The sequence below is a fragment of the Equus przewalskii genome, chromosome 13 (assembly GCF_037783145.1).
Source record: "Equus przewalskii isolate Varuska chromosome 13, EquPr2, whole genome shotgun sequence".
In the NCBI taxonomy this organism is placed as follows: Eukaryota; Metazoa; Chordata; class Mammalia; order Perissodactyla; family Equidae; genus Equus; species Equus przewalskii.
Window position 1 is genome coordinate 32,896,691 of NC_091843.1, and position 144,179 is coordinate 33,040,869.

The window sequence follows — 144,179 nt, forward strand, 5'->3', positions numbered from 1 at the left end:
AAATCAGTTTGCTTTAACAGTCGAGTTTCTTTTAAATGCACCAAAAAATGTCCTGATAGAATACTAATGACAAGCTTTCTTTATAAGTGTTATTTCCATGAGAAATAACCAAATAATCTCAAGAAGACTTTTAATAATTCAAATCAGTCATGCTCACCTCCTAGAAACCCTCCTCGACCATCATCTCCACACCCACACCTCCCTCCCTATCCTTAAACACCCAGATGACTTCTTGATGTATATTTAGCGCCCTATGCATCTATCACCACATTTCCACGAGTCTGCATTGTTTGGTAATGACTTGGTATCTGTCTCCGTTTCCACCAGATTGTAGAGATTGTATCTTAATCATTTTTATATCCCTGCTCCCTCACATTGGGACTTAACATTTAATAGTTGCTATTTTGTTGAAGGAATTGTATTTGGCTGAAGGAATGAATGAATGAGAGAGAAAATTAGTTGGGAACATCCCTTCTATTAGTTAAGATACTGTGATTAATTGAAACCGTGACTAAAATAGCTAATTATCAGAAGATGAAAGTAAACCAAATTAATAAATCCAAACTGAATCCTGAAAGTGTCAGTTATTGGTGGCTGTTTACTTGAGAATTTTCCCTTTGTCTGGTCATTAGGGTTGAGAGGGCGGGTGAAGGGAGGGCGGTTGTTCTTTCCTTTACAAAACATTTACTATTTTTACAAGTCCATAAAATTTAATAACCTCTGTTGCAAAATGTTAAAACCAAAACATACAACCTGTCTTGTGTCTAGGTTGTAGGTTGTGAGGGAGGAGACAGGGAGAGCAGTGGAAGCCAGAAGCTGGCGGATAACTAGGAAGCACTGTAGTAGGTGGCTTATGGTAAGGTCCTTCTCTATGACACAGAAGAGAAAAACTGGGAACGAGCTCATGAGACGTGTAAAAAGAGGCAGTGCTATCTGTGTAGCCCAGGGTGATTCAGTGGGAGAGGGTTTTACAATTAAAATGAGCAAATGCTAGGAAAAAAGTCTCCTGTGGACTGCAATAGGATGAAGGCATTGGGATGAACACAAAATCCCTCTATACAGGCAAAAATCTTGATGAAATTTCTAGATGAGTAAGAAAACTTCTGAGTATGCGGGTTCCAGTTATGACATGTTACTGCTATTTGGAGTTTCCCCTCCCCACTCCCACTGCAAGGTAAGCAAGTCTAACTTTCTCCATGTGCTTCAAAGACATTTACTTAAACTCTAGAACTTTATTTCCTTACTTCCTTCTACACACGGTTCGAGACTCCTTTTCTCCAGTGCAGCTTTCTATGCACTCACTTCCGTCAACCACTGAGCCTTCTCAGTCTTCTCCAGACGCTCGTCTAGCACAGGCAGTTCCTGCAAGTCCATTTCCACAGAGCTGCCGAATGACTGGTTTGCCTTCCTTTGGCCTCCAAAATGCTTCCCCTGTCCAACCACAGCTTCCCACCTCCACTGCCACCACCTTAGTACAAATCTCCATCTTCCCTGGACCAGTGCACCCGCCACCTCACTGCTCTCCCTGCTTCCTCTCTTAGCTCTTACCATCCAGGCTTCACATTACAGGTGGAATGATCTTTTCAAATAGTAAATCAGATTATGTCCATCAGTGTGATGATAAATGTTTAACTACTGGGGGTGGAGGGAAGTATCTATGTATCTATTTATTATCAATTTTAATGATATAAAGGATGTTTAGCACACAATTAACAAAAAAATAATAAAATACATAACGCTCTTTATAGTAACTTCTACCTAGCCCATTGATTGTCACAGAATAGTTTCAATGATTTTTGCCAAACTCTTGCATCCATAGTCAACCTACAGTTGCAATTCAACCATGTTGGCAAAAGCAGACTACAAAAAAATGTTTGATTAATATTCAGTTCAGCAACGTCCCTCATGCCACTGAAGTTTAACCATGAATGTTGGTTGATTTTTTCTACATTCGTGAGCGAGATGAAAGTGAAACAAGATGTACGTTGGGACTACACTCATTCATCAATGATGCAAGCGACTTCTTTGCTGATCAGATAATAGTTTTCAGGTGCTGGAAAAATATTTCCTCAGTTTTTTGTGTTAGTTATAAACTAGTACACTTTTAAATTTAATCTTTATTATTAAAATTTCTTCCATCACTTTCTTATATTTAGACAATCAACAAAGCAAGCTCTGATTTGTAGTGTGTTCCAACTTCTGCAGTGTAGATACTCCACCATGGGTGATTTCAAACTACTAAAACAACATTTCTGAGCGCAGAGTTAGGAAGAGCTATGGTGTATCACACCATTAGATAGTATGTCCATTATACAGGACAGACGGAAATAACTTTAAAGCACAGATAATAGTAAAATATAGTAAAATAATTAGGAAGTGATGTTTCGAGTATATATTGCCTGTTTTTTTTTTTTTTAAATACTTCATTTAGCTGCAAGTTTGTAAATAATTTAGTTTTTAATATTGGCCATGATTAACAATTGAATTACAAAATTCCTGAAAATTTAACAATCAGCTCTCACAAGCTGGTGCAGCTGGCTCCAACACACTACTGAATTGTTACTCCTCTGCTTAAAATTTTAGGATGCCCATTGCACTGATTATCTGGGGAATGAGTGAAGAAAGGCAATGGCAATTTTCCATAAAATTAGTCATCACTTTTGTTGTGGTGAATTGATGATCCAACAATTCTACACGCCCCTCCCTGTTTTTCCGAACTAAGCTTGTGTTTAAAAATTCCTTTTGAATGCACCATCCCACGTGAGCCTTACAGGTTCCTGTGAGAGAGGCGGGGTAGGTATGGTTATCCTTCCTTTACAGATAGAAAAACAAGGCTGAGAAGAATCAGGTAACTGGCCCCAATTCACTCAGGTCAGTAAATGGCAGAACAGGATTTCCAACCCAGGTCTCATTTTGAAAATTAAACAAGAGGCTAGAGAAAACTTAATTGGAAAATACTGACATCCAATTTAAAAATTGTATCAAATTAAAAAATTGTAACAAATGTCCTTTGTAACACTTCAGTGTCTGATTTAAAGTACATTCATATCTAGTTAAAAGATCCCTATATCAAAGACGTTTTGATCTTATAAGCCTTATTATTTCTAACTTAGCTTCAAAAAAGAAAAAAACCCATGTGACCTAATTAATAAATAAGGTGTAAGCACCAAAATGGAAACATAGGTTCTCAAAAATGAGCTGAGAGATTCCACCTCGAAATGGAGCAGATTGAAACACTCTCTACCAAAGGAACACGGGACAGAAAAGGAGATTAAATCAGAAGAGGAGGAAAGCAAACGACATAATGGCCCGCCACAAATGCCACAAATGCAAAACAAAGTACGTAATCCTAGTTACATTTATTCAGTGTGCTTGCTCGAATGTCTCCAAACATGAAAAACATTAGGTTCCTGCTTATTGCAACATTTATCTCATTTATCTGCTATTTACCTCATCCTTGAATCAGGCATCGCTTAAACTAAGTTCTGCCAGTATGAAGAATATAGACTTCATAGGACACCCAAAGAGCAATCCATGCATATGAACACAAATGGTGATATTTTAGGTTGCTTATGATGATGTTGTTGAAAGCATCATGAGAAGCAGCAAAACACCAGGGACGCTGGTAACAACTTAGCATTTCCCAGTTCATGTGGGAATGTTAATTCCGATTACAAAGAGCAGTACCAAAGTGGAATTCATTATGATTAAGAACTTGGGGTGCTAGCGTGAATTGTTTATAATAGGCATGTCTGGTGTAAAATGCAAATAGTGAAGCAGAGAGATGGGGCATTCAAAGCTCAGCAGGGTTTCCTTGAACCTCTTACCTTATAAAGTTAAACAAGAATAGAAGTGTTTCCCCAAAGCAAGATATTACTTTAAAGAGGCATTTAATGGCCATGATAGCTGCAGAAATAATTTTTTTTTAAGGAAGATTGGCCCTGAGCTAACATCTGTGCCCATCTTTCTCTATTTTGCATGTGGGACGCCTGCCACAGCACGGCCTGATGAGCGGTGTACAGGTCCAAGCCAGGGATCTGAACCAGTGAACCCCAGCCGCCGCGTAACGGCGCGTGCAAACTTAACCACTATGCCACCGGGCAGACCCCAGGAATAATTTTTTTAAAGTAAGTTGTGACAACCTGCAAAGCTGCTTGTATTGGTTTAATATTAAATTAACATCTTAAAATTATTAACACACAAATACGATAAAAATTCGATTCTAATTTACATTTAACATCATAGATTTAAAGTGTGTGTGGGGGGGGGGAGGATAGAAAGATAAGGGAATAAATGGAAACTAGAGCCATGACAAGGATTCATGGACTATAGGAAAACAAGTCACAAGGTGCTGTCCCTATGTAAGAGGAAACAGATGTGATAAACAACGCAGACGTGGGAATGAATCTGATATCCACTGTGCCTTTTCTCTAACAGAGTCTCTCAGCCAACACTACTCAAGGCCTTCATGTCAACTAATCCAAGTTCTCCATCCTCCCTGGGAAACATTGTGACTGATGCTCAGGGCATGCTGAACACTGGAGCCAGCGGTGCTGCTTGTACTCCACACATTTCTGCTCCTACCAGTTAAGATGTATGCTTACCAACGGTTTCTTGTGTTTTTTTCCCCCAAAACATGGTTATTCCCATTTATGCTTATTCTTGTAATTACTTAATTTAATATTGAGTATAATGATGAAATATGAGTAAAAAAAGAAATAGTTGTTATTCTATAAGATCTAAATGAAAAGATGCCATATAAGCAATCGCTGTCAAATTAAGTGAATGTAAGACAACTTTAAAAGATTGGGGCAAAGGGCAGGGGGGATGAATCATAAAAATTTTAAAAACTACACTCATATTATTTTGTAAGTACTTTTAATTTCTTGCTCCACTTTTTTAAAAACTGGGGAAATAGTAATACTATATATTAATAACAATTGCTAAAGATGATTAAACACTTAATATGTCCCAGGAATTAGTCAAAGCACTTCACATATATCAAAATTGTTAAATATTTACAATAACTTGAGTTAGTACTATTGTCATCTGCATTCTACAGATGATGGAAACTGAGGCACAGAGAGTTAGGTTGCCCAAGCTTACATTCCTCATAGTGCTCGAGGCCAGCCAGCCAGTCTGGCTCTTAACTGCTATGCTGTCCTGATGCCGTGGGTGTAGTTTATACATGAATAAGGACCTCGAACTCCAGTCAGTGGGTTCACAAAGGCTTTAGACCTTCATCAAGGAATTAGGAAATAAATGTTCAATTACAGGTTTTAGGTTTTAAAGCTTAAAATTTACAAGTACCATTTCTTAAATTATTCCTTCGCTTTAACTGACTTTTTAATTTAATACCAGTCCAATCACATCTAGAAAGCCCTCTAGAAAGGGGCGGGTGAAAGATGATGGTTTTAAATACCGGAATGGGAGTTGGGATCTGTATATCCCTGGAAGAGGGAGTTATTATAGATTCCTGAGCAGGAGCATGGCATGAGTTCATTGACGTTCTGGAGGAGTAACCTGGCATGAGGCTTGGATTATTTTAATGGGAATGGAAATGATAAAATAGAGAAATGGAATGGGAGAACTTGGATAATATATCAATTGCTGTATAAATGTAAAAGGTGGTTTGGTTACTATGCAGCTTTAAGATTTTATTGGCCTTAGGATATAGTCTGATTCTACTCATTCAACAAACACCCTCTGAACACCTACTATTTGCTAGTGATACAGTGGTGAAAAAGACAGGCTCTTCCTTCACAAAGCTTATGTTCTAGTGGGGAGGCAGAAATTTAACAAGTGAATCCACAAATAATGAACTATCACTGTAATGTGCTACCAAAGTAAAGTAGAGGACACGGTAAGAACACACAATAATGGGTCTTTGGTTTTTTTTTTAATTAGGGAGTACTCAGGTGTTTAAACACAAGGCAATAAAAATGAGATCTTGAATAATATTTGTACACTTTTCATTAACTCATTTGGCCTCCACAACAACCTAGTAAAAGTGATATTATGTCTAGTTGGCTCAATATTATTATAACTCTGTAAAATATTTGCTGAGTGTCCACCATACACTGGGCTCTGTTCTAGGAGTGGGCACTCAGCAATGAACAAGACAGATCAGCTCCTTGCCTTGATGGAGTTTGGATATACCACCTTCATTCCCGCCTCTACTTCTGAGACAATCAAATAGACTCCCCAACATACAGGGATTCATCCTATTTCTTCTCTTATAGTAACTGTAACTTTCCAGGGTTACAGATTAGTAATTGCCATGCCTAAAGACTTAAGATAGTGTATATAAAATACTTTCAATAGTATCTGGCAGACACTAGATGTTCAATAAACGTTAACTACTGCTAGAATTGCTGTTGTTATTACAATGCTTAATCTCACGTCCTTTCTGGTACACTGGACTTCATCTCTTGAATTAAATTCTATACACACTTATTGCAAGCCTAACATGGGATCAACGTACTCCTTCATGGAAATTATGAAATTAGTGAAGAAAAACCTGTTTAATATTCTTTAATTCTACCCTCCACACTTAGGAGCTGGGTGACCTTGGATCAGCATCAACCTCTGTAAAGCCTGTTTCCTCATGTTGAAAAATTATAGTAATAATACGTCAATCAGCTCTTGCCAGCAAAAGTGGGCAGCAGAGTGGAAGACTCAATAAGTACTAGCCATAAAGCATAACTATTCTACCTCTGAAGAACAGACATTGGGTTAAATTACAGAAAAAGCATGCTTTCAAAGGAATGTGAAAGACTAAAGAATGAGAATTTTTTTCTATCAAATTAAAAAATTAACAGGCATATTTAGAACACAGAAGGGGAAAATTAGGGAAATTTCACACTTTCACTCAATTAAAAGTATTTTCAATAGCAACTTTTAATTTAAAATGATGTGTCTTCCTCCACTTTAAGATGACCTGCTGGACCTGCAGAAAAAATGAGTGTGGAGAAAGTTCATCGGGAACTCTTGCAAAGTGGGAAATTAGTTAGAAGCAGAGTACCCATCACGTAGAATTCGAACAGGTAAGACAGATGAAGAGGATTCTTTTCTTGGAGCAGAGACTCAACTGCTATGGTCCCTTTACATATCACATACACAAATTATTACATATATATACTTACATATAAAGTATTATATGTATATAAAGGTAATCCCTAGTATGTAATTTTTAAGCAGATGTACAGAAATATTCATAGTAGCAGGAATTATTTAACTCACTTTTAAAAGATGGATAACATACTATTGTAGGTTTAGGTCTTGATTTTCCCCCCTGAAACTATTGGTGGTTTGGGGACTGAACCCACGAAAGACATGTGATTCTAGCACTAAGACTCAGAAGGTGGAGAAACTGGCAAGTAGGCAAAGTATGGTTCTGGGAGTAAATTCTCACTTAGGGTCCACTATGAGCATCCAAGGCAAGGGCCTCCTCCTAGTTGACTTGCTCCAAAGAAAAGGCAAAGAGGAGGCATCGCTTCTGGATCCAGAAGGAGCTTTGGTTAACAACTGGACTGTTGAGCGCCCTTCATAAAAACTCTACTGGCTGAGGCTTCTATTTTGGCAAACGCTTTGGTTCCCGTTTTCCCGCGGCGGGGAGCGTCGCTTCCTTTGCCAAGATGGCGGCCCAAAACGGTCTGGAGGCTGCCCGTGTAGACGGGCTCCGGACAGGCGGCTTGCCAAAAGCCTAGTTCTTTCCTTTCATATTGGACAACGCACGGAGCAGCGTTCACCCTTCGGGGAGAGGAACAACGACTTCGGCCACCCGCTACCCAGACCCTTTGCCAAGATGGTGGGCGGGCGGCTGGGCGGTGTCCCCGTCCTTTACCAAGATGGCGGCGGCCGGCTTCCGGCACGCGCTGCCCCAATCCGCTTCAAGATGTCAGAGCGGAGGCGGCGGCCGCCGGGGCCCGAGCGCGGCCTGCGGAGAGCGCGGCCGAGCGCCCGGGCGGGGACTAGGTGGAGCCGCGGCAGCCTCCGCCCCCGTCGGGAGCTGGCAAGCGCTGTCACCTGTGGGGGCGCAAAAGTTACCTCCCCAAACCCTAAAGCAACACAGCACAACTTTTCCCCGAGTCACAAAAATCATAACATGTGCCGCACAAGGTAGGAGGCTCGGTCCGGCGTCGCCCAAGCCCTCCGGACGCGGCGAGCGGGGCAAGGGGGTTGGGAAGGGGTCCTCTCGCGCGGACGCCCCTCGCCCCACGCCCCTGTCCTTGGGGACAGGCCACGTGTTTCCCTCGGACTGAGGGGGAGGCGCGTAACGGGAACAGCTGGAGGGAGTTTAATGCTGACATTTTAAAGCTACGTGTTTTATTTGGAGGGGCAGGGGTCCCTTGAACACAAGAGGGTGGGCGACGCCTGGAGTCGAGTGCAGCAAAATGTCAAGCTTCGGGGGGAGGGGCCTTCCCGGGAAACTTGGACGGGGGCCCCGGAGGGGGTGGAAGGAGAGGTCAGGAGGGGGGGCGAGCGGACTTTGCAAGCAACTTACTATTTCGCCTGCAACTTGCTTTTGGCCCTGCCACCCCCTGCTTTCAGTTAAAAAAAAAAAATAAAGTGCAAAGAAATCCAGCTCGCCGGAGGTTTTGCATTTGGCGTGCAACTTCCTTCAAGTGTGAGCGCGCTGGGTGGGGGGGGGGGGGGTTGAACTTGGCAGGCGGCGCCTCCTTCTGCCGCCGCCGCCGCCGCCTCGCAGAGTCAGGGAGGAGGGTGGGGGACGGTCGCGGCGCGGGGGAGGGTGGGTTCTGCTTTGCAACTTCTCTCCGGCGAGAGCGCAGGGCGTCGGCGGCTGCAGCCAGGGCCGCGCAGACGATGCGGGGGTGGGGGACCTGCCGGCACGCGACCCCCCTGGCCTACAGTACGTATGCGCCGACCCCCCGCTGCCCTCCCCTCCTTTAAGCAGCCCCAGAGGGCGTGTCTGGCCAGCCGGCCCTGAGCGCTGCCGAGACGCTGCGGCACCGTTTCCGTGCAACCCTGGAGCCCCGTGCGAAGTGACACACTTCGCGCAACTCGGCCCCGGGGGCGGCGGCGCGGACCACCCCCGTGGCTCTGCGGCGGGCCGCGCCCCGGCGCCCCTGGCCAGCCCGCTGTCACCCGCAAAGGGCGCTGGCGGTGGTTGCCGCCGAGGGACACGGCGAGCTCCCGAGGGGGTCGGGAGTCACGGAGCTGGGCGGGGGCGGGAAGGAGGCAGCAAGAAGAGAAACTAGGAAAACTCCGCGTCCCTCCTGAGGCCGCCCAGAGAGCCCAGGTCGGCCCCCGCCGCCGCCTCTCCTCTCCTGGGGCTGGGGGTGGGCGAGGAGCAGCCCCCTGCGCCCTGAGGGCGGCGGCGGGCTGCCCCGCGGGGCCATGCCGGGGCCGCGGGCGTGCGGGCGCCGTCGGGGCCGAGCGGCGGGGACCGCGCGGAAGGCGTGGGGGCGGGGGCTGCGCCGCCCCTGCAGTTGCCGAGCGTCGCCAACAGGTTGCACCGTTCACCGCCGCCGCCGCGCGGCCCCTCGGGCGGGGAGCGGCCGGGGGTGGAGTGGGAGCGCGTGTGTGTGCGAGTGTGTGCGCGCCGTGGCGCCGCCTCCGCCCGCCCCCCGCTCGGTCCCGCTCGCTCGCTGCGGCCGGGCGGCCCTTTCGCGTGTCCGCGCTCCCTCCCCTCCTCCTCCTCCTCCATTTTGCGAGCTAGAGTCGGTGACTGGAGCCCGAGTCACCGCCCGCCCGTCGGGGACGGAGTCTAGTGGGTGGCAGGAGACGCCGCAGCCGGAGCGGCCGAGCGGCGCGGCGCCGGGACGTAGGACGCGCACCCGCGAGCCGCGGCCCGCCGAGACGGGCGTGGGGCCGGCGTGTCAGCCGCGAGATGCGAGACTTTCTTAAATAGGGGCTCTCCCCTCCCCCCGTGGAGAAGGGGGCGGCTGTTTACTTCCTTTTTTTAGAAAAAAATCTCTCTCCTGCTCCTCCTGCGTTCACACGCTAAGTTGTTTATCTCCGCTGTGGTGGGAGCTGCGGACGGCGGCGGCGAGCGGCGCCCCTGCCGGAGGTAAGGGGCGGGGAGGGCCGGGGGCTGCGGCCCGCGCGGCGCTCGCTCCCCCAGGTGCCGGCCCGGGGGCCGCGGCGGGAGCCTGCAAACTTTTGTTAGCCTCGGGCAGTCGGGGGTGGGGGCCGGCTAGGGCCGGGTGACGGTGACGAAAGGGCAGTGCGCGGTGACAGCGCTGGCCTCTTCCTCCCCCAGGGCCGCCGTTCCCCGGGCGGGCCGGGGGGGAGGACCCAGAGCTCTGCGAGCGCTGCCTCGTCGGGCTGCCTCGGGTTCCCAGCCTCTCGTCCTCCGGCGCGGAATCCTGGCTTTTTTTTCTTTTTCCCAAAGTCGCCTTTCCTTTCCCTCCCAGGGGGCCGCCCAGACACTCATTTTTATGGGGAAGGTAAGCCGCGTCTGAGTTCTCCTCGCCCGAGTATTTCCACTCCACCCTAGTGCGCCGAGCGCGATCAGCGTTTGTGTCGCGGCTCCAGCGCGGCTCCCTTCTGGCGGGCGCGCGCTGTGTGTGTGTGTGTGTGAGTGTACACACGCGGGGGGCTGACAGCCTGCAACTTGGAGACTTCGGCCAGGGCTGGCGTTATCTGGTAGAAGTGGGCGTGTCGGAGAAAGAACTCAACAGGTCTGGACACATTTCTCTTTTATCCTCGCGCTTTTTTCTACCCCGGGAGAGGGCTTGTTCTTTAGCGCTTGGCATCATTTCGTGCCTGACGCTTATGAGGGTTCCTTTTTAGAAAAAGACCCTCCCTAACCGTAACAGTTTTGTGCTCTGATTTTTGACGAGCTGTGGTTGGACCTTTGAGGTTGCAGACTTGATAATTGCGGCCTTGTAATGCTACTTAAGACCCCTTGGCACGGTTCATTAAGGCCGATTAGTGTGACAGGGTTATTTGCAATTTAACCCAGGGGATAAAGTCGTTTGAGGGATCCTTTCGTTTTATGAAGTATTGTTTTGGTTTCGAGTTTGAAGGCAGCTGTCAAAGCGGCGCGGAAATTCATTAGGCTCCCTTTGATACCTTGCGTTTAGAGATCGTTATCAGATAAGCACGGCGGAGGGGCGGGGAGGTGAGCACCCTCAAGATTTGTGGTGGCGGGTCCCTACCCTCTTTCTACCTTCATCACACTCCGCTTTCAGTGAGAGCCAGTGAAGTTTATGCTTCTTAAAGTGTGCATACAGGGAAGTTTCCTTTCTTTGACAGGACTTGACTATGATGTCGCAAATGTGCTTATCGAAGTCTTTGTTAAAACATCCCGATTATTAACCATATACTATACTAGCAACCTAATCCTCTGGAGAATAGCTTCATACTTGGGATAGGTGAAGGTTTAGAATGCAGAGAAAATTATCCTAGCATTTTATTGCATGTTATTTTACCTGGATTTATATGAATGTGATTTTACAGTTCTGGGTTTTTCTATTTTTCAGTACTTCGATATTTGGAAAGATGTTAATTTAGGAATATGATAGTATGTCATACTGAGGGTCTTAAGCAGTTAATGTGGTTTCATCTAGATTTTATTGTGTTGTAAGGATTGAGAGTGCTATATTTAAATAAGCTAAAATTGTAGCGAGAACCTACTACACATTCTATTCTGCTTTTTAAAATCTAGATTTTAGTTGGCCCATGTACAGAGAATTTCATTTCATATGTCCAAAGTTTAAAGGCAGGCACTATTAGATAGGCACATTTGGTAAGAGATATGGGTTAAAAATAAGAGCCTTTTCCTATCCTATTGGAAGATGAGCAGAGCATCATTGTTTATTTTTCAAGTAAAGTGTGTGTGGTTTACCAGTAGGTTGTACTGAAAGGTTTGATTGTGTGACTAGCTGGTAGCATGGGAATTTGGGAGTCATTAGAGTTACAGAATTCCAGAGTAGTATTTATCAAATTTTATGTATATTGGTTTTCAGAAAAGCAAATAGCCTTGAGTGATTGAAAGGAGGTAGGAATTTTAATGGTCATACTTTTTTTTAAATTAAATACTTTGACATCAACTTAAATCTTTAGAATAATCAGATGTAATGCATTACCATGTCTCTGATTAAGAAGGTTACGTTTCTGTGTGTGGCAGGGTGAACAGTCAAGCTTAGTTTGATACAATTTTGTCCTCAGCTGTGCAAATGGACTTCATTGTACTTTTAAATGTGGCACACTGAATGGGAGCAGGGGACACAGCTTTTTTTATTCTGAAAGACAGAAACTACTCTTCTGATAACAAGGAATTAGATTCGGAGTTAACTAAACGGTTCATTTAACAGGCTTTTACTAATCGGATCACAGAGATAATGTGACTTTATAGCTTATTATGTTTTCCCTCCCTCTCTTTTTTTATAGCTGATATTCTCTGATGGACTGCAAGGAATCATTAAGCTCCCCTGGCAGAGAAGAAATCCCCAGCAGTGTGCTTGGTCAGGAGAGGGGGAATGTGATGGACTTCTATAAAACCCTAAGGGGAGGAGCTCCTCTGAAGCTCTCAGCGTCTTCACCCTCACTGGCTGCGGCTTCTCAGTCAGACTCCAAGCAGCAGAGACTTTTGGTTGATTTTCCAAAAGGCACAGGAAGCAATGCGCCACAGCCAGATCTGTCCAAGGCCGTTTCACTCTCAATGGGACTGTATATGGGAGAGACAGAAACAAAAGTGATGGGAAATGACTTGGGATTCCCACAGCAGGGCCAAATCAGCCTTCCCTCTGGGGAAACAGACTTTCGGCTTCTGGAAGAAAGCATCGCAAACCTCAATAGGTCGACCAGTGTTCCAGAGAACCCCAAGAGTTCAGCATCCGTTGCTGTTTCTGCTGCCCCCACAGAGAAGGAGTTTCCAAAAACTCACTCTGATGTGTCTTCAGAACAGCAAAATCTGAAGGGCCAGACTAGCACCAGCAGAGGCAATGTGTATACCACAGACCAAAGAACCTTTGACATTTTGCCGGATTTGGAGTTTTCTTCTGGGTCCCCAAGTAAAGAGACGAATGAGAGTCCTTGGAGAGCAGACCTCTTGATAGATGAAAACTGTCTGCTTTCTCCTTTGGCAGGAGAGGATGATTCATTCCTTTTGGAAGGAAACTCGAATGAAGACTATAAGCCTCTCGTTTTACCGGATGCTAAACCTAAAATTAAGGATAATGGAGATCTGACCTTATCAAGCCCCAACAGTGTGCCACTGCCCCAAGTGAAAACAGAAAAAGAAGATTTCATCGAACTCTGCACCCCTGGGGTAATTAAGCAGGAGAAACTGGGCCCAGTTTACTGTCAGGCAAGCTTTTCTGGGGCAAAGATAATTGGTAATAAAATGTCTGCCATTTCTGTTCATGGTGTGAGTACCTCTGGGGGACAGATGTACCACTATGACATGAATACAGCATCCCTTTCTCAACAGCAGGATCAGAAGCCTATTTTCAATGTCATTCCACCAATTCCTGTTGGTTCAGAAAATTGGAATAGGTGCCAGGGATCTGGAGATGACAACTTGACTTCCTTGGGGACTCTGAACTTCTCTGGCCGATCGGTTTTTTCTAATGGCTATTCAAGGTAAGATTAATGCTTTTTTATTTCTTAAGAATGGTACATTCAAGATAGACTGATAGATTTAAATATTCATTTATTTGTCTTTGTTTTCTAACGATTCGTGCTTTTTCATGTGAATAAGTGGTCTTTGGAAAGCAGGCATGGTAGAGAACCTACGAGATTTATCTGTACATAACCATTTCAAGTTTTTTCCTGAAATAATGGTATTCAGTATCCCATTAGCTAGTGGTTAAAGATTTTATTTAAGAATTTAAAATAATATTGCTCATCAGCCGGTATCTTAAACATTTTGTAAATTCAAGGGGTATAATGTCTGGTAATATATTTATTGTGCATGTTCCATTTAAGCTGTTTTAGAATATGCTCTTACGTTACAGTGAAAAGTACTCTTGACGCTTTATTTAATCAAAACTTGTGCTGCTTATTTGTACATTTGTGAAGTGCTAGCTTGAGAAGACTAAAGGGTTAAAAATTAGAAGTAGAAGCAATGAGCCCTTTTTTCTGAACTGAACCTTCTGTTGAAGAATTCGGATTTTGAGATTGATAAAGCAATGCAGTGAACAGTGTGCCTGGCCACAGTGTTAGCCATGGGACTTGCCCACAGGGTTCTCGACCTAAAGGAGACGAGTATGTCTGCTTGCTGATCCATCTCTTTAAGGAAGGAATTGATGGCAGCATGGTGCAAAACAAAATTTTACTTTCAAATGTTCGTACAAGTTCTCAAATAGATAAAATGATGGCCACCCCTGTTAAGCTTCAGTTCTTGGCTATCGTTTGTTTCCCTCCCTGTCTTCTTTTTTCTCAGTCATTTACAGGTAGACTGACATTTCCGATTGACCTCAAAAAGGTCTGTTAAAATGGAATTACCAGGAAAAAGTTCTAAATTTAGATGATGTATCTGTTGGTGGAAGTTAAGTTCTCTACCTCCAACCCCCACCCCCAATTCAGATAAATCCTGGATTGTATATCACATTTTAGGTGTGAAGGAAAATATACAACTGATTGTAGAGACACAAGATTGATTAATCAGTGGGGTTTTTTTTAAAGGCATAGCAGATACAGTGATTTATTTGTACATAACCATTCCGAGTTTTTTCTTAAGTGTTAGTGATACTCATTTTTGCCGTTAACTAGTCATTGAAGATTTTCTTTAAAACTCTCTTTAAAATACTTTTTCTCTTAAAGGTATATCCTAACACTGAGGTGTCGCTTTTCTTTCCTCTTAGAGTAGGAAGCTTTTCTTGTTGGGTAAAAAGTTTAGACTTAGATTTAGGCTATGTTCTATTCCTTTAAAAAATTTAGTTTGGGGCCGGACCCGTGGCTGAGTGAGTAAGTTCTCCAGCTCTGTGTCGGTGGCCCAGGGTTTCACTGGTTCGGATCCTGGGCACGGAGATGGCACCGCTCATCAGGCCATGCTGAGGTGGTGTCCCACATGCCACAACTAGAAGGACCCACAACTAAACTATGCAACTATGTACTGGGATGATTTGGGGAGAAAAAAGCAGGGGAAAAAAAAAAGCTTAGTTTCTTATCAAAAGAAAGAAAAAAACCTTGGTTCTTGTATGTCTTAAACTACCTACTAATTTATTATTTAAATAATAATCTTTCATTTAGAAGGACACTACTTCAGCTTTTTCTTGCTGTCATTCTTAATTAAAGGTTTAAAATGTTTTCAATAAGGAGATTTGAGATGTTTCTTATTGTATAAGCTGTTGTGTTTAAATGTTAACAGACATGCTGAGTTTTAAATTTTTCAATCTCAAATTTTTGGCAATGGAATTCATGATTGAATGTGCTTGGTGGTCTGAAAGAGTTGATTTGACTGGGCTAGCCATAGGAAACTATTACACTGAGTTATAAGACATGTAATTGTACAAAGGAAAATAATATATCTTAGGAAACTCTTGGGGATTATTAATACATTTTGTTCTGATAATCACCAAGGTATTATTTTCATTTTCCTCACTATAAAAAAGGCATGGAACGAGACTTAATCATTTTTCATTCACAATGAACTTTCATTAAGCCCTATAAAATCTGGGATTTGGAACATAAGTCCTAAAATGAACATAGTTACCCTTAAATTATTAAAGATAATTTTAATACCTTTTATAATAATTTGACATATAAAGTGTCTTCACATATTTTTAATTTAACCTTATAACAATCTTATGACTGTAGGCAAAGCGATGATGTGACCGTTTCGAGATTCTTTAATATCTAATGAAATTATTATTATGCCGATTTGTGATTTGGAATTATAATCAGTAGTTTGTGTCCTAATGCAAAGGTGTAATATCATACACAGGATCATTTGGTAATGTTTGAAAATTTTACACCTATAGCATTAACATCAGGAACTGTGATTACCCAGAGCACAGCGTCTTCCAAATAAATGGAAACAGTGTTTCTTTTCTAGCCATCACTGAATTAATCTATTGTTTCCAAACAAAAACTAAAATTAGTTGCTTTCTCTTCTCTATATGTTACATGGTTCTAGGCAAACATTAGCTGTGACCAGTGACCCTGAGTGATCAGATAAATCAACATGTTGAGACCACAACTGTATTGAATACTGACTTTCTGACTGTCCATGTAAAAATACTGAATGCCACTAATAACTTCACTTGCGTTCCTTTTAAATTGGTGGAGGGGGAAGCATAAATTATGATTTGACTTTTTAAGATGTCACCTAAAATGCTTTTTCTCAGAATGCTTAAAAAAACCCAAATTCTTTACACTCTGTTTTGGGAAAGCAGTTTTTTCTGATGTGTCAACACAGCACGGCGTTCAGTTATCACATTAAATTTCAAAATTATGATTATTGTGATTGAGCATCATAAAGTAGTTTCTTTTTAAGGTTTAAGTTCATTATAGTAAAACAAGAGAAACCTTACTGATACTCACATACATTCTTTAAGTAAACAAACTAGCCATTCTAACTTAATAGGCCTTTTAAATACTGAAATTCAATAAACTTAGCATGAACTTGTAACATTGATGAAGGCACATTTCTGTATAATATGATTTCCACTGTTGTTTCACTTCAGCATTAATGGTGAAACTGCTGAAGAGAGGCAGAGAAGTAAACGGTTTCAGGTGGAATTAGAGCTTTTATTGGGATTATGTTGAAACTGCAGTGTTAAAAGGTTGACCATTTTCCGAAGCGTAAGATTAGAAAGAAAGAATGATGCAAGATGAATTTGTAAACTCAGTCTAAGGTGGTTTAGAGCTCTGATGATTGGCACTAAATGAAGCTACAAAAATTTATGTAGATTTTAACATTTCTCATTAACTGCATCTGTGGCTAATTTTATTAATGAAATACAGTTGAAGACCTGTACAAACACAGATGAGAGAAGCAAATTCTGTCCCTTTCTTATTTTTCTTATTAAAATCATGTTGCATGTTTTCTCAGAAAGAGAGGAGGCCTAAGGAAAGAGATTTTGTTTTGATTATGATGGGATAATAATAATTTTTAATGATTATTTTAGTAATCATTTAAATTTTTAAGGGATACTTTCTAATGGATACTTTCTTTACTTCCTACCTTTTTTTTTTCCTCTCCTTCCAAAGATTCTGGCAATGAGTGTTTCAGTCTCTTTTATGCTTAGTATTTCTGGTATTCACTTATACAAAATGATTTCTGAATGTTAAAGGAGATTTGCTTTTGGTTATTTATTTACTTATTTATTTTTAGCTTTATGATAAGAATCTTTTTCTTTTTTTTTTTTTTTAAACCCTGTACTTTGTTAGGGCTATATTATTAGTAAAAGAAAAAAAAACACACATTGTGTATTCAGGTGTGTCAATTTAGTATAGAATGACTCCGATACAGAAAAATGTGACTACCATATGGTCAGATTGTATGGAAATTACTTCTTGTGATGTTTCTTTGGCTATTCCATTATATTTTTATAATTGATAACATAATTTGTAGTACAGTGCTGTTTTAGTTTGTCTATTGATGCTACAGATATTTTAGTTTGACTACTTTTAATATATTATTGATGTTTATAAATTTTATGAAAGACTTATTCTGAAACATACCTTGCATAAATGTAGGTTAAATGCAAATTGTATTAACAGTCAAATTCATATGTGGGTAGAGATCACTTTAGAGGCCTTTTGAGATTTTAGTGAAGGAGAGATTGGATCAAACGGGTTTATTTTAGTATGAGTGCCTAATGTGAAAGAGCATCTGTATTAATTGGTTGGTTACATAAGTCTTAATGCACTCTGGCCTGCAGGTGATTGAAATAGCCTAGTTGTTAGGAAATCTTAACTTATATTAGGTTTAAAATATGTCTGGGGCATATTTCTTAACACACATTTCTTCTTACTTTAAAGGTCACACCTAATTTTAATTAGCAGTGAGTTCTCATGTACTACTACTTAGGTGAGCAAATTAAAATAGGTTTGTGCTAAACAGCATTTACCTTTCTGAGGACATTCTGATAATTGTGTAATGCAGTATTTACAAGTATTTGCCAAATTAATGGGTGCTTCCATATTTCTGAATCATGGAAAATACATATTAGTAAATCGTACTGCAAAAGAGTTTTCAAGAAATATTTTGTTGAAGTAAGCTATAACTGAAAAAAAATCAATTACTTATTGACCTTTATGGAAGGGTCTGAAAGCCCATGCTCTCTTTATTTGTCTAGTTTCAGAGATCCAACTACTCTCATTTTTTTCTGGCTCATTCTACTTGGGTTTTATATTTTTCAAGTAAATAAAAATATTCCTATGAAGAACTTCCATTTAAAAAAAAAGAAAAGATCCATTAAGTGTTCCTTTCCCTTTGAATTGTGTATGATCATTTCTATGCTAAACTGGATAAGAGCGTGACTTTTAATAGTGATTTTTTAATTCATTTTACATATTAAGGTATATTTTAGAAAATATGCAATTTTATAGTAGTTCAAAATTAGTTGTAGACAGTGATTCCAACCCCTAAAAACCTAATTTTGACAAGTTGTCTTCTTTATTCCTCACTACCATCACAAATGTCCCTTAAATGGAGGATTTCCAGGGGAGTTTGTTGGGGGAAGGGAAGTGGGGGTGGGGAGATACGGAGTAGCATAGAGGTACAGAATGGTGGAAGATAAGTTTAGAAATATCGAGAAGAATTCTGAAAACCAACAATCGTCATGGATCAGCTGTCGTGAATTCAGAGGACTGAAAAAGGAGAAATTTGGGGCTGTGTTTATGTACAAGGGAGTACACTAACCAGGATTACAATTTAGTTTCTTTCATTTGAGGTAGAAATCTAAAGCTAAGTGTGGTAATATAGCCCTAACTGTTTATAGGGTTATGTTTTTGTCTTTTGTTATGCTTTATTACCAAAAAAAGGATGGAATGAACATTTTAATTCCTTTTAGATTATTTCAGCTAAGATCAAGTTCATATTTGTCCCATTTTTATTTAGGCAGCTATTTAATCAATGAAAATGTAATTACTGGAATGTAGTTGAAATGATGTTTTATGTTGATATAACCACTTTATATTTTTTAGTGCACTTTTTTATATACAATGTCATCTGACTATGATATGCAACCCTTTTCTTTAGTAATGTATTTCGATGAGTTGTGTATTTTTCTGCTGCAATATTGAGGAAATTAAATTCTTATTTAATGGTACATGTATAGAATAAATCATGAGTTTCTGCAAACTCATAAGTGATACTCATTTAAACTATTTATATTGCAATATACTCCGTAAAGCCAATCATTTTGAATGGAAGTGTGTCATCCCCTAATTTTATCTCTGGGCCAGTTTAAGTGTAAATGACTTATTTTGGTACAGCTGCAATGCTTAAACATACTTTTTCAGAGTAACTCAAATATTAATTTTGAGTGCTTTAAAATATTTTTTCTTGGAGCATGTTTCAACAAGATTAATAGTGTCTAAAATGCAGCAAATTTAGTGAAGGTACCTTATTTTAGGATTTTTTAATTCATGAAATAGGGCACCAAATATAAATATATAAAGGGAGAGAAAGATTTAATGGTATGGTTAGTTGTAGATGTTTAGCACATTATCTTACATTGTATTTTTATTTTTGTAACTAACAGTTTGAGAGTTACACCTAAGGATGCGGTGTTTAGGACATATAGTTTGTTGCAATAAATGTTAGCTTTTCTTTTTATAATAAACTTAGCCTTTGTTCTAGTTGATTTCATAATTGTCCATAATACTTAACTGTGGCTATTATGAAAGTATGTTGGATAGCCAATTTTTTAAAGCTATTGTGAAATGACATCTAATTTAGTACATGATTTATTATTTCATGCTAGTTGGGGCAATGCAATGACATATGACCTTATGATCATCACATGTTGAACATTAAAGCTCTAATTGTTTGTTAATGGACCCAGTTTTACTTTGTTGTTAATTTTTTTTTTTTTTGAGGAAGATTAGCCCTGAGCTAACATCTGCTGCCAGTCTTCTTTTTTTTGAGGAAGACTGGCCCTGAGCTAGCATCTGTGCCCATCTTCCTCTGCTTTATATGTGGGACGCCTACCACAGCATGGCTTGCCAAGCGGTGCCATGTCTGCACCCGGGATTCGAACCGGCGAACCCCGGGCCACCAAAGCAGAAGGTGCACACTTAACCACTTCGCCACCAGGCCGGCCCCCTTGTTGTTGTTTTAATATTGTTTTTTATAATTACTGGGAATAAGGGCTTCCTTAATTTTAAGATGATTAAATTGCAAATTTGTGTGCTTTTTTTAAGCCCTCAAATACCTTCCAAACAATTTGATTTAGTTATTCAATAGTGGAAATAGTGGGAAAGAATTAGACTAAAATCAGAGTACTTGATTTCTAAGGTTGAGCTGACCCAATCCATATCCTTGAGTAATTAGGTGTTTTGGATTCAAAACACTTTCTTTACAATTATATATGAATTGTTTTCAAAACACGAGGGTGTTTCTGTTTCTGAACTTCTCCAATCTTCTTAACCTCTCACTTTAGTGAAGGAGGCAGCTGGGGTAGGGAATGATATACTGACGTTGGTTCTTTGACTTTTTTTGTACATTGTCAAGTAAAAGACAAAAATGAACCCAGATTGGGTATTTTTATAAGATAAGAATTTAAAATAATGTAGTCGATGGTACATTGAAAATAATATGTCAACACTGTTGTCGGTAGAGCCAGAGACATGGGGTTCTTGGGTCCTCAGAGCTTGTTTTGTGTGTCAGGATGATGATTTTAGATTAGAGCCTAAAGGGACTTGATAGTTCATCCACTCCGCACACCCTCATTTTTTCAGATGAGGAAATGAGACTCATAGCAAGTGTCTAGAGAAAGATCCCCGAATGAGTGGTGTTGCAAGGTCCGATATGCTAATGCTCAGTTGTCTCAGCTCCCCAGCAGGCTTCTCTGCACATCTCTCTAGTTCTGGAGACCTGAAACGTAATAGAGATTAGCCAGGTGTCTTATAAAAGTTATTATGAAGTCAGCTAGTTTAGATTTTTTAAAACGTATAGTATCTATATTCTTTGTATATTTTTTGAACCCTTTTCCCCTAATGATGTTGAGCGCTAATTATGTGGCAGCACTATGCTAAGGAATTTGTATGCATTCATATCATTCAATCCTATCATTCCCTACCCCAGTTCCCGCCTTCACTAAAGTGATAGGTTAAGAAGATTGTAGAATTTTAGAAACAGAAACACTCTCGTGTTTTGAAAACAATTCATATATAATTGTAAAGTATTTTGAATCCAAAACACCCAATTACTCAAGGTTATGGATTGGCTCAGCTCAGCCTTAGAAATCAAGTATTCTGATTTTAGTCTAGTTCTTTTCTACTATTTCAGCTATTGAATAACTAAATCAAATTGTTTGGAAGGTATTTGAGGGCTTAAAAAAAGCGCACAAATTTGCAATTTAAATCTTAACAACCCTGTGAAGGTTTCTAATTCTTGTTTCTATATTAAGTTAGTGATTCTGTCAATATCTATGTAATACAGAAGGCAGCTGTTATTTACCTCAATTTTACAGGTGGGAAAACTTGAGACATTTAAAGAGAAAGAGAAAAAGAATAGTTAGAAAGTCTTAATACTGATCCGAAGGGAAATATTTAATATCGTGTTAGAAATTCCTCATGGATCTTTAATAATTTTTGTCATCAGTGAATCTTTAAACAATATATAAAAGAGAAATGGATCAAGCCTCTGCTCTCCTGCATATATTTGTGTAGTAACTTACTGCTTTCTGTCACAGTTTCAGCTTATGTAAAATAGAGCACTCAACATTTTTTCTGACAGGATTTGTATACAGGTGTTTACTTTGAAAATTAAAAAGTACTATAAAAATTTAAGGTGGAATTTTTAAAGCCCTGCAGGTCTAGTGAGCTCAAACTGGCATGACCATCGTTGGCTAAGCACATTAGGATGTCTGTGCCTGTGTCTTGCCTATTCATTAAGCACTGAGACTTTCTCAGAGTCTACTGTGTGCAATCCCTGAGGGTCATGGAGCCATTTCGCAAGGAGTACTGTATTTAAAGCCTTCAAGTGCCTACATCATTATATTTGCATTGATACTTTTTTCGGTTTTGCTTTTTTGTTACCTTTTCAGTGGATTTTGTTGTTATGTATTAGGTATGCCATCTAAATTTAATAGCCATGTTGATAACTTTGACTACATTATCTTTTTATTAATAAATGCTGGAATATCCCCTTTTTGTTTTATTTTCTGGTATTTTTATAAAATTAAGTATGCAAAGGTTCTTTGTCATTAAGAAACTAATTTGCCTGAAAACGAGAATGAAGTTATCAGCTTTAAAAATTTTTCACATTTATTATATTTAGCAAAGCTGTGTGAAAAAGAGCTTCTGACTATATTGAATTCCAAAATTTACCCTAAGTGTGTGTATCTGGGAGGATTATGAAACTTACTTGACATTTACTAATTTTTTCTTAATTGATCAAGTGGTTAAAAAAAACTTCAGTAAAGCAAATTTGAGGGATTAAACCAAAGTTATAAAGCTCTTTTTTTATGTAACAAAGAGTTAAGTACAAGAAACAAGTTAAGTAGCAGTTTAAATTGGTAAACATAACAATATAAAATATAACATTGTTGGGGCTGGCCTGGTGGCATAATGGTTAAGTTCACGCACTCTGCTTTGGCAGCCCAGGGTTTTGCGGGTTTGGATCCTGGGCACAGACCTACACACCTCGCATCAAGCTATGCTGTGGCAGTTTCTCACATACAAAATAGAGGAAGATTGGCATGGATGTTTGCTCAGGGGCAATCTTCCTCACACAAAAAAAATAAGAGCATTGTTAGTAGACAGCTTTCTTAAAGGGAAACTCTTAAAAATTTAATTAGAACCTTATATGAAATTTGTCATTTGGAATTCAGTGAGTTTATTAAGGACAAAGTGTGACTATAAAATAGATTGATTTTTTTTAAATGGAAAACCCAAGATGAATGTTGTATTTTTAAGATTCCACCTTAGGCTTAGAAATTATGTATATTATGAGAGGCTATGTACATTATTCCACTTTTGAAACTGACTTCAGAACCACCTTGTAAGCCATAAAAGAAAAGTGGACTTATTATGCTGTAGTAACACCTAAATGTTCTTGCTTAATCAGAAAATGTATTTATTCCTTCGCTTTGACCATTTAACTTATTTATGTGATTACAAATGGTTTGAATATCTCCAGAAATTTAGAAATTTAATCCTCCCCCAAATTATAACATTTGTTTTCATTGAGGTTATTTAAAAGAACCCATGTAGGTATTTCTATAGAAGATGTTTAAAATTGTCTTGAATATTCCTGGAATAAGTGCCTAGCCTTCCCAGGTGACTAATATGAAACGGATGGTGCTCATGGTTCTGATGTGTATTCGTTCAGCTATCAAAGAGCTTTATGTTAACAGCTTATATATCCCGTTTTCTTGACACAGTACAGAAAGAAATAGAGCTTATTCACCTCTAAGGCTGATTTTTTTCATGAGTGGTTATTTTATGTTCAAGTAAGGTGGGTCTGTCTTTGCCTTAGACTTGAAGGCAATTTGATGATAGCGGATATAAAAGTAAATGTAAATTCCTACAACTATCTTCAAAAACAGTTTAATTTCCCATTCCAGTCCTCAGTGTATCAGGGAATTAACTATCTGACAATCACTATGGCAAGAACAATTCAAGTACACTAAAATTATTTATACCCATAAAATAGTTTAACAGAGCCTTAGCTACAATATAAAATTCACCTATTTTCTACTTTTATTCCTCATAACCTGAAAAGAAATTTCCTGCTCTTGGTGAAAGTATTTTAAAAAATTAAGTGGGGGCCAGCCCCGTGGCCGAGTTGTTAAGTTTGTGTGCTCTGCTGCAGTGGCCCAGGGTTTCACCAGTTCGGATCCTGGGCGTGGACATGGCACCGCTCCTCAAGCCACACTGAGGCGGCATCCCACATGCAACAACTAGAGGGACCCACATCTAAAAAATATACAACTATGTACCGGGGGCTTTGGGGAGAAAAAGGAAAAATAAAATCTTTTTTTTTAAAAAAATGAATTTTGGTTGTCACTGCTGTTTCTAAATTTAAGCATGTTTATTGTTCATAAAATGCTAGGACTAGAATGGATCCTGGCCTTTGAAATCATGAAGATACATACAGTAGCATTAAAAATAGGATGTCCCTTTTGTAACCATTCTGTTAGTGCTGACATTCTTTGTGAGAATGGTCTGCATAAGAAGTTTAGGTTTCCTATGTTTGTACTGAAAACAACTTGTTTTCTCATATACTTATTCTTTCTCCCACAAAAATGATTTCTAAGTTTTCAGTGGCTAAGGAAAGAGAATAAAGAGCTATCATAGATAGCATGGCAGATGTGCTTTATTGCTAGCTTTGGTTTTATTTTTTCATTCATTTATTAGCCGTGAATCTTAGTTTGTTCTTTTAGCTAGGAGGCTGATAGATTTTCCTATTAGGTAGAAAATGCTTCTTACCACTAAGCACATACAGTGGGCTGGTGTTGGTGCAGTCTGTGGGTACTAGATTTTAAATATAAGAAGAAATATTTTTAAAGGGAAGGTAAGAAAAATAGAGGAGATAGTCTCTACTTCAGTATATTAGGGATGAATGACCCTTTAATTGATAATGTCATTTAACAGGGCTGCACAGTGCTTTGAGGGTACCATAGACACATTTAAAAGAGAAAACAGTAAATAAGTGAAGGCAGAGGGAAAAGTTAGAACTAAGAAACCCACGGAGAAAGAAAGTGAACGTTCTGAATTCCAGTTCCGGTGTCTGGTTAAATGTGATTTTTCTATGTCGAAGTGTTTCTGTATGGACACTGGGGAATACACAAGCAATCTGGCTATGTTGTGTTAATAGGTGGAAGAGCTACAAAGGCATGTTGGAAGAAAGGAATTCTTGAGATGGGTGGAGTGGGAGGTTAAGTATATGATCTCAAAGGTGCTTCCAGCTGCACTAGCAGCAGCAAACATTTATTGAGCTAGGCATTGGGCATAGAGAGATGAAGAAGATAAAAATCCCTAGCTTCACAGAGCAGTCTGGTGATCTTCTAGTGATCCTCCTATCTGTTCCACCTTCCCTCACTGCTACCCCCTCACCCAGTTTGCTTTTTGAAATGTGCACTTGAAGGATATTAAGGTTTTTCCAGGAAGGTGTAAGTGAAACTTCATAGAGAAAAGTGTGTGGATGAATAGGAAACAAGAATTGATTCAACTATGCAGAATAAAAACACGGTGGGGTGGGGGGGGGTGGCCCGCGGGGTACCCAAGGAGTGTGAGACAGAAGAAGGAAAAGATGGAAAGGATGAGTTGATCAGATGAAGACTGAGTACCTGGGAGAGCAGGAGACTTCAGTCACCCGTTGAGGAAACTGATGTGTACCTATTGCCATACTGTATATTATGTGAAATAAGACAAGGAGAAAACACCATTTTCACCCTTAACACCTAACCTTAGGTTGTGCCCCCTGGTGTTAAGACATTTTTTTTTCCTTCTAGTCACTTAAGAACATCTTATTCTTTAGAAGAAGTATAGTCTTCTTTCTAGATCCCCTGACCTAGGAAGCATGAGCCCAAACCCGAGAGATTTTTGCCTGGAATGTTCTTCCCCCAGATATCCACAGGGCTCGTTCTCTCACTTTATTTAGGTCTCCACTTAAATGTCAGCTCCATTGGAGAGACCTTCTCTCACTGCTGTATCTGAAATAGTAGCATCTTTCACACACTCTTCCCTTCCCCTCAACATTGTATATTTGTGTCTTGTCTGCTCACCTGCTAGATAGAATGTAAGCCCCACGAGAGCAGTGATATTGTCTGCCTTGCTTATTCCTATCTCCCAACAAGTAGAAGAGTGTCTAGCATGTAGTAAGACCTGAATACATACATGTTGAATATATGAATAAACAAACTTGATATATAAACCAACAACATGTGTAGGTATGGATTGCACTTCTGTCTTTCCAGAGAAAGGAAAGTGTCAGCAGATAGTATCACTAAAAGGGATGATAGCCCAGGTTATCTTCTAAAGATAGGAAATGGATTTCAAGATGGACAAGTGCTTATGTATATAGAGAGAAAGTATACAAAAATTTTGAATTGTTGTCAGCCTTTAAATTTGCTCTAAGACTTTGAAATGGATCACTTTTCACAGTTTCTTAGAACAACTCTGCTACATTTACCATTGAACAAATTACGGTAACCAAAGCTTGGAAATGAAGAGTCTGAGGTTTGGCTTTGTTTTGTTTTATTTATCTTGCTCAACCTTTTGTAGCAGAACCTTTCATCTGTATGTGTTTCACTTGTTTAAGAATTGAGATTATTCTAGCAGATGACTAATGTATACATTTGTGTTGACTTATCTATAAAGTCAGGCCAGAATTTGATTTGCCCATTTTTCAGATAAATGTGTGTGTAATCACTGAATACTCCAAGAGAGGAAAAGTATCTTATTTTTGCCTGAATTTCTAAGTTATCTTTCTTCAGCTTATTTCTATTTTAGATTTGACTTATTCTATCTGTAGTTTTGAGCAATTCAAAAGGTTACTAAGATAAGTTATCTCTTCTGAGAGTTGTAGGAGAGTTCAACCTACTACGGTAAAGACCGTCACAGAAAAGAGAAAATGCAAGGTAAGTAGGTATTAGCTAAAGCAAGAAAATCACATGAGGTCATTTCAGAATGAACTGTTTTAGTGTTCAGGAAAAAAGAGGGAGGACCAAGGACAGGGCTTTGGAAGGCATCCAAAGAGAGCAGCCGCAAAAGATACTGAATGAATAGCTGGAGAATTAGGAGACAATTTTAAATTGGGCCCAGGAGAGAGTAGTTGATGCTCTTGAGTCAGCTAGGGTAGAAGAGAGAGAACGGAGTATCATAAATATCAGAGACTGTCGTTGAAGCCCGTCCTTAAAATATGTAAACATTCTCAAGAGTCAAAGTCCGAGAAAATCAGTGAAATCTTAAATAGAACAACATAACTAGTGACTCGTTTATATAGTGTGTGTGTGTGTGTGTGTGTGTGTATAAATTTTTTTTTTAAAGAAGAAACCCTAAGTTTGAGAGCCTAAACAGTCTTTGAAATTTAGATTAAAATATTAAAGTGGATAATAAGAAACACGCTTCTGAAACCACAAAGACCCTGAGACAGGGTTAGGAGTAAGAGACAAAGGCTGGAAACCAGGAGGGAATTAAGTTTCTCTTCCCTGAGGAGCCAGCACAACAGAAAAACTGGCCATCCCCTACTTCAAACTCTTAACACTCCAGTAGTCTCTTGTTTTCTTAGTTTTTCCCTTTCCCTTCTCACTTCATTCTGTACTCTGCTACCAGATTAAACTTCCTGCAACACTGCTTCATTATTATTCCCCTCGTCAAAAAATGTCTGTGGTTCTGTTGCTTATAGCCTAGTGGTTCTCCATTTTCTTCCCACCACAACCCATATGCCAAGTGGCACATGGCAAGTAGCTACGTGAATATTCCAGAACCCTTGGAGGATTTGAGTTATGCACAGTTCCATGCAACTCTGTCCTGGTCTGTCTTATCCAAGAAAGCATATCTGAGTGTGAGATTGTAGGGACAGTCTATGAATTAGCTCTTTTTTAAAATTCTTTTTTTTATTATTATTTTTGCAAACATCTTTTCAAAATTTACAAAAATAATGTGTTCATGCCCTTTAGTAAAGTTATACCAAGAAAAGTTAATAAACTTATTCACATTGCCTCTCCTTTCTGCTTGCTTCCTTCCCTTCCTGCCTGTCTCCCGTTGTCTTCCACATTTCTATGTAATCATATAAGTATAAATATACACATATAAGGCCTTCTGGGTGGTTTGCTTTTAAATAAGAGTAGGATTGTCGTATACCAGTTTCTCTGCGGCTTGCTTTTCTCACTTAACAGTACAGCCTGAACGTCCTTCAAGATCAACAGGTGTGGATCCCATTCTTTTTAATAATTGTACGTAATGCATTCAGGTTGTTTCATGATTTTTGCCACTACAAACAAGGCTGCAATAAATACCCTTTTCTATGTATTCTTACATATAGCAACTTTGTTTCTAAGCATGGACTTCCCCAAAATAGGGTTGCTGAGTCAAGGGTATGAATATTTAAATTTTAACAGATGCTTCCAGATTACATTTCACAAGGATTACAGCAAATCACAGTCTAACTTGGCAGTGCTTATACATAAATCATTATTACCAACAAATTCCTTGCTGCAAATCCTAAAATTGGTCACAACATACCAGTGTCCATAGGATGCAGCTGAGGACTGTTGCAGTGTGGAATTCAGGCTCCTTTTCTCTGCTTTAACATTGAGTAACCTAGACTAGTTTAATGCCCACTTACTTTGTACACTTTCCTTTATGTAGCGCAGCCCATAGCACATTCTCCCTCATCTGATGGTATCCTGTGCAGCTGCTACCCATACAGTTCTTTCTACCTAACTTGCTGATTAGCATGTAGTAAGTGCCCAATAAGTATTAGTTGAATTAATGTTTACTTTATATATTTCTGATTTATCACTTCAACTAGACCCATTCTTCTTTAGGACAAGGAATGTTTTCACTATAGCACCTATCACTTAAGATACTCAATTTATGAGGTTAGCTATTTGAACAAAGAACCATAGAGAAGAGGATGCAAATAGCATGGCCTTGCCTTTAATCATACATTTTACCCCTTCTAGGGTAAATTGGAACTCTAAGAATCCAGTAACAGCAATAAGAACAGCACTTGTGTTGAGCACTTGCTATATGCGAAGCACAATTCAAGTTGTAAAGGATGCCGCAGAGCAAGGCCGATGTTGTCTCTGTCCTTGTGGAGCTTTTGGCCTGTGGATGTTACGTTGAACAGATTTGTAGGAAACAATTAAAACAATGGTATTCGATTTGGGGCTCTTTCCAGTAGAGGCTATGAAACATTTATGCATTCATTCAACGTTTACTTAGTGTCTACTCTGCCAGGCACTCAACAGAAAGCCCAAGGGCAGCCAGACCTTTGCTGGGAGGTGACAAACTGACCAAGGTGACTGCTTGTGGGTAGTAGACTTGTTTCCCAAACTAGCTTCACCATTTCTGTATCTGTGTATAGAAGCAAAGGAATAGAGTTGGCATACACCCCAAGAGCATTACTTATTAGGGAAAGGTGCCAATCCCTGTCACTCCCTAAGACACAAACCACTAGGGAGTAACTCCTGTTGTTGTCATAGAATCATAGAATTCCAACTGGAGCCAGTCTTGATATCCAGTTCTCACTTGTCATATGAAGAAACTAAGGCCTAATAAGTACAATTATTACAGTATTGTGGGTTAAGAATTAGGACTCTGCAGTCAGATTCTCTGGGTATGAATCTGTTTAACAGTTTTGTGACTTTGAGCAAGTTTGTAACACTATAAACCCTCAGTTCCCTCACCTTTAAAATGGGCACAGTGAGATAATGCATGTAAACAGCACAGCACAGTGTCTGGCAGTTATAAAGCACCCATGAAATGTTAGCTGTTATTTTTAGTGATGTGGCTGGGATTAGACAGCTCCTTGGGAACTCTATCCATTGTGCCCTACCACGTTCATAAGCCTTTTTCTTTAACTGATAGTTCTTAAACTGGCTTCATTGTGATCTTAACTTTCAAACTAAGTAATTATCGTTATGTAATGGAGACATAACCTCTGATACCATTATCAGATTTTTTTTGGCTATAAGTTTGAAGATGAACTGAAAAATGCATACATGATGGATGTTTTGTTAAAATGAGTGCTGAATGCTTCCTGTCTGGCTCTCTCTGGCTTCCCCCCGACCCCCGGGCCCCCTACACAGAGTTACTTTTCCACTACTTCAGCCTCTTAGAAACTTGATTAAGGTAAAGTGGAATAACTGTCTGAAGAAGAGCAATCCTCTCATGTCTTGAGAGATTCTTGGGGTTTTATAAATAAGTTCATTGCTTCTATTATCTGACCTCTTTATACATCTTTGGCTTCTTCTTAAAGAGATTATTAACTTTCTGAAAGTCATATTACAATACAAAGGTTCTACCTTTTCAGGACTTTAAAAAATAGTTTTTTTATAATTCAGTATGAATTAAATCCCTATTTTATAAAAAAAAGTTTTTTATAATTTAGTATGAATTAAATCTGACAATTAAAAGGACTTTACTTTGTGGATGTTGATTTTCAAATATATATTCGTTCATGTTCATATCTAAACTTATTACCTACACTGAAGCACCTTGAGCATTTTTGAATGAGTCAAGTCACATGTTTCAGCCTTACTTTGCAAATTTAAGTAAAGCAATTAAGTGTTTGTTGAATATCTCTCTTATTTTAATACCAACAAGCTTTTCCATATTGGGGCCTATCTTTCAGAAGCAGCTTGTTTCACTTCCTCTGCTTGCTCAAAGTCAGTTTGTTTGATAGTTGTATCAGGTAGTAGTTGCTCCATAACAAACCACCCCAAAATTTAGTAGCTCTAAGGTAACAACCATTTATTATTCCTCATGAGTCTACAGGTCAGCTGGATGGTTCTACCAGTCTGGCCAGGCTCAACTGATTTTAGCTAGGCTCACTCAGTGCATCTGTGGCAGCTGGCTGGTTGACTGGCAGTGAAGGGCTGACAGCCGTGTCTCATTATCCAGCAGGATCTCCAGAGGTGCTCCACAGAGAGGCAGCAGGGATCCAAAAAACCAGTAGAAGCATGCAAAGTTTCTCAAGGCCTGAGCTTGGAACAGCTCTTATTTCTACCATGTTCTGTTGGTCAAAGCAAGTCACAAGACCAGTCTAGATTCAGGAGGAGGAGGAACTGCAAAGGGCATGACCAGGGGAAGGGTCGCTTTTTTGGCAATCTGTCATAATAGTTATAGGTATTAGGTGCATTTGAAATCCTGATTTCAAATCCTTCAGTTGCTGATATTCTAATTGCTTATGAAGCTTGCTCAGGGTGGAAAGGCCGAGTCATTTTGATCAAAAGGATAAGAACTTGGAATTTAGAGACTAATTGGGGTTCAAATTCCATCTCTATCATTTATTTCTGCAATCCAGCACAAGTTACTTAACTTTCTTGGTAGGTACTCAGTAATGGTTGATTCGCCTGAACTTCAGATTTTTAATGTGTAATTTATTAGAAAGGGCTAGGTATCTGCTAAGTACTTAAATAATTGCTTGTATTCATGCAAAATAAAAAATTGCTTTTGTTGCTGTCTCCCACACTCCAGTCAAGGTGCAAGATTCAGTCACTTTCTTGGAATAAAAAGGAAGGGAAAGTGTGTTAGGGAAGGGAAGAGGAATTTTTGACTAATTGTGGCCTCAAAATGAAGTGACCACTCATTTTTTTTTTGGTAAGAAAAGAGTGGCTGAGACCCATAGTTAAGAGATAAAAATCCATAGGGCTCTTTGGGTGGAAGTCACTGTGATTCAGGGAGTGAGAGTTTTAGCATCAGACACAATCCAAATCTAGTTTTGGTTTCTTTTCTTTTTAAAGAATTCTGGCCCCTCTTAGACACACTGGGTACCTTAATAGATTTGGGAATTGTCACACCTAGAAATCAGGTATTACATGAGATAGGGAAAAGAACAGTATGATCTCACATTAACAGTTATAAGTTGACTGCCTTTAAAAAATTAAAGGGGCCACTTAGAAATAAAATCACATGAATTTCTTTTCCTTGTGTTGGAAACAATTATATTGGGTAGAGACTAAAAATGTAAATCTCTCGATCCTACTAGTCGGAAATAGAAAAGGTCACACATGCACACATTGGGTAAAATTGGGTTAGCTTAACTTACACAAAGAGCCAGATATTTCAGAAACCAGACAAAGAGAAATGTTAACTGGAGTTTTTATTGCTTCTCTTAGGAAAGATGCTACGTAAGTGATCTCAAAGAACTGAAAACTAAGACTGAACCACCTCTGGCATTAGCTAAGTGTGTGAACCCAAGCAAGTCTGTTGATTCGTCTGCAGCTTAGCTACCTTTCATGTTTAATAATTACACATTATTCTAAGAAAAGAAAGTTTGGATATAGTTTTTTGATTGATGGCAAATAAAATATTTTAGTGTGGACAGTAGAAGTGTTTGGCTTACAAGCCCTTAGTCATTTTTTTTTTAAGGCTGAATACTGATCTGTATGGATTTCAATCTTTGCCTTTTTTTGATCAACATTTCCCAATTTCATTCATTCATTCATTCATGTTTTTACAGAGATCATTTTCAACCGTACACCAAGGGAAACTTCAGTTTCCCCAAATATATTTGGGATCCAGGGATATTTTCCCAAAACATTCAGTGCCAACTTCATGTCAGTACATGTTTGCAAAACCAACAAAAATAGACTGAACTGAGGAAGGAATCTTAGTTTGGAAGGACAGGTAATTGGAAAAAAAAAATTTTGACAGGCAAGTAAAGTTCGGTGCTCAGAAGTGGAGGGTCATGAAGAGACAGCAGTAGAAGAGTGTTTCTCCCTACTATTACGTATTGACTGGGTGGGTCAATAAACGTATTGCTCAGGACCTTTGATCTTGTTCGGTGCTGCGCTTTGTGCTCCAGGGAGGAAAAAGAAATCATATGTTCCTCCTCATCTTAAAGGAGCTTGCATCTGGCTGGGGAGACATGATGCAGATAGATGAAATTAAAAAACAATTAACTGTGGCCAGTGCTGAAGAGTGTTCCAGAAGGTCAGAAAAAGGTAAAGCAAGTGTGGGAGAAGGGACAGTGCAATGTATCAAGTGGTTCTTCCTTACGCATATTCACATTTCCTGTGCATCAGTCTCCTCCCAGGCACACAGCTCTGTAGATACAGCCCTAAGTCTGGCCTGAGTCAAGTTTCACAATTCACCATATTGAGTCATGGCTTTTAGGGGGTACCCCCTTCCTTCCCCTCCAGAGCAAGGAATATAGTGCCCTCCATAAACCTGCTTTGTTTTAGTGTCCTATTAAAAAGAAACAAATGAATTTTAGCTGCATCAGTGAAAGACAACAGTTGACTACTGAGGAGTATTTCTATTTTAACAAGTGACACAATTTTAATGAAGGAGTGAAGTCATAATGGTGGAATTTCAGGCATTTTACTTTTTTTTAGTAAAAAGCTAGTGAGATAATTTGAGGCCAGAGAGCCTCCCCAGTGCACCTCAGTCACAGCACCTGCTTCACATACACATGAAGCCAGTCTTGTCTTCCCCACGGAGCAGTATCTGCTTTGTTGTTTCCTCCCTCCCCGTATCATTCTTCATCTCCAGTCCCTATGCACCTTTTCTAAACCCTGGTATTCTTAAGTCACAGATAGTGGATCAGTCAAGATTGGTGTTAAGAACTAGTGGTACCAAGCTCTTGTGGGATACTTTGAGAAAAATACAGATATCTGTACAATGCCTCTCCTTCCTACCCTCACCCCTATTTAAGAGTTGTAGTGATAGAGCCCAAGAACCTGAACGTTTTCAAAAACTCGAGACAATCTGGCCCATGTTTGGAATTACTGCTCTGGGAAGGACAGCAAAGATGCCAGTAAACTCTACTGCTTAGGAGGTGATTGTGAGACTTGGAACCCTGCTAACATGAAGAGACACCCACAATAGCCAAATAGTTCACAGTGCCAGTTATGTAAGAATAAAGTCAAAAGCAGCTGGGCAGGTGGGTTCTGGCTCTTCATGCCCACTGTGTCTGGCTTTTCTCCTGAGATGTCATGAGCCTAGGAGGAACATGGACAGATTAAGAGGTAGCTCTAGAGGGAGAAGGGCAATAGGTGTGATGGAAAGAATCTTGTCCAGGAGGCGGCTCCCTTAATGTCCTAGCTCTATGAGGGGCTCCGTATCCTTATCTGAGATCTTATCTGCGGTTCTTTATGACTCTTAACATTCTAGTTCTTACTGCATTTGTCAGACGGAGAAAGGCTGTGCTCTAAGCCCCTTCAATTTTTTAATTTTTCAATTTACTTCTCCCTTTGCCCTTGTGTGTCAAATATGAGCTTCCTGTAATCATCTAAGTTTACTCTGACTTTTTTTTTTCTCCGGAACCTTTCAACTGTCTAATGGGTAGTAATTTTTCCTTAAAAAATTTTATTTGGCACAGACCTAATTTGAGGGAGCCTCCCTTGAAAGCTGAATAACAGTGAGGGTTTATGAAAATATAGTAGAGCGTTGTGCCGACTTTAACGGGAGAAATATTGAAAAGTTGCAAAATATCAAACCCTGTCCTATGTTTTCCATTCTCTCAAATATTCATCCAGGAACTATTAATAAATTAACATGATTATTTTAAAATAAGGCTTTTTTCTTAGTTTTTTAAAAAAGCACTTGCACTGGGGCTGGCCCCGTGGCCGAGCGGTTAAGTTCGCGCGCTCTGCTGCAGGCGGCCCAGTGTTTCGTTGGTTCGAATCCTGGGCACGGACATGGCACTGCTCATCAAGCCACGCTGGGGCAGCGTCCCACATGCCACAACTAGAAGGACCCACAACAAAGAATATACAACTATGTACCGGGGGGCTTTGGGGAGAAAAAGGAAAAGATAAAATCTTTAAAAAAAAAAAAAAAAAAGCACTTGCACTTTAACACTTTTGTTCCTCTTTCACTACTAATTAACTTAGCAAATAATGCAAACTGATACAGTTAGTTCTCAGAGAGGTAGATTCTTGACAGAAATTGCCAAGTGGTGGTATGCTTTTATTATAGGTGCTGCCTTTTGATTACTTTTTATATTTTTATATTTTTTATACTTTCCAGAAGTTGACAATTTACTTGCAAAGAAAAGTGCATAATATTCTTCAAAATTTTTTAAAAATTTGATTAACATTCTAATTTGTAAAATATGTGTGTGTATGTAAATTATGTCTCTTAAAAATGTATCATGGACATCCTTCCATGTCAGTACAAATTTACTTCATTGTTTTCTAACAGCTAAATGGCTGTCCTATATTTAACTAGACCTCCATTGAAGGGAATTTAGATTAACTCTCTTTTTTTTTGCTATTACAGTGTTGCAGTGTACATCTGTGTGTGTGTATACACATATATTTTTCTCTCAAGTACTTCTGTAGGTTTAAGTCTCAGAAAGGAAAATTTTTGAAACTGTCTTAAGTAACATCAGAAACATTAGTTTTCTTGTATTCTTCTTTAAAAATTGTGTCATCTATATGACTAGCATTCAGTAGTTTGTTGTGCATAAAATTCCTAAAATCTTCAATTTAAGAATAGATGGGATGACTAAACTTTCTTAGCTGAAAGAGTGAGGGCCTGTGAAGGATTTTGGAGAAATCTGATGTCAGCCTGGAGTTTGGCAAGGCAATGTGTTGAATCTAGCATCTGCCTGCACATCAACAACCCATTACTGAAATTCACGGTTTTCATCACTTTATGGTACCATCCTGAGTTATAAGATAGGGCCTCTGAAAATAAGTAGAATATGAAGGCCCAAGGAGCTTAGAGGGACAGAAACATAACCCAGATACTAAATAAAATGTGGCTTGAGAATTCATGCCTCAGATTCTAAAATCAGCTCCCTTCTTGTCTGCCTTTGATCCACTGCAAGTTTTTAATCCTTTGGTTTCATTTACTCCTCGGTAAAATACTCCCCAGGCTGATATGAGGCTGAGGCAAATTATTAATTCTTTAGAATATGGAAAAGTCTAAACAATATAAATAGTGAACATTATACAAAGGCAATAAAGGCAGTAGCATATTTTATCTATTAATAGAGTGGCAAAATAAGACAGTTGTAGAAGCTGTGAAAGGAAAAAGAAACTGAATTTATGAGCTATCTTAAAAACACATTTTTCTGTTTTACTATAGGCACCATGTTTTTTTATGAATTACTTCATACATGTAGAAAAAAGTATATATAAATTACATGTATGTATGATTCACAGAATAATAAAACAAACGCTTCTTTGTACTCACCACCTGGCATAAGGATGAGATCATTACTATTACCTTTGAAACTCACTGTATGCCCCTTCTCAGTAAAAAAGCCCTCCCTCCCAACCTGTGGTAACTATAATACTGAATTTTGTGTTTCTGCCTTCTTTTGCTTTATGATTTTACTACCTATTTATATATACTAAATAATACACTACTTAGTTTTAGATGTTTTTTAACTTCATGTAATGGACTTAGGTTAACGTGGTCTTTCACAACACAACCTGTTTTTGTTGGTTTTGTTTTCTTTATTCAACATCACTTGTAAGATTCCAGGTAAACTGAAATTTATTAATACAGATACATATTGTACCTTTAAATGAATATAGTAAACACATTTATCTGTTCTCCTGGGACATTTGGGTTTTTTCCACTTTTTTGCTATTTTGAACAATATTGCTGTGAAAATCTCTTGGTATGTACTATAAGAGTGTTTTCCTGGGGAATTATATCTAGAAGTGGAGTAAATAGGTCATAAGATGTACACACCTACAATTTCTAGATAATGCCAAATTGTTTCCAAGCAGTGGTGTGAGTATTCTTTTTGCCCTATATCCTCACCAACATGTGATAGTGCTAGTCTTTTACTTTTGTGCCCATATGGTGGGTGTAATATTTAATTTTGGTTTTTCATGGTACCATTTAAGTAGAGTTAAGAAAAAACATTTAGAAATCAAGGCAGTTTTTTTTTGTTTTGTTGTAATGCGAAAATTCAGATTAGGATTTGGAATAAACATTCATTACAAAAGTGCCTGAAAGGAAAACTTTTTTGGTATTCTGGAGCCACTCTGCTTCATTGAATAAAACTAGTATGTTAGACCATACACGTGTGGTTTAGAAGTCAGAGCAGTAATTTTGCTTGTTAAACAGAATGATACTAAGCTGTTTCCGAATGATTGTGCAAGGGATGGTTGTTGTGGGTCAATTTTCAGCCTCTGCTAAAAGCTGCAACGAGGTTTGAAGACTCCTGTTAGAGGAACATGATGGTGACCAGCTGTGATAAAACATAGGGAACTCCTGCAAGAAATTTTGAAATTTACTATTAAGTGTTAAATGAAGGAAGAGAGGTGGGATAAGGGAGAGAATCAGTTCAGCAGTCTGGGGGTAGGCAAAGAATTATTTGGGAAAGGAAACAAAAATGTGATTAGTATTTTCCCTTAGCAACAGTGGTGTAGATAATGGTAAGTTATAGCCTCACTCTATACAGAACTCTTGCCATTTACAGAACATTCGCATTTGCGATCTCATTTACTGATAATGCTAAAAGAAAGTGTCATTTATCATTGCTTTATTGATAAAGAGACAAAAGAGAGGTGAAACAGGTTGACCAAAGACATCCATCTGGTGAGTGACAGAGATGGGGTGTGTGTCCTCAGGGCTCTTCTTGCCAAGTCCACACTTCTTTTGCTTCTTCATACTTTTCTGCCTCTTAAGCACCACAGCTGCAGTTTTTGCTGTGGGTAATGAGTCTCAACGAGCATTGGTCCTCTTCTGAGCCCTCGTGTGTCCTGGTAAGAAACTAAAAAGAGGGGCTGGCCCCGTGGCCGAGTGGTTAAGTTCACGCACTCCGCTGCAGGCGGCCCAGTGTTTCGTTGGTTCGAATCCTGGGCGTGGACATGGCACTGCTCATCAGACCACACTGAGGCAGCGTCCCACATGCCACAACTAGAAGAACCCACAACGAAGAATACACAACTATGTACCGGGGGGCTTTGGGGAGAAAAAGGAAAAAATAAAATCTTTAAAAAAAAAAAAAAAGAAACTAAAAAGAAAAAGCCGGATTCCTGCCCAGGAGCTTACAGTCTTATGGAACAATGAAAAAGACTGATATGAAACAGGAAGAGATCAAAATGGTTTCTAATGAAATGCTAGACTGGTAAAAATCTGCTCTAGTTGTAAATCAGAAGCAAGGGCACTTTTCAGAATGGAGTAAAAACATGAGACTTGAAATCAAAAGTAATTTTCAAAATTCTAATTGAGCTTTCCTTTAAGAAAAACACAACTTTTTATTCTAGTATTTAAGATATTATTGATTTGTCTGGTAATCTCAGGTAGCCACCTAATGTAATGAAGGATGTACATGTAATGGAAAAAAAACACACATTTTCTTTTTAAAGACCACTACCAAATCTAAAATAAAGTTTTTCCCTTTTCTGGTCCTTGTTCAATTAAGGACTGACTTAGTTATCAGAGTTAAGACTCATAGAAAACACTGTTTCCTGTGTTTCTGTACTTTTATTAATAGCCTTCCATGCCTTGCACCTGACTTTTCATTTGGTTGTGGTCTAAAAAAATCTATGGACATTTAAAGGACAAATTTTAACAGCTTTATCCTGACTTGATACATCTCTAGTGTCAGATTGCCTTGGCTCTCAGATTTTATGCTTCCAACCACTTACAGTTTCCTGATAATTTGTTCATACACATAATTTCACTTTCTTTGAACTTCAGTTTTTCTTTTAATTGCTATTTTATTGTATTCTTGGGAGTCAGTAAAAACTTCCAAGTTGGAATTTTGGGGTTTTTGCCTCTGTCGTGAAGCTGCTTAGATAGGTAGGTGTTTGAGTAGGGATAGAACCAGTAATAGCCTGAAGCCAGACCAATATGACCTCAGCCAAATGCCAGTCATTGCTAATGTCTGGGAGAACTAGTGTGTTGTAATACACAGATCTGTAGCCAGGGTCCTTAATATATTGGCTTCATATCTCATGACTCCCTTCTGAAAATACACAGCTTAAGAAATTCAAGTTATTGTTCTGCTCCAGAAGAGAGATTCTCAAAATTAATTTATCCCCTCATTTTAAGTAAAGTTGGCTACATGATGACATAATTAGTGAATTTTGAGAAAGATGATGATAATGCACATTATTCCTCAGAGTTAACATTTTGCACGTCTTTAAAAAACAAAAATTCAATAAGCTCCTTATGCCTGCAGGCTGTGCAAGGAGTACCATCTTGTCATTGGCTCCTGGCTGCCAGCCCAAGGTGATGTAAAGTCAGTTAGAGAGAGTAAACTTAGTAAGTTGATAGCATCCTCAGCGTGTTTCAGGGCTGTTTGGGAGTCTTATTTTTGAATAGATACTAGAAACCATCTTTTTGGGTGGGTGGAGGAAGAGGGATTGGAGGGACTACTATTATGAAGGTCCATTGAGCTGCTTTAGTATTGTAATATATTAAACCAAAGAGCCAGATTCCATTTTAATCTCCTGTTCGGTGAATTTTTAGCTTCGTTCATTTAAAAAAAAAAACCCTCCATTGAAATGTAGTCTTTATTTGGCAAGTGATTATAACACCTTCTACAAATTGTATTATTGTTTGATCCTCATAATCTGGGGAAGTGCTTAGAGCAAATATAAAATTATCCCTATTTTTTTGAATGAGGAAACAGGCAGAGAGAGATTAAGTGACTGGATGTTAATTCAGCAGAGCCAGGATTTGAAACTAGGTCATGACTTCTGATTCTGTGCCTTTTCCCACTATACTTCAGTGCTTTCTGCTTCACAGAATTATACATATGAATGTTTATTTCTCATATATTTCAGAAGTGCATCTATTTTGTAAATTAAGTCATTTCTGCCCATATTCATGGTCTTCAAACACCTTGATCCATGCAAAGCTCCCTTTGAAAGCTTTTCTGAACACCTTTTATCTCATCTTTCAAAGAATAAAAAGATTGGTGATGGGTCAGGTTCCAGTTCCAGGGAAAATGTTAAAAAAGATAGACAGCTACCAATGTGCTCATAGCCTTCCTGCAGTTAAACGCATTATTGAGTAGAGTCTGTATAGCAAGCTGCCCACATGACCTTATATCACCAAGCCAGTTCTGAAGTCCTGGATCTCAATCTCAAAAGCCATAATCTCATCTTCTCCAGTGACTGGAGGTAAATCTACAGTAGGAAGGAGATGTCTCCAAAAGAGACAGCCTTAAAACAAGTTCTAAAACCACTGTGATGGCATTCACATTTCCCCGAGTCTTTATATCGAATACGAGTGGATTGGATTTCTTATCAGAAAAAGAAATTTATTTGAATTGCAAGATCATAAAGATGTCTTAAAATAGGTGACCATGCTGTTTTGGTTACTGTATCTTTGCACTCAGTTTTGAAATTGGGAAATGTGAGTCATTCAACTTGGTTCTTTTTTCAAGATTATTTTGGCTATTCTGTGTTTCCTGCAAATACAGATGAATTTTAGGATCAGCTTGTGCATAAAACACATCCTTTCTTGGTTGATATTTAGTTCTTACAGCACTTTGAGTATGTCATCCTACTGCCTGCCCTTGCGCAATTTCTTATGAGTCAGCTGTTAGTCTTATTAAGAATCACTTGTCTGTAATGAGTTGCTTCTCCCTTGCTGCTTTTGAGATTCTCTCTGCCTTGAGCTTTTGATAGTTTGATTATGGTATGTCTAGGTGTGGATCTTTTTGAATCTATCCTATTGGAGTTTGTTGGGCTTCTTGGATGTTTCTCATCAAATTTGGCATATTTTTGGCCATTATCTGTGTAAATATTCTTGCTGCCTTCTTCTCCCTCTCCTCCTTCTGTGACTCCCACTGTGCGTATGTTGGTATATTTGATGGTGTCCCAAAGGTATCTGAGACTCTGGGGTTTTGGTTTTTTTTTTTGAGGAAGATTAGCCTTGAGCTAACTACTGCCAATCCTCCTCTTTTTGCCAAGGAAGGCTGGCCCTGAGCTAACATCCGCGCCCACCTTCCTCTACTTTATACGTGGGACACCTACCACAGCATTGCTTGCCAAGCGGTGCCACATCCACACCCGGGATCCGAACCAGCGAACCCTGGGCCGCCGAATCAGAATGTGCAAACTTAACCACTGTGCCATCGGGCCAGCCCCGAATTTTTCATTTTAGTTATTGTACTTTTCCACTCCAAAATTACTGTTGGTTCAGTTTTATAATTTCTTTATCAATCGTCTCAATTGAATGACACCTTTGTGCTTTTTTTTTTACTTCCCCTTTGTTCTTTAGACTTAGTTTACTTTATGTTACTGAACACATTTAAAATGGCTGATTTTAAGTCTTTGTCCAGAAAGCTCAACATCTGGGCTTCCTCAGGTGCCTTCTGTACATTTTTCCTGTGCCTGTATTGTGCTTTTTTTTTCTTTGCATACCTTATAGTTTTTTGTTGAAAACTGGACATTTTGAATATTACAATGTGGCAACTCTGGAAATCAGATTCTCTCCCCCCTTTGCAGTGTTTGTGGTTGTTGATGTATACTGTAGATGTTGTTTGTTTAGTGACTTTTCTGAACTAATTCTGTGAAGTTTGTGTTCTTTGTCCATAGTGGACCCTAAAGTCTCTGTTCTCTGAGCTTAGTCATCACCTAATGATTGAAGAGAGATTTTATTAAATGTCTGGAAGCAAAAAATTCCTCCAGCCTTTGCCCAGGGGCTCAGTGTTGTGTGTGTGTGTGTGTGTGTTAGTGTTAGTGTTAGAGCAGGCCTTCAATTCTCACCCCTGGATTTTACAAGTCTACTTTAGCCTTCATTTCCAGCTTCCATAGAGCTTGAGGGTCAACAGGAGGTGAAAGCTTAGGGCCTTCTAAGATCTTTTCCTGAGCATATGCACAGCCCTATTCATGCTTGTGGCCTTCCCAGGAATGTCAGACCTTTTTGAAGCCCCAGCCTTTCCTCCTAAGCTTTTTGGTTAGTCTATTGTTTGCCCCAACTGTTATCTATCCCCTAGGCAGCAGCAAACTAAGATATTAGCATGAATGTTTTCAACAAATACCCCCTCCACCACCCCACTTCCCATGCTGCCCTCCCCACCCTGGAAGTATAACACTTTAGCATGTCAACTTTAAAAGTAAATTGGCCAGTAGTTTTACCTGCAAAATGAGTTTATTTGGGAACAACCAAAAGAATTGCAATTCAAGATATGCAGGCTATGGCAGACCATAAGCAAATGCAGAGAACAAATGAAGGGGACTTGCTTTTATAGAGAAAAGGTGGGAGGGGCTGTAATAAACAGAATTCTTTGGGGGAAACTAGGAGTCCAAAGCGTAGAGGCTTCCCATTGGTTGGGTTGCTACAGTCTCTCATTGGCTGGGCTATTGCTGGGTGGGGAAAGAAATCTTCCTTCCTCTGCTGGGTAGTAAAGTAGAAAACAACTTCCTGTCACAGATGCAAGCCTATTATTTCTTCCTGTTTGGAGTAATTGATCATGTATGATGGGGCATGAGAGCTCCCCCTACAGGTCTTCCTGATTCAGATTTACTTGAGGTTTCTTTAATTTCACAGGCACTAAGCCAGTTGTGAGTTCGGCAAAATAAAGACAATCTTTTTGAGGTGGTCTTCCAGGGAGCCACCAGAAAGGTCAGAACAAGTAATTAATTACAATTCTTTGCAAATAACATTTATTCTGTTACCTCTGTGCCAGGAATGTGGGCTCTTATTTTTATGGCTACTGCTGAGCTGGGGCACAGGGGATGTGACTAAGTTAAAACACTGCTAAGTTTGCTATTCTTACCAAGAATCAGCTATGGGGTTGGGGGTGTGGGTGTAATAAGCATTCTCTGGGTTCCTTCAAGCCTTTGGTTAATTTTCAGAGTTTCAAAGAAGTTGATTTTGACAGTTTTTGCCTTTTTTTCTTTGCCTTTACAGAGGGGTGGAATCTGGAGTTCCTTACTCCACCATTTTTGCTGACTTCACTCTCTTATATTAAAAGCACTTTTTGTAAAACCCAAATATTTTCTCTCTGAAGTCTCTCCCAATTCTGAATAATGAAAAACACTATTATGGTCCTTTGGTTTGGAAAATGAATTCATATTGGCCAAAATCCATTATTAGAGCTCTTGCAAACTATTTTACTGTTTGTCTTAACTGTAGAATCTGTCGAGTCGTGTATATTGTGTAACATACAAGTGGTCCTGAACTGTCATAAGTTCAACTTTAGAACAAATGAGATTTTTTGTGGAGAAGTTAGTTGTTTAAAAATTATTTATTGATGCCCTCTCCACCAAACTGCTTTTCATGGGAAATCTAGAAGTTTCTTATGGCAGCTGACAAACATTTCAAGCTACTTTATGGTGGTACTGCCCACCAGCCAACAGTTTCAATAGTGGTGCCATCTTATCTGTATGATGGTATTTGAGCACCTGTTTGTTTTATTACAGTGTTTTTCAGACTACTCTGACGAAATATTAGGAACTATAGCAGTAACTCAGGGAGTTGGGGTCAAGCACAGAGAAATCTACCCAGCTTTTATCACATACCTTATTTCCAGAGAAGCTTTTCTTTGAAGAAAAAGTTCAAGAGTTTAAAAAATTATTTCAGATGCCACTTTTTATATTGTATTTTTGTGTCATTTTAGAGGAATTAATTGAAAATAGGAAAATTATGATACTGATCTAGGGATAAAAATGTTGGGTTTCTATATATAATAAAATTAGGACAGCAGTAGAAGTTGTGAGTATGCACCAAACAGTTAATCTTTGGCTTCACCTGTATGCTCCTTACACTTAATCAGGTGGACTGTTTCTTCAGTAATAAAGGGGCAAGAAATCAGAGAACATGTATGAAATATGGAAATATATTACTGAATATTGTCTTTAGAATGAAGTACAAATAGGGATTCTGTAGTATATTTTAACTCTCTTAGAATAAAACATAACCCCACCCCATCTCCCCTTGTAAATGTCTTTTCACTTATCACAAATGATTGTAAGAATGTGTTGTGTATAGAAGCCGAGAATGGGGGCCGGCCCGGTGGTGCAGTGGTTAAGTTTGCTCGTTCCGCTTCTCAGCAGCCCGGGGTTTGCCGGTTCGGATTCCAGGTGCAGACATGGCACCGATTGACAGGCCATGCTGTGGCAGGTGTCCCACATATAAAGTAGAGGAAGATGGGCACGGATGTTAGCTCAGGGCCAGCCTTCCTCAGCAAAACAGAGGAGGATTGGCAGTAGTTAGCTCAGTGCTAATCTTCCTCAAAAAAAAAAGCAGAGAATGCCTATATTTATCACTGAATCGAGACTCCCCATTGTCTAGGAAATAATTTATAGGAAACTTCTGCCAATTAGCTTATCTTTCATTTCCTTTCCTTTTATTATCCTATTAAAATTTAACACTTTCTAGTTATGCTGTAATCCAAACAAAGTTTTAATCCAGTGAAGTTAATTCCTGTATTGCTGCTACCGGTTTTGTCTTCTGTCATTCAGCAGTACTTCCTACTTAGATTAAATAAAACTAGCTTAATCAAACAGTCAAAAAAGAAAGTGATTGCCTAAGTTTAGAAAAACAGCTCTAAACTATTTTCAAACTAAATATCCTGTAGACTCTCTAGTTGCTCAAAGGAAAATAGTCCAGCATTGTCCTGTAACCATTCTTTTTCTGTATCCCGATTCCTCCTTCTGTGGGACATTTTATTTACTTTAAATTGTATTCAGTGTGTTGTAACTTTTGTGCGCTTTGTTTTTTCTAAACACTCAAGACAAAACTTCTTAGGTCCCCTACAGCAGTAGCTGTGTGTTTATAGTGGAGACAACTTACAATAGAACTAGTCTGTGTGCTTACATGTATCTAACTTGGAAGTCACTCTGCTTACTAGTTATCAGTTGCTTTACAGGAGTCCCTTAATGCGATAACAGAAACCACAGAAACATCAGTAGGTGGAGCATTGTCATTAAGGTTTCAGTAAATGTTAGAAGTAAGACAAAGCCTGGTACTGATTTTGGCATCTGTGTGATTAAACACTCATATTTATTTATCCTTATATTGACACTGTTCCTTTTATGTGGCAGCAGAAAATTTTAGACTAGGCTTAAGTTAATCAGCAAACCAAGAAAGATAAAAAACCTGAAAGTATCCTGAATATTTTGTCTCTCTAAATATTTTAACTGTGATCTAGTAAGCTGCTCCTATAGAAATGTAACTGATAAGCTCGAAGACTTCATTCTATTTTAAATTACTGTCTTGAATTTTACTTATCTTTTGAAGCTAACTCAAGTCATTTCTGAAACAAGGCAGGCATCTTTTATAAATTAAAAGAAATAGCTTGGGGCCAGCTCTGTGGCCGAGTGATTAAGTTCACGCACTCTGCTTCAGTGGCCCAGGGTTTCGCTGGTTCGGATCCTGGGCGTGGACATGGCACTGCTCATCAGGCCGTCAGGCGTTGACGCTGCGTCCCCCATGCCACAACTAGAAGGATCTGCAATTAGGATATACAACTATGTATTGGGGGGATTTGGGAAGATAAAGCAGGGAAAAAAAAAAGATTGGCAACAGTTGTTAGCTCAGGTGCCAGTCTTCAAAAAAGAAAGGAAATAGCTTGATAGTACATAAAGTTGCAGAGAAAGAACTTAAACATCTTTCAAAACTGAATCAGAGGCTACTGCTACTTCTGTAGTGTTACTAAGTTTACAAATAGTGGTGGAGATTAGAACTCATGCATTTATTGTATTTCAAAATTTTGATCAAATATTTACGATGAAAAACAGTTTAGATTCTTTAATCATGTGTGTGAAAAATGTGGCTTTTCTTTTGCAACCTAGTAGCTTTTCTGTACACCAAATTGTGGCTTTTAAATTTTAAATTACTCAACAGGGTAAGTTGAAACCACTTAAATCAAATTATATACCTTCATATATGCTTTTTGTATAAAATACATGGGACTCAAATCTTCATTTATGAAATTTAGAAATGGGTTTTATTTTCTTCAATAGAGATACAAGCTTGTGGGGCTGGCCCTGTGGCCGAGTGGTTAAGTTCACACACTCTGCTTCAGTGGCCCAGGGTTTCGCCAGTTCGGATCCTGGACATGGACCTAGCACTGCTCATCAAGCCATGCCAAGGCATCATCCCACACAGCAGAATTAGAAGGACCTACAACTAGAATATACAACTGTGTACTGGATTGCCCCTGAGCTAACATTTGTTGTTGGGAAGAAGAAAAGAAAAGATTGGCAACAAATGTTAGCTCAGGGCCAGTCTTTAGAGAAAAAGAAAAGAAATAAGTTTGATTCCTTTAATAATCCAAACCAAGGAAACAATTGTGTATCTTAGTACATTTCTCTATCAGCAGTCTTGACTATATACCATGTGACCCATTCATTAATGAAGGCAATCACTTCAGGATTCATGAGTGGCAGAATTCATTTGAGTATTTTGATAAATAAGAGGAGAAAGCTTTTGTTGAGGATGACTGAGGAAGATTCTAAGGCAATAATGAGTAGAAAAAGCAAAAATCAGGAGGCCCATTATAAGTGCTCAGAACATATTTGTTAAGTGACTTAATGAATGAACTTGGCATATTGACAGATGCTGAGAAAACATACTGACTGCAAGACAGTTCCTGCAAGAAATTGGTGAGAGATATGTTACAGTCAGATTTTGGTGGCCTTGTTAAAGTTTGGGCTTTATTTTTATAAGATTTAATAGAGGTTTGAAAATGAGACTTGAGGTTGATAATGGGGACAAAGTGAGGTTTTAGGGCAGCAGTTTCCAAACTCTGTTTAAATACAAAAGTTTAATGGTAAGCCTGACATTCCAGTTTCAGATTTACTGATTTTATTAAAATAGCTTCACTGATTGCTTCCTATATAGATTAATATTATAAATTTGAATGTATAAAACATGTTTTATCAATATAATATCACTTTTATCTGTTTTATGTATTGGGGGTTTTGTATAGGGTTTAATTTTTTAAAAGAAAGGATTTTGCTGCTAAGGGCTTGAAAACTTGTTTCAGGAGAAATGGATTAGAGCAGGTTAAAACTACAGGCAAAGTTAGGAGGCTCTTGTGTTAAGAATTCTTTGCTAACATTCACACAATAGAATTCCTCCCATAAATCCTTAATGGTAACAGATATTAGTTGTAATGACTGAAGTGTTCAAAGGATGCTATCATATTCATGACTCATGATCAAAATGACATTAAAGTGCTCCTTCTTCAGAATTAAATCATTGACTTGTGTGGACTGCTTGGTGTTACTAATGTAGATGTCCCAGAGCCTTTCTTCCTTTCTCATGTCCTCTTGTGACCTGTCCACTGCTGAACTAACATGTGTGTAAATGAATATAATTAAGAAAAAACATCTTTGGTGGGGAGATTTCTACATACTAAATGTTAAATTATAACGTCTTTTGGAAAATGGCAGCAAGATGTTTGAAAGTATGAATAAGGAAGTAGAAAGAACAAAATTTAGCAGTTATGTGTTTTGTTTATTGCGGTGGGGAATGGTAAGAGCTGCTGGTAAGATAGGATGTGAACAGAAGAGATATCTATTTCATTTCCTTGTAGCTCCATTCAGCTGAATCTAACGTACTTAACTGAAAATAAATTTCCTATTCAGTAGCACACAATAACATAAAGATGGGGACAACTTAACTTGACTGTTTTCAGGTGAAAGAACTGTTCATGTGGCTTGAACAGATATTTGTTAAAGAAAATATCTGCTTAAGTTTTTTCTTTTTTACCTCAGGGTTTTTTTGTTGACTGTTAACATATTTCAGAATTAGTTTTAGTTCTGGAAGTCTAACAATCCTAAAAGGGAAGGTGAGGAGTAGGGGCAAGATGAGAGGATACTTTCGGAAGACATTACCACCTTAAAATAGGAGACAAAGTACAATGAAATTATGAAGGTCTGTATTTTTCAATGAGGACAACTAATATATTACCACAGAATTTTCTTTTTTATTGAGTGTTTGACATGCTAATTTGAAGGTACTACTCTGAAAAGCTTTGAAAAAAATAGTGGGGGATGTGAAGAAGAGGAAAAAAGGGAGCATGGCATTCCACTATTTGTAGTTCATGGTATCAGCCTAAAATAACTTTTCTCAATTCAGCTACAAGCTGAGGATTACAGATTTCTTTCTAAATTTTTTAATTACAGAATTACTTTTCACTTCATAGGTAAAATGTGCATCTTTTTATTTTCTTCAATTTCAGCTTTCTCATACTGCAGTGCTCTATTTTGTATAAAATAAAAGTTGTTTTGTTAAACTTAATGAGTTTTAACAGTGTTGTTTCTTTGTTTTTCATTGGTTAAAATTGAAAGGGAAAGTGGAGTTATAAATTTATCCAAGAAATGGAACTATTCCTATAATAATTATATTTAATAACCTATTAAATTTGAATTTTCTTTGTCACTACTATGAATAATCTTTTTATCAGGCTATTTATCATTGTGTTGACAAACCAGCTTGCTTTCCTGTAGCAAATGCACCAAGAATACATTACACATATAAAATAAAACTTTCAACCTATTTAATTAACAGTTGATGATTTTTAGCCCTTTGGATATTTGAAAGTGACTGAGGAAATGGGGAAGTAGCACTGCTGCCTCAGCATTATTTTGAAATCCTGTTCATAAACTATAAAATTTCCAAGGCCATGAGTCTGGCACCTTTCCAGGTATTAACTATTAGAACAAAGAATTTGAAGTCTAATTTAAACCTCACACCTCAGTGAGAGCTTTAGAATAACAATTGCACTCTGACCTATAACTAGTCCCAGTACTCTGTGTATATTCTTTCTTGTTTGGGCTCCTAAAAAAAAGGAAATTAACCTAAGTGTGATGATCATTAACACTAAACTTCCCCCTCCAAAAAAAAAAAATTAAAAATACAGGATAATTTAGTAATTTATTTGATAGAATTTGCACGTGATCTTTCTTTGAAGAAATGGAAATTATGAGAAACAAAAAGAAGTAAAAGATGTAGCAGAAGAAATATTACTATAGGACCAAATATTATTATAAGACTAAAACTCCAAAATTATTGGACATAATGGACTTAAAACTGAGAGGATAAAAACAACCCAGACTGGCTCTGAGGGTCTTAATGATCCTATATTGTTAATAAAATTATTTTCTCTGCCATTTGGGCTTGGGAATCATGTAAAATTGCTGAGATACTGAGAAAATAGCTGTCATGAAATGACTTATTTAGGGTACCGTAATAGTAAAAGATGTAGGTCTCTAGAACCTACTGAAAAATTGGCTCAAGAGAAACATATAAGGAAGAAGCCAGAGAAGCCAAGTCCTACACAATAGTACTTTCTGTCTGTTTTATAGTAGCTAGCTCTGGATGTTTCTTATAAGTTTCTTCCTCTTTCCACAAAGGCTGTTGAAGGTGTCAGTCATTTATGTGGTTGGTCATTTTTTTGCTACAGATGTGTGGCTTAAAAAGTACTTTTGATTCCTTGGGCCCTTTGAGCTGGGATTTGTTCAAAATGCTTGTTGGCTTGATTCTAGGATTAAGTTGATGTTGATGGGATAGCTTGAGACATTCCCCTTTTATGTGTGTTACTCATTTTAACATTCATTGAACACACTGTGTGGAAGATATGTTATGAACTTTTCAATGGCAACTGATACTAGTGGTGACATATAACCTTGGGAGGGCATTTCAGGGAATAGCTACAGTAGACATTTGGTCCAAGAAAAAAGGGTTTCTTATTCCCTGGTTTCCCCTGAACTGGCCAGTGTGGGTGGGAAGAGGTTCTCCAAGGACCAAACAGCAAACATGATTTCTGGCAGCCAATCAGGAATCACTTATTTGAATCACTGTGTTTTTCTTAGCCACTTCTCTTGACAATCAGAGTTCATTTTTTATGTTTTCTACTCCTTCTCTGAACAATTCTTTTACGATTCTCATTCTTTATACTAAATATTGCTTATTTAAAGGTTTCAGTCCAATGATTAAGTTCGGATCCATTTTAAGATGGATACTGTGGCCTTTAAAAGTTACAGTAAAAAGGTGCTTAAAATGATTAGAAGACACCACCCATTCTACTGATAAACTGTTAAGCTTGTCTATTGGGAGACAATTATTTGATGTAAAAATGCTGTAGTGATGGAAACTGGAGCAGTATTAAAATAATACCTCTAAGAATTTAGTAAAGCTTATAAAGCCCTCCTTCTCTGTTCCTCTCTCTTGAAGAGACACTCTGACTCTGTCTGTAGGCATTCCTTCTCTGTGGCGTGATTCGTAGACAGGGAGTAAACTTACTGTAAATGGGCACCATGCCAGCTGGCTTCAAGAGGCATCGAGCTTGTGATTTGTAGTCAGGGTTAGGAAAATGCTTTTTAACTTGTTCATTTCCGCTTCTATTAAACATGGAAAAAAGGCACAACTATACTAATTTATTAAGTACCTAATAAGTTCTTTTAGTACTTACAAGAACTTTTAGGAATCCCCAGAAGTTATTAGTACTGTTTGATTGGATATGAATACCTCTCTTATAATAATGACAAGTTTTTAAAAGGCACTTCTAATCATTAAAAGGAACTTTTCAAACTGGCTGCCCTCACCTTGTCTGATTTATTTGGGATTATATTTGGGAGTTTCTCTGACCTACTTTTAAGGTATTTAACTTACTGTTCAACACTATTTTGGGAAAAAATGTTATATAAAAAACTGAGTTTTTTTCTTTTTATTTTTTTACTTAAGATAAACCAAAAAAAAATCTTAGAGAAGAGGAAAAGACTTACCTTTGTTTCTAAAGATGTATTATCCTCAAAGCATTTGTTTGAAGCTGGTGAATCCTTTAACCACCTAGTGTCATCCCTGTGTGAAAAGTGGAGGCTGCTGAATTCTGCACAATTTTTTTATTGAAAAACCAGTCAAGACCTAATGGTCTTCTTGAATGTTGTATCATATTGTATCCACAACTCAAGAAATGCTTGTGCTTAGCTTTTCATTAAGATTAGAACCGTTTTGTGAATCAAATTACTAATTGGAAAGTTTCTAAAAGATTTTTACAGATTTTTACTTGTAAATTTATGAAGGGAATTTTATCCAAATTAAAATTTGTCTTGAAAATTAAAATCCAAGAAAATCATTTGTGTTTTTTAACAATAAAACCTTATATGCTTAAAACTATCACTTAAGAATACAGTAATATAGTAGTTTATATCTTTCACCTAAACTTTAAAATTTTTTCCATATTTGAAAGTCTTTCAGGGTAATGTTTAACTGCATGATGTAAAATTTGATTATTAAAACAAATTAATAAGTTTCTTTGGGTGAAAAAGACATTTACTGAGTTGGCATATGTTTGCCTTTATAAGATCACTTAAATCCCTGTCTGTCCTTTCAATGAATTTAAAACTAGAAACAGCAGGACATTGGATTTTAGACAGCCCGCCTTTCTTTCATTGTTAAACATGAAAATAATGTTTTTAGAATGTATAGTATATTTTAGTGGACCTTTCAATTTCATTCTCTGAATCAGTATTTTTAAGTTTTCTTGGGCCATAAAACCCTTTGAGGATCTGATGAAAGTAAACGACCTTCTCCCCAAGAAAAAATGCATGAAATCACACATACTTACAATATTTTAATATTGTAATGAGGTACTTCCTGGACCTAGCTAAAAAGCTCATTCATGAAACTCAAGTTAGTAAGTCCTATAGTTCTGTCTACATTGCAGACAGACTAAAACCTGGAAAGTTTAGGTTTTGAAAATCTCTCTTGTTACCAAGGTTTAAGGAACTCAAATAACGTGAAACTCCTTTCTTCCTGAAAACCAGAAAAGCCAGTCAAAACTGGGATTAGCATTTGTCATTTGGTACAACGATGCTTTATTTATTTTAAATTATAGCAATGGGCTAAAAATTAGGATAGTCGATATAAACAATACTAAGAAATTAACTGTCATTTCTAAAAAGTACCCATGGCAATTTATTAGAAAAAACCATTAAGTCAAGACATTCATCTTGATTTGAATTAAACTAAACAATTAGCAATGACAGAGGCACCAAACAGAAATTATTTTGATTATGTGGCCCAAGTATGTACATATAAATTATATGTTCTGTCACCTCTGACTGCTACAAAGATGATGATGAGTAAAAAGTAGATCCGGTAGCTAATTACCAAATTGGAATCACCTGGGAAATTCTCAGGCTGCATACCAGATTTACTAAATCAGAATCTGGGGCTTGGGATTGGTTATCTGTATTTTGATAAAGCCCTCCAAATGCTTCTGATACTACTTCCGAGAACCACTGCTAGCATATTAGCTGTGGCCATTACAGGCATACTCTATCATATTTAGATATTGATTATACTTTGTGGCTGGAAAATAAACCCAGCATGTGAAACAGAAAAGAAACATATAGAAGATGTTGAGATTTCAGCAATATGAATGCAAATGTTTTTTCTCTAATTGAGAACATGCTAAATTATAATTACATAAGGGGAACAACTTTGTGGCATTTTTCTATAAACCAAGAAGATATGTCCAGGATAATCAATTCATGCTATTAATTAAAATTTTAAGTTGACTCGATGAATTTTTACTGTACCCATCTCAGTAAGAAGGTTTTTCATAAATATTATTTGGGATATAGGATTTATTAAAGTTGGCAAGTAATCTGACGATTAATCTTAGGATCATTTCATTTATATATCTTTATATATATAAACGTTTATATTTAAATAGCATTTATTTCATTCACCATGAGTTATAATGTAGCACCAAGGCAAGTAAAGTAAATTATAAAAGAGCAACATCTTTGCTAAGCATATTTTATCATCAATTCACTGCATTAAGTATGCGTGTGTTTGTCCATTTGTGTGATTGTCCAAAATCTTAGAAAGCTACAAAGAAAAACAAAGTTAAGGGAATGGGAATGTTGTGAGAGATTCAGGCATGTCTAAAATTACATAACAAAACCTGCTTGATCTGTTAGGTTGTCTTTAATATTTAATGCATCTCTTAGATGTGTCATAGGCCTCTCTGATCTGTTTGGATTAAAATTAGTCTGAAAGTCTTAAATGTCTTTTGACCCCTATAGTTATTTTCTAATAAGCAGGCAGTTTAACTGGAAATCTATGACACTTGCTGTTTTAGTGTAGTATGTACAAACTGCCATCTTCCAATTAGAAACCATCGGACAGGACAGCTTCTGCAAGACTGGTAGGAGGAAACCTTTAAAAAGAAAGTCATCATCTTCTTTCTTTCTTTTGTCATTTTACTTAGCTAAGTATGTAGCAAAATGAGTGAGCTGATAATAGAGTGGAAATGTTTTCCATAATAGATTAGTATTTTTAAAATACATTATTAAATGGTAAAATCACCATTTTTCCCCCTCCTTAAGACATGTGTTTCATGCCATAACACAACAGGGAGTATTTGTGTTATGTGACAGTTCTGCTCTGTCAAATGTTGTTTGTTCATTGTGGTGGAATAAATAGAGCCCTGGACCCATACTTTTTTTTTTTTCAAATAAGAAATTATTCTCACCTACATGCTCATAATTAAAATCTTGACTTTTTAAATATTAAAGAAACTTTTTTTTAAGATCAGCATTTTTTACTAAGTCAGGTGTTTGGAGTGTGGGCAAAATGGCTGGACACTTAGATTGGGACCAAATAATAGGAGGCTTTGAATGTCACGCTAAGGAGTTTGGGTTTTATTCTGAAGGCAGTAGAGAATCATTATGTTTTTGAGCCAGGACTGATTTGCTCTAAGCTGTATCTTAGAAAAATTACTTTGACAGTAGTGCATAGGATGTGTTACATATTGCTTTGTTTTATTTGAGGAAGGAGAAGTTGTAGAAAAGAGACTACACAGAAAGGTAGTGGTGGCTGTGGAGAAGGAAATACAGGGACAGACGTGAGAGTCATTTGGAAGGTATGATGAGGCAACTGATTGACCTTGGAGAATCACTGGTTCCTGTCCACACTCCACTGACATCTTCCCAAGGTTACTATTTACCTTCTTATTATTAAATTCACTGGACACTTTGCAATGATCTACTGTGCATCAGCCCTGTGCTAGACACCAGGATCCTGTTTGTAAAGGCTTCTTCCTGTGGTTTTTGTAACTAATACTCTTTCTAGTTTTCCTCCTCCTACCTCTGCCCTCTTCTTTGCAAGTTCTTCTTCCTTTCAGAGTTTCTCAGAGCTCTGTCCTAGGCCCTCTTGTCACTTTCTTTCTCTCTCTGAGTAATCTTATCCTCTTCTGTTGCTTCAGTTACCATAGGTCCATATGCAATGGACACCCATATTTTCCGTATCTCCAGCTCAGACACATTCTCTTGACTTCCTGACCCTTATTTCCAACTACCTACTGAGTATCTTCTCTTGGATGAGTTACAAGGACTTTCAAACTCAACATGTCCAAAATAATTCATCAGCTCATTCCAAGCTATGCTTCCTCTTGCTTCTATATTCACTATCTCAGCAGATGTACAGTACTTCATCAATCTCATTCCCCACTGTGGAAATCTGGACATAATCCTCAGTTACGCTTTATCCCTCTCTCACCATGTTTCTGAATATGTTGAAGTTCACAAACCTCACAACTCACAAACTCATCTATTTCTTATTGTCTTTATTTCTCCTACCTTAAGTTTAGGCTGCCATAACCTTGTAACTGGATTACTGCAACATCATCTTGAGTGGCTATCTTGTCATCTTCTATCTATACTCTGTGCTGGAGCTAGAGCTTTCAAACATACAGGTAATGATCAGATCATTCCCCTGTTTCTAACATCTTAGGGTCCTCACTGCCTCAGGACAGTCTAAGGGTTTACCATGGCTTTTAAGGACCTCTGTGATCAGGTAAGCTTTTTATTGTGTAACCTTTTCAAACTGCTTTTGCTTTCCTCTTTCTTGCCTCTGTGCCTTTGCATAGTACTGTTTCCTATACTTCACCCCACCTCTAGCCCCCATCTTTCCCACCTAGGTAGCCAGCTCCTCCTCCTGGACAGCCAAAACCCAGTGAAAACATCACATCCTCCAGCAAGCCCATCCCTAATACCCTCCATCTGGGTTAGATGTCCCTCCTCAGTAGCATCGCAGCATCAAGCATGTCTCCTCTCCTAGCATTTATTTCATGGTACTGCAACCACCTGTTTACTTGTCCATGTCTCCTACTAGTCTAAAAGTTCTGTGAGAGTAAATGACCATGCCTATCTTTTTCACTGTGGTATACCCAGTGCTTGGTATGTGATAGGCACTCAATAAATATTTGTTAAATGTATGAATAAATGAAAAGTGAGCAGGAAGAGGGAGGAAGTTTGAAGGCAAAGAGACAAGACCATGAAAGATGTGGGAAAGGAGCAGGTTAGGAGGTGGAAGAAGGGTTGAGTTTGTTTTAGAAAATACTGTGTTTTAGTCCATTATACGGAATCTTGAGGACCATTTTAAACAGGGAAATCACTAACAAAAAATACCAAAATGCAAAAAAAAAGGGCACTAAATGTACCACAAAAAGTACATTATTTACAGTATGAGAGCTGAAACAAGAACGCATAGTGTTGCTTTGTTTGATCTCATCTGGGAATGTGTGCATCAGGCAACTCAAATTTTTCACCACTCTGTGCTTATAAAATGGCCAGGAAAGCACTGTGAGTATTGATTTTGGAATTACAAATAAATTTTATTAAGTACGTGAACTTGCAAATATGGAATCTGCAAATAATGAGGAGCAGCTGCACCAGTTTATTTGATTACATCAGTTTTTGAAAGTAGTATTACAGTACTTTATAACCTGCCCTGATTTTTAGTCACTCACTGAATATTGTAGTTTATAGTTTCAGTGGGCATTTTCAGTAGTTTTATCAGAAGTCATATTTCAAATCTTATAATTGAAGCTCCAAAGTATGCTACCAGAAAGGTGAGTTGATGCTGTGAGGCAGAAGCGACAGATAATCCACAGTCATAACTATGGACTGGAAAAACCTTAAAACTTTCATGAAGGCCCTGCTATTTGAGATGAATACTGAAGAACAGTCTGCAGGAAAACTGTATTAGACTACCTGTATCTTGAGGGTCTAGTCCTCAGACCCAAAAGACACAGATGGACAGGAATTCAGGTAAGCTGGTTGGAGGACAGGGATTGAAAACTGACACTGGAGTGTGTACTTAAGGAGTAAGAGCTCAGCCTGGAAAGTCAGATTGGGCATGGACTGTGGAAAGCTATATTTGCTAACTGAAGAAATTTGGACTTTATCCTCCACAAAACAAAGCTATTGCTTTGTGTGGGGTTACATAAAAGCTGCATTTTAGTAGCATCTATTTGATAAAGCTATAGCCTGCCTGAAAGTATCAATGTCATTTCACCAAATGATATTCCTCTGTGTCTAGTTTGGCCTAAATTGGGAATATGATTACACATTCTTGATTGGGGGAGGAAGTGACCTTTTTAGGCTGAGATTCTGGGTAGCAAAAGTTTATACCAATTAAGCTCTTGACTGTTTCCAATTAAATGTATAGTAAAATAGATTTCCCAAAAAGCCAGTGTCTATGCCCTCTAATGTCTATAACAGATATTAGAAATGTCATGTAATTTAAGTGGGATTTACAAGTGAAGAAGAGGCCTTTAAGTCTTTAACAATGTGATAACTCCATAAAAATAATTAACATAAGAGTTGGGGCCTAGGGGCTGGCCCCGTGGCCGAGTGGTTAAGTTCACGCGCTCCACTGCAGGCGGCCCAGTGTTTCGTTAGTTCGAATCCTGGGCGCGGACATGGCACTGCTCATCAGACCACGCTGAGGCAGCGTCCCACATGCTACAACTAGAAGAACCCACAACGAAGAATACACAACTATGTACCGGGGGGCTTTGGGGAGAAAAAGGAAAAAATAAAATCTTTAAAAAAAAAAAAAGTTGGGGCCTAGAAGTAGTGGCACCGGCAAAAGGTATAAATTTTCAGGTGCAGGTTTTTTTTCTTATTGTTTATTTGTTTTTTAATAGAAGTGAGAGAGAAATGCCAGTACTAGTTCCAGTTTCAGTTCTTACAAATGGTAATGACTGCAATTCATAAAAATGTATAGGTTGTATTCCCTTTTGTAACAGAAGAAAACATTTTGAACTTTAGTCTTTACTTTCTTACTACTTTAGTAAAAGACAATTAGAATAAATTGCAATGAAGATAACTGCCAAAGCTTTTTGTATATTTATGGGTAAGTGGATATTTGGCATTTTCTGTATCAACTGTACATTTTATATACTGTTACATTTAAGCATCAAGAAAAGAGGGGGAGTGAGGGAGGAAACATCTCATTAAGAAGAGCTTCTCGTCTGCAAAGGGGCTTCCTTTACAGTGCTCTTTATTAAAATAAGCCTGTATTGTGAATCATAAAACACTGAGCACACATAAGGTCACTCTCTTATTGCCGCTTTGGTAACATCAGAAATCAGTTTTCAATAACTTTGTAACGTTTACTGTTTTTTTTCTGCCAAACAGTCTTTAATTATAAAAGAATCTTACTGATTTTCCTAATTGTTTTCTGCCTAAGTTGAAAAACTATCTGCTACGTTTTTAGTTTTTAAAAGTATAATTAAGTTTTATTGGCCGGCCCAGTGGTGCAGCAGTTAAGTTCGCGTCTTCCACTTCTCGGCGGCCCAGGGCTCACCGATTTGGATCCTGGGTGCGGACATGGCACCGCTTGGCAAAAGCCATGCTATGGTAGACGTCCCACGTATAAAGAAGAGGAAGATGGGCATGGATGTTAGCTCAGGGCCAGTCTTCCTCAGCAAAAAGAGGAGGATTGGCAGTAGTTAGCTCAGGGCTAATCTTCCTCAAAATAAATAAATTAATTAATTAAATAATTTTTTAAAAGTACAGTTAAGTTTTGAAGTTTCCAGTCATTTCAGTTTTTCTGCTATACTTCACTAACATTTTTTTAAGAATGTTTCATTTTAGCTACTCCTGGGATCTGAAAATTATTTTTGTGGTGATCTTTTCCTTGTAATCCAGAGATTGTTCAAATTTGGGAAATTTTAATTTCCTAGATTTCTAACTTTCTTACAAAAATAAAGAAATTCAGTTTCCTATATATAGTTCAAGGCCTTGGCCTTTTGTCAAATTGTTTTAAAGTACTGATAGCATAGTAGATGGGAAAATCATAAAGTAAATTAAGGCTAAAATGATGCTGACTTTAAATGGCTGGATAGAGACCTGTTTTCTCTGTCCTGTCTCATCTTTTCCTCTGGAGTCCACTCTATGGATTGACGTTTGATGCCGGTGTGATTTAGGTAGGAACAGATTAGGAGGCTGTGCCATGTTTGAAATGGCAGATGCCACAGAATTCTAAGCTTGTTGTGAGGGAGGGGAAAAAAGGAAACAGTGGAACAATGACCCTGACACAGCCCCTTGGTTGACCACAGCCACTATCTCATTTAACCAAGTAGCTGTCAGCTCAATCACTTGCCAATTATCTCTAGTTTTTCGGTAACTTACTTTGATAACCTAGGTTTAGGATTCTGACACCATGCAATGTATGCCTCATAATGACCTGCCCTTTATTAAAGGCATAACATTGTATGTTTACCATAGTGGTTAAGAGCTTGGCATCCAGAGTGATTACCTCATTTGGGATCCAGATACAGCTATTTTCTAGCTGTGACTTTTTTGCAGGAAAATTACCTAACCTTTCTTTTTTCTTCTTCTTCTTCTTTTTTTTTTTTTGGTGTGGTGAGGAAGATTCACCCTCAGCTAAGATCCATCGCCAATCTTCCTCTTTTTACTTGAGGAAGATTATCACTAACATCCATGCCATCCTCCTCTATTTTGTGTGTGGGATACTGCCGCAGCATGGGTTAATGAGTGATGTGTAGTTCTGTGCCCGGGGTTTGAACCAGCGAACCCCAGGTCACCAAAGTGGAGCGTATGAACTTAAACCACTATGCCACCGGGCCAGCCCCTACCTACCTTTCTGAGCCTAAATTTCTTCATTCATAAAATGGAGCTAATAATAATGCATATGAAAAATAAGAAAGCTAACTCCACTAATTACTAGCTATATGATCTTGGGTAGGTAATTTCTGAGTTTGCATTTTCCTTTTTTATTTGGGGATAATAATAGTATCTACCTCATATGGTTGTGGTGAGGATTTGAATAAGGTAAGATTTTTGTAAGGATTAGAATGAGCTAATACTTTTAAAGTACTCACACTGGTGTCTAGCACATAGTAAGTACTCAGTATTAATTTTCGTCATTGCTATTATTTTGATGTGGTTCGTGTTTGGTTCACCAGTGTGCGAACAGGATACACTGAAATAAAGTTTAAGGACTAACTTCATGTTAGACAAAAGCAAATTTTTATACAGTTATGGGTGTGGAAGACTGTGTTGGAAATCTGTTTTTTCCTCTTGCGTGTCTAATTTGTCTGAGTCTTTTTAAAGCCTGGATTTCCCTAAACTAGACATAGCAAAATATAGTATTTAAATGCTTAGTACTATATCACAGTAAAGTAACTTAAAGTTTACTCTGTTATACCTCATAAGAACATAATTAATAAAACTCTAATTTAGGAAAAATCCCAGCCTAAAATTACTGTTTGAGAAAGGAAAATAAAATCTTTTATTAATCATCCTTTTATAAATTAACCACAAAAAGTTGAGTGAAAACATTTGCAATTTCTCTCTCTGTGATGTTGGCTTTTTAAATCTATGTAATTTGCTCTTTTTAGAAGAGCACAGACACGGAGGTCATGAAACCTGGATTCCAGTCCCAGTGCCATCACTAAAGCCCTACAGGACCTCAGAACCTCAGTCACCTCATCTCTAAATGGGGAGAACAATACTTACTGTGTCTAACTGCCAGTAAGATTATGAAGCTGAGATAAATTACTAATGTGAAAATACTTTGAAAAAGCTAAGTATTATCAGTATACATAGGGTAACAGTACTGAGACTATTGCTACTAACAGTGCATAAAAGAGAAGCAGTATAGAGCACACGCCGCTGGTTAAGGGCATGGACTCTGCAGCTGAAATGCCTAGAAGAGAAATCTGGCTTCACTAATTGCTAGTTATATGACCTTGGGCAGGTAACTGCTCTATGAGGTTCCATTTTCTTTGTCTATTGAGGGATAATAATAGTACCTACTTCATATGGGTGAGGTGAAGACTGGACAAGGTAAGGAATGTCAAGTGCTAGCACATTGCTTGGTCCTTCGTCTACAGTATTAGCTACTATTACTGGTTCTCATTAAGATAGTGTTGTTGTTCATCTCTGGTTGCTTGCCATCATGTATCTGCATTACAGAATCATGGATGTTAGAATAGAAAGAATCCCGAGAAAATTATCAGGTCCAGCATCCTGCCCCCTGCAAAATAAGTGGCTTTATCTCTGAGTCAGAAGCGAGAGCTTGAGGTCCAGGGAAGCTAAATGCATTGCTGATGTTCACCCAGTGAGTTGGTGGTAGGACATCTGGAATCCCTTTGGTTGCCCATTACTGGTGGTTATGGGGTCTGCTTTGCATAGAATTCTATGCCATTCTAAAATATGAAAATGCACTTTGACCACTGTGTAATTAAGATTTCTATCTTACCACCTTACCTTCCCTAGATGCTGTCTTACATTTTGCACTTTATGAAATTTAACCCATGACTTACAGGACTTACAGATGATTTTTGAACCTTGGTTGGACAGTATTTTCTAATGTTCTTTAGTATTTTTATTGGTCCTGTTCTGTTGTCTTTACTTTGAGCTTCCCAAAAGAGTTGTATTCTATGTACCAAGACCTATCTTCTCTCCCTTGACCACCCTCTTCTATTTACCTTTCCAGATCTTAGCATTGATGCCATCTCCTCCAGGAAGACTTCCCTGACACCTCTCTCTACCTAAAGGACCTTCCATATTCTCCCATGGCAGCCTGAATCACTGCCTATTATATTATAATGTGTATTATAACTGCCCATTACCTTGTATGTCTCCTACAATGGGCTATAGAAGCTTCATGAAAAGAGAATCTGTTTCTATCTTACTTATAATTACAGTCTTAAGTACACAGCACATTACCCAGCTCCTGGTTAAGAATTCAGATCATCCTTATTTATTACTTCCTTCCTCAGGACTTTCTGATTCCATCTCAAAACATTTTGGGGCATCTCCTCTTGTTCTTTTTTTTTTTTTTGCTAATAATTTCTCTTACTGCCATGAAGCCTTTTGATGAGTTTTCCAACTTCTAAAAGTTGCTTCCTCAAATGTATATCCATAGTAAGTTTTATTGTTATGTCATCAAAATGGAGAGGAGCAACAGAATGCACTTTTTTTGTTTTGTTTTTGCTGAATGCAGTAAAGAAACTCCTCAGCAAGAGGTCTGAGAATCTAGATTCTAGTTCTCACAGAGCTACCACCTTGGTGGCCTTGTACAATTGACCCCCTGAGCCTGTTTCCTTATCCTGAAAGTGGGAATATTAATAGAACCCATTCTCAAAGATGTCACCAAGATGAAAATAAACAAGATAATTCCTGTACAGCATTTGACAAAGTACCTGACACATATTAAGTAAAAGTTCACAACAATTAATTATAGATTAAATTAGGCCAATTAACAGATTAAATGAGGAAACCAAAAGGAAAGAAATTCTGTTATTCTTGAAATATAATATGTTTCAGAACTTTCCAGTGAAACACCTGCATAGCACCTTTTTGTTATTCATACTGTTTTAACTGTGGCTGTCCTGGATTCCTTTTGAAGGTTTGAGAGACCAATCTGTCATTTTGAACATGGCATCAGTGGAACAGCTTATGACTCAATAATCACATCATCCTGGACAAGCATCAGATGGGTGTGAGCCAGGACGTGAAAGACATTCATTTCTCCCCTCTTCCTTCTCTGTGTTTTCTTTTCCATAAAATTCTATTCATGTCAGGCCCATAGTAATAAAATTTCAGTTCAATTCATAATAAAATTTGAGGGCATTTGCATATATTATTTGTTGTAAATTGAATAATTCCACATCCAGTCACAATTTATTTGAAATAGGTTTCTTCTTTCCCAAGAATTCTAGTTTAATAATGAAAGAATAATTCTCTTAAGAATATTTAAGAACAGGTTTATATTAAGTATTTAATGTCATTTGACTTTCAACTTTCTTGTTGTAAAACAAAATATATTAATAGTTAGGGATATGGTGCATATGTTCCGTTAAAACAGTTTGGGCAGTTAGGAGACTTGTCTTCTTGCATTGGAAAGACATGCTCCTTAGGGCAGTTGGTGAGCAGTGTATACAGATGTTCCTGAGAAGACCAATGGTGGATTTAGTGCTTTCTCCTTTTGTCATTTTCTTATTGGCGTTCTGGTTGCTGAATGATTTACTTCTGTTTTCAACTCTTCTTCTCCAATTCAATGTTATTCTAAATTTGCTTACGCAGAGTATCTCCTTTTGCTATAAACCATCAGAGCATTTATCTTTAATTTTTAAAAGAACTCAAATGAGACCCTCATAATAAATTAAAGAACTCCTATAACTCTGAGATAACACATCCAATCAAGCCTTTGGCAAAAGGAATTTTCCTTTAAGTTGGTTTGCTTTCCTTTAACATTCCATTATCTACTTGGTGATTTTTTTCTTTGAAACTTGTTTAACATATTTCGGGCTTTCGACTAAACTAAGTGACATAGGTATTAGGTTGAAACTACAATGGCTCATAACGCATCCGAAAGAAGAGTTTTGTGTATGCCCACAGGTGGAAGAATTGTTTCATTTTTAATGGATGAGCTGCCTTCATTATATATATTTAATGCTTGGTATTCAAAATATTTGGTAAATGAATGTATCATCTTTAAAGATATTTAGCCCTCCACCAGAAGGTAGAGTCAAGGTTTAAGATATTCCGAGTCTCTATATTCCATGCAAATTTTAGAACCAGCGTGTAATTTTCTACACACACAAAAAAAGCCTGCTGGGATTACGACTGATATTGCATTGAATTTATAGATCAATTTGGGGAGAAGAAATGTAACTAACATTGTATATCCCTCCATTTAGTTAGATCTTTAGTTTCTTTCAGCGATGTTTTCTAGTTTTCCCGTAGTGCTCTTGCACACCTCTTTTCCTCCCTCCTTTATTCCTATGTTTGGTGTATGTATTTGTGCTTTGCTGCAATTATAACTGACATTAATTTTAAATTTCATTTTTGAATTGTTTGTTGCAATATATAGAAAGAGGGTTGATTTTCTGCCCTGTGACCATGCTAAATTCATTGATTCTACTATCTTTTTACCATATTTCTTCAAATATCTTTCTGCTCCCTTCTCACTACCTTCTTCTTCTGGGCCTTCATTTACATGTATATTGGGCCATTTGATATTGTCTCTCAGGCCCCTGAGGCACCATAGCTTTTCTTCAATCTTTTTTCCTCTCTGTTCTTCAGACCGTATGAATTCCATTGAGATTTGGTATGTAACAGCTCACTTAATCCTCCTGTTTTTATAAGATATTTCTACCCTCAGTTGTGTCTGGAATCCTTTAGTCCAGAGGCCTTCTATTTTGCTTTTCACAGAGAAAGGCCTCTAGTCTTCTGCGTAGGAGGGAACAGATAGGGTGAAAGGAAGGATAACTTGTAGTTTCAAAAACAGAGATCAAAACAGGCAACAGAAGAAGCCACCTTGGAGGAAACAGAAAATATGCAGAGAGGGCCAGCCCCGGTGGTCTAGTGGTTAAGTTCAGCACCCTCCACTTTGGAGGCCTGGGTTCAGTTCCCAGGTGTGGACCTATACCACTCACTTGTCAGTAGCCATGCTGTAGTGGTGGCTCATGTACGAAAAGAGGAAGAATGGCAGTGGATGTTAGCTCAGGGAGAGTCTTCCTCAGCAAAAAAAAAAAAAAATGCAGGGAGAACTTCTTTCCAAAAACCTATCATTTATATACTCAGAGAAAATTGCTGCATTCTGTCAAATAAAAGTAAGGGTTTTTTTTAAAAAGGGAACATTCAGAGAATAAAACCAAACTCTTGGAAATTAGAAAGATGACAGCATAAATGAAAAGCTCAATAGAAGGACTGGACGGTAATCAAGGCAAGAAAATAACCCAGAAATAAGAGCAAAAAGACAAAGAGAGGGAAAATAAGGAGAAGATAAGAAAATTAGAGGCCCAGTCTGGAAATTCCAGATAGAGAGAATGTGGACAACAAAAGGAAAGAAATCATCAATGATTAGAGTAGAGGAGGTAACCTAGGGATTAAGTTATCTGCTTCTTTTCCTGTTTATTTTATTTAGCATTTTTAAAAATTTTATTATGAAACGAAGCATGGAAAATAATTTTTTTAAAGTATATACAATTTAATGAGTAATTATAAAGCTAGCACATGTGTAACTACCAATCATTGTGACCTCCCAAGATTACAGTCCCATTTTGCTTCCCCTCCCCAGGGGTAACCACTATCCTGACATGTATAATTATTTTCTTGTTTTTCTTACTACCTACATATACATCCTTAAACAAGATAGCTTACTTTGCATGTTTTTGAACTTTAATGAATAGAGTAATATGACATGTATTATTTTGTGTCTTATTTCTTTCACTCTACATTGTACAATTCATCTACGTTACTATATATAACCATAGTTCATTGTTGTATAGAATTGTACCACTGTTTATACATCCATTCCATTATTATGAACATTTGAGTAGTTTCTAGTTTGGCTTTACTACAGAAAATGCTGTTGTCAGCATTCTTATACATTTTACTGTATTCCCACATTAATTTCTTTACAAGTATAAATTTCTTTCAGTATATGTCAAGTGGTGGAGTTGCTACATCATAGGATATTCTTGTCTTCAGCTTTACTGGAAAATGCCAAACTGTCTTCCAAAATGATGTACTATTTAAACTCAGATTCTTCTTATTGTCAAATGGTTAATTTTTGCCAATCTGGTGGGTGTATAATGATACTTCATGGTGGTTTTAGTTTACATTTTCCTGATTACTAACGAAGCTAAAGAACTTTTCATATGCTTATTGGCCATTTGGAATTCCTATTTTGTAAAGTATCTGTATAAGTTTTTTGTTCATTTTTCTAGAGAGTTTTCTGTCCTTTTATTTGAAACCCAAATTTGCCTAAATTTGTAAATATTCTCAGAGAAAAAGTGGCTGGGATACTTTCCCTTAGATTTTAGTGTAAGTCCTTATTTTTTTTGTCAGCATGCTGGTGCTTTTTAGGAGATTTTTCAAAAATAATTCTTATCAAAAAATAAAGAAAAAAGAAACCTGTGAATGTTCTGAAACAAGCTTTGAACTAATCTTCCTGATTTTCGACCCCTATTTCATCCCCAATTTCTGAGCCTTTTGGAAGTTCTGTCATATTAATTAGATTGCCTCTTAGCTTTCCCCACTGGTGACTTAACAGACCACAGAATGCTCAATCCAGCATAAAATGTTGTTTGTATTGACAAAATACCACTTCTTGTTGTCTTTACTCTTATAAGTTTATGCCTTTAAAAACAAATGCCATTAGTTTCATTTTACTGGATTCTAGAGGGAGCTAAAATAAAAACAATGTTAGAGATATCGTCTTGAATCAGAATTATATTTGTTGGCTGGTCATTTTATTTTCAAGCTCAAATACACTTCAAACAGTAATATGGCTAAAAGAAATAAATCACATGAGCAATAGTAAGGGCTCTGAACATCACAGGCTATACCATCACACTTGAAATATTTTTAAATTTGATTTAAAATTAGGGCTTTTTAGTTTTATAGTTCTTTCTTGTCTCTCTGATTAAACTATAAAACATTTTTGAAAGAAACAGAAGACGACACAAAGAAATGGAAAGATACTCTGTGCACTTGGATTGGAAGAATTAACATAGTTAAAATGTCCATACTTGCTATAGCAATCTACAGATTTAATGCAATCCCTATCAAAGTTCCAATGAGATTTATCCAGAAATAGAACAAAGAATCTTAAAATTTATATGGAACAAAAGACCCCAAATAGCTAAAGGAATCCTGAGAAAAAAGAACAAAGCTGGAGGTATCACACTCTCTGATTTCAAAATATACTGCAAAGCTATAGTAACAAAAACAGCATGGTACTGGCACAAAAAGAGACACACAGATCAATGGAAAAGAATCAAGAGTCCAGAAATTAGTTTATTTTTGATAAGGGAGCCAAGAACATACAATGGAGAAAGGAAAGTCTCTTCAATAAATGGGGTTGGGAAAACTGGACAGCCGCATGCAAAAAAATGAAAGTAGACAATTGTCTTACACCATAACAAAAATTAACTCAAGGGGCTGGCCCCATGGCCGAGTGGTTAAGTTCGTGCGCTCTGCTTCGGCAGCTCAGGGTTTCGCCAGTTCGTCTCCTGGGCTCAGGCATGGCACCGCTCGTCAAGCCATTCTGAGGCAGCATCCCACATGCCACAACTAGAAGGACCCACAACTAAAAAAACACAACTGTGTACCAGGGGGCTTTGGGAGAAAAAGGAAAAAAAAAATCATTAAAAAAACCAAATTAACTCAAAATGGATTAAAGACTTGAATGTAAGACCTGAAACCATGAAACTTCTAGAAGAAAACAAAGGCAGTATGTTCTTCGACATTGGTCTTGGCTGCGTATTTTCAAGTACCATGTCTGACCAGGCAAGGAACACAGTAGAAAAAATAAACAAATGGGACTACATCAAACTAAAAAGCTTCTGCACAGCAAAGGAAACCATCAACAAAAGGAAAAGACAACCTAACAACTGGGAGAAGATATTTGCAAACCATATATATGATAAGCAGTTAATATCCAAAAGAACTCATACATCTCAACAACGAGAAAACTAACAAACCAATTAAAAAATGAGCAGAAGATCTGAACAGACATTTCTCCAAAGAAGACATACAGATGGCCAACAGGCACATGAAAAGATGTTCAACATCACTAAGTATCAGGGAAATGCAAATCAAAACTACAGTGAGATATCACCTCACTTCCATCAGAATGGCTATAATTAACAAGACAGAAATTAACAACCGTTGGAGAGGATGTAGAGAAAAGGGAACTCTCATACACTGCTGGAGGGAGTGCAAACTGGTGCAGCAACTTTGGAACACAGTATGGAGATTCCTTAAAAAATTAAGAATAGAAGTAGCATACAATCCAGCTATTCCACTGCTGGGTATTATCCAAAGAACCTGATAACACAAATGCATAAACATTCATGCACCCCTATGTTCATCACAGCATTATTCACAATAGCCAAGATGTGGAAGCAACCTAGATGCCCATCAAGGGATGAATGGATAAAGAAGATGTGGTATATATACACAGTGGAATACTACTCAGCCATAAAAAGGTTGAAATCTGGCCATTTGTGACAACATGGATGGTCCTTGAGGGTATTATGCTAACGAAGTAAGTCAGAGGGAGAAAGTCAAAGTGTATGATCTCACTCAGAAATAGAAGATAAAAACAACACACACACACACACACATAGAGACAGAGATTAGATTGGTGGCTACCAGCCAGGAAGAGGGGAAGGAGGAGGGCATAAGGGGTGATTAGGCATGTGTGTGGTGATGGATGGTAATCAGTCTTTGAGTGGTGAACATGAGGTAATCTACACAGAATTCGAAATATACTGATGTACACCCAAAACTCATGTAATGTTATAAACCACTGTTACTACAAAAAATGTATATAAATAATAAATAGAAAATAAAATTAGGGCTTTACATTTATGTCCTCAATGGACTAAGTGTTGAAATACTTTAACATTCTTACAAATCAAGAGATGACAAATACCCCAGTTGAGAAATGTGCAGTGTTCATCAATTGACAGTTGACCAGATTTGTTTTCTATTAGGAGCGAATGTGAGGAAATGCATGTGCCTGCTTTCCTGGAACAGGAGAGTGTAGGCAGTGTAACAACATGTGTAAAAAGCCCTAAAACCACCTATTGGCATTCCTTACCCTTCTAGGAATATAACTTAAGTTTATAATCAAAGGTTTCTGCAGTGGTATTTATAATAGTGACAAAAGAAAAACAAAGAATGACCAATAAGGAAGGAATGCCTAAGTTATAGCTGAATACTTTGCAACCATCAAACACTCATGTAATAAAAGAATATCTATTGACAAAGGAAGTTTTCTCAAAATGTTTTTAAGTAATGAACAACAAATGAACAGTGCCTCACATATAAAAAGCCCGGATACAAAGCAGTCATCTATCATGTTATCTTCAAAATAAATTTATACAATGTTTATCTTTAAATATTACAGATATGTACAGAAGTTTTTGCTGGTTTTCTCTGACAAAAGTATGATGGAAAAGTATCTTCCAATATAGCTCTATTTGGCACATTACTTTTTTATATATCTAGCCATATATTTCTAAATACATAGAAACAATCTTGGAGTAGATTGTGGATTAGATATAAATAAATGAACTAGGAAAAAAATGGTTGGGCCTTATGGATGCAATAACGAGTTTTCCTCAGTGTGGGGATCATAGTTAATATATTGAGTTTTTTTAGTTTTCCTTTCTCCTATGAATGAAAAATGGGTCAAGGCCACACCTAGAACTGCCTTAGCATGTAACACTCTACTGTTCATGATGTTTATTAATTGATGCCAGCAGGGAGAAAAGCAAATTCCTTCCTATTCCAAATGAGACCCTCAGGCCCAGGAATATGCACAACCAGTCGTTACCTACTGAAGTGGCAAGAAAGTGTGAGCCCTTCATGTTTTCTGTTGTGTAAGTTTCCTTTACTCACCGTTTCTCATTCTTTTCAGGTTTAGAATTTACACTACACTTCAGAAATCACAGAAATTTTTCCTTTATATTATTTTACTCTTTTTGGGCACTGTGAGAAAAATTAGAATTTCAAACAGGGATGTTCTCAGATACTATTTGTGCCCTTTGCCCCACCCCTTTTTTAGGAGAGAAGCAAAATTTCCTCCTCAGGCTAACCAGGCAAACTTTCGCTAACCACTTCCATTGTAATTCTCAAAGATTGTCTCTTCCTCTTGCTCTTGGTACTTTTAATTCTTATGGCTAAGGTGTTAGGATCCAGTCTCTGGTTCTTCTAGAAAGTGATGGATAAGTAAAAAACCAAAATGAACACTCAGGGTATCCAAACTGTCTTAAAAATGGTACAGCTAAGCTCATGCGTTAGCTGTCCACCTAACAGGTTACAGTCCACATTGTGATGTATTGTTTTATTATTATAAAAACTTGTCAGATTTCAGTATTAATGTGGGAGAATCATTTATCAACAATGAAACATTTAGTTCAGAGCTGACAGATATTTATGCTACAAATTAATGACTTGTCCTTAAAATATTTTTTGATTCATGATTTGGCAGATGGTTAAACTATGGATGAAAATTTTGTCAGTCATTATTTTATTGGTTCTTTTTCTCACCATCCTCCTTGCCAAGCCATGTAATGCTTTGATGATGTATTTAACTGTGTTGAATTGTGAAAATTTTTGAAGTGATGATTTATTGAAAGCAACAAGTCTAACATATGCTTTTTTATTTTTATTATTTTATTTTAAATTGAGGACTTTATTTTCAGAAGTTGGATTTCTTAGACTTTAGAGCTATTGTTTGATGAGAATGTCAGATCTACACTCGTATTCCACAGGTTCTGTTTGCTGCACACAGAACAGACAGCTTACATAAGAATTCAGTTTTTAAAACACTTTCTACTGACTGATTATTCACATTCTTATTCTTTTAAGGAAGGGATTTGGTTTAGTTAAAATAATTTTTGTCATAGTCTTGTGAAGACACAAACTTTGACAGAGCTTTTAAGACAAGTTTGTTTGAGAGAATACTCTATTTTATTTTTAAATGTGCTGTAAATTATTTTAGAAATAGAATTACTATTATTTAATCATAAATGCTTATCAATTTCAAAGCTTCCAGATTGCAAGTTTCTCACTCCAGCAAGTTACCACTTATCCATTCTCAAAAAGTGCTGCCTGTGCCCTTGAAATTTCTGCATTCTGAAGAATATCTCCAAACTTTAAAATACAAATAATGTCATCACTTGCTTTCAGTTTCTTTTCCATCCCCATATAATTTCCAAAATGTTAGCACATACCATTTTAGAAGAAACAAAAGTTACTTTTCTAATGAATATTCTAAAATGAACTGCAGTAACCTACACTTACATGGACTACCAAAGCTTGCTTGTTTTTTATTGCTAAATTTAGCAAAAGTGAAGCCACATGATAGCTTAAATTGCTTATTACTACTATTTATGAAATTTTGAGAAAATGTGTATGTGGACTTAAGTTCAGAGTACACATCACAGTGCCACAATATATTATTTTTGCCTTAGTTTTGACTGATAGTATATAATTTATCACAGATCTTACCAAAGAAAGGAAAATACTGAATTTTAGAACAATTCACATGTATTCTTAAAAACGTAGTCAGCCTTTTTTTATCTATATCTAGAGAATGCAGGGTAAATAGATAATAAATGGATATTGGTGAAAAGTACTAATTCTAGATCTCTGATAACTTTCTTTTACTTTTGGCATCATTTGACTTTAGTTTTTGTAAATAGGAGCTCTAACATCCTTTAGTTATTATCACTATAATATTGTTCTAATTTAATCTACCATACAGTTAGACAGTCAAAAGTTTATTTTTTATTTTTTTGCTGAGGAGGAAGATTTGCCCTGAGCTAACATCTGTTGCCATTCTTCCTCTTACTGCTTGAAGAAAATTCACCCTGGTCTAACACCTGTGCCAGTCTTCCTCTTATTTTGTATGTGTGTCCCTGCCACAGCATGGCCATCGATGAGAGGTGTAGGTCTGTGCTGGGGAACTGAATTCGGGCCACCGAAGCAGAGTACACTGAGCCTAACCACTAGGCCACGGGGCTGGCCCCCAAAAGTTTATTATTGATACGTGCTAAAAATTTTAAAAGTAGTAGACTTGGAATCTTGAATTCAAATAGAGACGTTGCCTCTCATTAGTACTTTACAGGGTCCTGGGACTAGTTTTCTAACGTTTCTTTTTCTTTTTAATTTTTTTAAGTATATTTATTTTGATTGAGGTATAATTGACATATAACATTGTTAGTTTCAGATAAACAACATAATGATTTGATATTTGTATATATTGCAAAATGATCACCACAATAAGTCTAGGTACTGTCTATCACCGTATATAGTTACAAAACTTTTTTTTCTTGTAATGAGAACTTTTAAGATTTACTCTCCTAGCAACTTTCAAATATGCAAGATAGTATTATTAACCATAGTCACCATGCTGTACATTACATCTCCATTACCTATTTATTTTATAACTGGAAGTTTGTACCTTTTGACCACCTTCACCCATTTCGCCCATCCTCAACCCCCCTCTCCTCTGGAAACCACCAATCTGTTATCTATGAGCTTGTCTTTTTTGTTTGGTTTGTTTTGTTTAGATTCCACATATAAGTGAAATCATATGGTATTTGTCTTTCTGTGTCTGATGTATTTCACTGAGCATAATGCTCTCAAGTTCCATTCACGTAATTGCAAGTGGCAATATTTCATTGAATATATACAACATTTTCTTTATCCATTCCTCCATCAATGGAACTTAGGTTGCTTCCATATCTTGGCTATTGTAAATAATGAACATGGGAGTGCATATTTCTTTTTGAATTAGTATTTTCATTTTCTTCAGAAAAATACCCAGAAGTGGAATTGCTGGATCCTACAGTAGTTATATTCTTATTTCTTTGAGGAACCTCTGTGCTGTTTTCCATAGTGGTTGCACCAATTTTCATTCCCACCAACAGCGCATGAGGCTTCCCTTTTCTCTACATCCTCGCCAACACTTATTACTTCTTGTCTTTTTGATGATGTCACTTCACACCTGTTAGAATGGCTATCTGATTGTGGTTTTGATTTGCATTTCCCTGATGATTAGTGATGCTGAGCATCCTTTCATCTGCCTGTTGGCCATCTGCATGTCTTCTTTGGAAAAATGTCTATTCTGATCCTTGGCTCATTTTTTAAAATTACATTGTTTTAATATTTGCTGTTGAGTTCTTTATATATTTTGGATATTAACTCCTTATCAGACATATAACTTGCAAATATTTTCTCCTGGTCAGTAGGTTGCCTTTTCATTCTTTGCTGTACAGAAGCTTTTTAGTTTGATATGGCTCCATTTGTTTATTTTTGTTTTTGTTGCCAGATCCAAAAAATCATCACCAAGACTTAGGTCATTGAGCTTACTACCTATGTTTTCTTCTAGAGTTTTATGGTTTCAGGTCTTACATTTCAAATCTTTCATCCATTTTGAGTTAATTTTCATGTATGGTGTAAGATAGCAGTCATTTCATTGTTTTGCATGTGGCTGTCCAGTTTTTCAAACACCATTTATTGAAGAGACCATCCTTTCCCCATTGTATATTCTTGGCTCCTTTGGGCTCCTTTGTCATAAATTAATGGACCATATATGTGTGGGTTTATTTCTAGGCTCTCTATTCTGGTCCATTGATCTATGTGTCTGTTTTTCATGCCAATACCATACTGTTTTGATTACTATAGTTTTGTAATATAGGTTGAAACCAGGGAGCATGATGTCTCCCGCTTTGTTTTTCCTTTGCAAGATTGCTTTGGCTATTCTGGGTCTTTTACAGTTCCATACAAATTTTAGGATTGTTTCTTCTACTTCTGTGAAAAATGCCATTGGAATTTTGATAGGGATTGCGTTGAATCTGTAGATTGACTTAGTACTATTTTAACAATATTAGTTCTTTCAATCCAAGAGCACAGAATATCCTTCTATTTTTTTGTATCTTCTGCAATTTCTTTCTTCATTATTTTATAGTTTTCAGTGTACAGGCTTTTCATCTCCTTGGTTAAATTTACTTCTAGGTATTTTGTTCTTTTTCATGAAATTGTAAATGGAATTTTCCTACTTTCTCTTTTTCCTAGTTCATTAGTCGTGTATAGAAACACAACAGATTATGGTGTATTGATCTTTGTATCCTTTCTGGTGGAGCATTTAGGGTTTTCTATGTGTAATATTGTGTCATCTGCAAGTCATCAAAGTTTTACTTCTTCCTTTTTGATTTGGATACCTTTCATTTCTTTTTCTTGTCTAATTGCTCTGGCTAGTACTTCCAGTACTATGTTGAATAAAAGTGGCAAGAGTGGGCATCGTTGTCTCATTCCTGATCAGAGGAAAAGCTTTTGGCTTTTCACCACTGACTATGATGTCAGCTGGGGGCTTGTCATACATGGCCTTCATTATGTTGAAGTACGTCCCTTCTATAACCACTTTGTTGAGAATTATCTTCATAAATGGATATTGAATTTTGTCAAGTGCTTTTTCTGCGTCTATTGAGATGATCATATGATTTTTATCCTTCTTTTGTTAAAGCATGGTGTATCACACTGATTGACTTGAAGATGTTGAACCATCCTTGCATCCCTGGAATAAATCCCACTTGATCATGGTGTATGATCCTTTTAATGTACTGTTTAATTTAGTTTGCAGATATTTTGTTGAGGATTTTTGCACTTAAGTTCATCAGGGATATTGGCCTGTAAATTTCTTTTCTTGTGGTGTCCTTGTCTGGTTTTCCTATCAGGGTAATGGTAGCCACGTAAAATGAGTTTGGAAGCATTTCTTCCCCTTCGATTTTTTTGGTAGAGTCTGAGAAGTGTTGCTATTAATTCTTCTTTGAATATTTGGTAGAATTCACCAGAGAAGCCATCTGGTCCTGGACTTTTCTTGGGAGGTTTTTGATTACTGATTCAATCTCCTTACTAGTAATATGTCTATTTAGATTTCCTGCTTCTTCGTGATTCAGTCTTGGCAGGTTGTATGTTTCTAGGAATTTATTTCTTCTAGGTTGTCCAATTTGTTGACATAGCATGTTTGTATGATCTTTTGTATTTCTGTGGTATCAGTTGTAACATCTTTTTCACTTCTGATTTTATTTGTTTCAGCCCTGTCTCTTTTCTTGGTGATTCTAGCTAAAGGTTTGTCAATTTTATCTTTCCAAAGAACTGGCTCTTAGTTTTTGTGTTGTTAGTCTCTATTTCATATATTTTTGCTCTGATCTTTGTTATTTCCTTCCTTCTACTAACTCTGGCCTTCATTTGTTCTTCTTTTTCTAGTTCTTGAGGCGGAAAAGATTGAGATTTTTCCTTTTCTTGTTTCTTGAGGTAGGCCTGTATCATTCTCTTAGAACTGCTTTTACTGAATCCCATAAATCTTGCTATGTTGTGTTTCCATTTTCATTTGTCTCAAGCTTTTTTTTTTTTGTCTAATTTGTCCTTTGTTGACTCATTGGTTGTTCAGTAGCATGTTGTTTAATCTCCACATATTTTTGACTTTCCCAGTCTTCTTGTAATTAATTTCCAGTTTCATACCATTATGGTTGGAAAAGATGCTTGATATGATTTCAGTCTTCTTAAACTTAATGACTTCTGTGGTCTTACATATGATCTACCCTGGAGAATGTTTCATGTGTACTTGAGATGAGTTTGTATTCTGCTGCTTTTGGATGGAAAGTTTTTTATGGATCTGTTAAGTCTATCTGGTCTAATGTGTTGTTTAAGGCTAATTTTTCCTTATTGATTTTCAATCCAGATGATTTATCCACTCATGGAAGTGGCATATTAAAATCCCCTACTATTATTGTATTGCTGTCTCTCTCTCCCTTTAGGTCTGTTACTATTTGCTTTACATATTTAGGTGCTCCTATGTTGGGTGTATAAATATTTACATATGTTATATCCTCTTGTTGGAATTACCCCTTTATCATTAGGTAATGCCTTGCTTTGTCTTTTATTACAATCTTTGTTTTAAAGTCTATTTTGTCTGATATACATAGAGCTCCCTCAGCTTTCTTTTGGTTTCTCTTTGCATGGAACACCTTTTTCCATCCCTTCACTTTCAATCTGTGTGTGTCCTTACATCTGAACTGAGTCTCTCGTAGAGAGCATATAGATGCGTGTTCTTTTTTTTATCCATTAATCCTCTATATGTCTTTTGGAGAATTTCGTCCCTTTACATTTAAAGTAATTATTGATAGGTATGTACTCACTGCCATTTTGTTCATTGTTTTCTGCCTCTTTCGTAGTTTCTCTCTGATTCTTTCTTCTCTCACTGTCTTCCTTTGTGGTTTGGTGGCTTTCTTTGGTGTTATACCTTTCACATTATCTTTTGTGTATCTACTATAGGTTTTGCTTTCTCATTACCACGAGGCTTACATGTAACAGTATATTTTATGTTGATACCAGCTTAAGTTTGAGCACATTCTAAAACTACATTTTTACTCTCCTCCCCTTTTTATGTTTCTGATGTCAGATTTTACATCTTTCTATTTTTTATTTCCCTTAATTATTGTAGTTAATAGTTATTTTTTACTACTTTCATCTTTTAACCTTCATACTAGCTTTATGTATGATTAATATGCTACTTTTAATATATATTTACCTTTACCAGTGAGATTTATACTTGCATGTGGTATAAATTAGTGCCCTTTCTTTTCAGCTTAAAGAAGTCCCTTTAACATTTCTTGTAAGGATGGTTTAGTGATGTTGAGCTCTCTTAGCTTTTGCTTTTCTGGAAAACTCTCTCCTTCAGTTCTGAATGATAACTTCATGAGGTTAACTATTCTTGTTGGAAGTTTTTTCTTTCAGCACTTTGACTGTATCTTCCCACTCCCTTCTGGCCTGCAAAGTTTCTGCTGAAAAGTCTACTAATAGTGTTACAGGGGTTCCCTTGTTCTCTCTTTAACTTTTGACATTTTACTTATGATGTGTCTTGGTGTGGATCTCTTGAGGTTCATCTTCTTTGGAACTCTCTGGGCTTCCTGGATCTCGATGTCTGTTTCCTTCCCCAGGTTAGGGAAGTTTTCAGCTGTTCTTTCTTCAAATAAATTTTCTGTCCCTTTCTCTCTCTCTCTCCTCCTTCTGGGGCCCCTATAATGCAAATGTTACTCTGCTTGATGTTGTCCCATAAGTCCCTTAAACGATCTTCACTTTTTAGAATTCTTTCTTGCTGCTGTTTGGGTGAGTTCTGCTGCTCTGTCTGAGATGACTGATCCTTTCTTCTGCTTCATCTAGTCTGCTATTGAACACTTCTAGTGTATTTTTCAATTCAGTTATTGTATTCTTCAGCTCTCTGACTTCTCTTTGGTGCTTTCTTATATTTCCTATCTTTGTTGAAGTTCTCACTGTGTTGATGCATTCTTCTCCCAAGTTTGGTGAGCACCTTTATGACCATTACTTTTATCTCTGTCAGGTAAATTATTCATCTCTGTTTCACTAAGGGTTTTTTTCTGAGGTTTTATCTTGTTCTTTCATTTGTAACATATTCCTCAATTTCCTAATTTTATTTGACTCTCTGTGTTTGTTTCTATTAAATGAAACAGCTACCTCTCCCAGTCTTGAAAGAGTGGACTCATGAAGGAAATGAACCCTTACTGTTCAACCTTGCCATCCTCTTGGTTGTCTCTCAAACCTTTGTGATTGTCCAAGCAGTCTAATTTATTTTTAATAGCTCTAGTTGTTGATGGCATGCCAAGACCTGTCAGTGTTCACAGGGAGGGATCTCAGTCAGCACCTAGTTTCAGACTGATTGGAACCCAGACCCTCAGGCAGCAGCTTTTGAAGTATGCAAATATTATACAGTCCTGTGGGACCATAATTGTAAGCCCTGCTAGCCCCCAGAGCCAAGCGATCAAGGAGTGTCCCCTAGGTGGCAACCACAAAAACCAGGGCACTAGACATGTGTAAGAACTCTCCTCCATGAGATATTGGTGCTTTGGAGCACAGTAGAGGAAGTATGTGAAGACATGCTCACCTTCCAAGGTCTCTGGAAAGGTTTACAGTCAGCCCCTAGAGGTGTGTTTAATTAGAAGGCTGACTCTTAGGCTCCTGCTCTGATGGTAGGATTATAGGCCTCTTTCACAAAGAAACTGAGCACCTGGGTCTGTTGCCTCTTGCTGTGCCCTGAGAGTGGTAGCTGTTTAAGAACTCTTTCTCTGTTAGTTATAGTTTTGTGGGACCTGTGAGTTTAAGCTCCCTGGCCTCCAAAGCCAGGTGATGTAAAGGTGTCCCCTGGTAGCAAATGCATAAATCAGGGAAATCAGACCAGAATATAAGCTCCTTCTGGGAGTTCGTGGCAAGCGGGAGTGAGTCAGAGGTAGAGTGGAAAGATTGTGCCCACTGGGCTCCATTCCCTGAAGGCACCTCCATAGGCCTCTAGGAGTATGCCAGGCCAGGAGGCTGCCCCCTCAAGTCAAAGCTTCTGGACAGGGGCCAGCCTGGTGGTCAGCAGTTAAGTTCGCCCATTCTGCTTCAGCAGCCCGGGGTTCACTGGTTCGGATCCCAGGTGTGGACATGGCACCACTTGCTAAAAGCCACGCTGTGGCAGGTGTCCCACGTATAAAATAGAGGAAGATGGGCACGGATGTTTTAGCTCAGGGCCAGTATTCCTCAGCAAAAAGATGAAGATTGGCAGTAGTTAACTCAGGGCTAATCTTCCTGAAAAAAAAAAAAAAACCTTCTGGACAAAAAAGTAAGCCTCCTTCTCAGAAAGACTGGAGGTGTGTTTCAGTCTGCTATCTGTGCAGTGCTCTGGGGGTGGTACTCTGCCAAGAACTGTCTCTATGATTGTTACCGTCCTGTGGGACCCAGGAACACAAAGCCCCCTGGCCTCCAGAGCCAGACACTCAAGGGGTGTCCCCTGGGCTGCCACCACAAAAACTGGCACACCAGACTTTAAAAAAATACCAAAAAACGGGACACCAGACATGTGTAAAAGCTCCCTTCTTGGAGATACCAGCACAGTGGAGTGTGGCAGAGGGACAGCACAAGGACAGTGCTGCTGGCTTTAGTCAGGCAGAAGGAGAGCACAAAATGGCGCCCACCAGTTCCTCTGTCCCTGGAGAGTTTCCTAAGAGGTTCTTGCCCCTCCAGTAGACAGTTGGATATTGGTAAATGACTCCTTCACATACAGTCTGGGTGCTTTCCAAGCTGTTGCCTGTGGGCTGAGTCTGTGCACGAGCTTTTCAAGAACAGTCTCTCAGTTTGCTGCAGCCAGTCTCTTGAATGTGAGGCCCATTGGTTTTCAAAGCCAGATGTTTTGGGGGTTGTCTCTCAGGTGCAAGTCTTAAGTGTTGGGATGCCTGATGTGGGGTATGAACCCTTCGCTCCTCAGGGAGAAGCTCTGGATTTATGAGATCCCTCCTAATTGTGGGTCCCTATGCCCAGGATGGGGCTTTTGGCAAGACCACATCTCAGCTTCTCCTACCCACCTCCATGCGGCCCTTTTCTGGTTTGATGGGAAGCAGCTGTTCAGCCAGTTTTCGGTTCTTTTTCAGAGGGGATTGTTCCATATGTAGCTGTAGATTCAGTGTGTCCGTGGGAGGGGGTGAGTTCATGATCTTCCTATGCCACCGTCTTGGACAACCCCCTAGTTCTCTAACATTTCTGAATCTTTATTTCTGCATCTGTACAGCGAGATTAGTGATATCTATTTTCAAGGGATTATAGACTCTGTATATCAAGTGCCTAGCACATAAGAAGGGCTAAATAAATTGTAGCTGTTATTACATAGTCAAGTTAAGTGTATAATTATGGTACTTTAGTGCCTTTAAATTGAGTAACCACAATTTTTTGGCTTTATCAGTCTTCTCAACATCAGTTGACATGTTAATTTGCATCAATAATTTTTTCCAGTCAAAAGATGTAAATCTTCTATCTGTAATACTGGTAATGTGACTAAACAGCTCCTTTCTAGTTAAAGCTGTATAAAATTAACTTCTAAATTTTACTGTAAGTATTAACACATTTTCCAAAACAGTACAGAAATTATTATTCATATCATATACCTCCAACTGGATACTTAGGTGCAACAGTATATTTCAGAAAAATTAAGTGCATCTCAAAAAATTCTAAGGTCTAATGTGTTAGTCAAACATAATTGCTTCAAAGCTCCTTTAAGAGCAAAAATGGTTTATGAATATACAAAGCACTCCTATTTCTATTTTCACATTTTTCATACATGGTCTCCATGTTAATTCAGTATTTAATGGCTAATGTGACACTACCTTAATAATTTAGAATGTGAATATGCTAATTTTAAGATAACGTCAATATAACAAGAATCTAAAGAAAAAATGAAAGTCAATATGATAATTTCTACTCCATTGTGATACCAAGCATAGTCAGAAGAGGGGGAAAAAATTATTTTTGATCTTTTAACTTTTCCTCAAGACTATCAACTTGACTCAGTCTTTTAAAAACTATCAAGCTGAATGGATATTACACTGCAGGTCTCTGTCAGGCAACACAGTCATGGAGGTAAGGAATATGGATTTTGGAATCAGGCAGTGCTGAATTCAAATCCAGGTTGTGCTGTGATTTTGGACAAACAAACGGCTAAATTTCTGTATTCTCATCTGTAAAATGGACTAGTAGTAAGGATTATTTGAGATAATATATTTATTAAAGTACCTAGCCATGGAGCTTGGCACATAGAATTAAAAATCAGTAAGTTGGTTTCCAATATGATTATTACTATGATGGGAGTGTTTGCTTATATTGCTGATGTCCATTAAGTAACTTTTATATCATTCTAAAGACTGCTTTGTTATTTCTTTCTTCCTTCCTCTTCCAAGGAGAAGTTTACCAATGTTTTCACTATTTATTAAATATTTAAAATTATTCCTTTAATTTGTTTCAGTGAGTATTTAGGATCCAGGGAATGAAGTGAAAGCATCATCATCAAAACCGGAGGGAAATGTATATAGCAAAAAAACTCATCTGGGGACCAGCCCCGTGGCCAAGTGATTAAGTTCACGCACTCGACTTCAGCAGCCCAGGGTTTCGGCGGTTCAGATCCTGGGCGCAGATATGGTACCGCTCATCGAGCCATGCTGAGGCAGCATCCCACATGCCACAACTAGAAGGACCCACAACAAAAAATATACAACTATGTACCCAGGGCTTTGGGGAGAAAAAAGGAAAAATAAAATTTATAATAAAAAATAAAATTAAAAAACTCATCAGGGAGACTGGCATAATAGAGAAACCAAGAAGTTCTCACACTAATGTAAGAATCTAAGAATCGAAGAATTAAGCCCTAGCTTTTGACTGAGGGCAGGGAAGGAGGGAGTATGTGGCCTTAGATCAAGTTGAGGTTGGTTCTGAAGGTTTTGTTCCTTCTTTTATATTAGTATAAATATGAATATAGCATAGCTGTTCTGCTTTTGTTTGATTTTACAAACATCTTTGTAGGATTTAAGAATTATGCTAATAGTGCACTATGAGCTATACAGAGTTTGTGGATCATCTGAAAATTTAGTCAAACAATACAGACTGTTGCACAATTTTAAGGCAACTGTTTTTACCTATTTGACCTGCTCTGGCAACCCTTATGTGGGCAAAAACCTTCATGTGGCAGATCAGGATTGGAAGCGGGCACAAGAACTTGCTACTTTTTGCTGCATATCACTGAGACATCAGACATCAGCCTACAAAGTTGAAGGCATTATTCCTCAATTTGAAGACCTAGATCTACCTCAGCTTCTCAGTTTTGCCACTTTATCCTAGTGAGGGAAGTGGAATATTGGTTAAGAACACTGATTTTGGTGTCAGAAAGACCTGGGTTTGAGTCCTGACTTTGCTACTTTGTCACCTTAAGCAAGTCAACTTCTCTAAATCTTCGTTTCCTCAACTGTAAAACAGTGAAACTAGTACCCACTTCTTAAGTTTGTGGAGAGGATTAAATGGGATAATGTGTATAAAGAGCTTGCATGTTAGCTCCTAGTATTCTGGATATACTCTCATAAACATCTACCATGTTAACTGCCTCAAATTCTTTTGCAGAACAGATAAAGATATAATGTATAAATAAGCTAAATAAAATAACATATACTGGACACTGTACAAGATGCTGGTGATATAAAGAGGCCTAAGGCATGGACCCTACCTAAAAGTAATTATTGATAGGAACATACCTCAAAAGGTATCATAGGATCACCTATGAAAAGTGCTACATGGCAATGTTTAAGGGAATCTAGAAGTTGTCATGGATCAGAAGATCCATGGTGGATGCTCCAGGCTGGGAGAACAGATCTTAGCACAAGCTCCCAGGAGAAATGTGGCAGGGAGTAGTAATTTCATAAATATCTGTAGAATACAGGATCCCTAAGGTGATAAAGAAACCAAATGGCTGTGTAGAGGATCAGGAAGACATATGATAGGAGAAAGAAGGAGGAACAAGATTGTGGATCATGTTGGGCCTGTACTATATACAATGGAGGAACCACAGAGAGTTTTAATCATGATGGGCAAAAAGAGTTTTAGCAGTTTGGGGGACAAAATGGAAAGAGAAGCAGCTGGAGCCACTGCAGTGGTTAAGGCAAGCAGGAAGGCATGCATTAAGATGGTGGCAGTCAGAGTGGGAAGGAAGAAAAAAGTACATGATATACTGTTAGAGTAATAAATAGGATGTGGGAAAAGGGCTGGAATTGGCAAAACCTCTACATTTAAACCTGGGTTACTAAATATAGTGAGAGGAATTCAAGCCTCTCTAAGAATGGAGTAAGATATTGAGAAATATGCTGCTATCGTAGTTGATGTGGAAATGACAGGGATTCTTGTTTTCCTTGTCATCTTTATTCAAGTATTTCACAGTAGTTATATTACAAATTACAGTAAGTGTTCAAAATTCTAGAATTCAAAAATTAGATAATTTACTTTAATGTAAAATGAGGTCGAATACAAGCCATCAATTTAACACAATTCTAAACTAAACTACAAACCCAAAAAAGACCGTAGTTGACAAAGTCTACTTAATCTACAAAGTAGATGTACATGAATGAAACTGAAGAGGACTCCCAAAGTTTAAATAACTGAATGTACAAAATACAAAAGATGCAGGCACAAGCCCAAATTCAGGCTTACTATGCAATTACAAATAATTAATAATAACAATGGCTTTCAACTAAGGGACCTCACACTGAAGATACCTACAAATAGTACCAGAGCTGAACCAACTTAATCAAAAAATGTTAAGATATTACCACCCACTCTCTAAAAATAGAACCTAATAAAACTACAAATGCACTGGTATATAAGAAAAATCCAAGTCAAGAAAGAACAGGAAAAAAAAAGGTGAGATTCAAGCTCAAAAACACAACTCCATGGCCATCAGTTTCAACCCTGGATATTATAGTGAGATATATATTAGAAGGCAGCAATAAGTGTACCACTGTCTCAAACTTGTTCTTGCTTTCTTTGAAGATGTCACATTAATAATTTGGTGTACCAAACCATAATTATACTTCTGTGCTCTTAAGAAATGAGAAAGCATCAGATAGAACAAAATCAGGTCTTCACTCTAGAAATAACCATGTAATGAAAAAAGGTTTTCTTCACTGTTCTTGCTACGTACTCTTTGTCTTAGTGTTCTGTATACCACATCATCATTACTCCCCATTAAAACTCACGTCCCCTAATGCAAACCTGAGCAAACAGAACTGAGAATACATGCAGCCTGAGAAAGGGGTGCTACAAGATTTCATCTGTTAGGAACTAAGCTAGCTAACACAATGACCAGACCAGAGGACTGATTCTTAGAAAGAGAAAGAAAATTATTTCTTCTGGAAAACGTGTTAGACTTTAAGAAAGAAGCATAGATAAGGTGACCATATTCCCTCTTTACAGGAATAAATATACAGATCCAAGGAAGCCTTTACAGACCCAAGTATTTTCTTCTGTACCTCCTACCGCTACCCCTACCCCACACCTTGGGAAATATGGACAGCTTCTTGGAGTTTATTGATTCAAGACCTTCATTTTACGGACAAGGAAACTAAGCCCAGAGACATGGACAGGCCATTGGTGTCTCACAGATCGGCGGGGGGGCGGGCAGGTGGGAATCTCCTTCACTCATCCTTTAGTAAAAATGTTACTGGCCTATTACAGTACAAGTTTTGTTGCTCTAACCTCCTCCCTAAGACGATTGAGTATAAATGATGCACAGTTTGAGAAACTGTCCTAAAATGCACCTAAAGTTAAAACCAATAGAAACCTCTCTCAAAAACGCAAAGAGAATAATCAGCTTTTCTTTGGCTTAATAAAATAAGATAAAATGTGTCCTGCTGAAACCATTTAAGAGAAATATTGTGAAAGCCTTCTCCCAGAGTATTTTTCTATTTGATTTGAAAACTATTCCGTAGCTTATTATCAAACAAATCAGTAATCCTTTAGCGAATGCAGGGATAAATGGGCAGGAAATATAGTCACCTGGTGTATGCAGCTGAGTATTTACATTTTTCCTAATGAACAAAGATAGGAAAAGTGCAGGCGACTTTAATGTGTAAAAACCACCTTTTAGGGCTAGCTCTAGAGGGAAAAACACAAGTAAATTACTGACTCAAGCTAGTCACTAAACCTGTATAGTCCCTGGCCTCAGCTCTCTTCTGAATCTCTTTTTGGATTGTCTTGAATCAAACAATATTTAGGGTTGCCTCAGTAGGGCAGTTGCCCCATTTTTAAAGATATAGTTTCGAAGGTTTTAAAATATGTTTCTGGTCCATGTTGAATTTTCTTTTTTTCTCCACTTTATGTTGCTTAAAGCTTTGTGGCAAGAGTTTCTTCACCTCAGCACTATTGACATTTGAAGCTGGAGAATTCTTTGTTGTGGGAGACAGTCCTGTGCACTGTGGGATGTTTAGCAGCACCCTAACCTCTTCTCACGAGATGCCAGTAGCATTTCCCCAGTTGTGACACTCAAAAATGTCTTCAGGGGACATTACCAAATGTCCCCTAGGGAGCAAAATTGCTCCCAATTGAGAAACACTTAGGGTATTTGGACAAAAACTGGTGAGCCAATGAGAATATACCTATTCCATTTGTAGTTGGTAAAAATTAATCCAGTTGTAGCAGCTTTATTTCCAGGATTTTTTCCCCGTGTTAACTAACACTTGTTCTCTGCGGTAATAATACCCTTTTTGCCTTTTTTTCCAAATGGATTTCTTGCATTTCATCTAGTCTGTCTGATTTACGGTCCTCACTATTCACTGTAACAGCAATTCTTAAAATGTGGTCCATGGACCATTGGGAGTCCCCAAGACCCTTTCAGAACTACTTTCATGATAATGCATAATCTTTATTTGCCTTTTTCACTGTGTTGACATTTGCACTGATGGTACAACAGCAATGGTAAGTAAAACTGCTTGCATCTTAGGATACAGTAATCATTGTATTCACAGCCATGCACTCACAGTTAAAAAAGAAAGAAAACCAATATATAATTAATTCTGTTAAATATCCACCCTTGAATATATGTGTCTTTTTAATATCTATCTGTGACAAAATGGGAAGATGCATAAAGCACTCGTGCTGCATTTGATGACTGCCTCAAAGAAAAACGTATCTAAGACTGTTTAAGCTGTGAGTTGAAAAAGCCACTTTTTTCATGGTATACCATGGATAAACTATGGTTTTCAGCCTTGGGTATTTGAGAGATGTTTTCTCAAAAATGACTCAAGTGAGCTTATCACTTCAAGGAAGACAACTGACAGTATTTTTTGCCAATTGATAAAAATTAGAGCTTTCAAACAAAATTTAGAGTTTTGGAAGATTTATATCTACCACTGTAAGCTTGACAAATGTGATTGTTTTATATTGTATCATGAATTGTGTCAACATTTGGAAGATCTGCGTAACTTAGTGAACCAGTATTTTCCAACTGACCTATGCATCACAGTACAAAATCATGCAGGGGTAAAAGGTCCATTCAAAGTGCAAGACAGACCAATGGATTTTAACATAACAGAGTCACAGCAAGTTCACTGATAATGGTTTCAGATTCCACATTGCAAAACTAACCTTTAAAAAACTAAGTTGTCAAATTTTGGTGTAGTATCAAAAAAGAACATCTGCAATTACCTGAATTTAAGCTTCTGGAGGACCATTAATCCTCTCTTGGCTCACAGGGAAGACTATTTCTCTTTCCCTGAGATCCTCCAGAAGGGAAGGAGGAGTTGGGGGAGGGAGAAAAAAGAAGTTAATGTCTGGGGGTTGAGGAGAGAGACATGTTGTTTGATGATCACCAAATGTATGCCAGTACTTTTATGTAACTAATATATAATCCACATAAAAGTTCCTAAAATGGTACCAATAAGGAAACAGACTCAGGGGTTAAATCAGCAAGCCCCTGTCACACAGCTAGCACTGGAGCTAGAATTTGAACTCAGATGTAATGTCTGTTTATATAGCTGACTCTTTTCCTAGTAGTACTGACACAAAAGGCAGCTAAAAAATATTATGCTACTCCTACCTCGATCAAAGTTTCAAGGTTCATTATCATTTCAGTAATGCATTTCATGCATGATATGACTTGCCCATATGATCCGACCTCTGTATCCTCACAGTACCTGGCATTCAGGTGCCAGAAAGTGTGTGCTGAATGAAAGAGTGTAATTTACCTGCACTTTTTACATGCTACTCAAGGTGTGTTATAAACTTTCATGATCCATCCATGACTGTCTGTCTATGATCCTCCTTTCATCAGTTGCTTTTCTTGGAAGAGAATTAAATAGAAAAACCCAGCTTTATTTGTTTTTTCTCTCTCAACTCTAATGTGAACACAGCCTCAGGAATAACTTGGTGTCCAGCACACTCTCCATTCTGAATGGGAAACAGCTTTCAAGTATTCACCTGAAACAAGGTATTTTGTTCCTATGACTCTGCACTTAAAAGAAAGCACCCTGGATACAGTCAGTTCAGAATAGAATCTTTTAGCATCTTCAGAATGTTTGGCACAGCTGTAAACACACATTGAGCAAAGACCAGGACATTTTAGCTTCTCCATTCAAAGGGGGTGTAATATGCATTCTTATTACGGTGTGCTTTTTCTTTCTTTCTGCCTTGTTTTCTTATTAAAAGATGGTGATTCCATATGGTTTTCCTTTGAGTTCTAACCATTTCGTTGCACCCTAGTCCTTTTAGCAATATCACTGGGTCACGTCTTCGATTGAATACTGTTTTGCATTCATCCATTTCTCCCAATGGTGTTCATTATGTGCCATCAAAGTCCTCATATTTGTGTGAAGACTGATTTTTTCCACTGATGTGTGTGGTGCACTTGGCAGCTTTCCATGTACTCAGTTCTAATCTGATGTAGCCTAGAATGACTGCCTGAAGGGATGCCAAAGCCTGACTTAAGATCCAGATTCTTAGCTACAGTTCTATCGATCCATTTGTTCATTCAGTTTTAACTTTCTCTTTTGTCATCTGAGGCTAAGGGTTGAGTAGCCTGAACATGTTCTGCATACGCTCTAATTTATAAGTGAGAATTTGGGAATACTGTCCTAGGTTTTAGTTTTAGACAGAATACTACTACTTTCCACTTACACAATACTTGTAATACTTTTTTCTTTTTGAGCAAGATTAGCCCTGAGCTAACATCTGCCACCAATCCTTCTCTTTTTGCTAAGGAAGACTGGCCCTTGGCTAACATCTGTGCCCATCTTCGTCTATTTTATATGTAGGATGCCTGCCACAGCATAGCTTGATAAGCGGTGTATAGGTCCGCACCTGGGATCCAAAGCAGCAAACCCCGAGCCACTGAAGCAGAAGGTGCGAACTTAACTGCTGCACCACCAGGCTGGCCCTTATAATGCTTTTTGATAAAATCTGCAGTTTTCCTGAAAGAAAAAAGAATGAACGTTTATCGAGTACCTTCTATATGCAGGAACTATGTGCTAGACTTTCTGTGTGTTCTCCTGTTTTCACAACACACACACAGGTGATGTCCTTCCCAGTTTACTCATGAGGAAACTGAGACTCAAAGTAGGAGATACCTACCCAAGGTTATACAAGGTTTTAAGTGGTAGAGCTAAGATCTGAAACAAGTCAGTTTAACCACAAATAGGCTGCCTGATCAATCTCCTATTACTGCATGACCTCATCTAGAGGTGGTGATATCCTTTTCACAGGTTTGTTGAGAGGACAGATGAGATTCTATTCATGAAAGTGTTTTAAAACTACAGAATACTACAAAGTACTATTTTAAGTACATACATACATGTATGTATGTGTACATATAAATATATACCTTACGTATAAAAATAGATATATATAATTGATTGGGAAAACATTACAGAACCTTTCAAGTCTTTAAATACTGCACTCATTTTCCATAAACTAAATATAAAAACAACTGGTTGGTTCCTAAAAATAGATGTCAGGTAACAGAGATTGGCTGAGCAGGAATAGGAGCATCTTCAGAACAGAAGCCAAGGAAGTTTTTGCCTCCCTAACGCATTGCTCTGTTCACTCATTCCAAGACCTTCCTACTTCTCTGTAAAACTCTGGCCCAGAGCAGCCCTCTACATTAGTCACAAGTTTCCATCAATCAAGGGTGGCTCGTGCCAGACGTACAGGAGAGTCATTTCAGGTATTCTCTTCCATTGTAGGCTTTCAATATGTACTCGGTCCATTCTCCTAAATCTAGCAGGGAATCAATGCCTTGTGATATGGAAACATCCAGAAATTCTTCTTGAGAGTGTTCAGAGAACAATGTGAAACCATGGGGCCTATTCCCAGAACTGGGGTCGTGGGAATGCTGTCCTGTTGACTGAGCTTCTTAGACAAACAGAGGGTTGGCAAGGTGCAGTAAGCTTCATTTCAGGACAGAATTTAAGAGGAGCTTATTTGGATTTATTGGCCTAATTACTTCAAGTGACATTTATAAAACAAATTGTCATTCTATAATTACCTTTTAACTTTATTCCTAAAACAGAACAAAAAAGATATTACTTAATAAATATAATTTCTAACCATGTTAACAACCAAGACAATTTGTTAGTTTGCTCTGTGAATTAATTCAATCACATTTGTAATTGAGATTTAGTATTGTTACTGGCTGCAATAATGAAGAATGACAAAGAGACAACTAACACCCCAAGTTTATTCCTAAATGCCATCTCTTTTAGAGAATAGGAAAATTAAGAAAATTTCAGAGAAAGTTAATGGTATGTTTATGAAAGTTCTTATATAGGTGAAAAACAAAACACTTTAATATGTAGAGCTCCAAAATCAACAGATTGCTACCATCCGTGTTTCTGAAAAACGCATAACCAGAGAAGGAATGGGAAGCCTCTAGAAATGTTGTAGAGACTCTTTTTACAGTTACACAAGGTTAGAAGGTTAGAAACTCTGTTATACAATACAGTTATATTTCTAAAGTTAGCATGTAAGATAAAAATTCTTTAGGAAGATACAACATTAGTAACCATTGTATCATCTATTATGAAATGTTTTATAGTGAGTTTTTCCTCCAACATTAAAAGGATGTTTCATTGGTTTATAAAAAAATACATCTTCATAAGCAAATGTGGCAAAATGTTAAGAATTGGTGAGTATAGGTAAAGGGTACATATCCATGGTACAGTTATTTCAACATTTCTGAGACTTTGAAAGTTTTCAAAATAACAAATTAGGAAAAGAATATTTATCTGTAAACACTAAATCTACACTCCTTGTAGTGAGATGAGACCTAGTAGGAGAAGCAGATTCCCATTTTCTAAGTATTTCTCCAGGGCATATTTTCATCGAGTGAGAAGGGCAGGATGGTCCTTTCTGTTGAAAGCCTAGTGCTTTTCCCAGTCTTACTGCAAGCCAGAGAAGAAGGTTATAGAAAGTAATGTTTCTGCATCAGTCTTTTCTAAGTCATAAGAAACTGTGGTTTCAGCTAGGATTACATTGGGAACGAGACATATAGGACTAAATCCTAATATTGTAAAAAGTTTTTACTCTAGTAGAGGGCGTGGGTAGATCTGTAATGAGACTTGAGTAAATTTAGAAAGATGCCTGTACAAGATCTTAAAATTGTGGTGGTGGGGGGGAATGATGTCCTAAGCAATTAAAGGAGTAGGAGGCATCTTTTTGGGGTGATGGATATAATACAATTTCTTGATCATGGTGGTATTACATAACTGTCTGTTCAACAAAACTCATCAATTGTATGCTTATAAGTGGTGAATGTTATCGTAAATGACACCTTAATAAAGGTGATTATAAATCCTAAGCAACTAAAAATTGTAATTTCTAAGTACAATTTCACTTTTAGGGGATACTTAAAAAAGAAATGACCTCACTCTTAATTTTGTATAAAAGAAGAACAAAACATTATTTGAATATATTTAGATAGGATATTTTAATGCTTGCTAGTACTTGAAGCCAGAGTTCAGTGTGAACACACTCACTGTGGAGTAAGAACTGTATTTTGATATTCCTTTGACAGTCCTGACACTTAAATCATAACATTGCTTTCTTCTTTAGCCCTGGAATGAGACCAGATGTAAGCTCTCCTCCATCCAGCTCCTCAGCGGCAACGGGACCACCTCCGAAACTCTGCCTTGTGTGCTCTGATGAAGCTTCAGGATGTCATTATGGGGTCTTGACTTGTGGAAGCTGTAAAGTATTCTTCAAAAGAGCAGTGGAAGGTAGTGTGTGTTTTGAAGAGTTTTATTTTTCCTCTATTTGGTTCCTGTTTCTCAGAGTGGATTTTGAAATTTCTATTATATGCAAAGTCCATTAAGGCTAGAAGTTAGTAAAGCAGGGAGAGGAGAGTGGCTCCTCGGTCCTGCAGTGGGAAAGAGATTTTTTAAAAAAGCAACACAGGCAGAACTAGAATAAAATAGAAAAATATGAATTGAAGGGAGGGAGTTTGGTCAGAGAACAGAAGGTAACTAAGAAGGTGTTATCATGTGAAATGATGGTGTTAGACTTGGACAGTAACATAATGCTCATTGTATTAGAATAACAGGCTTTAAGTCCCATAAACTAGTTGGTTTTAAAGCCACCAATGATTCCAGTCCAGCCAAAATGAATGACAATGAGAACTGAGGGCACGGGGTGGGGGGGGAGTGTTTTGGTTTTAATTTTTCTATTGAGCCAGGGCACCGTGCTAAGTTGTATAAATACAACCTAAGACCTGATCCCTGCCCTCTGGGAGGTCACAGTCTACTTGAAGTGAAAGATGAGTTAACAGTTAGAAGGTACAGAGATTGTAACACAGAGGAGTAAGTGATAAACTGCTTCAGGAGGTCAGGAAAGACAGTGTTTTAGAGAAGGTGATTTCACCACATGAATATTATAATACAAACTTTACTCTTCTTATGGCTTCAGCCTGCTGACAAGGGCAATAGCATCAACTTAAAGAAGGAGAAATTCATTGTTGGAAGTTATTCTAAAATTTTCTAATACTACCAATGAATCCTCTTGGAAAAAAACTGCTATGTAATTTGGTTGTAAAACAGTTTGAAGGCAGTGTGTCCTGAATGAATTACCTAAAGCTCTGATTATATTAATTTTGAAAGAAATACAATTATTCATTCACAGTATAAGAAGGATGAGGATGATGATTTGGCTAGAGTTGTATTTGCATATCCTTAAGAGTTAGATGAGTCATTTTCTTTTGCTTGGATTACTTTTTAGTACATAACCAACTATAAAATTACTCATGTTTCCCCACATAGTGCACAGGGATACAGGCTTTGACCAGTCTACTATTGAGTAGACTCGTAAGTAAAGCCCAGCCCCGCTTAGTGCAAGGCCTCTGACAAGGTAGATGTTATTTACCACAGATGCAAGAAAAGGAAGCCTCCTCTTGTCCTTACTTTTCTTTGTTGAGCACTTTGATTAGTTATCACTGCATTTATATCCTGGAAATAACAGTAATACATTATTGCTGTTATAATAAATAATACATAAATAATATAATAAATAAATAATAAAATAATACATATTTATTATATAATAAATAATATTGACAAATTGGTTTCTGAAAGTGAAATTCAGAATGAGACAGTGGAGACTTAAATATGAGTATTTAAAAAAACATTTTTCATTCTCCTCCATTTTAACTAAAATTATTCTTTAAAACCAGGGCTACAAATTCAAATGCCTACAGGGACCAAGTATATGTCAATTGGCGAAATATAATACAACTGGGAGAAAGAGGGCAGGCACTGATATTAGAGAGTGCAAGCATGGCCTGCCTAAAAGCATCCAAATGCAATTTAAAAAGGAAAAAAACTAAACTAAACTAAACTAAACATACCTCCCCAAATAAAACAGGAATGAGGGCCATATGCCCTCTGGGCTTAATCTCTGCTTTAGAATTAAATCCTTATACTTGTTTTTAGGTAAAATTTCATTGGATGTTAGCTATACTATTTTAAAATGTTTATTATCATCTAAGTATTTCAGTTAAGTATGATGGCTAGATCACATGATTAGTAAGAAAAGGTTTAAATGTAGACTGTTAAGTAAATCCTTTATTTACATTTTAAAGTTCTCCAAGGTCCCTTCCAGCTCTAAAATTCTCTAATCCTTTGAAAATCTAACTCATAACAGTTCTTCTACTCTTCCTATCTAGACATGATGGAAATATGTTTTAAAGCCCAGAGACATATTTTGGAGCACTTTTTTAAACACTTACAAAGATGTAGTTTGTATGATTTGTACTCCATTTTTAACACCTGCTAGAAATTATAGGTTATCCCCCAAATTGGCATAGTATAAAAAATACCCCAACATTTAAGTACTTTTAGGAAATTTGCACAAGTTTTACTTATTTACTGTCCATACAACCCAGATCAAGGATAGACATTTGAATTTTTTTATTCGATATTGTGGGAGTCGCTTTTCTACATACAGAAAAGAACTTTGGGTAGCTTTATTTCTTTCGATTTATACTAGTTTAGTGGCCTTTTTTTTTCCTTGAGTCCCTTTTTCTTATGTTCCCTTTGCACAGTTTTTGTTGGTGGGTCATAATGGAGGATAGGCATCAACTATCCTTAATTTACCATGTACTTAATTTACGAGTTACTCTTTTATATTATATAAGTCATACCATTTAATTAATGGCTCTGTGAGTGCTTAGATCTTATTAGGATCCATATTTGACAGACTAGGAAATTGAGGCTCAGAAAGTTTAAGTGGCAGAGCTAGGATTCAAACACAGCTGTCTCCAAACAGGCTCTTAACCTCAGTGCTACACTGACGCCCTGAGAGGTATGTGATAAAAGTCTTGTCACCTGGCAGTTTATAATCTAGTTAGATACTGAGGTGAAAGTAATCACAAGGAATTATTTAATAGCTAGCACTTACTGAGTGCTTACAATGTGCTGGGCACTATTGTAAGAACTTTCTACAGTATATTGCCTTTAACCTTTGCAGAAGCCCAGAAAGGTAGGTGCTAATTTTCCTACTTTACAGATGGGGAAAGAGAGGCTCAAAAAATGTTAATAAACATTACTGAGATCACACCGCTAGGAAATAGAACTGCAATTCAGATCAAGGGTTTCCTGGCACCTTACCAGTGCACTTTCTACTACACCACACTGTTTTGAGAGCAGGTAAAGAAAGAAGCTCAAGCTGATAGTCACAGTTCACGTTTCAAACTTGGATACTTCAAATAGGGTATATAAGCTGCAGAAAACCCCAGAACATGCCTTTGCTGTGTTTCCCATTTCCTGTACCACTTTCATGTTAATCATGTCCGTGCATCACTTCCATTTATTACTTAATATTTTTCTTGATTCACTTTTTTAAAATTTAACTAAAAAACCCAACTTTACTATCCCTACTGTATTACCTATTTCTGTGCAACAAATTACCCCCAAAATTAGTGGCTTAAACCAACAGAATTTATTATGTCATGCAGTTTCTGAGAGTCAGGAATTTGGGAGCAGCTTATTAGCTGAGTAGTCCTAGAACTCTCATGAGGTTACATTCAGACTGTTGGCAGGGGCTACAGTCACCTGAAAGCTTGACTGGGACTGGACGATCCACCTCTAAGCCCACTAACATTGCTTTTGGCAGGAAGCTTCAGTTCCTCACTATGTGGGCTGCCTCTAGGGCTGCTCTCCACATAGCAGCTGGCATCCCCCAGAACAAATAGTCCACAAGAGAGAATGTGACCAATATGGAAACATAACGTCTTTATAATTAATCCCAGATGTGATGTACTGTCGTTTCTACCATATTTTATTGGTCACACAGACCAATACTGATATAATATGGGAAAGGACTACACAAGTGTATGAATACCAAGAGACAGAGACCATTCAGGTTCATCTTGGGGGCTGGCTACCCCACCTACCATAAATAGAAACCAGAATCACTTGCCAAAAATAGATTTTTTAACCACAGCTGGTCCCATGGCCTAGTGGTTAAGTTCAGTGTGCTCCACTTCAGCAGCCTGGGTTCAGTTCCTGGGTGCAGACCTACACCACTCATCAGCAGCCATGCTGTGGTGGTGACCCATGTACAAAATAGAGGAAGATTAGCACAGATGTTAGCTCAGGGCGAATCTTCCTCAGCAAAAAAATAATTAAAAAAATTGATTTTAGCCATAAAAATAAATAGAATGCAAACAAAACAATGTGAAGAAATTCCAACGGGCCTGAAGGCTCTTCTTCTGACATCTACTCTCTTAGTTAGAAAGGGAATTTACCAAGTGGTAGAAGACATAGGAACTCCAAACTAAGATGTCTCATATCTTATCAAAAGGATCAACAGGGAGTGACTATTAGTGATACATGTCAATACCTTGTAAAATAGTGACCACTAGTTGAAACTCCTAGTTTTATAGATAAGATACAGACTTGCTTATGATACTAATAATCAAACAGGACTAATTTTAACTCAGGAAGGTACAATGCCCCCTGATCCTGTAGCTCAGATTCTTAGTTGTGCTCAGGACATATGTGGGATAAAAAAATCATTATTAGTGGGGCTGGCCCCGTGGCCGAGTGGTTAAGTTCGCGCGCTCCGCAGCAGGCGGCCCAGTGTTTCGTTAGTTCGAGTCCTGGGCGCGGACATGGCACTGCTCATCGGACCACGCTGAGGCGGCGTCCCACGTGCCACAACTAGAAGAACCCACAACGAAGAATACACAACTATGTACCGGGGGGCTTTGGGGAGAAAAAGGAAAAAATAAAATCTTAAAAAAAAAAAAAAAAAAAAAAAATCATTATTAGCATAATAGGCACAATTTGCTATTTCAGTTGAATATAAATAAAGCATTGAAATTTTTTCTGTTTTTAGCAATTAGTAATTTTTTCAATTGTCTCTTCCAGTAACTGCAGTACAATGATTTGGGGACATTCTTATGTTGTAGAACTTCTTTATGTTATAACTGCTTCAACTATGGATGCATCTGTTGTTCCTACTTTTGCTTTATATAGGATAAAATTATTGGGTTAGTGCTTCCATTTTCATATCCAAGTAAAGAAGCTAGGAAACTTACACACAGATTCTGTATACACAATACAGAAAGGAATTGAAACAGCTGGTACAGACATTTGGCAGTGGAGAACAGCTCTGGAACAAAGCTGAATTGCAGGCCATTAGTTAACTCTGTGGCCTATTCCTCACAAAGAATGGAACCTGATACAGTTAACCATCTACCCAAAACTTAAAGAGCATTGTGATTTATCATATTAGGAAGAAGTGAATATAGTTTGTTTTCATCCACGTCAAGTCTTAGGTTGTTTTATGCATAAAAGATCTTTTCCCAGAAATCAGAACTAGGTATAGTCAACTTAGTGAATGGATAATGGAGATTTTTTCCCTTTTCTTTGAATATGATTTATTTTTGAGAAGAGAAATGTCCTGCAGTCTTGTGAAGACCATCCCCTCTAGTGTAAGGTACATGGACTCTTAATTATCTAGTGTGTCTATTTAGATAAGCTGGTCTTGCATAGGAGGATCCTTTCAGTTTTTGCCAGGCCAGCTGATCCTCAGATAGTTTTCTTCAACATTCAATAACCAGATTAAAAGAAAACTACAAGAATGGGCATTTAGGGGAGGGGAGGGAGGCTTTTAGTCTTTTCCTTAAAAATTTTTGCCACAAAAGTGAAAACTGCACTTTTACCTCTTTTAATACAGGGTGCCAGAAGATTTTAGACAGTAACAGTCTTTAATATTTGCAGTCAATGGTCAATTCAAATATTCTTATATTCTAAAAGCATGTGAAATAATGAACAGATCTCTGTAAGATCTACATACTGTAGTTTAGTTTGCCAAGTCTGTGATTCACCTGACGAGTTGCTGGCAACCTTAACATTTAAGTATTTACCTATCACTTCATTTAAAATTGGGAGGGGGAGCACATTTTATTTACATATAGTGGTGTAATGTTGAATGAAAGTCATTTTCCCTTTGGGACTGTCTAGATATTTAACCAGTTTCCTCTTTCTTTAGTCGTCCCATAATAAAATAGTGATTACAGACATCTTCTGTAACTGTTACAAGAAGAAACTGTTTAAAGCACAATTTATCAAGAAGGAGGTTACCTTTGGTGGGTAGTGACTGGAAAAGAGCAAGAAGAGGGTTTATGGGGTACTGTTCTGCTTCTTGATCTGAGAGCTGATAACATGGAGAGGTGTTTAGTTTATGAAAATTTAGATGGTACCCTTATGATTTGGGCGCTTTTCTATAGGTATACTACAGTAAATATTTTTTAATGAACTATGTCTAATTTGTCAAACAGAAAAAGGAAGAGACTTTTTTTAAGCTGACCTCTTAACTTTGTAATGGCAATGTAAGCAAGTACAGTGTACCTTCCTTAATCAATGCATTTGGTCTCTGGCTATGTCCCACCCCAAACAAAAACAGAGTCTTTCCATAAAAATATCCTTTAAGACTTGTGAAATTTTAACAATGCCTTTATTTTCTTTATAGGACAGCACAATTATCTTTGTGCTGGAAGAAATGATTGTATCATTGATAAAATTCGAAGAAAAAACTGCCCGGCATGCCGCTATCGAAAATGTCTTCAAGCTGGAATGAACCTGGAAGGTAATGTAAATACCTGAAAGGAATTGTCTGCATCATATAAAAATTTATCATTCAACTTTTAAAAATGTAAGCAAGAAGATGTATTAATTTAGTCATTACAGTAAATATGTGCTTAACTAGTATAATTTTATATTACTGCTCAATAAGAATAGGAACTTTTTAATGAATATTTCATATTCTGCTTAAGTGTATTCACAAGCTTTTATTACACACACTGATTTCAGTATAGCCAGACTATATACTACGAAAGGAAACTCTGTAATAATGAAACTTACAAAACTTGAAGCAACATTACTTTTATCTTTCTTGTTCCTTTTTTCAGGCTCAAAACTATTCCCTATGGTTGGAAATGTTTCTGTATCAGATATACATATAATGACAGAAAAGTGACAGGTAAATGGACAGAAAATGTAAATATAACTTTCTGTCCATTTATCTTTTACTTGGTGCTATATGTACCTATGTTTTATTACAGATCTGCAGGGGGGGAAAACACTCCTCAAGGAGGCATTGAATAGGTTTTGTTTGTTTTGTTTTTCAAATAAAGAAGAAACCTGAAACTAGTCATAAGGTTTGAGTTTCATATCCCTGTTTATGTACAAGTTGTATAATTAACATTGATCTATTGTAAGACTTTCCTCTGGAAAATGTTTGGAATCTGCTTTAGTTGAAATTGAAAGTTCCATGAAGGTGGTGGTGGTGATGTAATAAACTCTGTGCTTCTTATCTGTTGTGATAATAGCACTTTCATTCAACAAGTACTCACCAAAAAGGCTGGCACGAGACATAAAATGAATAAAATAGTGCCTGTATTAAGGAGTTTGTTGTCTAGTTAGGTTGGAGGGTCAATCACAAAATGGTATGGCACACTACAAAAGGAACAGAGCCACAGAAGCAAGAGGAGGGTCACCTAATTCTGTCCTGAAAAGGAGGGAAAGTTTCCTGCAAGAAGCAACACTGAATTTTAAATCTTGTATAAAGAGACCAATTAAATGACTACATAAGTTAGTCCAGATAAGACATGGTGATATTAGAGGGAAAGTGGAAACCATGTGGTTCTTTTGGTAGAAGAGAGACTAACTGTTGTAGCTATCTAGCACACACTGTGTGTGTTTTTAAATATAAAGTAGATTTACAGGTGTGACTATGAAGAGTCTACTTCCTCAAACCACATACACAACATTATCTTCTCACTTACTATTATTTCCATAGCAAAAAAGACAGGTGAAATTAGTCTTTTCTTCATCATGTTTACAGACAATCGTGTCACAGCAATCACTTAACCAAATTTTTTCTGAGCATGACTAGCTTGCTTAAACTTTACTGCAGAGTGCCAACATGTTAAGCATTGATTTTAAAGAAAATTATAGCTGCGCATCTTCTTCTAGGTGTTACAAAAGCTTCAGAGATTAATTACAAATTCATGTTGAAGTTCATTTTCAGTGCCACAAGGATAATTTCTTTTTTAAATAAAAACAAGATAGTTATTGAGGTCGGCCTGGTAAGTATAATGGTTATGTTTGTGCACACTGCTTCAGCAGCCCAGGGTTCACAGGTTTGGATCCTAGGCATGGAGCTAGCACCACTCATCAAGCCATGCTGTGGCAGCATCCCACATAAAATAGAGGAAGAAAGGCACAGATGTTAGCTCAGTGACAATCTTCCTCACACACACACACAAAAATACCAAGATTCCTCACTTTCTTACATTCCAGATCTTTGCACATATTTTACCAAGTTTCATTTTGCTGCTCTCTGACCACTTAAATAAGTATATATTAAGACATGTCAGTTTTTACTGATTGGTTTGTTTTCTCCAGCCAAAATTTTACTACTTTCCTTTAATCCCCAGGTTTTCATCTCAGCTGTTTTATATTTAGAAATAAGTTGACTCAAAGGACAAACCCAAATAAAATCCTATCATATCACTAATATAGTATGGTTGCTTACCCAGTAACATTTTTCCTGAATTTAGATCTCTGGAGATTTAAGCATATAATGCTCTTCCAGACAATTCTTCTTCTATCCAAGGTATAAGGGAATTTTTATTCAAAAGAAATAAGATATATCAACTATAAAGTTTGTCCCATTTCTCCTCCCTCTTACAAATTTAGTGACAATTGCAGTGCCCTTTACCTTTACATCACTAGAAGGAAGACCAAGGCAGCAAGTGACATCTAATTTTCTCTTATCAAATATACCATCACTGCCACTTCTAATCAGATCTTTTGGTGAAAATCAGAATTTTTTTGAATGAATAAAATTTAAGCGTACAATGTAAACTGAGCTGCAATTTCTCAAAACACTGTATTAAAAAAGAACCATACTGTGTGCTTTTATAAGTTGTCAAAATAAGCGATCAGAATAGTGGAGAAACTTGGCATCAAGAGCTACTGCATGCTAGTCTTTGATACACATGCTTCTACTCCAAGAGGTTATTTTGGACTCTCCTATTATTAAAAATGCCTTAGAGTAGGGCCAAGATTAACATTATGTCCACTTTTACAAAGCTCTAGTTTGTCATTTAATAATATATTAGATATCAGGTAGCACATATGCAGTTGTTAATGTTATTCTACTTGTAGAAAAAGTGAAAGAAAGGCTTTGAAAATTCTCAGTTCACAAGGTTTTTTGTGTATGTGTGGTCCTAGTGTGAAAGCCTCATTTTTGTTTTTAATTATTCCAGTATATACAACACCTTTATTTGGAGTAGTTATGTGTGTGTGCCAGAAATGTTTGGCAGACCATAATACTTAAGAACAATGTAGATGAGCCATGTGTTTCATGCTTATTTTTACTTTTTTACAATCTTTAGAAATATTCTCTTATTCATCAGAGTGCTTCCCCTGAGCCAAGCAGTTTCACGATAGCCCAGAGTAACTGCAGAGACAGTTGGTCCTCTCAGAGCCCAAGTCTCTCTCTATAAATGTAACTTAGTACTGCAAGTGGTGTATTTTGATACTGTTGCCCCATACCAAGTAATTCTCAAGATTTATTTTAAGGCAGCCTTCTTCACTGCTTAAAGTGCCTGGCATTTAAGTACAAATGAATTTTTTAATGGTGATCCTAAGTGTTTTATAGTTACCTCATTTTAAAGTGTATTGCAGTCATTCCAAATTATAGTTTTATTTTTTGTATAAAATGTCCAATGGAACTTTCCGGCAAAGAGACTGATGACATTGTCAGATTTCATACCTAATATTTTTAAGCTAAGTTTTAAACTAAATAAGATTACTTTTATGAAAAAAGAACAGGAGCTGTCCTACTACGTGCTCCAAGGGGTCAGGAACTTTATACAGGGAGTAAAATCTTATTAACTAAATTGCTTAAAAACAATGATTGCTTAACTAATTCAATTAACAACTCCTTACTAAAGTTATATGAAAACATTAGTACACTTTCTTTCTTGAGCAAGTCAGTACAACACACTTGGGCTCACTAGTGCTTTTTCAGCTTTATTCAAAAGCATCAGTTCTCTCATGTAAGACTATACATAAATAGTAAGAAATCAACCTAGTTATATACTGAGTCACAGAAGATTTTTTTTAAATCCTCCAGTATGTCCTTATCCTTTCTTCCCTGTTCTAATGTGGAGTGTAGGAACACACAGTCTAGACAATTTAAAGTTATGGTTAATTGAGGTTTTTATAGTTCCTTCTCAGTGTATTGATTTGGGACATGCATGTTTTCTTTTACTTTGTCAACAAAGTACATTCCATGCTACTGAGATCTGGATTTCAGTGAGACACCTTTAGTTGTTTACAGGGTTGCCTTATGTCCAGGAGCTCTTCCTTTGTTAAACTTTACCACTCCTCTATTGACTCGTACTGTCTGAATTCAAAATATTCTAAAACCATATTCTACTACCAGTGGAGGTAATGATGGTTCTTATATAGCACTTACTGTGTGCCAGGAACTGTTCTAAGCATTACATATTTTAACTGATTTAATTCTCAGCCACCCTATGAGATAGGTACGAGTATTATCCTGATGTTACAGAAGAGGAAACTAAGGCCCAGGGAATAACTTGCATAGATATGCAGCTACTAAAATGACAGAGCCAGGATTTAAATTCACATATGTATGCCCTTTACTCCTACACCACACTGTCTTCAACAGAGCCTAGTAAAATAAATGTGAATAGATCTGTCATGATCCTGTTTCTCTACTTTGAAATGTTAACTAAAACTCTTAAATTTCTCACTACCACATTCAGCACAGAGCACAGTAAGAAATGGGACCATTCTATTCAATGTAAAGGACAGGCTTTTTTGAGATATAGTTCCTGCCACCACACCTATCCTCGCCAACTATGTATTTTGTCTTTTTAGGGACAGAGGATCTGATAATTATTTTAAACAGTAATTAGCATTTCCTTTTCCCTTAGCAAAATTATCCCTGATAATTGAAGCAGGTACATTTCTTCTTCCATATAAATTACATTCCTTGCCCTTCCCTGGAGCTCTGAGTACTTTCTCTTCAAGAATACTAAAATTCTGTGCTCGCTTTGGCAGCATATATATATACTAAAGAAGAATAATATAATTCTTATTTGTCACTAAAACAAGTAACTTCAAGAGTATGAATACGTTTATTTAAAAAATCTACAGAATCCAAGTTGTAATTTGATTACAGTGTTCCATACTAGGTCAAAGATAAAAGACAGCTTTAGTTACTTTATATATAATATGAGAATGGGTGAGTCATCAATATAAATCTTTTGTAACAGCAAAATTATCCACTGATAATTTATGTGAAGGAACTCAAAGTTTTTCTCTTTATCTCCCCAAAAGTTTTTAGTACCGATTAGTATCCCCATCATATAAAGGTAAAAAGAAATTTTTCTGCTGTTAGAACAAATATTGTCTTTAGTATGTGATCTGCTCTGTCATCTTACTATCTTGGTAAGAAGGCTATGGAATGAAGAAAGGGACTTTGTGCAAGGGTATAAATAATATAGCTCTCTTCATTATATATATTACCATAATTTAGATTAACCCTAAGCCACAGTTTCTAGTCTGGTATTTCAAGCTTACAGTCTTTCTTTCAAATGATAGTAAAAGTAATTTGCCTTATATAACTAACAAAAATTTTGACTTTGGAATGAAAGTGAGATTAATTTATGGAAGAATCTATATAAGTGATGTGTTTAGATTGTTTTAACATAGTGTGGTAAGACACTTAATTTTGTATAAACTGTAGTTAAGAAGTAACTGTCTTATTTGGAGAAGAAATTAATATACAAATGGGTTCCTCTTGATCCTTTGCTTTCAGGAAAAATTTTTTTCTCCCATGTCACTTTATCATAATGCTAAATAAAACATTTATCCTCTTTCAATCTAAATAGTTTGAGAAGTTAAAATACCTCTTGAATAAACTGTGCCACCCAGACCTTCCCATTACAACTCATCTCTGTGTATTTTTTTTAATACCACAGCTCGAAAAACAAAGAAAAAGATAAAAGGAATTCAGGCCACTACAGGAGTCTCCCCACAAGAAACTTCTGAAAATCCTGCCAACAAAACAATAGTTCCTGCAACATTACCACAACTCACCCCTACTCTGGTGTCACTGTTGGAGGTGATTGAACCCGAAGTGCTATATGCAGGATATGATAGCTCTATTCCAGACTCCACTTGGCGGATCATGACCACACTCAACATGTTAGGTGGGCGGCAAGTGATTGCAGCAGTGAAATGGGCAAAGGCGATACCAGGTAAGATGTAAAAGATGACACAGTTAAGGTACAAACCTTTGTATTTTCCTAAAATCACTCCAGCTCTTTATCATCCTGGTCCCATGGTATGTCTTGTTTCTCTTACTCGGTTCTGGGGACTAACAAGAGGAGAGCTGGGTAAATATGGGAGAGTCGAGAGTCTGTAATAAAACTTTTATACTGCTCGCTCTTTTTGAGATTATTACTCAGAGCTTGGTGATTTCAGATAACACAATGTAACATCAGAACTTGAGTTACAGGATTTACTCAAAATTCCTTTTACACTTAAGTCTAGGGGAAGAAAATGTATAATATTTCTAAGAATTCAGTTTGTTCTCCTTCAATGTTAAAAATTAGGTTGTTTGTAAAATTGGTAAAAATCAAGCGTAGTGATATTTTGTCAAAATGTACTAAAGTAGAATGATTTTAACTGTTCACTAAAAATGATACACATGGAATTTAAATTTTAGTTCATCTAATTTTTAAGATGATATGAAACAGCAGAGGTCAATGTTAATATCAACCCTAACTTTATAGTTAGAGAGGAATAGAGACAGAACAAGAATGAAGTAACCTGACGACCTGTCATCGCTACTCTATCAAGGGGAAAAGAGGTATAAATATCAGGGGAAATTTTTAAATTTAAATTCATGGAATGAATAATGTCCCAAGCCAGGACTCTTGGCTTTCTATTTTATTATATTTAGTTCATATTTACTTCAATAGGCAAAAGGTGACAGAAACTGGCTACTGTTAAGTTGTCTTACATTGAATGCTATTAAAAAGTACTGAGGGCTTTGGTTTTTTTTGTTTTTTTTTTTGGTATGATTTTAATTTCAAATGCTTGTTTTTGTTTTTATACTTAAAAGATATACCTTCCATTATCCAAAATTTGTCATTATGAAAGACAGCATAGGTTTTGGCAAAATACTAGTATTACTAAAGGAATTAAAACAATTAAACTTCTTTTTTCCTTTTGGATTGGCTCTCCTTAAGAGCAAACATTTCTGATTTGTTAGACAGGATTTATTAATCATTTAGGAAAGTATCATATGCTTGACAGAACTTAATTTGATACCATATATACCAAATGGTACATATACCATGTATAATGTAATCTAGAAATATATAAACTAAAAAAATCAAACTTTAGGGGCTGGCCCCGTGGCCGAGTGGTTAAGTTCGCGCGCTCCGCTGCAGGCGGCCCAGTGTTTCGTTGGTTCGAATCCTGGGCGCGGACATGGCACTGCTCGTCAAACCACACTGAGGCAGCGTCCCACATGCCACAACTAGAAGGACCCACAACGAAGAATATACAACTATGTACTGGGGGGCTTTGGGGAGAAAAAGGAAAAAAATAAAAAAATCTTAAAAAAAAAAAAAAAATCAAACTTTAACAGAAGAGACCTATATGTGAGGTACCTTAAACAATCTATTATTTCACATTCATCTCTAAAATAATATCAAATTAAAGCACAATTATTCTAATTTTGCATTTGGTAAGCACATTTCCACATAGACCTTTGTCTGCTATTGTTCTTAATGTAAAATGCGAGTTACCAAAAATACAGAATTTCTTCTTGTTTTTCAATCTTAATTAGGTTATATTTATTGCCACTAGAGGAACAGGGCTTTGGTCTTAACATGTCAGATCACAAAGGAAAACTGTGCCCACTTGGTGCTTCATTTTCCTTATCTGTTAGAGGTCCCCCACACAAGGTTAACTGATCTCTCATCCTTGGCAATTTTCAGAGAGATGATCTTCTCTTTGACAACTAGAATGTTCCCTCATATCTTTGTTTCTCCTAATTCAGGATTCAGGAACTTACACCTGGATGACCAAATGACCCTACTGCAATATTCCTGGATGTTCCTCATGGCATTTGCCCTGGGGTGGAGATCATACAGACAATCAAGTGGAAGCATGCTGTGTTTTGCTCCTGATCTGATTATTAATGAGTAAGTCATTTGTGAGTCATTTTCCCTGTATTCACGGGGGTATTTTTAACCAGCTGATGTTTTCCTAATGGACTGCTACTGTGATCATTCAGGAATGAATCAGTCCTACTAGGTAACTTGGAACTGGACAAACTTGAAATATAGTTGTTTATCACTGTTTAAGGCAGGCCAGGTGTAATGTATAGCAAATGCACATGTGGCAATATTACTGTCCCAGGACATGTTTCAGGATATTTTTTAAACAGGAAGCATCTCTGGGGTCAGTTAAGTCTATATAGCAAGTAAAAAAGAATCTTACTGTGACATTGTTTTAATTATGTAACCCTATTCCAGCAAAGAAAAGGTACATGATACAATTCATGTTGATTTCACTTTCAGTAGGGACAATTACAGAGGACATCTAGACTGAGGGGAGGAAGGTATGGACCCAGAGATAAGAGGTATCTCTTTGCATGGCAGAGCTCGCTCAATGTTTATGACTTGCAAAGAACATGAGTACAAGAATTTTTTTTTCAATTGAGAGAGAACCAGCCAAGCTTTAAGATTTCATAAATCAGCTATTCTTTTGTCCTCTAGGCCTGTTCTTCTACCTGTGAAATATTTCAAGTATCCATTCCCCTTACCTCATTACAGTTGTTTCCTAACTAGTTTTCTGCCTCCGCTGTATCCTCCATAATGTTGACTAGGTTTGTCTTCCTCAAGCACAGTTTGATCACATCACATATCTCCCCAACACAGATGTCTTCAGTGTCTCCTCACTGACCACCCAGTGCATACTCAGCATGGCTTCTGGCTTTTCAGACCCTGGCCTCATTTTCTCTCTTGTTCTTCCCCTTCACATACTCATTGTTCCCATTCAGATGATCCATTCTTAAAACATACTCTTAGCTCATGATGTTCATTTCACCATATGAGACCTCTCTACTGTATATCTCTAGTTCTTATCACTTTCTACCTTGTACTACTACTTCTCGTGCCCACCGCTTCTCTCCTTTATTAGAATGCAAACAGGGAGTTCAGACACACATACCCCTGGCATGAGCAGAGTAAAACATAAAGGAGATTTGTGTTTGTGTGAAATAAGATAGAGATTTCTTTAATTGTGAGCTCTGGGTGCTGCTGACAAGGGTTCCCCCCCAATTTTTTTTCTTGGTGAGGAAGATTGGCCCTGAGCTAACATCCATTGCCAATCTTCCTATTTTTGCTTGAGGAATATTGTCTCTAAGCTAATATCTATGCCAATCTTCCTCTATTTTGTATGTGGGATGCCGCCACAGCATGGCTTGATAAGGAGTGTGTAGGTCCATGCCTGGGATCCAAACCCACAAACCCCAGGCAACCATGCCACTGATCTGTCTCCCAAAAAAAATTTTTTTAAGATTTTTTTTTTCCTTTTTCTCCCCAAAGCCCCCCAGTACATAGTTGTATATTTTTCGTTGTGGGTCCTTCCAGTTGTGGCATGTGGGATGCTCCCTCATCGTGGCCTGATGAGCAGTGCCATGTCCGCGCCCAGGATTCGAACCAACGAAACACTGGGCTGCCTGCAGTGGAGCGTGAGAACTCAACCACTCAGCCACGGGGCCAGCCCTCCCAAAAAATTTTTAATAAAATCTTAAACCACATTATTAGAATAGTAGTTCCACGGCACTCTATGTGAGTCAATCCATCATTATAGTTTGTGTTCAGAACTGAATGCCATATTAAAAGTAACAGTGACAACTTTCCTGTTTTTTATTATTATTTTGTGTGTGTGTGAGAGGAAGATTTGCCCTGAGCTAACATCTGTGCCAGTCTTCCTCTACTTTGTATGTGGGATGCCTGCACAGCTTGGCTGATGAGTAGAGTAGGTCCACAGCCAGGATCTGAACCCACGAACCCGAGGCTGCTGAAGCAGAGCACACAGAACTTTAACCACTCGGCCACAGGGCCAGCCCCCAGTGACAATTTTAAATATGTCCAGAGTAGCAAGGAGTTTGGAAATGAACATATGAACAGAGATGTTTGGAAGAAAGAGAAAAGGAGACTGGGGACTGATGAGGACAGCCTGAAGAGACTTTCTTATGAAGATAAAGGAAACTTTGTTTTATCTGTTGGATGTGCCAGGCACAAAAATAATGGGTAGAAGTTATAGAAAAGCATCTATTTGAGCTGAGTTAAATGAGAGGGCCTACCTTATCATGTAGTAAGTTATTGTAAGTGTTTCAGTAGAGATTAGATGATACTAGCTCCAGATATTTTAAAAGAAATTCTTACGCATTGTGCAACAAACTGCAAGTAGTGGGGTAATTCTAGATCCAGGACACGTCTTCTTTATAGTATTACTAGGTAATTCCAAGGCTATATATCTGGCAGGATAAATGGGAACTACTTACAGCAGAGATTGCAGGTTTTCCCTTTATTGGGCGAGCTGCATAAAAAACTAGTCTTGAAATCCAAGCTGAACTATTCAGTTAAACTTGGTGTTGTATCTGTGTTGGTGATACTTATTTTCCAGCACGGTATTCATTCACTGATATTTGAGTACTTACCAAGTGCCAGACACTATTTTAGGAGCTTGAGCTATAATAGTGAACACACTAGAAGAGGCCCCTGCTAACATTCTGATAGGGAAAAATCAAAGAAATGACCAAAATTATTTCAGAAAGTCATGATACAATAGCGTGACTGGGGGAGAGGAGGAGAGAGAAGTATGTGCCACTTTACTTTAGATTTGGGGACTGTAAGACCTCTCTAAATAGCTGAGCACTAAATAGTACAAAAGAATAAGCTTTGTGAAAGGTAGGGCATTCCAGGCAGAGGAAATGAGTGCAAAGGCTAGAAACACCCTTGGCCTGTGTGAGGAATTGAGAGAAAGCCACTGAGGATATTGTATGAATTTAGAGAAGTGGACAGGGGCCAAGTCAAACAGAATATTCTAGAAGCAAGCAGAAGCCAGTGGAGGGTTTCAAACAAAGGATAATATGATAGAGAATGGATTCGAGGGGAGCCACAAATACTCATCACACTCCTAACATGTGCCTGGTACACATTAGAAGAGAACTACAGCAGAGAACAAGACAAACAAGGTTCCTGACCTTTACTACTTATACTCTAGTTAGGAGAGACAGATGACCACCAAATAAATATAATAATTTTAGATTGTGATACAGTTTTTACTAAAGAGAGATCAGTTCAGATAGGGTGGCTAATGGCTCCTTGGAGGAGATGTCATTTGAGCTAAATGAAATATATATGCTGTAATCAACCTCTTTGTATTCTAAGAAGGGGCAGTATCTCAGCCCTCAGCTAGCAGGCACTGCCGTGTGCTTGGCCAGACCCGAGCTCCACACAGACACACTCTTAGGTATCTGTGTCAGAGAAAGAAGTCACCTTGACAGGCTCTTGCCAAAGAGGACTGTTCAAACCACTGCATCACAATTTAACAAGATTTAAGTTGTTTGATCAAATTTTAAATTAACTGATAAATATACATAGCTTAAATGTAAAACTCAAAGACACATTGAAAATCTCTAAGTACTGGCTGCTCATTTCAGAATCCAACTATGCTTATTTAAAAACATCAGGTTGGCAATGTTTACTACTTAGAGTCACTTTCTAAAAAGCAACTTGAAGTCATTTAGTTGCAACTGAAACTGTGAACAGAGATTTATATGAAAAGTTAATTTTTCCTGTTACAAAATTAATCTAATTTAGGGTTTTTATTTCAGAGGCACTCAAATTTAGATTTAAACAGTCACAGCATAACCTGATCATGCCACAACATTCCTTACATAAAGTAAGAATTACAGAAATTTTTTCTCAATAAATTTAAACTAGTTTCATTTTAATTATGGGATACAGAAAAGTGCTTTTTAAAGATTTCAGCTAGTTGTTGAAGGATCATTTTTAGTCAGCGTTCAGCTCTATTGGAGGATGGATGGCTTATAGGAACAATAGTTGTGAAGAGGGCATTTTTACTTCCCATTCTTGTGTCTTCATGCTGCTGTGTATGATAGAGGTAGGCCATCGCCACCTCCTTTCTCTTAGCCTACTGTGTTTCCATACCGCTCTGGTGTCTGTGACAGGCAGGTTTTGGATGTCAGGAAGTATACATTCAAGTTCTGACCATCTGTCTGTAGCTGTAAAACAGTCTCTCACAGTTGTCCTTAGGTCAGAATGTTGTGGGAAAAAAATTTTCTTTTGTACAGCCAACTAGAATGAATTTTTAGTCTACTTACTCTACTACACTATAACTTTGTCAAAAATAAAGCAGAAAAAGATATCTCCAATAAAAGGAACGCTTAATTCCTATTAGGGGATTGGGAACGTGCCTCTTTGGTAAGAGCAGGTTTTAAATTTGGAAAGTCATGTGAGCTCCTCTGTCCATCACCTTAGGCAGTATACAGTTCACGTTTGTTTTATCATATAAAGAAATAATCTTCAGTAGAGAAAAATAACCTTTTTTTTCTGTAAAGTCCAAGATTACTTTCTGTTAGAAACTAAAAAAAACCCCAGATCTTCAAGTATTTTAAAAACCATGAACTGGGCACAGTTTCAGGCTCTTAGTGTCATTTAAAAAGCTAGGAAACTTTTGAACTTTCCTATTTGAGATCTATTTGAAAATCGTAGATGTGATAATGACTGCTGAGAATCTTAATTGAGAATTCATTTGGTACCTTTAGTTAGAAGAATATTCAGTCACATCATGTCTGTCAGAGGCAAATCTTGGGTATCAGACAGCCTAGAGTCATTCTAGTTCTGATACTCTACATAACTATAAACAGTATCACACACAGTTATCTTTAGGATGAAATGCTCTGAAAAAAATTGTCTTTTGATTTTTAAATGAGTAGTATCTAAAACTGTGTTCTCTAATTAGCCATGTTCAAATGCTACCATAAAATAAAACCTTGATTCAAATGAGCAACTGGTAATAAATTTTGTAAGAATAAATTCCCATTTTATTCTTAGAGTAAGTGTTTTACTCTAAACACTTAAGTAAAACAAGCATGGCATGCAGGATAGAAAAATAATTTCTCTAATGTAAAATTAGGTTGTTCAGTAGTGTCTTTAGATGCTCTAGACCGTAGACTAGGGAACAAATTTAAGGAAAGTTTTCCAAAATTCTGAGCTATAGGGAATGAGCATTAATAGCAATAGTTAGGTTTCCTTTATGAGTTCACAGTTTTGCAGAATAAAACAGAAAAATGTACATTTTGGGGAGCAAGCACTATTTCTTTCTAACTCCAACACTGACATTTTTCTTTCACAGACAGAGAATGACTCTACCCTGCATGTATGACCAATGTAAACATATGCTGTATATCGCCTCTGAGTTACACAGGCTTCAGGTATCTTATGAAGAGTATCTCTGCATGAAAACCTTACTGCTTCTCTCTTCAGGTTGGTAGAACACCTATTCACTTCTAAAATTCACTTCTAAATACATTAAAAGCATGAACTATAGAAGTCTAAAAACAAAGACTTATTTGAATACATAGCATTAATAATTATACCAAGTCTACTACTATTTCCTGCTAGTCAGATAATTTAGATTTTCATAAATGTAAAATTTTAGAATGGCACACCCAGTGATAGCAACATTAGTAAGACAAATAGGTGTCATGGAGAAATAGAGCAGTATGTGAGCCATTCGGGGGTCTCTGTTGATCTGGAATGTGTACAGACTTCCTCTTTCTTTCCTGTGACCTTTGATAACACCACTATAGGAGATGTGGAGACAGAAAGCCAACTAGATTCATTTTTGTTTTTCTACTTCAATGTTACTTGGTCAAATATTTGAGTTATACAATGAGTCCTAAAGTGTATAAGAAATTATGGGAAAAATAGATGCATCCTACAAAAGGTGTGCTTGATTACTTTTAGAGGATTGGTTAATGCAGTGTTGGAGCTGGACTGTTGGACAGAGGTATTGTATCTTGAAAAGAGCAACAAGAGTTTAAACAATCTTGAAAGTTTAGGTAAAGTTAACTGATAGATAAACTGTAACACCTTTGCTAGGTGAAAATAGTCTAAGTAAAACTAGAAAGATTTTGAAAAATACAAAGTGTCCTGTCTATATTAGTAAAAATGTGGCCTTTTCAACAACTAATAAAAAAAGGTCTGTGAACCAGTTAGTATTATAAACTTTAGGCCATTCCAGTAAAAAAGTAAATTTGCAATTTTTTTAAAAGTCTTCATTCCATTAGCAACTGTGGTTTCAAAGTTGCCAAATAACTTTAAGCTATAGATGTTGCATGTGACTTGATCTATTTAAGCTTTTCCAAAGCACTCATCAATCTAAATGCTTTCATACTATCTTTGTTCTACAAAAAGTTGTTTTATGTTAATAGATTTAAGGAGTGTTAATATTTCAATCAAGGTAAGAGAATTTTCCATAACTCATTAACACTGATCTTTAGCTGTAGGTTTTTTAGATACTTTTGCACTACACTTGTTAAAGAAGTGAGCTTGATATTGTTTATAACAGTTAAAGTTCTGATCATGATTTTGATTGATAATATCCAGGTATAGGTCAGTGCCAAGATACTAACCAATCTTATTTGTAAAAAATGATGATTTAAGTTTTATACATAACAGACTTACTGAGCTCTATGTATTTTTTTCATTGTAGATGATAAGAAAAAGTAAACTGAACTAGTACGTATCATTTTTTTTTTGTTTTAAAAGAACAGAATCACAAGGATCAAAATACATACTTTAAGATATAATTAGACTTCTCCTCTAGTAGAATACTGGAATAGGTACCTTAACCTCACACTAAAAATGCTGGATGAAAAAAATTAAAAACTAAGTACAGGCAGGAACCCAAAGAAGTAAGCTGTACTCTGAAACTAGCTTTCTCTTAGAGGGTATTTGCAGAACCTGGTGTGAATTAAATATTTAGTAAGTTTAAAGACAGGGGTTGGAAATAGAAGTAAAAGTAAAGAAAGAATGGATGGATCTAAAAGCAGATTAGACAGATTTAAAGAGACCTTTAAACAGAAATATCTGAAGAAATTAGCCAGAATACACTTTTTAAAATGCATATATACATATGTGTGTATTATGTGTATATGTAAATGAACAAGAGGTAAGAGGCATGATTGAGAGAGAAGACCTAAAACAATGCTTCACAACTCTTCTCATGTCATAACAAACATGACAGATAGCATTTGTACAGCATAGTACACTGAGGTAAATGAGCAAGGCCACTTGCAAACAGTGGTGACCAGCATAGCAGATAATTATCTTAACATATTAGTAACCCATTCACAGTATATCAGTTAAAAACACCTCTGGTCTGACATAATCATCAGAGATCCAAAATAAAAAGTTAAAGAGAATAGGGAAAAATATTATACAAAGAGATAATGGCTGAAACTAAAGACCCAAAACCCCATATCCAGGCAGCTCAATGAATTCCACAGAACATATAAAGAAAATCCAGCTGATTAACAAGGTCAACGAGAAAATCACCAAATAGGCAGAGAAAAGAGATCTTCAAAGGAGAGGCAATTTAACCAAACAGCAGCAACTGAAGAAAATACAATGATTCTTTTCAAAATGCTGAGGAAAAAATTGAAAAATGAAGGCTGGACTTCTAGTTTCAGTGCTGACAAGTAAACAACTTGGAAGCTATCACTCCCCTCCTCACAACAAGAAAAAGCTGAACAGACTAAAAATCAGTGACTTTTCTTAGATCCATCAGAGAATTGAGGTCACAGGGCAAACCACCACCTTAAAATCTGGAGAAACAGGCAAATACAGAGAAGCACAGCCAAGATCAGCTTACTAGGAACAGAAGCTACCGGAGCTGGTAACTAGTAGGAATACTTATGGTAATTTTGATGAACTGCTGGAGACTAAGTGAGGAACAGACTGACAATTAAAAACTCCTGGGGACCCAGTCTTAGGAGGTTTGTCCCCCACACTCTCTTGAGTTTACCTCCAGGAGCCCCACCAAGTTCTCATGCTGAAGATCGGAGAAGATTCCCTCATGTTTCTGCCCTCTAAGGGACACTGCTGTAATAGAGCTTCATCTGACTTGGGGGAAAGGGCAAATAGATAACTCCAGCCCCAGTCTCGCTTCCTATCTCATGCAAGGGAAGGGGGTGGGGGAAGAAGGGAAAAAAAAGGGTCCAGAACCACTTCTGAAGGTAACAGGCCAGGGACTCAGGCCTACTAAAAAAACTGAAATTTAATTTAAAAAGTATAAAACACTCCCTATCCCCAACACCTTACCACCACATGAGCAGTATAACATAACTGGATTACAATTGAAAGAGCTACAGAACACAACCATATAAGAAAGAGTTCTTAGGGAAACCCAAAGACAACAGGGTGGGGAGTTGTGGGGGAGACTGAAACCTCTTAACACCTTACAGCTATAGCAAATATTAAACACAGCTCAGATCCTAGCCAGATTAACATAAAACCTCACACCAAAAGCCCGGTTACCTCAGTTCTAATGCCACATCCAGCTTTTAGCAAAAAATTACAAGTCATGCTAAAAGGCAAGAAAGAACATAGTCTGAAGAGACAAACAAGCATCAGAATCAGACAGATATGACACAGATGTTGTAATTATCAGATAGAGAATTCAAAATAACTACAATTTAATATGTTAAGAGCTCTAATGGAAAAAGTAAACATGCAAAAACATATGGGTAATGTAAGCAGAGAGTTTGAAACTCTAAGAAAGAACCAAAAGGAAATGCTAGAAATTAAAACTACTGTAACAGAAATAAAGAATGCTGTTGATAGGCTCATCATTAGACTGGACCCAGCCAAGGAAAAAACCATTGAGCTTGGTGACACATCAATGGAAACTTCCCAAACTCAAATGTAGACAGAAAAAAGAATGAAAAAAATGGACCAGAATATTCAAGAACTGTGGGGACAATTACAAAAGGTGTAACATACAAGTATTGGGAATATCAGAAATGAAAGAGAGGAATGGAAAAAATATTTGAAGTTATAATGGCTGAGAATTTTCCAAAATTAATGACAGACACCAAACATAAATCCAGGAACCTCAGAAACACCAAGAAAGATAAACACCAAAAAATCAAAACCTAGGCATATTTTACTCAAAGAATCCAGTGGAAAATAACAGCTTAGCTATAGAGGGACAAGGATAAGAATTACATCAGAATTCTAATCAGAAACCATGCAAACAAAAAGGGAAAGGAATCACCAATCTAGAATTCTGTATCCAGTGAAATTATCCTTCAGAAGTGAAGGTGAAATACAGACCTTCTCAAACAAAAACTGCATTACTCATTAGTATACCTGCCTTGCATAAAATGTTAAAAGAAGTTCTTCCGAACTTCCAACAAATAAGTGGAAGGATATTCCCTGCTCGTGGATTGGAAGAATTAATACTGTCAAAATGTCCATCCTACCTAAATCAATCTACAGATTCAATGCAATCCCTACCAAAATTCCAATGGCGTTTTTCACAGAAATAGAACAAACAATTCTAAAGTGTGTATGGAGCCATACAAGAGCCAGAATAGGTAAAGCAATCTTAAGAAAGAAGAACAAAGCTGGAGGCATTATACTCCCTGGTTTCACAAGCTGTATTACAAAACTATAGTAATCAAAAGAGTATGGTATAGGCATAAAAACAGATCGTTCAGTGGAACATAACAGGGAGCCTGGAAATAAACCCATGCATATGCGGTCAATTTAATTTACAACAAAGAAGCCAAGAATATACAAAGGACAGTCTCTTCAATAAATAATGTTGGAAAAACTGGACAGCCACATGCAAAAGAAGGAAATGACCATTATCTCACACCATACACAAAAATTAACTCAAAATGGATCAAAGACCTGAAACCATGAAACTCCTAGAAGAAAACATAGGTGGTAGCTCTTGACATCAGTCTTGGCATGATTTTTTGGGTCTGACATCAAAAGCAAAGGCAACAAAAGCAAAACTAGACAAGTGGGATTACATCAAATGAAAAATCTCTGCACAGCAAAGGAAACCATCCACAAAATGGCAACCTACCAAATGGGAGAAAATATTTACAAACTATATAGCTGATAAGGGGCTAACATCCAAAATATATAAAACTCAATAGGAAAAAAAAATTCAATTTTTAAAAACGGGCAGAGTATCTGAATGGACATTTTTCCAAAGACCACATAGAGATGGCCAACAGGTACCATGAAAAGATGCTCCATGTCACTAATTATCAGAGAAACCCAAATCAAAACCACAATGAGATATCACCTCACACCTGTAAGAATGGCTGTTATCAAAAAGACAACAAATAACAACTGTTGGCAAGGGTATGGAGAAAAGGGAACCCTTGAACACTGCTGGTGGGAATGTAAACCGGTGCAGCCACTATGGAAAACAGTAAGGAGGATCCTCAAAAAGTTAAAAATAGAACTACCATAGGATCCAGCAATTCCACTTCTGGGTATTTATCTGAAGAAAATGAAGACATTAACCCAAAAAGATAGATACAGCCTCATATTTATTGAAGGATTATTGACAATAGCCAAGATATGGAAACCTACGAGTCTATCGTCAGATGAATGAAGAAAATGTGTGTCTGTGGATATTATTCAGCGATAAAAAAGAAGGAAATCTTGCCATCAGTGACAACATAGATAGACCTTGAGGGCATTATGCTAAGTGAAATAAATCAGGCAAAGACAAATACCATATAATCTCACTTACATGTGGAATATAAAAACAAAACAAGCTCATGAATACAGAGAACAGATTGGTGGTTGCAGGGCAGGGGGAAGTGGGAGAAATGGATACAGGGGGCTAAAAAGTACAAATTTCCAGCTATAAAATAAGTCATGGGTATATAATGCATAGCATGGTGACTATAGTTATATTGTATATTTGAAAGTTGCTAAGAGAGTAAATCTTACAAGTTTTCAACACAAGGAAAAAATTTTTCTAACCTTGTGTGGTAATGGATGTTAACTAGACTTGTGATCATTTTGCAATATATACAAATATCTAATCATTACACTGTACACCTGAAACTAATGTTATATGTCAACTATATCCAGATTTTAAAAAATAAAATTTTTTGTTTTACAGACTGGCACCTGAGCTAACATGTGTTGCCAATCTTCTTTCTTTGTTTTTCCCCCTCCTTCTTCTCCCTTAGGCCCCCCAATATACAGTTGTATATTCTAGTCGTAAGGTCCTTCTGGTTGTGCTATGTGGGACACCACCTCAGCATGGCTTGATGAGTGGTGCTAGGTCCGCACCGGCAAAACCCTGGGCCACTGAAGCAGAGTGCATGAACTTAACCACTCAGCCATGGGGCCAGCCCCCCAAAAAATAAAAATTTTTTTAAAATCCAGTGAGAAAGATAGAGAAGGAAACAGACTCAGGGAGCTTATACTCAACTCCATGGGACAAGTAAGAATTTTTAAGACTTTGCTCCTAAATCTACTGCTTTTCCTCTATTTCAGCATTTTCTAAGATGCCATCACAAGTGAGGTTTGGGAAACAATGTGTTCCCTTCCCTACAGTGTGCATAATCATAGCTTTAGAAGTCCTGAAAACCATAAATCTGCCTAACTTTGTATTAAACATTCAGTTTTGCTTAAATTTTGACCATCAAAACCTTTTTTCCCTAACCATTATTAACACAGAACCAGAGTTCCTAGAAGCACACTTTAAGAAATGTAGCACTCTACTGGGGCTGGCCCCGTGGCCGAGTGGTTAAGTTTGCGCGCTCCGCTGCAGGCGGCCCAGTGTTTCGTTGGTTCGAATCCTGGGCGCGGACATGGCACCGCTCATCAGACCACGCTGAGGCAGCGTCCCACATGCCACAACTAGAAGAACCCACAAGGAAGAATACACAACTATGTACCGGGGGGCTTTGGGGAGAAAAAAGGAAAAAATAAAATCTTAAAAAAAAAAAAAAAAAAAAAAAAAGAAATGTAGCACTCTATAAATGTCATAACTCTGTAAGAGTAAGTGAAACCACAATTAACCCTCAGTTCACAGTCCTTAGAAGTATCAGCTTTTGAAGAGCAATAAAAAAAAATGATTTTATACCAATTTTATGATCCAGAATCCATGAGGTATTTTCTGTATTTCTAAGTATATAAGGGAAGGACAGATATTTGCTCCCCAGTAAGGCATATTTATAGGCTACATAAAAAATCAAGTTTCTTTGTAGATTGGAATCATATCAACTCAGTATGTTAACACATTGATTAATAAGATGTATTGCATGCTGATTTTAAGTTCTAATTGAATGGTGATATTACAGATATTCCAAGATGTAACTGGTGGAATAAACACTGTTGTTGAAGCCTTCTATGTTTGTACTAGAATTAAACTCAAGGGCAGAATGACAGTCACTGTATTATTCACTTGGTCTTCAAACTAGCTTTGTGAACTAGGAAGGAGGTGTCATCACCAGCTGCATTTTACAGATGAGAAACAATGTGATTTACCCAAGGTTAAGTCTTCCGGTTTTCTATTATCCCATATTCTCTCTTGGCTGTAGTTTCAAGATCCTTTGAAAATGCTTATATTTCAATAGAATGTAATACTAGTATATAGATAATGTAAGTTATGAAGTGTGCTCTTAATAATAAATGCCCTACTTGCATATATGAAAAGTTATCACAAGAAAATTCTTTAATTGATTACATCTTAACCTTTTAGTTCCTAAGGAAGGTTTGAAGAGCCAAGATCTGTTTGATGAAATCAGAATGACCTACATCAAAGAGCTAGGAAAAGCCATTGTCAAGAGGGAAGGTAACTCCAGTCAGAACTGGCAGCGGTTTTATCAACTGACAAAACTCTTGGACTCCATGCATGATGTAAGCGTCAAACATAAATTCAAATATCAAGGATTTTCTGAGATATAAAGTATGTTCTGATAGGTGTATATAATTATACACCAATAGTTAGTTAGTTTGTGGATTTTGGTGATGGTTTGAGTTCAATTTGTGAACTTCAGTTTGACACACATTTTTCCTAAGGCAAATTATGAAATATCATTTCATCTGGTCATGTACATATAAATTCATGATGCTGGTACAGAGAATTTAACAGCACTATTTTTAAAAAGGTAGAATTCCTTATTTTTGTATGATTAATCCATTAAATTAGAGTATGTCCTTCATATATTATGGTACTTACAGCTCATCATGAAACACTTAATTCCATATAATTCTATATACAATTTAAGGAATTCAAAATGTATTTGGTACCTGAGTGCTCATTTTATTTAATTAAACTACTTTTTAACCTGGGGAAGTCCAGCAGAGATTGGTGTATTACAGTCAGATATTTAAAAAGAAAGAAAAAATTAGAGGCCAACAAGCATGAGATGTCCCTTCTGATACGTTTCTATGTCTTCTCTTGCAGGTGGTTGAAAACCTCCTTAACTATTGCTTCCAGACATTTTTGGATAAGACCATGAGTATTGAATTCCCAGAGATGTTAGCTGAAATCATCACCAATCAGATACCAAAATATTCAAATGGAAATATCAAAAAACTTCTGTTTCATCAAAAGTGACTGCCTTAATAAGAGAGGTTGCCTTAAAGAAAGTTGAATTTATAGCTTTTATTGTACAAAAAAATCAATTTGTCCTGTAGCTGTTTTGTTGTTTTACTTTTTTCTTTTTTTGTTATGGTCTGGTTTTTGTTTTCGTTTTGTTTAAATACGCACTACATGTGGTTTCTAGAGGGCCAAGACTTGGCAACTGAAGCAACTAAGCCATCACTTTTCAGTGATGGGAAAAGTATAAAGTGATAGTTGGTGGGTCCCAGAAATTAGAAACAATGATTTGGGGGTACTCTCCACTGTCAGAGAGGGATGGCATCTAAACCGCCAGTGCCCGAAGTCTGCTGACAAACTTTCTGCTCATACTTTTCACAGTTAGCTGGACAAAATTTTCTAGACTTTTTGTTGGTGTATTTTCCCCTGTATAGTTAGGATAGCATTTTTTCATTTATGCATGGAAACCTGAAAAAAGTTTACAAGTGTATCAGAAAAGGGAAGTTGTGCCTTTTATAGCTATTACTGTCTGGTTTTAACAATTTCCTTTATATTCAGTGAACTACGCTTGCTCATTTTTTCTTACATAGTTTTTGTATTCAAGTTATTGTACAGCTGTTTAAGATAGGCAGCTAGTTCATAGCTTTCCTAAGTAAACTCTAAACATTAATCTTCTGTGTGAAAATGGGTTGGTGCTTCTAACCTGATGGCACTTAGCTATCAGAAGACCACAAAAATTGACTCAAATCTCCAGTATTCTTTTCAAAAAAGCTCACATTTTGTATATATCTGCTTCAGTGGAGAATTAAATAGATTGTGCAAATTAACCATCCTAACTGGTGTAGAGCACCTAGTCCAGTGACCTGGCTAAACTGTGGAGGATGATTGCAAAAGACTAATTTAAAAAAAAACAAAAAACAAAACTACCAAGAGGTCCTGTTTGTATTTAATGCCCTATCTCTGCAATGGTTAGATGGCAAAAAAGTTGGTAAACTGTCTTTCAGGACCTTTTGTTGTAGTTTGTATAACTTCTTAAAAGTTATGATTCCAGATAACCAGCTGAAATAAGCTGAGAGATTTTAATCAGACCAAGTAATTCATCTCACTAACCTTCACCCAAAAAAGAAATCTCTAATATGGCAAAAGCGGCTAGACACCCATTTTCACATTCCCATCTGTCACCAATTGGTCTATCTTTCCTGGTGGTACAGGAAAGCTCAGCTACTGATTTATGTGATTTAGAAATGTATGTCAGACTTCCATGTTTGTAAAACTACATATCCCTCACATCCCTATGTGTGCCATAGAATTTAACAAAAGCCTTGTGAATTTCTCCTCCTTGCTGTTGAGAGTTATTTTAAACAAAATAGAAGCTGTAGTAGCCCTTTCTGTGTGCACCTTACCAACTTTCTGTAAACTCAAAACATATTTACTAAGCCACAAGAAATTTGATTTCTATTCAAGGTGGCCAAATTATTTGTGTAACAGAAAACTGAAAATCTAATATTAAAAATATGAAACTTCTAATATATTTTTATATTTAGTTATAGTTTCAGATATATATCATATTGGTATTCACTAATCTGGGAAGGGAAGGGCTACTGCAGCTTTACATGCAATTTATTAAAATGACTGTAAAATAGCTTGTATAGTGTAAAATAAGAATGATTTTTAGATGAGATTGTTTTATCCTGACATGTTATATATTTTTTGTAGGGGTCAAAGAAATGTTGATGGATAACCTATATGATTTATAGAGTGTGCAAGCATTCATACAGGCAGCAGTGGTCTCAGAAACCAAACAGGTTTGCCCTAGGTGAAGAAGGAAATGGAGACTGGCCCTGTGTGCAGTGAAGGTTGCTGAGGCTCCATCCCATTCAGATCACAGAGGAAGTAATCCTCTGCCTCCCAGAATGACCACCCTTCTCATTCCAACAGTGAGTGTGTCAGCGCAGGTTTAGTTTACTAAATCTCCCCTTGCGCTAAAGTGTGTAAACAGGGGGCAGAAGGTGATGCTTACACACTTAAAGGCACTATCTAATAGCAGAGTTACTTTCACATACAGCCTCTCCAACAGTTTAATAAAAACAGAGGCTTTAGAAGTTTTGCAATAATATGCATAGAGGTACCAGCAATATGTAAATAGTGCAGAATCTCATAGGTTGCCAATAATACACTAATTCCTTTCTATCCTACAAGAGTTCATTTCCAAACAAAATGAAGACATGTTTCTGTTTTCTTTGAATGCTTTTTGAATGTTATTTGTTATTTTTCAGTATTTTGGAAAAATTATTTAATAAAAAATGTAATCATTTGCTTTTTGGATGCTCTCTAAAAGGGAATGTTCCTTTTGTAATGGTTTAAATTGATCTCAAAGTATTTTAAGATGGTTTGTAACCCAACTGGATGTGAAATTTTTGGTGCCTAAGAAATACCGCTTGAATATTATCAATGACAGTGTTAAGTTTCAAAAAGAGCTTCTGAAAGATAAATTATTGTTCATTTGTAGAATGTTATGTGGTTAAAACCAGAAAGCACATCACACATTAATCTCATTTTAGTCCCAACAACCTTGGCTCTCAAAAAGTAGAGCTCAGTGAAAAAAATATATGCACTTTGTTGTTAAAAGGAAATCAGCTGACATTCATAAAATAAAATTATATGAGGCTGTACATTATATGGAAAAATAAGCTGTGCCCTTTTAGAATATGTGGGAAAGAAGAAAGGTACCTTATGTTCGAGTATAATTACGGATTTAAGTGAAAAAGGATATGGTGCTATTTGAATGCAGCTTCATTTTCTATGTATGTGGTATCTTGCCATCCCAAACTAAGTTGGTAGTAACTTCAGTGAGAAGTGACGACATGCCTAAGTGACAAACAACAAATCCTGCAAAGTATTTTAATTACTGGTGGAAAAAAGTGACCCTCTCAGTGTTTTCAGGCCTTGCTGTGGAATACTATACAAGCCCTTTTAGGGCATATATACCCAATTGTCTAAAACTATGGGAGAGAAACCTAAAAGAGCACCCGCCTTCTCCTGAAGAAAAAATAAAATAGCACCTCAAAAGGAAAACTAACATGATTAGTGTCTTATAAAGAGCTTGATAATTAGCAAAGGATGAGCTCTGGATATGCATATAAAGGAAAGTCAACCTCACTTCAGAATGGGGGAGTGGGATGAGCAATTCCAATTTTACTTATCTATACAACCTATTATCATTGTCTTTTCATTTAAATTTGCTGTTCTGTTAAATACCCTAAAACTACATCACCATAGAATGGTGATCTGTCAAGAACCATGACAGCACTCAATGAGATTTCCATCTTGGTTGGTCACCCAAAAGACCGTAGCTGTAGATGAATGTGTTTTTATGTGCTTGGTTTGCGAGTTGGAAGGGAAAATAAGAGTGAAAGGAGGACACTTTAACCACTTTGAATGGAAGTGTCATCATTTTCCAGACTATTATCAGTCAGCCTGGTCCACAAGGACTAGTGACCAGGTTTTCGGGAAAGGATTAGCTTCTCTCTAGAAAATGCCTCAAAGAAGGATTTTATTTTCTGATGAAAGGCTGTATGAAAATGCCCTCCTCAAATAACTTGCTTAACTACATATAGATTCAAGTGTGTCAATATTCTATTTTGTATATTAAACAAATGCTATATAATGGGGACAAATCTATATTATACTGTGTATGGATGGCATTATTAAGAAGCTTTTTCATTATTTTTTATCACAGTAATTTTAAAATGTGTAAAAATTAAAACCAGTGACTCCTGTTTAAAAATAAAAGTTGTAGTTTTTTATTCATGCTAAATAATAATCTGTAGTAAAAAAAAAAAAAAAATGTCTTTTTACCTACGCAGTGAAATGTCAGATTGTAAAATCTTGTGTGGAAACGTTTAACTTTTATTTTTCATTTAAATTTGCTGTTCTGGTATTACCAAACCACACATTTGTACTGAATTGGCAGTAAATGTTAGTTAGCCATTTATAGCAATGCCAAATATGGAGAAACATCATAATAAAAAAACCTGCTTTTTCATTATGTGACTCCAATGTGCTTTTGTAGAACTTGTGCAGTTCCAATTTTTCTACTTTTTTTCCTCCACCTACTGAAGGTAGTTATCACTTCAGGAATCTTAAGATGCTAAAATGGACATTTAAATGTCAATGTGGCAATGTCTGCATGCTAATATGGCATAAATTCAAAATGAGCTTAACTTTGGTGCCAAAGACCCAAAGACTATCCTATCCATGCTTCAAAGGGTCACGTGCCAATTACTGCAAAGGGTACTGAGGGAAGGAAGAACTCACTCCCGAAGGCTTCTCCAAATATAACTGTCTTTATCATGAAAAATGACATTTTATGGAAACAAATGTTACCTAGTCAAAATTCTTAGCTTATTTTAAAATCACCTCTCTCCCAGAAAAAGGTACAACTATTTAGTGAATATCAGAACAATTCTGCACAATATAGACAATAAAGGCAGAAGGGGGAAAGTGATAAGCCAGCTACTCTATACAATCTATTCAGTATTTTCCAAAAACATGTTGTGTTCAGGTCATATCTGTGAATTGGACGATCTAACAAACTTTCCTTTAAATACTCTTTTCTCCACAAGAAAAAAGCATTATGATGTAAAAATCAACTTTGCCTCACCTATCATATATGTGCACTAAGTATTTGCTACATGCCTACTATATCATAAATACTGAAGATAGAATATAAGAAAAATACCATCACTACCCTCAGTCACTTAGAGTATGTGATTGGAAAAGTGTGTATAACAAACCTTCTTTCCCAGTGTCTTGAGGTACAATGCAGAAATAAATACCAGATATGGCACCAGTATGTGTACACATTATTGCTTATTACCATTTAGCAGGTTAGCAGCCCTATAAAGTGCTACAACAAAGTAGTACTATTAACCTCATTGCATTTATATAGGAAACTGTGGCTTAAAGAATTGAGAAACTTGTGTAGGATTACAAAGTTTGGAAGTGATTAAGAAGGACCTAAAAGAAAGAAAGAAACAAAAACGGGCATCTGGCTTTAATGTCCATGGTCTTAAGCACTACTGAGAAATTATTAATGTGAAACTCCTAACTAGATTGAATGAACCCATGTTGAGCCTTGTGTGTCAGGCCTTTTGACATGATCTCATTTAATCTTATCTCTTTTGCTACCATATCAGTTTTGACTTAGACATCTAACAATGATATTTCCTTCTCTTAAAAACATATGTCCTGTCCTCTGGGGATGTTGATGGTGAAAAACAGGAGCTGCCTAGAGATGACAAAACCTTTTGGTTTGTCAAAATATATAGCAAGGAACCTGTCTCACCAGTAACCTCAGGGAAATCAACAAACTTAGTTCTTCAGGTGATGTGGAGCATACAGGCTACATTCAAAATGAGGAAGAAAGCTGTTTATAAATGAAAACTGATACAAGTCACAATTTAGTCTTAGTTCGGCAAGTAAAGCAAGAGCGAGATTTGGGGTGTAGAAAAGAGGCTAAAAATACAGAGGGATTTACATTAGTTAAATATTTTTCTAGATTTTCAATTAATCTCTCTTAATTGGCAGTAAGTAGTTCTTCATAGCATTAGTAACTCCGTAGCATTTTCTTTGGTGAAAGAACCCAGTCTCCTCTTCTTCTATCAGGCATCTGTTTCCCAGTTCAAATGAAACAACAGTTTGGTAGGGAAACGCTATTTGGTTACAGACATGTTCATCTCAGAACAAAACAGTTCATGTGGACCACATCCCAGACGCCCAAAACACTTTCCTCGCTCTATCCAGTCCACTTGAATGAGACCATTTATTCTGTTCATCTTCTATACCCTCACCACACATAGTCGATAGAGTACCAATGTGTACACAATGTAACTAAGCCATAAACTTCTCTATTAGTGTTCATTGGGCATTGTCCTACAAGTACTGTTTTTAAGTTTAGATAGGGCTTTGCTGCAAATAAGAATCTACACCAGCCAAAACCATTAGGATTGTCTGCTAGGATTGCAAGGAATTGAGATAAGATACTCTCTCCAAGTGGGGGAAGTAGGGGATAGTGTGCATAAAAACCAAACAAAGGTTTACAGAACATGAGATTATGCCATAAATATCTCCTGATCAGTTTGACTACCTATCATGTGGCAGGCATGCTAGATGAGCCAATTTGAAGACCACTACAGCAATACTAAAACCTTAAGGTGAGGTTCCTGCCATCAGGGAATCAAAGATGAGAGGCACATGGCTCATCAGTTCCACTCCTATGTATCGATTCAAATGGAATAAAACGTGCACACAATGACTTGCATGCAAATATTCACAGCAGGATTATTCATAATAGTCAAGAAGTGGAAACAATTCAAATGCCCATTAACCAATGAATATATAAACAAAATGTGGCAAGTCTACACAAAAGAATACAGCAATAAAAAAGGGTAAGATAATAATGCATGCTATAATATGGGTGAACCTCAAAAACATTATGCTAAGTAAAAGAATTAAGACACAAAAGACCACGTATAGTTTGATTTCATTCATATGAGATGTCCAGAAAGGCAAATCTATAGAGACAGAAAGCAGATTGATGGTTGCTATGATTGAGGATGGCATCAGAACTTAAGTGAAAATAGGCATGCGGGAAATTTATAGGGAGATTCAAATGTTCTAAAACTGAATTACAATGATGACTGCATAATTGGAAAATTCAATCAATAAATAAAATGATTAAATTGTATATTTACTAAATTTTACAGCATGTAAATTTTATCAGTAAATATATTTTTTAAATAAACACTTTAAAAGAATATATAAGGCAGACAAGTAAATTGCTGTTCACTTGTATCAGAGGCAGGTACAAAGCACTCTGAATACATAAAGGCAGGTGCAGCTGTTTTAAACGAAAAGCTAAAAGAGTTGGACTTAATAGACATATATAGAACACTCCATCCAAAAACAGCAGAATACACATTCTTCTCAAGTGCGCACGGAACATTCTCAAGGATAGACCATTTCTTGGGAAACAAGGCAAGCCTCTATAAATTTAAAAAAATTGAAATAATAACAAGCATCTTCTCTGATCGTAATGCTATAAAGCTAGAAATTAATTACAAGAAAAAAGCTGAGAAAGGGACAAAGATGTGGAGACTAAATAACATGCTATTGAACAAGCAATGGATCATTGAAGAAATTAAACAAGAAATAAAATCTAGAGAGAAATGAAAATGATAACATGCCATATCAACTCATATGGGATACAGCAAAAGCTGTATTAAGAGGGAAATTCATCACAATACAGGCACACCCTAACAAACAAGAAAAATCCCAAATAAGCAATCTCAAATTACACCTAACTGAATTAGAAAAAGAACAAACAAAGCCCTAAGTCAGCACAAGGAGAGAAATAATAAAAATCAGAGCAGAAATAAATGCTATTGAAACAAAAAAGGCAGTAGGAAGGACCAGTGTAACAAAGAGCTGGTTCTTTGAAAAGATAAATAAAATTGGCAAATGCCCAGCCAGACTTAGAAAGAAAAAAAGAGAGAAAGCTCAAATAGACAAAATCAGAAATGAAAGAGGAGAAATAACAACAGACTCCACAGAAACACAACGGATTATAAGAGAATACTACGAAAAACTATATGCCAACAAAATGGATAACCTAGAAGAAATGGATAAATTCTTAGACTCTTAGAACCTCCCAAAGCTAAGTCAATAAGAAACAGACAATCTGAACAGACCAATCACAAGGAAAGAGATTGAAACAGCAATCAAAAGCATCCCAAAGAATAAAACCCCAGGACCAGACGGCTTTCCTGGGGAATTCTACCAAACTTTCAGAAAGGATTTAATATCTATCCTTTTCAAGCTATTTCAAAAAATTGGGGAGGATGGAACACTTCCTAACACATTCTATGAGGCCAACATCACTCTGATACCAAAGCCTGACAAGGACAACACGAAAAAGGAGAACTACAGGCCAATATCACTGAAGAACATAGATGGAAAAGTTCTCAACAAAATTCTGGCAACCCGAATTCAGCAATACATCAAAAGGACCGTACATCAGGATCACTTCAAAAGGATTCATACTAGGGACACAGGGATGGTTCAACATCCACAAATCAATCAACGTGATACACCACATCAACAAATTGAGGAATAAAAACCACATGATCATCTCAATAGATGCAGAGAAGGCATTTGACAAGATCCAAGAGCCATTTATGATAAAAACTCTTAACAAAATGGGGATAGAAGGAAATTACCTCAACATAATAAAGGCCATTTATGACAAACCCACAGCCAACATCATACTCAATGGGCAAAAACTGAGCACCATCCCCCTGAGAACAGGATTGAGACAAGGATGCCCTCTATCACCACTCTTATTCAACATAGTACTGGAGGTTCTGGCCAGAGCAATTAGGCAAGAGAGAGGAAGCAAAGGAATCCAAATAGGGAGTGAAGAAGTAAAACTCTTGCTGTTTGCAAACGACATGATCTTATATATAGAAAACCCCAAAGAATCCATTGGAAAACTATTGGAAATAATCGACTACAGCAAAGTTGCAGGGTATAAAACCAACTTACATAAATCAGTAGCATTTCCATACTCTAATAACAAACTAATAAAAAAAAGAACTCAAGAACACAATACCATTCACAATCACAACAAAAAGAATAAAATACTCTGGGGTAAATTTAATTAAGGAAGTGAAAGACCTATACAATGAAAACTACAAGACTTTCCTGAAAGGAACTGATGAGGACATAAAGAGATGGAAAGACATTCCATGCACATGGATTGGAAGAATAAACATAGTTAAAACGTTCACTCTACCTAAAGCAATCTACAGATTCAACGCAATCCCAATCAGAATCCCAATGACATTCTTTACAGAAATAGAACAAAGAGTCCTAAAATTCATAGGGGGCAACAAAGGACCCCGAATTGCTAAAGCAATCCTGAGAAAAAAAGAACAAAGCCGGAGGCATCACAATCCCTGGCTTCAAAACATACTACAAAGCTACAATAATCAAAACAGCATGGTACTGGTACAAAACAGGTGCACAGATCAATGGAACAGAATTGAAAGCCCAGAAATAAAACCACACATCTATAGACAGCTAATCTTCAACAAAGGAGCTGAGGGCTTACAATGGAGAAAAGAAAGTCTCTTCAACAAATGGTGCTGGGAAAACTGGACAGCCACATGTAAAAGAATGAAAATTGACCATTCTTGTTCACCATTCACAAAAATAAACTCAAAATAGATCAAACACCTAAAGGTAAGACATGAAACCATAAGGCTTCTAGAAGAAAATACAGGCATTACACTCTTTGATGCCAGTATTAAGAGGATCTTTTTGGACACCATGTCTTCTCAGACAAGGGAAACGATACAAAGAATAAACAAATGGGACTTCATCAGACTAAAGAGCTTCTTCAAGGCAGGGGAAAACAGGATCGAAACAAGAAAACAACCCACTAACTGGGAAAAAATATTTGCAAGTCATATATCCGACAAAGAGTTAATCTCCATAATATATGAAGAACTCACACAACTCAACAACAAAAAATCAAACAACCTGATCAAAAAATGGGCAGGGGACATGAACAGACATTTCTCCAAAGAAGATATATGGATGGCCAACAGGCACATGAAAAGATGTTTATCAACACTGATCAGCAGGGAAATGCAAATCAAAACTACACTAAGATATCACCTTACACTCATTAGAACTGCAAAAATAACCAAACAAAAAGTGACAAATGTTGGAGAGGCTGTGGAGTAAAAGGAACCCTCATACACTGCTGGTGGGAATGCAAACTGTGCAGCCACTATGGAAAACAGTATGGAGATTTCTCAAAAAAGTAGATATAGAAATACCATATGACCCAGCCATCCCACTACTGGGTATCTATCCAAAGGACTTGAAATCAGCAATTCCAAAAGTCCCATGCACCCCTATGTTCACTGCAGAATTATTTACAATAGCCAAGACGTGAAAGCAACAGAAGTGCCCATCAACTGATGACTAGATAAAGAAGATATGGTATATATATACAATGGAATACTATTCAGCTGTAAAAAAGGACACAATCATCCCATTCACAACAACATGGATGGACCTTGAGGGTATTATGCTAAGTGAAATAAGCCATATAGAGAAAGACAATTTCTGTATGACTCCACTTACATGTGGAAGCTAAATATGTAGACAAAGAGAACAGATAAGTGGCTACCAAGAGAAAGGGGGGCGAGGGTGGGCACAAAGGGTGAAGTGGTGCACCTACAACACGACTGACAATAATGTACAACTGAAATTTCACAAGATTGTAAACCATCATAATCTCAATAAAACGCTAAAAAAAAAGAAAAGAAAATAGGCATGAGGGAAATTTATGGGGAGATTGAAATGTTCTAAAACTGAATTATAATGATGACTGCATAATTGATAAATCTAATAAATCAATAAATAAAATGATTAAATTATATACTTAAAGAGTAAATTTTACAGTACATAAATTATATCAATAAATATATTTTTTAAATAAATACTTTAAAAAAAAAGATAAGGCAGACAAGCAAATTGCTGTTCACCTGTATCAGAGGCAGGTACAAAGCACTCTGAATACATAAAGGCAGGTGCAGCTGTTTTTCAGGAAAGGCTGTGAGAAGATATTTTCATTGTGCTGGGTTAAAGGATGAGTTGAAGTCTAGCAGCACAGACAAAGGCTTACTCATTTAATGTTAATAGATTTTTCCCCTAATATTTATTAGTTATATGTTGTACTCCCCCTGAGACAGCAACCATGTGCAAAGAAATCACCAACATGACAAGTAAAAAAACTCATAGCATACACATGACTGCTCATTTTAAATACAAAAGAATGTGTGGCACAAATACTGTTGATAACTATTAAGACTTTAGTAGTTAAAACTTTATAATGCGACAAATCTGGGTTCAAGTCTTACTTCTGTCATTTACTAAGTCTGCGATCTTGGGAAAGTTCTAGCCACTTTAGGCCTGTTTCCACATCTGAAAAATGGAACTAATATCAACAACTTAAAAGAGAGACAGAATTAAATGAGATACAATATATTTAAGCTGCTTAGCTCAGGGCCTACCATACAGCAAGTATCCGAGACACGTTAGCTGTTTTTTTAAATCCTCAAGGAAATCTATGAGAAAAGCATTTTTTTTAATGCTCTCTCCAAAAACGTACAGAAAAAGTCAAAGTGAATGATAAAGAGCAATGTGAACACAAGAACTGAATACAAATCTACCTCACTTATCCTAATAAAGGTTATGCATAGGGCTAGGGGAGGCTGTTATGTTACTGTCCAGCATTTTCATAATCTCATACAATCCCAACTATCAGACATCGGCAGGGGCCACCCAGGCAATCAACATTCTTTCAGAAAGGGTCTTCCATTTCCAACCAGTATCTCACAGCATGAGAAGAGCAGTGCCAAGACAATTAAGGTCAAAGGAGAGGCGGTAAAGTTATAGATTTAATCTAAGTCTTTTATACAGAATTGTTCCTAGTGAGTAAGAAGAGTGACAAAGAAAGGGAACCAGCCTATTAACCTTTTACCCCACTTGAAGAGTTTCCCCAGGCTGTCACTGTAACTGATGCAAATAAATACGAACTAAATTTCATTAATTGGCATTAATGAGAGGGAGGATAATCTGAGCGAAAAATCGAAATTATAAATATCTTTTTTGGATATACCCAAGAGAATTGAAACACGTCCACGCAAAAATTTATGCACAAATATTCATAGCATTATTCATAATACCTAAAAAATAGAAACAATCTAAATGTTCATCAACTGATTAATGGACAAATAAAATGTCGTACAGCCATACAATGAAATACTATTTGGCAATAAAAAGGAATGAACTACTGATGCATACTATGACATGGGTGAACTTTGAAACTATTATACTGAGTGAGTGAAAGAAACCAGTCACAAAAGACCATATATTTTATAAATCCATTTATATTAAATGTTTAGAATAGGCAAATCTATAGAGACAGAAAAATTTGTGGTTTCCAGGGGCCGGGGGCGGGGGGGGGGGGCGCAGATCTTGAAGAGTGACTGCTTAGTGGGTATGGGGCTTCTTTTTGGAGTAATGAAAATATTCTAAAACTAAATTGTATTGATGATTGTACAACTCTGACTACACAAAAAGCCTTTGAATTGTACATTTTAAATGGGTAAATTTTATGGTATCTGAATTATACCTCAAAGAAGATGTTCAGAAAAAGAAGAACCAGATAACCTAAACAGTCCTATATCTATTAGTTAAATTTGTAGTTAAAAACCTTTCCATAAAGAAAACCCCAGGCCCAGATGGTTTCACTGGTGAATTCTACCAAACATTTAAGGAAGAAATAATACCAATTCTACAGAAAGTCTTCAAAAAAAACTGAAGAGGTGGAAATACTTCTTAATAATCCATTCTATGAGACCAGTATTACTCTAAGACCAAAATTAGACGAAAATTACAAGAAAAGAAAACTACAGATTACTATCTCTCATGAACATAGACCCACAAATTCTAAACAAAGATTCAGCAAATAGAATCTAACGATGTATTAAAAGGATGACAGATCATGACCAAGGGGTTACCGCAGGAATACAGGGTTGGATTTACATTTGAAAATCAACCCTCGTAATTCACAACAGTGAAAAACAAACGAACAAAAAAACCCCATTTGATTATCCAAATAGATGCAGACAAAACTTTTGACAAAACCCAATACACATTTCTAATTAAAAACAAACTCTCAGCAAACTAGGAACAGAAGGAAATATCCTCAACCTGATAAAGGGGATCTACAAAACACCTTCTACTAGTATCAAACTTAATGGAAAAAGACCAAACATTTTCCTCCTAATTTCAGTAACAAACAGGGCTATCCACCCTTACCCTTACCACTGCCATTGAACACTGTACTGGAGACCCTAGGCAATGCAATCAGGCAAGAGAGAAAGAAAAGGTCTTTAGATTAGAAAGGAAGAAGTAAGACTGTCTTTATGCATAGACACGGTCATCTATGCAGAAATTCTACAAAATCTACAAGAAAGGTACCAGATTTCAAAAAGTTAAACAAAGAATTACCATATGACTGCAATTCTATTCCTAGGTATATACTCAAAAGAACTGCAAACAGGTAGTCAAGCATATACATGTACAACCATATTCATAATAGTAGCACTATCCATAATAGCCAAAAGATGGAAACAGCTCATATGTCCATCAATGGATGAATGGATAAATGAATTGTAGTATATATAACAACAGAATATTATTTGGCCATAAAAAGGAATGAAGTACTAATTCATGCTATTACATGGATGAACCTCCAAAACATTATGCTAAGTGAAAGAAGCCAGACACAAAAGGTCACATATTGTATACTTTCATTTATATGAAATATCTAGAATAGATAAATCTATAGATACAGAAAGTAGATTGATGGTTGCTAGGGGCTGGGAGAAGGGGATAATGAGGAGAAAATACTTTATGGGTAAATATTTTACTTTGGCATTATGAAAATGTTTTGGAACTAGACAGAGATGGCAGTTGCACAACACTGTAAATATACTATATGCCACTAAATTGTCTGTTTTTAATTGGTTATAATTTTATGTCATATTAACTTTGTCTTAATAAATTACTATTTCTTAAAAAGCTACTAGAACTAATAAGTGACTTCAGCAAGGTTGCAGGATACAACAGCGGTCAGCAAACTATGACTTATGGCCAAACCCAGTCCACTGCCTGTTTCTATAAATGAAATGTTTTTGAAACACAGACACTCATTCATTTTGTGTGTTGTCTATGTTGCTTTCATACTGTAATAGCAGAGTTGAGTAGCTGTGACAGAGACTTATGGCCGGCAGAGCCTAAAATATTTACTATATTTTACAGAAAAAGTTTGCTGATGCCTAGCATATGACATCAATGCACAAAAATTAATTTTACAGATAAAATTAGTTTTATGTCCCAGCAATAAACAATTAGAAATTGGTATTTTTAAAATACCATTTACAATAGCTTCAAAAAATAAATAGATATTAACTTGACAAAATACGCAAAAAACCTGTACACTGAAAACTATACAATATTGCTGAGCAAAGTTAAAGACTTAAATACATGGAGAGATATTTGTGTTCACATGATAAAAGACTTAATATCATTAAAATGTTAATTCTCCTCAAATTTATCCATAGATTCAATATAACCACAATCAAAATCCCAGCAGATTTTGGTAGAAATTTACAAGCACATTCTAAATTTCATACGTAAATGAAAAGGAGCTAGAACAACCAAAACATCTATGAAATAAAAGAACAAAATTAGAAGGCTAACTCTACCCAATTTCAAAAATTATTACAAAACTATAATAGTCAAACAGCATGGTATTGACATAAAAATAAACAAAGAGATCAATGGAACAGACTAGAGAGTCCAGATATAAACCAACATTTATACAGACATTGATTTTTTACAAAGGTGCAAAGGCAACACAACGGAGAAGGGGCCTTTTCAACAAATGCACTGGAAGAAGTGGCTATGCATGTTGATACCATACCCCATATAGAAAAATTAACTCAAAATGGAACATGGACATAAATGTAAAACCTAAAAGTATACAATTTTCAAAAAACATAAGAGAAAATCTTTGTGACCTTAGGTTAGCCAAAGATTGCTTAGACGTGCACCAAAAGCACGGTCACAAGAAACAAACTGATAAGCTGGACTTCATCAAAATTTAAAACATCTACTTTTCAAAAGATACTTTCAAGAAAATGAAAAGATAAAGCACAAATTGGGAAAAAATCTCTGTAAAGCATAAATGTGACAAAGAACTTGTGCTCAGAATATGTGAAGAACTCTCAAAGTTCAACAGTAAGAAAATGGGCAAAATATTTGAATAGATGCTTCACCAAAGAAGAAATACAGATGTAAAATAAACACATAAAAAGATGATCATCATTAATCATGAGAGAAATGCAAAATAAAACCACAATAAGATAATACTACATACCTATTAGAACGCTAAAATTTAAAAAGACTGACTGTACCAAATGTTGGTGAGCACATGGAGGAAGTGGAACTCTGAAACACTGCTGATGAGAACGTACAATGGTACAACCGCTATGGAAAACAGTATGGCTGTTTCTTGGAAAGTTAAATATACACTTACCAAATGATCCAGACTTTGAACTTCTAGGAATTTACCCAAAAGAAAAGGAAGTATATGTCCATACAAAGATTTGTTCATTTCTATATGAATATTCATATCAGCTTTACTTGTAAAAGTCAAAAACTGCACACAATAAAAAACGTCCATCGATAAATAAAAAGATTAATAAATCATGGTATATTCATACAATGGAATACCACACAGCAATAAAAAGATTAACAATTGATACATGCATTAAAATGGATGAATATCAAAAGCACTGTGCTACGTGAAAGACAGACACAAAAGGCTTCACCCTGTATGATTCCATTTATACGACATTACGTATAAAGGCAAATCTATAGCAACAGAAATCATATCAGTGGTTGGCAGGGGTGGGGGGAAAAGAGAAAGGAAATGACCACAAAGGCAAAGGAGAGAAGTTTATGGAGTGCTATCTTGATTGCGGTGGTGGTTACACATTTACATGACTGTACATACCTGTCAAAACTCTGAACAGTACGCTAAATAGGGTGAATTTTATTGTATGTAAATTATGCCTCAATAAACCAAAGTTTAAAAAGAAAAAACCTTCAACTTGCAGTATGAGACATAAGTGCTCTTAGAAATAACGAGACATAGATTTAAATGTCCTTATTTCTTAAAGAACATTTAGGCACTAGGAAAGAGTTCAAATAAAGGTTCTCAGATTAGAAACTATGACCATCGCTAACATGAAAATCCTATTTTCCAACTAAAAAACCTGGCTTAAAGTCCCTTCAAAAAGTCTTTTCTTTTTTTTTCTTTGCTGAGGAAGATTCACACTGAGCTAACATCCCCTGCCAATCTTCCTCTTTTGATACGTGAGCTGCCACCACAGCATGGCTGCTGACCAACGAGCGCAGTAGGTAATGCCCCAGGAACGTAATCTGGGCCGCCAAAACAGAGTGCACTGAACTTAACCATGAGGCCACCGAGGCTGGCCCTAAAAAATCCTTTTCAAAAGTCCCACTGGCTCTGCTATATAGGCCCTTATTTTTCCTCTCCTAAATTATACCAAAAATCTTCTAATGAATCTCCCGAACTTGTCTCACTGCACTGCAAACCATCCTTCACACTGCGTTCCACATATTCTTTCTAAACCCAATCTGACCATGCAACCCTCCCATTCAAAAGCCTCTAATCCTTCCCCACAAAATAAAATTTTAAAACCCAAAGGCAGGCAAGGCCCATCTCAAATTAGTATTAACTTACCTCTTGAGGCCCCCCTTTCTGTTCTGCCTTTCCCAATACAAATTTTTAATTCAATACACACAAGTGCACTTTAAGATCACATCCTTCAGACCACATGAAATTTCCACTTGATGTCTCCCTCTGGGCCTCTGTACCGTCTGGCTCATAAAATTCCCTCTACCTGAACTGCCCCTCTCTGTTCAGGTTCTTCTACACGAATGTCACTTTGGGGAAGACTTTTCAGGGCCTGTTCCCTCCCCTGTGTTCCACGGCACACACCTCCTTTACAGCATTCACGCACCCAGTGTAACAATCTGTTGACTTGTTTGCCTTCCCCAAAGTGAGATCTCCTCTAGGACAGGTACCATGTCCTGACTTAGTTCTGTTTCTCCAGGGCCTAACTCTAGTTTAAGTGAATAGGTGCTTTGGTGGGCCAGAGAGTTGTAAACGCTGTTGTCACTGAGAATTTCTTATTTAATAAAATTGGCTTTTTCATATCACTAAAGCAGTGTGGAAAGGGCAACTACTGAGAACTTTACAAATTTTTTTTTATTAAAACAGCATTCTACTTTTACAAGAGAGTGTTGTGAGAGAAAAAAAATCGAGATGTGAAATCAGAAAGCTTATGAGCTACTTATTAGCTGTGTGACCTTGCGCAATTGTTAACTTTTCTGCATATACTTTTCTATACATAAAATGAGACTATTAACAATATCTGTCTTCATAGTGGTAAACACTACAATGAGATAACGCATTGTAAAAGTGCTTTTGTGAACTGCAAGGTGCCGCATAAATTTCAGTAGTAGTAAGAAAAAAAATGCTATTTTTCAGAAGTCAGCAAGATGGCAAAATAGGTAGCCCTGGACTTCCCTTCTTCACCCCCATAAACACACTAATTGAACAATGCACAAATTCCCTCATGAGAAATCCAGAAACTAGCTTTTTGAAAAGATAAACAAAAGTGACAAACCTTTAGCTAGATTAAAAGAGAGAACTGAAAGCTTTTCACCTAAGATCAGGAAGAAGGCAAAGACCACTCTAGCCACTTCTAGCCAACACAGCACTGGAAGTCCTAGCCACAGCAATTAGGCAATATAAGCAAATAAAAGGCATCGAAATCAAAAAGGAAAAGGAAAACTCCATTTGCAGATGACATGATCCTATATATGAAAAACCCTAAAGACTCCACCAAAAAAACTATTAGAACTAATAAACAAATTCAGTAAAGTTGCAGGATACAAAATCAACAAAAGAATCAGTTGCATTTCTACACCCTAACAACAAACTATCTGAAAAGGACATTAAGTTAACAATGCCATTTACAATAATACCAAAAAGAATAAAATACTTAAGAATAAATTTAACTCAGGAAATGAAAGACTTATACACTGAAAACTACAAAACACTGGTGAAAGAAATTAAAGACACAAATGGAAAGACATCCCTGTTCATAGATTAGAAGATTTAATACAAGCATACCTCATTTTATCGCGCTCCACTTTATTGTGTTTTGCAGATATTGCTTTTTTGTTTTTTTTTTTTACAAATTGAAAGTTTGTGGCAACCCTGCACCAAGCCAAATCTATTGGTGCCATTTTTCCAACAGTATTTATTCACTTCACGTCTCTGTCAAATTTTGGTAACTCTTGCAATATTTCAAAATTTTTCATTATTATTATATTTGTTATGGTGATCTGTGATCACTGATCTTTGATTTTACTATTGTATTTGTTTTGGGGTGCCACAAACCATGCCAATATAAGACAGTGAACTTAACTGATAAACGTGTGTTCTGACTGCTCCACCGACTGGCCATTCTCCCTTCTCTCTCCCTCTCCTCAGGCTTCCCTATTTCCTGAGACAAAACAATACTGAGCTTAGGCCAATAACCCTACAATGGCCTGTAAGTGTTCAAGTGAAAGGAAGAGTCACATATCTCTGACGTTAAATCAAAAGCTAGAAACAACTAAGCTTAGTGAGAAAGACATATCAAAAGTAGAAATAGGCTGAAAGCTAGGCCTCTTACACCAAATAACTAGCCAAATTGTGAATGCAAAGGAAGAGTTCTTGAAGGAAACGAAAAGTGCTACTCAGTGAACACACGAATGATGAAGCAAAATAACCTTATTGCCAACGTAGAGAAAATTTTAGGAGTCTGGATAGAAGATCAACCCAGCCACAACATTCTCTTAAGCTAAAGTCTAGTCCAGAACACAGCCCTAACCCTCTTCAATTTTATGACGGCTGAGAGAGGTAACGAAGCTGCAGAAGAAAAGTTTGAAGCCAGCAGAGGTTGGTTCATGAGGTTTAAGGAAAGAAGCCATCTCCCATAACACAAAAGTGCAGGTGAAGCAGCAAGTGCTAATGTAGAAGCTGCAGCTGGTTATCCAGAAGGTCTAGTGAAGATAAAGAAGCTGGCTCCACTAAACAACAGATTTTCACTGCAGATGAAACAATCTTATATTGGGAGAAAATGCCAAATAGGACTTTCACAGCTAGAGAAGAGAAGTCAATGTCTGGCTTCAAAGCTTCAAAGGACAGGCTGACTCTCTTGTTAGAGGCTGATGCAGCCAGTGACTTTAAGTTGAAGCCAATGCTCATTTACCATTCTGAAAATCCTAGGGCCCTTAAGAATTACACTAAATCTAGTCTGCCTGTGCTCTATAAACGTAACACCACAGCCTGGATGACAACACATCTGTTTACAACATGGTTTACTGAGTATTTTAAGCCCACTGTTGAGACCTACTACTCAGAAAAAAAGATTCCTTTCAAAATATTATTTTGCTCATACAATGCACCTGGTCACCCAAGAGCTCTGATAGAGATGTACAACAAGATTAATGTTGTTTTCATGGCTGCTAATACAATATCCATTCTGCAGCCCATGGATCAAGGAGTAATTTCGACTTCCAAGTCATTATTTAAGAAACACTTTTTTTTTTTGAGGAAGATTAGCCCTGACCTAACATCTGCTGCCAATCCTCCTCTTTTTACTGAGGAAGACTGGCCCTGAGCTAACATCCATGCCCATCTTCCTCTACTTTATATGTGGGACGCCTACCAAGCATGGCTTGCCAAGCAGTACCATGTCTGCACCCGGGATCCAAACCAGTGAACCCCGAGCTGCTGAAGCAGAACGTGCGCACTTAACCGCTGCGCCACTGGGCTAGCCCCAAGAAATAAATTTTGTAAGGCTATAGATGCTACAGATAGCGATTCTTCTGATGGATCTGGGAAAAGTAAACTGAAAACTTTCTGGAAAGGACTCACTATTCTAGATGCCATTAAGAACATTCGTGATTCATGGGAAGAGGTCAAAATAACAACATTAACAGGAGTTCGGAAGAAGTTGATTCCAACCCTCATGGATGACTTTGAAGGGTTCAAGACTTCAGTAACAGGAAGTAACTGCAGACGTGGTGGAAACAGCAAGAGAAGTAGAATTACAAGTGGAGCCTGGGGCCAGCTCTGATGACATAAACTTAGTTGATAAAGCAGCAGCAGGGTTTGAGAGGACTGACTCCAATTCTGAAAGAAGTTCTACTGTGAGTAAAATGCAATCAAACAGAACCTCACGGTACAGAGAAATCGTTCATGAAAGGAAGAGTCAATGCAGCAAACTTCATTGTTGTTTTATTTTAAGAAATTGCTACAGCCATGCCAACCTTCAGCTGCCACCACCCTGACCAGTCAGCAGCCATCAACACTGAGGCAAGATCCTGCACCAGCAAAAAGATTATAACTTGCTGAAGTTTCAGATGACGGTTAGCATTTTTTATCAATAGAGTATTTTTTAATTAAGGTATGTACTTTTTTTTAGACATAATACTGTTGCACACTTAAGAGACTACAGTATAGTGTAAACATAACTTTTATTGCACTGGGAAACCAAAAAATTCACGTGACTCACTTTACTGCAATATTCCCTTTATCGTGGTGGTCTGGAACGGAACCTGCAGTAGCTCCAAGGTGTGCCCGTGCTGTGAAAATGCCTACAGTACCCAAAGTGCTCTACAGATTCAATCCAATCCCTATCAAAATTCCAATAGCATTTTCTTACAGAAATAGAAAACACAATTCTAGATTCACAGAGAACCATAAAGGACCCAAACAGCCAAAACAAACTTACAAAAGAACAAAGCTGGAGGCATCACACTTCCTGATCTCAAAATATATTACAAAGCTACAGCAATTAAAATAGTATAGTACTGGCATAAGGATAGATATAGACCAATGGAACATAATAGAGAGCCCAGAAGTAAATCCATGCATATACAGTCAACTGATCTTCAACAAGGGTGACAGAAAACAGATTAGGTAAAGATAGTTTCTTCAAAAAATGGCATCGGGAAAACTGGACATCCACATGCAAAAGAGTGAAATTGGACCCTTACCACACACCATATCCAAAAATCAACTCAAAACGGATTAAAAACTTAAAACATAGATCTGAAACTGTAAAACTCCTAGCAGAAAACTAGGGGGAAATCTTCATGATATTGGTCTTGGCAATGATATCAGGTACATGACACCAAAAGCAGAGGCGACAAAAGCAAAAATAGATAAGTGGGACTACGCCAAACTAAAAAGCTGCACAGCAAACAAAACAATCAGTAGAGTGAAAAGGCAACCTACAGAACAGGAAAAAATATTTGCAAATCATTTATCAGATAAGAGGTTAATTTCTAAAATACACAGAGAACTCCTATAACTCATAGCAAAAAAACTAATAAGCTGAATAAAAAATGAGCTAAAGACTTGAATAGATATTTCCCCAAAGAAGATAAACAACGGGCAACAAGAATACGAAAAGATGCTCAGCTTCATTAATTATCAGGGAAACAGATCAAAACCATAGTAAGATATTACCTTATACCTTTTATGATGGCTACTATCAAAATGTCAAAAGACAACTGTTAAGGAGGATTTGGAAAAATTGGAAATTTTGTATACCATTGGTGGGAATGCAAAATGGTGCAGTTACTACAGAAAACAGTATGGAGGTTCCTCAAAAAATTAATAATAGAACTATCACATGATCCAGCAATCTCACTTCCGGGTATATATCCAAAAGAATTGAAATCAGGATCTTGGAGGGATATCTGCACTCCAATGTTCACTGCAGCACTATTCGCAACAGCCAAGGTGTGGAAAAAACCTAAAATGTCCATCAGAGGATAAAGAAAATCTGGTGTACATATACAGTGGAATATTGTTCAGTACTGAAAAAGAAGGAAATTCTGCAATATGCAACAATACAGATGAACCTGGAGGACATTATGCTGAGGGAAATAAGCCAGTCATAGAAGGACAAATACTGCATTATTCTACTTAAATGAGATTATCTAAAATAGTCAAACTCACAAAATCAAAGAGTGGAATGGTGGTTGCCAAGGCTGGGGAGAGAGAGAAATGGGGGGTTGATAATCAACAAGCATAACGTTTCAGTTATGCAAGATAAAGAAGTTCTAAAGATGTGCTGAACTACATTGTGCCTAGTTAACAATACAGTATTGTACACTTAAAAATTTGTTAAGAGTGTAGGAAAAAAATTACTATCTGTCTGGTTGACAGAGCCCTCCCTGAAGAGTTTAATGCATAATGTCAACAACTAATTTGGAAATGCCTTCAAAGTCAGTGGCCAGGGTGGCTTATAAAGGAGAGAGTTTTGCTATTGCATGTGTTTAGTAATGCCTTTGAAAATCTGTGTTTAGCAGTTGTTTCAACCACATTATTTAACAGCCTGGGTCATTAAAAACAGTCTGGTAGAGGGGCCAGCCCTGTGGCCAAGTGGTTAAAGTTCTGCATGCTCCACTCTGGCAGCCCAGGTTCACAGGTTTGGATCCTGGGTGCAGACCTAGCCCACTCATCAGCCATGCTGTGGAGGCATCCCACATACAAAGGTGAGAGAGACTGGCACACAAGTTAGCTCAGGGCTAATCTTCCTCAAGCAAAAAAAAAAAACCAAAGAGGTGGACTGGCAATGGATGTTAGCTCAGGGTGAATCTTCCTCACAAAAAAAAGAGAAAAAAACAGTCTGGTACAGGGGAATAGAGTCAAGGGATTAAAAATAATTTAAAAATTTTATTTAAATAATGAGCTTTTTCAGACATAGTGGGAACTTTCAATAAAATCCACCTGAGAGTTGGCAAAGCTCAAGCCATAATTAAGAATTTTCAAAGATTAACCCATAAATTAAAGTAAATAACACAATAGTAGAATTATTCTAATTGCAGCCTTCAGGAGGTCAAAAGACAAAACAAAGATTTAGCTAAAAATGCTGATTTTGTATTAAATAGACCTCTGATCCTCAAAAGGTGAAAATATGGTGGCTATACCTTTGTACCAGTAAAATACAGCACGGCAGCATCCCCTAGGATTGTTATAATTAAAAAGACAATAAAGAGTGCTGGCAAGGTTATGGAGAAAGTGGTACCCCAACACATTGCTGTCGAGAACGTAAAATGGCACAGCTAGTGTGTAAAATAGTTTGGCAGTTCCTCATAAAGTTAAACACAGAATTACCATATATCCCAGCAATCGCACTCCTAGGTATATATCCAAGAGAACTGAAAAAAATATGGTTACACAAAAAGTTTTACACAAATGTTCAAAGCAGCATTATTCACAATAGCCAAAAGGTAGAGACAACCCAAATGTCCATCAACTGATGAATGGATTAATAAAAGGTGTATATCTATACAATGGAAAGTTATTCAGCCATGAAAAAGGAATAAAGTATTATTACTACAATATGGATGACCCTTAAAAACATTATGCTAAGTGAAATAAATCAGTCACAAAAGACCACATATTGTATGATTCCATTTATAAGAGGCATCTAGAGTAGGCAAATCCATAGAGGCAGAAAGGAGATTAGTGGTTGCTGAGGACTGAGGTAAAGAGGGAGACAGGCTGTTGACTGCTAATGGGCACGAAGTTTCTTTTTCAGGTGATGAAAATGTTCTAGAATGAGATAATGGTAATAGTTGCACAACTTTGTGAATATACAGAAAACCACTGACTTGTAAGTACACTTTGACAGGGTGAATTATATTTCAATTTAAAAAAATACAGTGTGTCAGAGCAGGGCGATGTATCTGATCAAATAAGGCACAATCTTTGTGCTATGGGGGCCATGAACAGTTTAACTGTTTCCTACTTAAATATGTTAGACCACAAATTACATACTTTTCTGTGGCCAACAGTGAAAGATAGGCACTGTCAAATCACAAACATGAACCAGAAAGCTGGTATGACACCACCTCTCATAAACAAGGCTGCCAGGAATTCACCTGAACGACTGGATCTGCTGAAACCTCTTTTACAGTTGATGTGTCCTGAGAAGTCATCAAAAAATATACATTTAAGTCCAGAACTAAGAAAACATTTTTCCCAAGCACTCCTTGCTCCAGCCAGATCCATCTCTTGGCCTTCAGGACCACAAGACGAAAGTCTCAGCATTATTTTTACCTTGAATACAAATGTTTCCAGAATATACTAAATTTCCTGACAGAGTGAGGTATTTTATAAGAGATTTTGTTCTGTGTCTACAACATGGGAATAAAGCACTGCACAAATATGATCCTAAAAGGACTCTTCATTTCCCCTGCCAGATATGGGTAGCTGGGAAGAAATCTGTCCCAAGGATAGTAATTAATATCACCAACGATGTTTAACTGTCTGGAAAAGAGCTGCCGACTTTGGTAGAGAGGTAAAAATCTCAATTATAAAGAGGACCCACAAAGGGCAAACTAACTAGAACACTAAAATTCACTGAGAATAGTCTTCAGCGCCCCATCTTTCAAGAAAAAGGATTATGCCTTTACTCTTTATACTCCAAATCCAAAATTCCAAGATGTTAGCAGGGTTTTACAGTCAACACACATTCAAATCAAGCTTGTAGCACCAATTAAATGTGCTTCAGAGCCAAGACCTACATTTGTGTTGATCACATACCCCCCCAGGGCATAGCACAGTGATTAGCATTTTATCAGTAATATGTCTTAAATTAATGTTGGATGAAAACCACTATCTCAAATAACGACCCTAAGCCACTGTAAAATGGGAATTCAAGAAAATGTTACCTACCTACCTTACCTATCTTCTTATAACAGCAGTAGAGAGAGAGAACTTTTAGAAGGATTTTACAAGCTCCACTCTTGAGTGTTCCCTGACTATACACTCTTCCGAGAACAAATTAAGTACGAAGAAACATAATAGACGTCTACCATGGTTTTTGCATGTCGGGCAAAGGATGAGCTGGGATAAATTAAATACTTTATTAGCCAGGTTGCCCACAGGAAGGCACCGATCAATTCTCTTGAGCCCATGATAAAGGGTTAAGATGAAGTCTTTTGTCCTCAGGTTCTACAGACAAGCCGGCCAAATGTGTTTACAATGTACCTCCCGTGAGAACAAAACAGAGTACAAACACAAAAAGAGAGCGCACAGAACAAATCCTAACTGTTCAGTTAACAGATTATACCTCTGGCCGAAAGGGATTCCTCTGGTTTGGGGCCACCACCCACTGTGCGATGATGAAAGCGCCACCTAGGCAGCACTACAGCGCCGTTATAATCGTGTAGCATGAACAGAGCGGGCTCCCAGCTCCATCACTTACAAGTTGTGTGCGCTGAACTCGTCTAGGGTTCAGGTTCTTCATGGATAAAAAGCACAGAACCATCACTGCGGCTGGCTCTTCGGATTGTTGCCAGGAAGAAATTAATTTATGTATGTATAAAACACCTGGCACAGAGAGCAGATACTCACAAACGTAAATCCCCTCCCTGAACCCTTCACTGCTATCAGAGGGACGGGGACACACACACACTGACTCACACTCACACACACACCCCCACCCCGTACAAGTTCCCTTCATCTACAGCAGTTTTCCAGCACGTGCATCCTACAAGGCCCGAAGGATCCCAAAATGAATTAGGGGGTGCCCCTGCCCTTGGGGATCCCACAGTCAAGCACGGGAGATGGACAGTGTGAGTGGCTGTTAAGAGCTACAACCGGGCGGGCCCAGCTGCTGCTGCTGAACACCTGCCTGGACACCTGCCTGGCCAGGCTGAGACGGACGGCCTAGGCACCTGGGCAGGTACTTCAAAACTGGGCCGCAAGTGCCAGAAACTCGACTCAAACCAGCTTAGTACATAAAAGAAAAGCTGTACCTCAGAGAGGAAGATGCTGAGGCTCGAAATCGGGGTCATACAGCGCTCTGCACCACAGACTTCACCCTCACGCCACCATGGGGTCTCCATCGGGCTGCAACATGGCGCTGATGACCACCTCCCAGCGCCGGAGAGGTGGGGCTTCTTCCCAGAAGGCCCTGAGAGCCCTGTACTCACCTCTCATTGGCCCAAATTTGTTTGGGCCCACCCACCCCCCAACCAGTCAGTGACGAAGGAGAGCGGACTAATCATGATTGACTAAAAGCCTAACCTATGGGAGGAAGGGACATTTGAGAGTTAATCACAGTGTCCACTACAAAGCACTCAGTAAATAAATATTTGATGAAGGAATGGATGGAGTAATGAACAGCTAAATCTACAACATAATGGAATATGTGCTCTTTCCGAAGGTTCATTTTTCTTTCGGAGGGGCTGCTTTTGTTTTGAGTTCCACATAGTTAAATAAAGATACAGACGTCTGTGTATATGCAAAATGACTTTATTGGAAAGCTATCAGCAATTAAACATCAACCACCATTAATATTACCAAGTAAGGAGTATGAGTCAGGCACTATGTGGAGTGTTACTTGGGCTTAAGACCACAGGATTTGGAGTGAGACAGGCCTGAGTTCAAATCCTGGCTCTGCCATTTACTAGGTATGTAATCTCGGACAAGTTTTTTAACCTCTCTGGGCCCCAGTTTCCTCATCTGCCAAAGGGAAAGACGACAGTTCCTACCTCCCAATGTTGCTGTGAGGATTCAATAATAAAACATATGTGAAATGGTCAGCATACTGAATGTTTAATAAAGGCTAGCCATTATTATCATTCATAATAAATCCATCCTGAATCAGCTTTAGTTTCATAGAAGAGGAAAGGCACCTGTATTCTGACTGATAATGCAAAGTTCAACACGTGGAATAAAAACCACTGAAATAGTCCTCCTATTAGCTGGTAACCCTGGGGTGGGCAGGCTGCTTCCATCTTAGGTAGAGGCTGCCCACTTTGGGACCTGGTCCTCTTCTGTGACAATGTACCCTGGATGCTCTGAACTACCCCCTGCCCCTAACAAGGCAACTTACTGCTAGGTTTCTCTGTTCTCTCTATATATCTACCCAAGAGAAAAAAAATATATGCCCTCACAAAGGCTTGTACATGAATGTTCATAGTAACTTTATTCCAAAAATTGGAAACAACAAATATTCATTAACAATGAGTCTATAAAAGCAAACTGTAGTATCTTCATAAAATGAAATACTACTCAGTGATAAAAAGGAATGAACTCTGATACGTACAACAACGTGGATGAATCTCAAAACCATGATAGTGAAAGAAGCCAGACATAAAAGAGCACATATTGTATGACTTCATTTCTTTGAAATCCTGTAAAAGGCAAATTAATTTATACTAACAGAAAGCAGACCAATGGTTTCCTGGGGTCAGGGATCAGGGGTGTGTGGAGATTGACTGGGATAAGACAAGCGGGAATTTTGAGGGGTGAGGGGAATCCTCTGTATCTTGACTGTGGTGGTGGTGGTGGTAAAAATGTACATATTTTTCAAAACTCATCAAACTTTTCTCTTAAAATAGGTACATTTTATCACATGTCAATTATACTCAATCAAGTTGATTTTTAAAATAGCAATGAAAAAAATTTAACCTATAGACGACTCTGGTATTTATGTGTGTACACAGGTACATACATATATGAACAGATTTTTTTTCTCAGCTTTATTGAAGTACAATTAACAAATAAAAATTGTGTGTATTTAAGATGTACAACATGATGTTTGCTATACATATATGTTGTGAAATGATTACCACAACCAAGCTAATTGGCATGTCCATCACCTCACAGTTACCTTTTTTTCTTTTGCTGAGAATAATTAAGATCTGCTTACTGTCTTAGCAAATTTCAAGTATGCAATAG

At 37.3% G+C, this 144,179-nt stretch overlaps 1 protein-coding gene across 18 annotated transcripts; it reads left to right on the forward strand.

The window, feature by feature from the left end:
* Positions 1-7,889: 7,889 nt before the first annotated feature.
* NR3C1 (nuclear receptor subfamily 3 group C member 1) lies at positions 7,890-120,659 on the forward strand. Of its 18 annotated transcripts, none has more exons than XR_011525503.1 (10): positions 7,890-8,121; positions 12,361-13,554; positions 88,917-89,080; positions 95,331-95,447; positions 100,885-101,163; positions 102,978-103,122; positions 108,374-108,504; positions 109,736-109,761; positions 115,772-115,929; positions 116,480-120,406. XR_011525503.1 is itself a non-coding variant. In XM_008520531.2 (9 exons), exons 2-9 carry the CDS (start codon positions 12,374-12,376, stop codon positions 116,630-116,632), a joined length of 2,331 nt encoding a protein of 776 aa, XP_008518753.1. In that variant the 5' UTR covers positions 7,890-8,121; positions 12,361-12,373; the 3' UTR covers positions 116,633-120,659. The 18 variants fall into 18 exon arrangements, 12 of the variants coding, with proteins under 12 accessions (XP_008518753.1, XP_008518757.1, XP_070426598.1 ...); XR_011525502.1 differs by lacking the exon at positions 7,890-8,121 and adding an exon at positions 8,603-8,872; XR_011525500.1 differs by lacking the exon at positions 7,890-8,121 and adding an exon at positions 8,661-8,872 and having other exon boundaries at positions 88,917-89,083.
* The last annotated feature ends 23,520 nt before the right edge of the window (positions 120,660-144,179 follow it).

Excerpts from the sequence above, each read along its gene's own strand:
- NR3C1 (XM_008520531.2), top strand. The coding sequence starts at position 12,374 with ATGGACTGCAAGGAATCATTAAGCTCCCCTGGCAGAGAAGAAATCCCC. Across the intron at positions 13,555-88,916 it reads TTTTCTAATGGCTATTCAAG|CCCTGGAATGAGACCAGATG; the intron begins GTAAGATTAATG and ends TTTCTTCTTTAG. Across the intron at positions 103,123-108,373 it reads CCTGATCTGATTATTAATGA|ACAGAGAATGACTCTACCCT; the intron begins GTAAGTCATTTG and ends TTTCTTTCACAG.